General features: G+C 40.4%; 11 protein-coding genes across 17 annotated transcripts; 5 read left to right on the top strand and 6 right to left on the bottom strand.

Annotated features, from left to right (window-relative positions):
• The first annotated feature begins 11,576 nt into the window (after positions 1-11,576).
• Positions 11,577-15,955, top strand: LOC120311053 (olfactory receptor 11H6-like). 2 transcript variants are annotated; one of them, XM_039350182.1, is made up of 3 exons: positions 11,577-11,681; positions 13,214-14,134; positions 14,860-15,955. In XM_039350182.1, exons 1-3 carry the CDS (start codon positions 11,610-11,612, stop codon positions 14,980-14,982), a joined length of 1,116 nt encoding a protein of 371 aa, XP_039206116.1. In that variant the 5' UTR covers positions 11,577-11,609; the 3' UTR covers positions 14,983-15,955. The 2 variants fall into 2 exon arrangements, with proteins under 2 accessions (XP_039206116.1, XP_039206115.1); XM_039350181.1 differs by having other exon boundaries at positions 11,592-11,802.
• A 5,814-nt stretch (positions 15,956-21,769) lies between these two features.
• LOC120311054 (olfactory receptor 11G2-like) lies at positions 21,770-25,299 on the top strand. Its single transcript, XM_039350183.1, has 3 exons — positions 21,770-21,824; positions 22,104-22,256; positions 24,162-25,299. Exon 3 carries the CDS (start codon positions 24,162-24,164, stop codon positions 25,113-25,115), a length of 954 nt encoding a protein of 317 aa, XP_039206117.1. The 5' UTR covers positions 21,770-21,824; positions 22,104-22,256; the 3' UTR covers positions 25,116-25,299.
• Positions 25,300-32,504: 7,205 nt separating this feature from the next.
• Positions 32,505-33,455, top strand: LOC120311034 (olfactory receptor 11G2-like). The gene has a single exon (XM_039350151.1). The coding sequence runs from the start codon at positions 32,505-32,507 to the stop codon at positions 33,453-33,455; it is 951 nt and encodes a 316-aa protein (XP_039206085.1).
• An 11,910-nt stretch (positions 33,456-45,365) lies between these two features.
• LOC120311006 (olfactory receptor 11G2-like) lies at positions 45,366-67,719 on the bottom strand. Of its 3 annotated transcripts, none has more exons than XM_039350083.1 (3): positions 67,684-67,719; positions 49,208-49,818; positions 45,366-46,732 (listed from the first exon to the last, which is right to left on the bottom strand). In XM_039350083.1, exon 3 carries the CDS (start codon positions 46,730-46,732, stop codon positions 45,785-45,787), a length of 948 nt encoding a protein of 315 aa, XP_039206017.1. In that variant the 5' UTR covers positions 49,208-49,818; positions 67,684-67,719; the 3' UTR covers positions 45,366-45,784. The 3 variants fall into 3 exon arrangements, with proteins under 3 accessions (XP_039206017.1, XP_039206016.1, XP_039206018.1); XM_039350082.1 differs by lacking the exon at positions 67,684-67,719 and adding an exon at positions 50,474-50,540; XM_039350084.1 differs by lacking the exon at positions 67,684-67,719 and adding an exon at positions 50,474-50,521 and having other exon boundaries at positions 49,208-49,300.
• Positions 53,587-57,400, bottom strand: LOC120311005 (olfactory receptor 11G2-like). Its single transcript, XM_039350081.1, has 2 exons — positions 56,969-57,400; positions 53,587-54,937 (listed from the first exon to the last, which is right to left on the bottom strand). Exons 1-2 carry the CDS (start codon positions 56,969-56,971, stop codon positions 53,984-53,986), a joined length of 957 nt encoding a protein of 318 aa, XP_039206015.1. The 5' UTR covers positions 56,972-57,400; the 3' UTR covers positions 53,587-53,983.
• Positions 59,023-63,264, bottom strand: LOC120311004 (olfactory receptor 11G2-like). Its single transcript, XM_039350080.1, has 2 exons — positions 62,813-63,264; positions 59,023-60,498 (listed from the first exon to the last, which is right to left on the bottom strand). Exons 1-2 carry the CDS (start codon positions 62,813-62,815, stop codon positions 59,542-59,544), a joined length of 960 nt encoding a protein of 319 aa, XP_039206014.1. The 5' UTR covers positions 62,816-63,264; the 3' UTR covers positions 59,023-59,541.
• Positions 67,720-69,720: 2,001 nt separating the features above from the next.
• On the top strand, positions 69,721-75,863 carry LOC120311007 (olfactory receptor 11H6-like). 4 transcript variants are annotated; one of them, XM_039350086.1, is made up of 2 exons: positions 69,721-70,010; positions 73,056-75,863. In XM_039350086.1, exon 2 carries the CDS (start codon positions 73,056-73,058, stop codon positions 74,019-74,021), a length of 966 nt encoding a protein of 321 aa, XP_039206020.1. In that variant the 5' UTR covers positions 69,721-70,010; the 3' UTR covers positions 74,022-75,863. The 4 variants fall into 4 exon arrangements, with proteins under 4 accessions (XP_039206020.1, XP_039206023.1, XP_039206021.1 ...); XM_039350089.1 differs by having other exon boundaries at positions 73,201-75,863; XM_039350087.1 differs by having other exon boundaries at positions 69,721-69,962.
• A 1,691-nt stretch (positions 75,864-77,554) lies between these two features.
• Positions 77,555-78,762, bottom strand: LOC120311055 (olfactory receptor 11G2-like). Its single transcript, XM_039350184.1, is given in 2 exon segments — positions 77,555-77,950; positions 77,953-78,762. Coding segments are annotated over 2 exon segments (906 nt in total). The 5' UTR covers positions 78,740-78,762; the 3' UTR covers positions 77,555-77,831.
• An 8,093-nt stretch (positions 78,763-86,855) lies between these two features.
• Positions 86,856-89,266, bottom strand: LOC120311056 (olfactory receptor 11G2-like). Its single transcript, XM_039350185.1, has 2 exons — positions 89,238-89,266; positions 86,856-87,662 (listed from the first exon to the last, which is right to left on the bottom strand). Exon 2 carries the CDS (start codon positions 87,615-87,617, stop codon positions 86,856-86,858), a length of 762 nt encoding a protein of 253 aa, XP_039206119.1. The 5' UTR covers positions 87,618-87,662; positions 89,238-89,266.
• A 6,074-nt stretch (positions 89,267-95,340) lies between these two features.
• LOC120311035 (olfactory receptor 11H6-like) lies at positions 95,341-96,282 on the top strand. The gene has a single exon (XM_039350152.1). It carries the CDS (start codon positions 95,341-95,343, stop codon positions 96,280-96,282), a length of 942 nt encoding a protein of 313 aa, XP_039206086.1.
• A 7,427-nt stretch (positions 96,283-103,709) lies between these two features.
• TTC5 (tetratricopeptide repeat domain 5) lies at positions 103,710-120,879 on the bottom strand. Its single transcript, XM_039350090.1, has 10 exons — positions 120,711-120,879; positions 119,648-119,780; positions 116,789-117,000; positions 114,343-114,493; positions 114,153-114,244; positions 110,578-110,634; positions 107,663-107,809; positions 107,343-107,557; positions 105,914-106,061; positions 103,710-104,515 (listed from the first exon to the last, which is right to left on the bottom strand). Exons 1-10 carry the CDS (start codon positions 120,756-120,758, stop codon positions 104,396-104,398), a joined length of 1,323 nt encoding a protein of 440 aa, XP_039206024.1. The 5' UTR covers positions 120,759-120,879; the 3' UTR covers positions 103,710-104,395.
• Between the last annotated feature and the right edge of the window lie 2,174 nt (positions 120,880-123,053).

A 123,053-nucleotide genomic window follows, 5' to 3' on the forward strand; every position in this document is an offset into this window, starting at 1 on the left:
TGAACACCATTCGCCTCTTTTTAAGTTCATCTGCTAAAAAAGCAAACTCCTTTCTTCTTTTTAAAATTTTAGATGGGATCTCCTTTAAAATTATAACGTCTTGTGAAGCAATCTGAAACCTCTTATTGTAAAAAGCTTGTATAATTTCATTGCGCAGGGATCTTTTCCCAAAATAAATAACCACATCTCTTGGCAGGTTTCTTTGCTTTGCCACCACAGAATTAACTCTAAATGTTTTTTTCAATTTCACTAAATATTTCCTCTTTTTCTCTGTCCAGAATCACAGCAAAGTCATTTGCAACCATCTCTCTCAGATCTCCTTGCAGAGACTCTCTCAAGCCTCTAATTCTTAAAGCATATTCCATTTCTCTATATTGAAGCATAAGAATCTCATCTTGAGAATTTTCCATCTCTTTTTCCATACCTTCAAATTTTCCCTCCAAGAGCTCCACTTTGTCTTCAACCTCTTCTACACGAAAATTCAACTTTTCAAGAACAGAGGCAAATTCTTTTAAAGCCAACACTATATCTTGCCTCAGAATCCTATTATTTTCCAGTAAAATCTCTTTCACTTCACCCCTGATTTGAGATATAGCATTTCCTATTATGTCTTGCAAATCCTTTACCGTTAATAACTGTGCCAAAGAAGAGGGTGAAGCTATTGATTTAGGTTGTTGCACTGATGATATCACTGAAGAAGAAACCACCTTAGGAGCTGTAGAAATTACTGGACGCTTTGGAGCCATCTTAAAAAATCTTTACTCCTTCTTAAAAATTACCAAAAAAAGAGGGAAAGAACAGTTAAACAAAAAAAAGGAGATTGACTCCAAAAAATCAAAAACTCCTTCAAAAGGAGATCCTTATAATAAAAAAAGAAAAAAAAATAAAAAAGGAAAAGAAAAAATAATAATAATTTAATAATTTAATAACAATTAAATAAAAAAATCTGTTCCGTTGTTTTTTAAAAGTACAAAAAAATCCCTTAAAAGAAAAAAGATAGCAAAAGAGAGTTTAACAAAAAAGAATCTTCCCAAAACACAAATCCACCTTAAGAAAAATTTTTAAAAAAAGAACAATCTAGTCCATTACATTCCGTTTCACTCGCTTTTTTTTTAAAAAAAAACTTTCTGATCGCCATTTTACTTTCACTCTCACAAAAGAAAAAAAAAAGAGAAAAAAGAAGGGAAATAAAAATCAACCTTTCAAACTAAAGTCCAAATAAAATCCAATAAAAAAATCCTTTATCCAGCTCTGTCCGCTTTTAAAAATAACTCACCCAGTCTCTTTAAGCACGGAGGTGGGAGCGGCGTCTTGCTTTTTCCCCGAGAGACAAAGATAGCTGGGAGGTGGAGTCAGCCCGAACTCCAAGGGAGCACTCTTTTCACCCCCCAAAGAAAACTTCCTGGGGGTCTCAGAGGCTCTACCTCTATTCAGGTGATACTCCCCTCCCCCCTTTGCCCGGGAGGGAGGTTTTGAGCCGTGGAACAGCTGGTGCCTGCTGTTCTCTGCGGTTCTAATGCTTTCCCAGGAGGACGGCTACAAAGTAGCCGTCATCATCGACGCTAATCCACCGGAAGGCTTCCCCTATATTCTTGAGATAATTTATTCAACACATTATCTGAAACAAAACTTTCCCAATCATATCTTGTTTGACAGAGGCCCACAGTTCACAATGCTTTGTTGGGAAGGTGTGTTTTAATTACTGAACATAATCCCCAATCCTTTCTCTATCACCTGAAGTGAAATATTGAATATACAAATCAAACTGGCCATTAACCTTTCTACATTGGATTTACAAAAGATATTTTTTAATATTGTTTGAGTGGCATGATGATCTAATGGTGAAGTCTCTTTCCTCTCACTCGGAACATTGAGAATTCAATCCCAGGTAGCAGAAGATGTTTCTTTCCTAAGGTGCAAAGAAAAAAAAAATCTGCTGTAAACTCTCCCTAGGCATCGGGAAGAGCATCTGGCCAGTAAATGCTCAGCTCCATCCAGTTGACCTGACTCTACCCCAAGTTAAGGGATTACAGGGTCATAAAAAGAGAGTTTTTTATTTGTTAATATTATCAGTGATTTTGTGAGAAGAGGCAAAGAGAAAATGAAAATAAACCAAGTGTTTGGACAATATTTGAAAGGACTAACAATTGACATTGTTAAGAGCAAGGAGAGGGAATACAAAGTTAGTTTATTTAATCAAAATCAAAATAGATAATGTGATTTCTGAAAATTTTTAACGGATTAATTTCTGACCAGGACTAAATGATGATATTTTAAAATTTTGTTGAAAGGTAAGAATTATACAGGAAACCACTTATTTGCTGCATATTAAATTTGTTTAAGGTTAGAACAATTATGCTGTTATCTCTGGTAACTGTTATTGGATTTTATTTATTTATTTATTTTTTATTGATTTTTTTTTTTAAATTTAACAAAAACAAAGCAACCCTTCCCCAAACCTCCCCAACCCTCCCATTCCCTCCCCCGACCTTCCCAGAGCTGAATATAGGCTTAGTTGAAATTTCTTCAAAAAATCTTTAAAAAGATATAAACCATGAATAAATCTAAATACATTAATTGAACAAATTATAAATTATAAAATAATTAACAATAATAAAAAACATAAATACCAAAAGAAAAATGCTTAAAAGGAAAAAGAATAAAGAGAAAGAAAAAAGAAAAAGATAAAAGAAAATAAAATAAAAATAAAAAATAAAAATAAAAAAAGAATAAAGTCTATAAAATATTTTAAATTTTAAATATAAGTTATTAAAAAACTAAATAATATTTTTTATATCCAACTTATATTGTATAAAATCTATCCATTTTTTCCATACCGCAAAATACTTCTCTTGCGATTGATCCTTCAAAAAAGCCGAAATCTTTGCCATTTCCGCCAAATAAGAAACTTTAAAAAAACACTCTTGCAAAGTACGCAAAAATTCCTTCTTCCAACATTGCCCTACTAACAACCTTGCGGCTGTAATTAAATTTAACATCAATGTGGTCTCTTTAGTATCACAATCAGTAACAATACCTAACAAAAACAATTGTGGGGTAAATTTTACCCTCCTTCTAAAAATTCTTTGAATATTCCACCATATCTTAATCCAAAAAGCTTTTATATTTTTACATGACCACCAGATATGATAGTAAGTAGCATCCAAACATCCACATCTCCAACATTTAGGCTGTAAGTCAGGATACATGCGAGACATTTTTTGTGGATCAAGGTGCCATCTATAAAACATTTTGTAAAAATTCTCCCTTAAGTTTTGGGCTTGTGTAAATTTGACATTCCTCACCCAAATAATTTCCCAGGTATCTAGTAGAACTGGTTCACCAAAATTTTGTGCCCATTTAATCATACATTCTTTGACTAATTCTGCTTCTGAATCCAATTCTACTAACACCCCATAAATTCTCTTAATGTGAGTTTGTCTTTGAACTTTTATTTGTTTTAACAAGTTTTCATCTTCTCTAAGCAAACCCACATTACGATCTATCTTCCACCTATCCACTATTTGTCTATACTGGAACCATGAGTAAATAATATTTTCTTGTGTTAAATCTTCCAAGGATTTTAACTGCCAATTTTTACCATCCCATCTAAGTAATTGTGCATAAGAAACACTATCCATCTTAACTCCTCTCCTTATCCCTTCTATCGCATGCCACGGTATAGCCCATAATGGAATTTTAGAATCACTTCTATAATATTTCCTCCAAACCCGAAGTAAAGAAATCCTTATAATATGAGATTTAAAAACCCTATCGACCTTTTTATTAAAAATTAAATAGGCATGCCATCCAAAAAGTAAATCTCAACCCTCCAAGAGGAGTATTTCTATATTTGTTAAATTAACCCAATCACTTATTAATGTTAAAACCACAGCCTCATAATACAATTTCAAATTCGGTACCTTGAGTCCACCTCTCTCGCGAATATCTTGTATAATTTTAAGTTTTACTCTTGGTTTTTTCCCTGCCCAGATAAATTTATTAATACCTTTCTGCCATTCATCTAAATTAACCTCATTCTTTAAAATAGGTATCATTTGAAATAAAAAAAGAAACTTTGGCAAAACATTCATTTTAATCGCCGCAATTCTTCCCAAAAGAGATAATTGCAACTTCTCCCAATTTTTCAAATCTCTTTGTATATTGACCCACAGCCTTTCATAATTATTTTTATACAATTTTGCATTAGAAAGAGATAAAATAACCCCCAAGTATTTCACCTTATTAACAACCTCAAAATCTGTCAGGTTAACCAAAATCTGCTTGTCCAGATTAGTCATATTTTGGGGCAATATTTTAGTCTTGTTATTATTAATTTTAAAACCCGAAACCTGTCCATATTGATGTATCAATTGTAGTAGCTCTATTACAGAATAAGTAGGTTGGGATAAGGTAACCACCAAGTCATCTGCAAAGGCCCTTAATTTATATTCTTTTTTATTAACTTCTATTCCTTTTATTTGCTGTGATTCTCGAATTTTAATCAGCAATATTTCCAAAGTTAAAACAAACAGCAACGGTGACAGTGGACAACCCTGTCTAGTCCCCTTCTCTATTGTAAACACCTCTGACAAACCTCCATTAACTATAAGTTGTGCCGTTTGTTTTTGATAAATAACACCAAGAGCTTGTAAAAATTTTTCTCCAAAATTCATTTTCTCAATTAGTCTTAACATAAATTGCCAATTCAATTGGTCAAAAGCTTTTTCAGCATCTAAAAATATCAATCCTGCAGAAACTTGATTATTTTTATCTAAATATTCTAATAAATTAATAATTTGTCTAACATTATTCTTCATGTACCTTCCAGTTATAAAACCCGTTTGGTCTGTATGTATAACATGATGCAAAACCCTCATAAGCCTATTAGCTAAAATTTTTGCAAAAATCTTATAATCTACATTTAGGAGAGATATAGGTCTATAATTCTTTGGTAAAGTAAGGTCTTGATCTTCTTTTGGAATTAAAGATATAAAGGTTCTACCCCATGACAGAGGGATCTCTAAAGCCTGTAATATGTTATTAAAGAGCTCACTTAAAGGTTGAATCATCTCTTGTACCAAAGTTTTATAATAAATAGATGTCAAGCCATCCATACCCGGTGCTTTACCTAATTTTAATTCTTTGATCACCATCTCAATTTCCTCACTAGTAATCAAACCATTAATTTCTTGTTTCTGATCTTCTGTTAATTTAGGGAAGTTGGCTTCATTTAGATAATTATCTATATCTAAAACCTGTACTTTAGTACTCTTATATAATTTTTGGTAATAATCTAAAAAAGATTTCTTAATCAACTCCTTCTGGTATACCAGTTTACCATTATAATTTATTTTATCTATAATTCTCTGTCTCTGTTTCTTTCTCAGTTGGTAAGCCAACCATCTCCCTGGTTTATTAGCATTACAAAATGTATTTTGTTTCATATACAATAAATTAGTTGCAGATTGATCAGCCATCAACATATTAAATTGTGATTTAAGCAGTTTTATAGATTCTTTAACCTGCTCATCTGTAGGATTTAAAATCAAATTTTTTTCTTTTAATTTAATCTCATCTTCCAATTCCTTGCATTTCTGAATCTGCTTCTGTCTATGAACATTATTCATTTGTATCAAAATCCCTCGCATGAAGGCTTTGCCTGCATCCCAGACCATTGACATTGAAGTTCCCTTATGCATATTTAAAACAAAATAATCCTTTAAATGCTCCTTTAATTTTTGAACATTCTTTTCTTGTCTAAATAAATTTTCATTCATCCTCCACGATGTCCTCTCCTCTTTTTCATTGACCAATTCCATCCAAACTGGACTATGATCCGTCAATGTCCTAGGAAAAATTTTAACATTCTTTACCCTAAAATATAAGTCAGTTGTAATCAAGAAAAAGTCAATTCTTGAAAAAGATTGATGTCTATCTGAAAAGAAAGTGAAATCTCTCTCCTCCTGATTGTGTTCATGCCAATAATCTCGCAGCTCCCAGTCCTCTTTCAGATAAAAAAAAAGCTTTAGGTAATTTAGCCTGTTTAAAAGAAATAGAAGATCCTTTTTTGTCTCTTTGTGTATCTAAAACACCATTCCAGTCTCCCATTAGTATAACAGATCTGTAATCCAACAAGGTTAATTTTTGGTGTAACAATCTATAAAATTGTTCCTGTTGTTGATTTGGTGCATACAGTCCCACTATAAGTACTTTCTTACCATACAAACCAACTTCAATCATAACATAACTCCCTTGAAGATCAGATTCTACCAAACAGGCTGATAAGTTTTGCTTAACATAAATAACTACTCCCCCTTTTTTCCCAGGAGCAGAAGATACAAAATGAGATCCCAAACGAGCATTAACTAGATATTTTTGATCTTTAGATATAATATGTGTTTCCTGAAAGCAAATAATATCATTATTATGTTGCTTTAAATAATGAAAGATTTTCTTTCTCTTTTGGGGGGAATTAAGGCCATTAGCATTCCAAGTCAGGAGCTTTACCATCTCCCTTAACCAGAAGCCTGGAGAAGACTGCTTGAAGATCTGGCATTGAAGAATGTACTGCAGAACTCTTGGGTCTTGCTCCTCCCACTGGCAGCGAAACAATTTCTTGAAGAGATTCTTTAACTTCCTTCTTCTGTTGTTCCTTTTCCTTGTGTCTATGTGCTGCACGAGTCATTCTTTGCTCTTTGATCTCTGTTTGTTGTGACCACTCCGCCTGTAACTTTCCAGCAACCATCACTCCTACTCCTTCAGACTGCTGTTCCACCTCTTTACCATCCAAAACTTTCTGCATCATAGGTAGTGGTGAACCTGCTCCCAGGACCGAGTTGTAAAACTCCTTTGCTTTAGAAACTGTATTAAGTCTATAACGTGTCCCCGCATGGCTCACAACAATACCCATCGGAATCTCCCATCTGAATGGCATCAATCTTTTTTTAAGTTCATTAGCTAAGAAAGCAAACTCTTTTCTCTTTCTTAGAATTTTGGATGGGATCTCCTTTAAAATAATGACATCTTGAGCAGCAATCTGAAACCTCTTATTATAAAAAGCTTGTATGATTTCATTGCGCAGAGATCTCTTTGCAAAATAAATCACCACATCTCTTGGTAAATTTTTTTGCTTTGCAACCCAGGAGCTAACTCTATAATTTTTTTCAACTTCTCTGAATATTTCCTCTTTCTCTCTATTCAAAATAACAGCAAAGTCATTTACCACAATCTCTCTCAGGTCTTGCTGCATATCTTCTTTCAGGCCCCTGATTCTTAAAGCATGTTCCATCTCTCTGTACTGAGACATAACAATGTCATCTTGTGAAATTTCCATCTTTTTTTCCATACCTTCAAACTTGTTTTCCAAAATATCCACCTTGTCTGCCACCTCTTCCACTCTGGAATCTAACTTCTCAACCACATAAGCAAGTCCTGTTAAAGCCATAACTATATCTTGCCTCAGAATAGTGTTATTCTGCTCTAAAAGTTTCTTCATTTCCCCTCTAATTTGAATTTTATTCTGCTCTAAAAGCTCCTTCATTTCCCCTCTGATTTGAGATACAGCATTTCCCATTATGTCTTTCATATCTTGTACCATTATTGCTGGCAAAGGAGGAGAAGGTGGTGGTGTAGCTTTAGGTTGTTGTGCCAGTAGGATCGCAGGAGAAGAAGCCACCCTGGGTACTGTAGAAGCTACTTGCCTCTTTGAAGCCATTTTAAAAAAGAAAAAATCTTATTTCTTCTTTCTTCCTTCTTAAAAAAAAAACAATAAAAAAATCCTCAAAAAGAAAAACAAAAAAAACAAAGGAGAGTTTAAAAAATCTTTCCAAAACACAAATCCACCTTCAGAAAAAATTTAAAAGAAAACCATGTAGTCCATAACATTCCGTTTCACTCACTTTTTTCCGGAAAAAAAAAACTTTCAAATCGCCATTTTACTTTCACTCTCCACACAAAGAAAAACAAAGAAAAAAAAAGAGAAAAAAGAAAGGTCAGCCTTTCAGACTAAAGTCCAAATAATATCCAATAAATCAAATCCTTTATCCAGCTCTGTCCACTTTTAAAAATAACTCACCCAGTTCCTTTAAGCACGGAGGTGGAAGCAGCGTTTTGCTTTGTTCCCAAAGGAACAAAGACAGCTGGGAGGCGGAGACAACCCGAACTCCGAGGGAGCTCTCTTTTCACCCCCCAAGGAAAAAAATCCTGGGGGGTTTAAGAGGCTCTACCTCTATTCAGGTGATACTCCCCTCCCCCCCTTCGCCCGGGAGGGAGGTTTTGAGCTGCGGAACAGCTGGTGCCTGCTGTTCTCCGCGGTTCTCACGCTTTCCCAGGAGGACGGCTACAAAGTAGCCACCATCACCGACGCTTAAACCACCAGAAGCCATTGGATTTTTAAAGATTAGATTTGAATGGTGAGATTTGGGGGATTTGTCTAATGATGGAAAATGAGATATAAATGTTAAAATAATTAAACAATTAATAATTTAATAATAATAAATAATTAAATAATTAAAGTAGCTTTATTAGATTGAGTTTATAAAACATTATTATTTTTGATAACCCTTAATAGCACTTAGATTTATATATCGCTTCACAGTGCTTTACAGTCCTCTCTAAGCAGTTACAGAGTCAGCGTATTGCCCCCTTCATTTTACTGATCTTGGAAGGATGGAAGGATGAGTCAACTTGAGCGGTAGGGATTGAACCCCTGGCAGTCAGCAGAATTAGCCTGCAATACTGCATTCTAACCACTGCGCCACCACAGCTCCTCATGCTCACTCTTTTTCTGACTAAGATGGAGGATGAGATTTTAAAGATCTGTTTATTAAAAAATGAGGTGAGATATAAAATGAAGAGATTGTTTTATTTTAAGAGATGGTGATAAATTGTTTATGCTTGCTGGGATGAAGGTGGAGGTTACATCTTTCTCTTTCAAAAAAGTTCTCTTTTTTCTTTGCACTTATACTTTGTATTACTTGCATCTATATGACATATTCTTTAATAAAATTATTAATAAAAAGTCACAGTGATCAGAGGCAGCATTCTACAAAAGGAAAAGTCTGCTGTATCTTTCCTAGAACAGACCAAGCTTTGCCAAAATATCTCACGCACTATGGCACAAAGAAATGGCCACCAATTCTGACACCTATAGATCTTTTATTTGCCTTCCCACCTCATTTTACTTATTTGCAGGAATCCTAGAAAACTTACTATATTCTCATTTGAAAGAAAATTCACTTTCCCTCATTGAACAAAAAGAACTTAACACAAATCCATGCAGCACAAAAAACAACATTATCCTTAAAATCTCCAAGAAAAGAAAAGGCAACCTGTTATGGCTTAGATCAGACATGTCAAACACAAGGCCCGGGGGCCGGATGCGGCCCACACAGTGGTTTCATGTGCCTGTGAAGCCATTCTGGAAACAGTGAAGGAACAGCCCTCTCTGCCTTGGCCCTGGCCCAGGCCAGCTGGGAGCCAATGTACAATTTTGTGGTGGCCCTCTATGCTGAAACGCATTCAGTCTTAGCTTCATAAGCCCCCTCCCCATGGCTGAGAGGAATATTGAGGCTCCTCCAGTGGACCATGCCTTGGCACTTGCCCCGGCCCCATCCCTTTCTGCCAGAGACCCTCAGATCTGTCCCACTCCTGCCCAGGCCCCCACAGGCACCCTTGATGTGAACGATGTAGAGCTGGCCACACCCACCCAGTAGGCCACCCCCACTCCATCCACACTCAGTAGGCTGCACCCACCCTGGCCACACCCACCCGGCCCCCTGAGGGCAACCACAATGCAGAACTTAGATATATATTCAACACTGCTCTTGAGGAGAAAGGCATGTAATTCAATCTCAACAAATGTTCATCTTTGATAAAGGAGGCAAATGTGTTGATGAAGATGGATTGAAGACCAAGGGCAGAATATACTGTATGAGAAATACTTAGGAACAATGGAAGCTTGGGATTTATTGGATTGCAAACTATTTTGCCCAGGCAGGTCATGAGGGAGACCCTCCCAAGAGAAACCAACCTTACCACTTAGCTATGGCACTTTTTTGGAGCTCCAAAGCATCCAGTGACTAACATAAGATCAAGTCTCTGACCTGGGCAACAGCAATGTCTGTTCTTAATCCTCAATCCAGGATTAGAATAAATGAAGATTCTGATAACTGGTTTCCAGGCAATGAAGCAAGATCCTACATATCTTGAAAAGTATCCACGGATTACTTAGGCATTTATTATTATTTTATTCTAGCAGATGCACATTTTTCTTTAACATTTCAAATGTGACTGCCTCCTCTACAACATATTCTCTCCACTAGTTTGCTCAGAAAAGTCAACCATTAGACAAAATTTCTCAAAGGTGCTACTTCAAAAGGCAACTTTTTTTCTTAAGGAAGATGTTTCGCTTCTCATCCAAGAAGCTTTTTCAGATCACTGAAGAGACTTTTTGGATGAGAAGCAAAACTCTTCCTCAAGAAAAAAACAAAGTCCAGTTGCCTTTTGAAAAAGCACTTTTGAGACAACCATGACATAGATCAGGGCTTTTCAACCTTTTCACCCATTGTACCACTTTTAGGATATGGCAACATCCGAGTACCACCAGTCGTCAAAAACTTGATGACACCCCCAAAAGAAGAGAGAGGAAAAAAGTGTTAAAGTACAGATAGTCCTCGACTTACAACAGTTCACTTAGTGACTGTTCGAAGTTACAATGGCACTGAAAAAAGTGCCCCCCAAGCCACAGCTGAGCAAGACACCTGCCTGCCCGCCCGGCCGTGCTCTTCCTCCTATCTGAGGTTTTCATTGTTGTGAGCATTTCTGTTGAGGATTAGCAGCGAGGGCGGGTTGGGGGGTGTTTGGTTTTTATCCCCCCCCCGTCTGCTGGGTGGTTGCAGCAGGTTTTGGTCACTTCACATGACCCTGGGACACTGTGACCGTCATAAATATGAATCAGTTGCCAAGCATCTGAATGTAAATCACAAGACCCTGAAGATGTTGCAACATTCCAGCTGATCAGGGCTTCTGGACTCATCAGAAGCGCCAGAATCAGTGCTACTTTCCAGCTGATTGGAGCTTCTTCAGGGCTCAGCAGAAGTACCAGGATCAGCGCTGAGCCTGGCGCTGATGCTGGCGCTTCCGCTGAGCCCTGACAGCCCTGCAGCTCCAGCCATCTCTCGCTCAGGCTTGTGCGGTGCTGCCACCGGTTCAGCTCATTCCCCTCCCCCGCTACCACTTTTCTAGGATGGTCGCGTACCACCTGCCAGGTGCCAATGTACCACAGGTGGTACCTGTACCACTGGTTGAAAAGCCCTCACATAGATAACTGAAATCTCCATAGATATTTGACAAAAGGATTGATTATCTGAAAGAATTGACTTCATTCTACTATTAGAAAACATAGCATCTTTCCATTTAAACAACAATCCCAAAGAACCCCAAAGAAACACTCTTTGGGGTTTATGGATAATGATCTCTGTTCTTGAGAGACACAATCCCCAAGGCACCCAATGCTTAACACCAGCCTTCAAGGTTTGTAAATTACAGCACATCCTTCTCCCTGCTCAGTCCCTGACTATGAATTTTAAGCATCACTGTAAGAATGGATGACAGCTTTTTCTCATTCCTTAATCCTAACACATTTCAACATCCTTTCCATTGGAGGGAGTAACCCTGAGGTAAAGCATGAACTATTCTTATAAAATGAGGATTTACTTTGTGAGGAAGGACCATGGAGGAGTTAATTTGATCAGCTACCACCTTCTCAAGAAAGAAGAGATTTGGTTGGTCAGGAAGATGGTATGAGAACAATATATAAGTGATGACTAACAACGATAAGCCAAGGCTGTGGTTTTTAAACTTCATTTTAAATTGTAATACAGTCAGACAAATGTATGGGTTACCTGCTTTCACTGATAACAGTTAATAAATATCCATCTCTGTTTATTATCTCTTCTACTTTGCATATATATCTCAGCACAAAATAGTGTTTATTTTCTAGACTAATGAGTCCTTCTTGCAGTCAGATTTAAAATGAAGGATTCATCCAAACTATTTAGTAACAGAATATTTGATGCATCTTCTGCTTTCTCCTCCCTGAATATCCCCCTTAAGAAAAATTTGGGAAAAATATAATTGAATAACGAACACCTATTTCAATGCAATTAAGCATCCTTTCAAGGATAAAGGTGTGCCTAATGAGGAAGAGAGAGAGAGTTTGGTGTAGTGATTAAAGTATCAGACCAGAAACCAGGTGACTGTGAGTTCTAGTCCTGCCTTAAGTACAGAGCCAGCTTGGTGACCTTGTGCCAGTCACTCTCTCTCAGCCCTAGGAAGGAGGCAATAGCAAACCACTTCTGAAAAAATAAAACCTTGCCAAATTAATTGCAGGGATATATCCAGGCAGCCGACAAGATTCAGACATTCAAATGGAAGAGGGAAAAAATGAGGAAGCAGTTTTGCCTGAGTACCAGAGGAAACAATACTATATTTAATGGATTAAAGATTTGATTATGATACAAGGGAGGTTCCTACATTCCGGTGAAACACAGTGGAGAAGTTCAGAAATATTTCCAAAAATTGTCTTGTCTCATGAAATTCTATCATATTTGAGAATTTCATAGATGTTTTCTTGTACTATGTACAAGAGAGAGCTGTAATTGCAGTGCAGCTTTTGGAAAGAAGGAGTTAGAGGAAATTCCCATCAATGTGTTATCCTGCCTTCTACAGCTACAGAGAGTGCCACTGTATGGGAAGCAGTGAGCGATAAGTCCTTAATGCTAGCCAGATCTATGTCAAAAAGTAAATCAGGCCAATATCTCCTTTACTCCTTTCACCATTCCTCTAGAAGACAATGAGCCATTATGTTACAAACTTCATGGTCTCCAGACGTTGTGTTCATATACATCTGAAAGGAACACATTGAATGAGCGTGATATAAATAAAAATCCTTCCTTCCTTCCTTCCTCCCTTCCTTCCTTCCTTCCTTCCTTCCTTCCTTCCTTCCTTCCTTCCTTCCTTCCTTCCTTCCTTCCTTCCTTCCTCTTCCCCCCTCTCTGATTTTTAGTATGCAAAGATGTAACCCAGTGATGAACATGGGGAGTGTTGTTTAGCTTCTTGTTTTGTAAGGGAAGTCCAAAATAGTGCAAGAAGATATAAAATGAATTTAGAGAATATGGTTAAGGATGGAAATTATCTTAACTTATTCCAGATGGTATCGTCCAACTGGACTTCGGTTGAGGAATTCGTGTTGCTGGGATTTGGAATTGGACCACACAGCAGATTGCTGCTCCTCATCTTTTTCACTATTCTCTATGTGCTCACCTTGGTTGAGAATATCACCATTATTATCTTGGTGCTTCTGGACACCCACCTGGGCCAGCTACCTATGTACATCCTGCTGAGCAATTTCTCCTGGTTAGAAATGTGCTATGTCTCCACAACGGTGCCTCGCATGCTCTTTGATTTAGCAGTCCCTGGTGGCATCATCTCCTTCAATGAGTGTTTCATCCAGTTCTACATCTTCTTCTCCCTTGGCTGCACCGAATGTTTTTTCCTCTCAACAATGGCTTTGGATCGGTATGTGGCCATCTGCCGCCCTCTGCACTACCCACACATTATGTCTCACAGCTTCTGCTACCTTATGGTGGCTCTTTGTTGGATTGTTGGCTTTCTGTGGTACCTTGTTCCAGCAAAGTTGATCTCTAAGTTGTCCTTTTGTGCTGCCAACGTCATTGACCACTTCTTGTGTGATCCTGGTCCAATCCTATCCTTGGCTTGCCCTCCACTTGGAAAAGCTCCCATTTTCAGCCAGATTTGTCTCAATGGTCTCCTCATAGGCAATATCTCCTTTGTTGTGGCCTCCTACAGCACTGTGATTTTCACTCTAGCCAAGACCTCCGACAGTCTTAGGAAGGGCTTTTCTACCATCTCTTTCCATTTAATTGTGGTCTCACTTTTCTATGGCTCAGTGGCAGCGATGTATTTATTGCCAGGTGGGGAAAGTCAATTAGGGGTCACAAAGGCTGTGACCCTCTTCTATACCGCCATTACACCCTTTCTCAATCCTTTGATCTATTGTCTGAGGAACAATCAAGTGAAGGAAGCCCTTGGCAGATTGCTAACAAGAAAGGTGAGACTGATATGGAAGAAGTAATTGTTTGTTTACACAAAAAAGATACAGTACAAGGAAAATCAAAAGCTACAGAAAATGCAAACCAAAAAGCATGCTTCTTTAAATAATGTTCATGTCATCTTGAAATTTTCAATGTCCAACCTCCTCTTTATTTCCAAAAATGTCCCTGGGCCCCACCTCGTCCTCATCATAGCCGTATAAAATATGGCAATGCTTCATCCTAGATCCTGTGAAGCCGCACACACTTGGGCAAAATTAAGAGGGAAAAAAGAACATAGATTTTAGTAGAGTGGGGTAAATTCAGAGTGTTGATAACTGCAAGAGAAATTTCCCAGCCTCATTTACAGTGAGTTAATTAAGAGAGAGTCCCTTATAGTGATTTGAATTCTTCCCAATTTCTTTCCATTTTTATGTGATAAGATGCTGTCTCCTGATTTGTCAGCAATGAGTTGATTGTTTATGTTTACAATTCCTTCTCTAGCTTCCTCAAAATCTCTTATGGGTTGTCTATTCTTCAATATTTTTAATGACTTAAAGAGGTTGGGGAAGGCTGTTCAGATTTGTAAATGAGACAAATTGGAATGGAATAACTAACTTCCTAGAAGACAGAAATAAATTTCAGAAGAATCTTGACAAGGCTGCAGATTACTCTATGGGTAGATACCATATGAAATAGGTGGTCCATCAAATAACCTGGCTGTATGTCATGTGTGGCTTTACAGGTGATAACCTGCATCTTGAATTTCACCTGGAAGCATACCATTAACCGCTGCAGCTCACAAAGAAGGAAAGCACATGCTCACCATTTCCCATTGCATTCTGGGTCAACTGACGCTTCCAAGTAGTCTTCAAGGGCAGATCTATCTAGAGTGCATTGCAGTAATCAAACTACAAGGTGACTCAGACAAGAGTGACCATCTGAATGGCTTTCTAATACAGGACAGGGTACAAATGGTGCATAAGAAGCTGTGCAAATACCGAGAGAACCTCCAGATTGGGAACTACTTTTGAATGTGGATGTGCAATCTAAGATTAAAGGTGGAAAACCCATCATCAGGGGGGGGGCATAAAATCCACAGCTAGTCAGTAGGATTATCTCAAAATCTGCTTCTCCCCATCCAGATTGGCACAACTTTTAGACACTGAGATAAGACCTCAACCTGGCCAGCTTGGGGTCAGGAGTTTTAAATGGGTATCATCAGTATATCAATAATATTGTCCTCTAAGCTAGCAGATGATCTAATGCTATGGTTTCATGTAAATATTAAACTGGGGTGGAGAGAGGAATGAGCTTCTGACACCCCACAAAGGAAAGGCCAAGACCTCTTTCCTATCAACAAAACATGTTTTTAAATATCCTGAAACAAAGTTTAATGCTTGTCAGGTATCTGAATCTGGGAACTAAAGGCTTACAAAATCTCAAACATTTGAGATAAGGGGATATTGTATATTGTTAGTTGTTATACAAGAAGAAATATAGGTAACAAAAATAGTCTCCAGGGAGGTGGGTGCACTGTAATATTTGTATTTTTATATTGTTTTTTATTTAAACTTATATGTATTATGTTTGTATTATTTGAATGTGAATAAAATTATTTTAAAAATTTCAAACATTTGTCAGATGAACCTATAACTTTCTCATATGCTTCAAAAAATGACAACAATAAAATATTCTCCAATGAAATGTAGCAGATTTTATTTTGAAATAATTTTAATAGGATTGCATAGTAAGGTCTTTTAAGAACAAACACAACCCATAGTGTTAAAATATTCAAGGATTCTGTCTGAATGTAGTGGAATTGTGGACGAAACAAACTCTTTGGCAATCTCTTCTCTTTTTATCATGTATTTGATGAAAAAAAATTAATTTGAATTTGGGATTTATGAATTTTCAATTTAGGATCACACAGGGATTTTGAATAAAAAAATATAAAATACTTTCTTCTTGACTTTTCACATATGTGTGTGCGTGGTGTGTATAAAAGCATTTCTCAAATGAATTCATGGTGGTAGTCTAAGAATCTAATTACACAAAATATAATGGCCAATATATGCCCAAAATAGTGGGAGATGCTTAGAAAAATTTATTAACAGGAGTAAAGAACATCAATGCAAATCTTTAAAATGATTTTATGACATAACGCCAATATTCCTATCAAAAGTCATTTCTTACTCAGATAAGATAGGATGAGAACAGGAACCTTCCTGTGAATTGTACACCTGGGAAAGTATTTAAATGCTTTCACATCTTCAGATAGCATTTTCTAGAGGTCTTCACATGCTAAATTTCAATTAAAAGAGGATCATCATTCTTTCAGTTTGGCATCTGAAGAATATTGATTTACTTCTGATTTTGGACAGCTGGAAACAAAAAGAAATAAGGAGGTCGCCTGAAGGTAGGACTGTTATGACATCCTGACTTAATGGATCCGTTTAACATCAAATAATCACTCTGCCAGGTACGAGGAACAATGCTTTAATTCATCATACGAAGGCTGCAAAAAGTTAGCACTAGGGAACAGCTCTCCCAGGTACGCTTTTTATACAACTCCTTTTACCACACCCAATCCAAGCCCTTTACCACACCCAATCCATCACCCATACATCACCACCCATGTTCCTTACCCCACCCTGTTCCCTATTAAGCTACCATCCGGTCTTGAAGCTTCCAGGTGTTTCCTGCGATCAGCTGTTATCTTCGGTCTCGTTGATCGGCTTCAAATCTTTGTCCACGCATGCTCAGACAGTGAGTTGGGCTTTAAGATCCTTCTGCACATGTGTGGCTTTGCCCTACACCATCCCAGCCGCTTATGGGTAAGTCCGTGATATTGTTTCACTGCGCATGCGCGGTGATTGGACTGTGCATGCTCAAAGGTTCTCAACTGGATGTCGGGCCTCACAGAACACCGCCATCAACACAGGAAGCCTTCGGTACGGAGTAGTCAAGTTAGGCGAGGATCCCGACTCGTCTGGGAAACCACGCTCCGAAGCCGGTGGTAACGTACATGATCATACTCCTCTTAGGGCCCGACAAGGACAAGAAACAACGTATGGAAACTGATCAAGGAGAGAAACAACCTAGAACTAAGGAGAAACTTCCTGACAGTTAGAATAATTAACCAGTGGAACAACCTGCCTCCAGAAGCGGTGAATGCTCCAACACTGGAAGTTTTTAAGAAGAGACTGGACAGCCATTTGTCTGAAATGGTGTAGGGTTCCTGTGTAAGATGCTAAGAAAAAGATGCAGGCATGTCTTGAGCAGAGGTTTGAAGCTGCAGGACACAGCTTGATAAACTCTGAGTTTATTGCTTCTTATATACTTGTTACATACATAGGCTTTACCATTAAATGCTGACAAAGGTTTCTTCATTGGAAAATGTCTTCATGTAAGCAACTATTTTCTAGTAACACATTACATGGTCAAAGACCAGGTAAGAACAAATACAGGTAGATCAAAAGGAGAAAGAACTGACAAAGACAGGAAGAGATAGGAAGGAACTTAAGCATATTATCTGTTTAGGTAGGTGAGACATTAAGTCAAAGGGGTATGACCTTCTGGCTGCTTCACTGGGACAAAGGGTATCAAAAGGTTATGAGGTTTGTGGGGGGGGAAGCATGGCAGTTTGCTGCGCGTGCATTTTTCCCCACATTCCTGCCTGAGCAGGGGGTTGGACTCAATGACCTCCAAGGTCCTTCCAACTTTATTATTATTTGTTGGAATATTCATGAGCAGGAAGAGTCATGTGGTAACTCAGTCAGCCGATGTGAAGAAAGTGCTACTGAGTCTGTGCAAAAGGTATTGAGTTAGGAGCTGGATTTCCAGTCTCGGGTTTGTCTCTGTATCTCTCTGTAAGAAGTCTTCATTGAGCTATGTTGCTGTAAAGAAGAATGTATGGTATTTGTAAATATTTTGATATGAATATAAAGCAATTTATTTGAATCAGCTAAATGCAGTCAACTGTGAGAGCTTCTGATTTATTTTTTCACCAACAGAGAAATTAAAATTCTCAACAGGTTATGGGGCCAGAGCTTACTAAGGACTGCATTGTAATTTAAAGCTGGAAGAAATTGCCTGTGTTTAGAAAGTATAAGAACAAGGCAGAATTAGCAGAATGGCTGCAATGGAATTTAAGGAAAGCTCTGTGCCTCGTTTGGACCAGAAAAATTACATTGTGTGGGCTGCAAAAATGGAATGTTTGCTCAAAGCAAAAGAGCTGTGGTATATCATAGAAAATCCACCACAAGTGTTTGCAGCTGCTGATCAGAAAAGTCATGATCAAGCAATGGCTTATCTCATCTTGAATTTAGATGATGAACAATTTCTAAATGTTGCAAATTTAAAGACTGCAAAGGAGATTTGGTTGAAATTGAGAGCTGTGTATGTGAATGTTTCTGCATGCAATATAGTGCAATTGTCAAGAAAACTTTACAGGGCCTGTTTGCAACCAAGTGAATCTGTGAAACAGCATTTAAATAAAATGCAAAGTTTATTTTGGGACTTAGAACAATGTGGGATTAAATTCCCTGAGTCCCAGAAGGTTTTATTGGTGTTGAACAGTTTAGATAAAACCTAGGACACAGTTTCTGTGATATTTGAGTGTAAAGAAGAGCAAGACTTAAATTTTGAGGTTTTAAAGGCATGTTTGCTTAATGAAAAAGAAAAGCACCATTTTAGGAACAGCCATGAGGAGGTGAAATTCCTGAGGAGGGGGTCCAGACTGCAAGTCTCTGTAGAAGAAACAAGCAGATGGGACAAGTTGCATCAAAAGAGAGATTTTGCAAGCAGGGAGCTCAGCAAGAAAAGAATTGCTACATTTGCGATGCAAACACACATCTGAAAAGGAACTATTTGCAGAGGAACAATTTGCAGCGAAGGACATTTGTGCAAGCAAAAAGGACTGATTTGCAAAAGGAACATTTTGGTGTTGCAAAAGTCTGCTATAGCAACAACAGAGACAAGTGGCTAATAGATAGTGGGGCAAGTCAAACAATTGTTAATGACTCTGAATTATTTTGCAGGTTTGTTCCAGTAGCACAAGAAGCTGTGGCTTTGGCAAATGGCCAGAAAGCAAAAGTCATTGGAAAAGGCAATGTAAAAATTCCATATTTGGAATCAAAGTTTACCAATGTGCTTTGTGTACCTGAGATGGAACATAATTTGTTAAGTGTGTCTAATTTAGACAAACAAGGTTTTGAGACCATTTTTTATAAATGGGAAGTGTCTCATCAAAAGGAATGGGAATATTTGTGCAGAAGGCATAAAGGAAGATAATCTATATGTATTGCAGGGACAAAAGGTTCAATGTTCCCATATATTTAAGAATGTTGCAGAGCACAATTCATGTGTTCATCTTCTACATAGAAGACTTGGCCATGCAAGCTTTAAAGTTTTGCAGCAAATGCAAGAGTTTGCAGAAGGGCTAAATTTGAAGGGATGCAAAACATATTTGGACTGTGCAGTATGCAAAGCATCGAAGTCAAAGGCATTCCCAGTTAGTAAATATAGCACAAGACAAACAAAAAGAACTCTAGAGCTGGTCCATGCAGATCTGGTGGGACCTATGCAAGCCAGTTTGGGAGGAGCAAAATATGCACTGGTAATTGTTGATGATTATAGCAGGTATTGGTTTTTCTACTTGCTTAGAGGTAAGACAGAGGTGCTACAACATTTCAAACAGTGGGTAAGTTTTGTAGAGAGAAGGTACAGACAACAAGTGTGTCAGTTGAAACTGACAGAGGTACTGAATTTATGTCAACTAAATTCCAACAATGGTTGGGGCAGTTGGGGATAAGACACAGATGTACAAATCCTTACACAGCAGGAGAGAACAATGTAGCTGAAAGAAGGAATGGTGTTTTGCAAACAATGAAAGATTCATTATTAGAGGATTCTGGTATGAGAGGTCATATTGGGGAGAAGCCATATTGACTGCCAATTATATAGTTAACAGGCTGTGGAGTTCCTCCATTAATAATACTCCATATGCCATTCTATATGGGAGAAAGCCATCACTGGCACATTTGAAAATTTTTGGAAATACTGCATGGTTACATATTCCAAAAGCAATCAGAAGAAAGGGACAGCAAAAGGCAAGAAAGCTCAGGTTTGTGGGCTATGAGCCATGGTCAAAAGGATATTGCTTTAGCGATGGAAGTAAAAGAATTGTAATTTCAAGGTCTGCTAATTTTGCAGAACAAAATTGGGACAGAATTAATGCAAATTCTGGGTATGTCTCACTTAATGACGGTGATCTAGTTAATGACAATAACTCATCTGATGATGGAAAAATGATTATTGAAGATGTCAATGTTCAGGGAGGAGAGGCTGAACAAGACATGAAGCCAGATAGACTTGAGACACAGGAGCAGTTAATACCACGTAGTTCAGAGCGATGTAATAAAGGAATTCCGCCTGACAGGTATTCTGCCAGCAAGGTAAAGGTTTTCAATGTATGGTATGAGCCAAGAAGTTATAAAGAGGTGTTGGCATTACCAAAAGCTGAACAAGAAAGATGGAAGGAGGCCATGGATAAAGAGATGAAATCCATGGGAGAACATGAAGTATTTAAATCAGTGACTTAGCCACAGGGAACCAAAGCTGTGGGTTGTAAGTGGGTATATAAGAAAAAGGTATTGCCAAATAATGATGTACAGTATAAGGCCAGGTTAGTGGCACAAGGTTTTTCACAATTAAAGAATTTGGGAGAAATAAAAAATTATCTCGGTGTAGAGATATAGAAAAATGAAAAAGGTGATTATATTCTCAGTCAAAGGAGAAAAATTGAGCAGTTATTGGAAAAATATAATATGAAAGATTGCAATAATGCTCCCACACCCATGAGTATGGATTTTTATAATAGTTTAAGTGCGGACAAAGGTGAAACCTGTGATCAAGAGATATATCACTCAGCAATAGGGAGTTTGTTATATCTATCACAGTGGTCCAGACCAGACATAGCTTGCGCAGTAAGCATTTTGAGTTGTTTTACTGCTGCACCTACAAAGTTACATTGGATGGGTGTAAAAAGGGTTCTCAGATATTTAAAGGGAACTATAAATTTGAGTCTTCAAATACATATTACTGAGGAATTGAAATTAAAGTGTTATGTCGATAGTGACTATGCAAATGACATAAACACAAGGAAATCAAATTCTGGGATTGTAATATTGTTTGGAGGGACTCTGATTGGATGGAAGTCGAGAAAACAAACAACTGTTGCTATTTCAACAGCAGAAGCAGAGTTTATTGCTTTATCTGAATTGTGTTCTGAGGTAACATGATATGTACAGTTGTTGCAAGATTTAAATATTAACGTAAAAGGTATTTGAAGATAATGCTGCCTGTATAAAAATGGCAACTGGTGACAGGGTGAAGAACAAAAATAAACATGTAGACATTAAGTATTGTAATGTCAGGGAAGCTGTAAAAGGAAAATTGATTAGTTTACATCATTGTTCTTCTGAGGATAATTTGGCAGACATGATGATTAAACCATTGGGTAGTGTTTACTATGGAGAATGTATTAAATCAATAGGTCTGATGTCTCTTCCTGTCATGAAGGGAGGAGTGTTGGAATATTCATGAGCAGGAAGAGTCATATAGTAACTCAGTCAACCAATGTGAAGAAAGTGCTACTGAGTCTGTGCAAAAAGGGTATTGAGTTAGAAGCTGGATTTCCAGTCTCAGGTTTGTCTCTGTATCTCTCTGTAAGAAGTCTTCATTTGTGCTATGTTGCTGTAAAGAAGAATGTATGGTATTGTAAATATTTTGATATGAATATAAAGAAATTTATTTGAATCAGCTAAATGCAGTCAATTGTGAGAGCTTCTGGTTTATTTTTTCACCAACAGAGAAATTAAAATTCTCTAACATCATCATCATCATCATCATCATCATCATCATTATTATTATTAACTCAAGCCAGAATATTTTCAAATTTAACTGCTTTTTGATTTCACAACATAGCTTGTCTGTACGCTTGGGAAAGTCCTGTGGTTATATTCTCCTATCATGGCCCTGTGATTAGAATCCTTCCAAACCATTTCTCAGCATCAAGCACATAACCTATATCATCAGCAGATCCTTCTTGATAGCCGAGCAACACTTTTGAGGACCAAGGTAAGATACCATTGTGCCATTTGGAAGATAATTAATTCATGGGCAATTTATGATTGAAACGGGCTTAGACAGAGTAGCTTTGTTAAATAAAAACCTTTATGTAGGCACTGCGAGGGCTCAGTAAAAAGCAGAGTTGGAATTAAGGCAAATTATTTCTATATCTCTAGTGATTTGAAACGAACAAGCAGGTAGAGAACATGAATATCAAACTTTAGTCATTCCTGTGGAATATTATTCATAAACCCATCATTAAAGATCAGACAGCTCCCGAATCCACTGGAAGGATATTTTGACAGAGACTTCATAAGCTCCATAATATCATTTTGACTTGTAATAAACATTGATAGATTAATCCTGCATGAATGTATCTGACCCTGAAAATTCACAGATGCATTGTAGAAAGAGAGCAAGAACTTTTATGAGTTACAGTATAAGCTGTGCGGAATAGCATTTTTGATAGTCCCTTCTTCCTGAACCCAGAGTTGTTTTTAACAAACCTAAATCACCAAGTAACCATAGTTTCTTCAAGACTTGCTCTATAGTCCCAACTAAAAAAAAAATTCTATCTGCTGCAATGATTTGAGAGGAATAAGCAGGTAGACACTATATTGTATCAGTCCTATGGAATGCCTAATAAAAACAAGCTTATTTCATTGGAAAGATACTGCTAATGGAAGATAAAACATGCCTTCACATTATGGGTTAGCACAAATTAGTATGCTCCGCTTTCCTATTTCTTTTAGTCTCTCTCTCTATAGTTGGACTATGACAGAGACCATTATTTCAGCATTTCTCTCCACTGTGAACCAAATTCAGCCTCTGCTGCTGCAAGAAATGAATACTTGCATCTCCAACCAGTTGGGGTTCTATTTGGTATAAGATGTTTCTTTCAAGTTGTAGGTTAATGCTGATTAATAACCACTGTTGACAAGAGATGGTTTGCTTAGCAAAGAGAAGCAAGAAGATTGGCTATCATTCCACTAGGTCTGCTAGGCTCGGATAGTTTCAACAGTGTATTGTATAGAGACTGGGTTCTTACCAGATTGAACATAACAAAAATAATTATGTGTGTTGTGACCTAGGGCAGATAGGTCACAACACACCTTCATCAAATATCAGCATGAGCTGTATCCGGTGACAGCAAAATATGTGCATATTTTATGCAAAAGGTAATTGATGTATTGACTCCAGTTTTTCTTTCATACAGATTTCAAAACTACTAAATATCAAACATATATTTAGAAAAGGAGATGGGAAGAAGAGGGTGGGCTGTTAAAGGTTAGCGTTTTTCCTGAGCCTCAATGTCATTTTAGTTGTTTTTCATGTTTAATATAATTCTTTGCTATGTTTGTACGCTGAGTTTTTGGATAACTGTATCCTATACATTGGACGACATAAACAGACAAATACATAAAATGAGGGAGATGTAATAAACTTCCAATGTAGGCTTGTCCTACAAGAAACAGTAGAGTTATGCTGATGTCTCCTATGGTCCTTTCGACAGACCACTAAAATCACAAACCTCATCACCTCCAGAAAAATGATAGTCAAACTCATCTTGAAGAAACTATACTAGAGGCAGTTGATATAAAACAATTATCTGGTAATTCCAATGTCTTTTTCTTCCTTTTTTAAACAACATTATTTTATTATTGTAGGTGTATTATTCAAATTGATTAGTTAAAATTGTATGGTTGGTCAATATTCCTGTAATGGACTAAGTAATCCAGTCCATATTGTTTGCCCCAAGTGATGATTGCAATGTTAAAGCAGAATTTAAAACTTGAAACCTTGGTGCGCCACTTTACTTGCCTGATTTCACACATAAACTGGAATATTTACTTTTGGAAGTGACTGAGAAATGTGGAAAGAGAATGTGGGATGTAAATTCTTATCTCATTGCAGATGGATTCAACCAACAAGACGTCAGTTGAGGAATTTGTTTTATTAGGTTTTGGAATTGGACAGCACAAGCGTTTGCTGCTCCTTGTGTTTTTCACTTTTCTCTATGTGCTCACTTTGGTTGAGAACATCACCATTATTATCTTGGTGTTTTTGGACACCCACCTTGGGCGGCTTCCTATGTACATCCTGCTGAGCAACTTCTCCTGGTTGGAAATGTGCTATGTGTCCTCCACAGTTCCTCGCATGATCTTCGATTTAGCAGTTCCTGGCGGCATCATTTCTCTCAAAGAGTGTTTAGTCCAGTTCTACATCTTTTTCATCCTTGGGGGCACTGAGTGTTTTTTCCTCTCAATTATGGCCTTCGATCGGTACGTGGCCATCTGCCACCCATTGCACTACCCACAAATTATGTCTCAAAATGTCTGCTACATTCTGGTGGCTCTTTGTTGGATCCTTGGCTTCCTGTGGTATCTTGTTCCAGCAACGTTGATCGCTAAGTTGTCCTTTTGTGGCGCCAATGTCATTGACCATTTTTTGTGTGATGCTGGTCCAATCCTATCCTTGGCTTGCCCTCCGCTTGGAATGGTTCCCACTTGGAGTCAGATTTGTCTCAGTGGTCTGCTCCTAGGTAATATGACATTTGTTATTTTGTCCTACGGCACTGTGATTTTCACTCTAATGAAGATGTCCAACAAAGGTAGTCGTAGGAAAGGCTTTTCTACCATCTCTTTCCATCTAATTGTGGTCTCACTTTTCTATGGTTCAGTGACAGCAATGTATTTGTTACCAGGTGGAGAAAGCCAGTTAGGTATCACTAAGGCAGTGACTCTCTTGTATACCACTTTTACACCTTTTCTCAACCCCTTGATCTACTGTCTGAGGAACAATCAAGTTAAAGAAGCACTGAATACATTACTAAGGAGAAAGGTGAGACTCATATGGAGCAAGGAATAGTCTAAAATTGTAGATGAAAGATATAACCAAAATCAAACACAAGCATGTACCAACACTCTAAATCAATGGTGTGCTTCTAGAATGGAATGGAATGGAATAGAATAGAATAGAATAGAATAGAATAGAATAGAATAGAATAGAATAGAATAGAATAGAATAGAATAGAATAGAATAGAATAGAAGAGTTGGAAGGGACCTTGGAGGTCTAATAGTCCACCCCCTGCTCAGGCAGGAAACCTTATACCATTTCAGACAAATGGTTGTTTAATCTCTTCTTAAAAGCTTTCAGAGTTGGAGCATTCACAACTTCAGATTGTTCCACTGATTAATTGTTCTAACTGTCAGGAAATTTATCCTTAGTTCTAGCTTGTTTCTTTCCTTGATCAGTTTCCATCCATTGCTTCTTGTCCTGCCCTCAAGTGCTTTGGAGAATAGTAACAGTATTTATGTCACTTTGAAAAGAAAAATTCCAATGTCCAAGCAGGTCTACATGAGCTTCATAATGCCCACATGCAGTACCATTAAGGTAAATTCTGGGTCCCACATTTTTCAAAGGTTGTAAGAGACTTAAAGAAATGGAGAGAAAACCTATCACACTGTCAGATGTGCCCAAACTGGGTGAAATGGTTCATATCCTAGAAGACAGATATAAAATTCAAAATCTTGATAAGGCTAGAGAAGTAGGCTGAAAGTAACAGAATGAAATTTAACAGAGGAAAGCTCACTTAGGGAACATATAAATGAACAATTATAGAATAGGGAATATCTGGTTTAGTTGTGGCTAGCTGTTAGAAAATCTGTTTTTATTATCTCAGGGACCATCTCTTGTTGGTCACATCTACTGACCCACTAGAGTGGTTGGGGGCAAGGAATGTTGCAGGTCCTGCCCCCTAAGGAGATACCTCTGGTGGGACCCAGAAGAAGGGCCTTCTCCGTGGTGGCTCCCTCTCTCTGGACCATCATTCCTCCAGAGATTAGACTAGCCCCCACTCTAACACTCTTTCAGAACTAGAAGACCTGGTTCTGCCACTGGGCCTGGGGAACAAGAGGGGGATGGAGCCCATTTGAATGTGTGTTGTTGTTGGGGTGGGGGTTATTTTATTATTTTTCTTCTTGTTATTTTTTATTCTTTTTATATGGTGTTTTATATCCATGTAAGCTGCCTTGAGTCGCCATGTCCCAGTAGGTGGCAATATAAATTTTCTAAATAAATAAAATAAATTACATAGAAATTCTAGCAGAAGATAGTTATATAGCCATACAGATCAAATAAAATGTGCAATGTACAGTCACCATAAACTTTGCTGTTTAACGGTTTCAAAACTATCACAACTGTCACAGGAAACTCTCCTGAGAACATAAAGGAACCATGGATCTATAACCATACATTAGGTACTAACTAAACACTGCAATTTACTGGCTGATTAATTCTGTAGTTGTTGCAGTACAAAATACATTCTAACAATGAATTCAAACACTAGTGACCTTGGAATATTAAATGGAGACTGAATATGAGTGTGCATTTTGTGTGGGTTCAAAAAATGGGGCAAGTGAACTTTAGGCTGTGTCAAACACACACACACACAAACACACAGACAGACACAAACTCTATGTCCAAGCAGGTCTCTGGTTACTACATGAATTTCATAATGCCCACATGGATACCACAAAAGTCAATTCTGGGTTCTATATTCTTCAATTGTTGTAAGAGACTTAAACAAAGAAATGGAGAGAAAACTTATCAAATTGCCAGATGAGCCCAAATTGGGTGAAACAATTCATATCCTACAAGACAGATGTAAAATTCAAAATCTTGATAATGCTAGAGAAATAGGCTGAAAGTAACAAAATGAAATTTAATAGAAGAAAGCTCACTTAGGGAACATATGAAATGGACAAATATAGGATAGAAAATATCTGATTTAGCAATGGCTAGAGCAGTAGCTCCCAACCTTTTCTAGAACGCTTCTGATATATTCTCATACCCCTTACAAAAGTTTGAAATAATGGCAACAAATTATGCATATAATTTTGAAATCCCAAGTTTTCTCACCCCATGGAATATCCCAGGTGCGAGGAAGGAGAACGTAGTGTAAACATGAGGGAGGAAGAAACAAACCAAATCACTATACTACATAAGGCCTGGTTACATTTTTATTTCATTTGTCCCTTTAAACTGCTCGACAATAAATTGTAGTGGAAGGCATGAAAAAATAACAAGGGATTTATTCACATGCACAAACTTCTCTCCTTCATTGGTCCTTAGGCATTTCTCTCCTTGACCAGGTCAGCCATGACATAGTTTGGAAGCAAATGGCCACCATGCCAATATCAGAAAAAAAATGCAGGAGACACTCCTTGAATGGTAGAGCCATGTTCTATGAGCAGCACCCCACACTGTTGTCCACATTGCCTCCCATTTTAATACAGATGGCAAGTGTCCACATGGAAGGTCAAAGCAAAGTTGGCAAGATACAATAAATGGGAGCATGAAAAATGCCCAGTTAAACCCAGATGCTGCATTTGATCACACAAGATGGTGTTTGTGTTGATCCAAAAAGCAGACTCTGTACCTACAGGAAAAATGCTAAGATTCAGCCACATGGTTTTCCTTTCCACATTTGGAACACATCCACCCATATCCTGGATATTATCTATATATTTGCTGTCAAGAATGAAACTTTGGCAGCTATGTGCCTCTTCCTTTCAGCTTGCCATTAGAGTAAGGGGGGGGGAATGTTGTTTTAGATTTGGTTAAGATGGAGAAATGAAACCTCTATGATTCCGCTGAAGACTGTGAGAGCCTGAAACCTTTCCAAGGACACTGCAGCAGGTGTGGAGAAGAAGCAGTTTCCATAACAAAATTAAATTGTTTACATGGACAATATGAGAGAGTGGGGGTTGGGCCAGAGATATATTGTTTAATTCTATGAACTGGTGCCTGGGAACCTTAGAGTTAGTTTTGCTTCGACATTACCATGCCGTGTATTCAATAAACAGTAAGATTTTTGGAAATACAATGAACCTGGACTTTTATTTGGATCCTCGAACTGGATGTTGACATTTGCTTTATATTATTTGACAAAACTGTTGGCATATCTGCTGTCCTTTTTCAAATCTTTATTATTTGTTGATGTTTCCTTTGTCAGGGCCAAACTGATTGCTGTCCTTCTCTTAATATGTGAAGTGTGTCCTATAATTTTCAAATATAACTGGGTGATAGTAATGGCAATAACACTTAGACTTGTATACTGCTTCATAGTGCTTTACAGCCCTCTCTAAGCAGTTTACATTGCCCCCAACAATCTGGGTCAGCCTATTGCCCCCAACAATCTGGATCCTCATTTTACCGACCTCGGAAGGATAGAAGGCTGAGTCAACCTTGAGCTGGTGAGACTCAAACTGCCGAACTGCTGGCAGCCGGCAGTCAGCAGAATTAGCCTGCAGTACTGCATTCTAACCACTGCTTGTTTTCTGCTTGTCATAATATTCTGTATTAGAGCTTTCAAGTTACTTCTTTCTTCATCCATTGATGTAAATATATTGTATACCTTACAGCTTATATTTAATTGTAAGTGAAGAATGAAACCAGGGTTGGTTTCCCAACAGGCAAAATTATTTTCTATGAATTCACATGACACTAAAGTCAATTGGTGGCATTCCTAGGTTTGATTTGCCTATTTACTTTGTCTCCTTCTAAACCCAGGGGTGGTGGCTAATCACCTCACTCCACTCCAGGGAATTCTTGTTGCTATTTATTCAAGGTATTCACTCTTACCAATGCTGTTAACAGCCTCCAGGAACCTTCTTCTGCATTCTTTTTTTAAATGGTCAATAAGAATTTATAATGTTCTGATGGATAGAGTGTTTAGCCAGGATTGCCAGTAGATACTTTAAACATGTGATATTTTTTTTCCACACAAGAAATCCTGCCCACGCTACTGTTTTGCTCCGCGTCACATAAGGTGATTCTACCTGCTGCAAAAATTACTCATTATTTGCCAGTACAGCACAATCTCATAGCACCACAATATTTTTTCATTGGGTTGACTTGTAATGACATTGGACATTGCTTTAGCTGAGAGTGAGTTCGTTTGGGCTGATCATCATCTTATGCAAGGCAGCCTCAGCCTGATTCCTCATTTACAGTTGACAGTTGTCCTCTTGGTGAAAGAGTGGAGCTAATGGTAAGTGATCATTGCCTACCTGAAGAGAAAACAGCAGTAATGTTTACTAGAGGCTTTCAAAATCTTCAAGAGAGAGCTGCTGTAAATAGGGTCCTCAGTCTAGTGTCAGCCTCAAAGACCATTTTTCCAAGTCTCCTCCGTTTCCACAAACTCTTAATCTCTGATTAAGGGCCTGAAGACAAAAACATATGAACGGTTGCAGGAATTGGGTGTGGCTAGTCTAGAGAAAAGAAGGACTAGAGGTGACATGATGGCAGTATTCCAGTATTTGAGAGGCTGCCACAAAGAAAAGGGGGTGAACTTATTTTTCAAAACAGCAGAAGGCAAGACAAGAAACAATGGATGGAAACTACTCAAAGAGAGAAGCACCCTGGAATTAAGGAGAAAATTCCTAACAGTGAGGACAATTAATCAGTGGAACAGCTTTCCTCCAGAAGTTGTGGGTGCTCCATCACTGGAGTTTTAAGAAAAGATTGGAGAGATACCTACCTGAAATGGTCTAGGGTATAGGGTCTCTTGCCTGAGCAGGGGGTTGGACTAGAAATCTCTAAGGTCCCTTCCAGCTCTGTTCTGATTGAATTATTTTCATTTATAATGGAGACGTTTCCATAGCTGGTAAGTTATACCAGGAAAGGCTTTGTGATATTTCATTTCCCATCTTTGGATTAAAACAGATCCAAGAGAACTGTTTCATGGAAGAGGATGTGAAAATGATTCAAGGATCCAAATGCCACTGCTGTTCTTCATTGCATCACAACAATATTTCCTGGAGAATAGCTTTTCTAAATCCTGCAAAACTTCATGTTTCCCTCCCCCCACCCCATATGTATCTCCATATCTGAATTCAATCTCAGTTGTAATCAAAAGACATAGAAGCCCTGGTGGTTTAGTACTTAGAATGCAGTATTGCAGGCTAATCCTGCCCTCAGACAGGAGTTTGATCCTGACCGGCTTAAGGTTGACTCAGCCTTCCATCTTTCCAAGGTCAGTAAAATGAGAACCCAGATTGTTTGGCGGTAATATACTGACATTGTAAAGAGATTGTTTTCTGTAGTTAAAGTACTACTACTACTACTACTACTACTACTAATAATAATAATAATAATAATAATAATAATAATAATAATAATAATAAAGTTGGAAGGGACCTTGGAGGTCATCTAGTCCAACCCCTGCTCAGGCAGGAAACCTTATACCATTTTGACAAATGGCTGTCCAGTCTCTTCTTAAAAACTTCCAGTGTTGGAGCATTCACCGCTTCTGGAGGCAGGTTGTTCCACTGGTTAATTGTTCTAACTGTCAGGAAGTTTCTCCTTAGTTCTAGGTTGCTTCTCTCCTTGATTAGTTTCCATCCGTTGCTTCTTGTCCTGCCTTCAGGTGCTTTGGAAAATAGCTTGACTCCCTCTTCTTTGTGGCAGCCCCTGAGATATTGGAACACTGCTATCATGTCCCCCCCTCATCCTTCTCTTCATTAAACTAGACATACCCAATTCCAGCAACCGTTCCTTATATGTTTTAGCCTCCAGTCCCCTAATCATCTTTGTTGCTCTTCTCTGTACTCTTTCTAGAGTCTCAACATCTTTTTTACATCGTGGTGACCAAAACTGGATGCAGTATTCCAAATGTGGCCTTACTAAGACATTGTAAAGTGGTATTAATACTTCACGTGATCTTAATTCTATCCCTCTATTAATGCAGCCTAGCACTGTGTTGGCCTTTTTGGCAGCTGCAACACACTGCTGGCTCATATTTAAGTGATTGTCCACTAGGACTTCGAGGTCCCTCTCACAGTTACTACTATTGAGCAAGGTACCCCCTATACTATACCTGTACAATTGGTTTTTCTTGCCTAAATGTAGAACCTTACTTTTTTCACCATTGCAGTCTGGATTCAAGACCCAAGTGCCATGTGATGGGGTAATGTCAAAACTGGCCCCAACTTGTTCGCTAGGAAAGAATGATCTTTGACACCATAGGTATTAGAGAAAAGGTACTTTTACTAGAGACATTGAGTGCAGTATGAAGGAGGCAAGCTCTGAAGAAAAACCACATGAAAAACATATATTGAAAGCAATCCCTAATATCCAAAATCCTGCCCCCCCTCTGGGAGCAGTCCAATCAGGTCTTGTTCTGATGTTTTGGGAACATGGTGCTTCTGGTTCCATAGCAAATTCCTTTCCCAGGGCCAGTGTCCTTGAAGGCAGGAAGATGACTCAATTTAGTACCCCTGGTTCCTGTCAGTGTCCATACTCCCCAATTTCCCACAAGATTATTTCATACCTCCAGCACTCTTCCCATCCCAAGTGCCCCCTCCCCCTGATTATGGCAGTTGCTAGCAAGCTTCAAAGAAAACGAAGATAGGCAGCTGACAGATAAGCTCCTATCCCTTGCCTCAGCTCCTGCCAACCTAGCATTCAAAAGCATGCAAATGGAATAAATAAATAGGTACCACTTCATTGGAAAAGGTAACAGTGTTCCATGCATCTTGGCCTATAGTCATGCTGGCCATAGAAGTGTCTTCAGACAATGCTGGCTTCCTCAGCTAAGAACCCAAGACAAGCACTTGTCAGACCCCTCCATCCTATGTTGCTTTGCCTGTATACTCTTTTTCGGGGTCAGCCATTCTGGTGGGAGAGGGGCTGGTTGATGGGAGGGGGAATGTATTTGCTTTTCTTTGCTGTGTGCTCTTTTCATTGCCCTCCCTCGATGAGAAATGAATGTGGCTGGAAAATATCTGCCTTATCTTCAGATGCTGGAGCCTGGGACTGTTGGGAAACGAAACAGAGAGAGACCTAAATCACCAGGTTCTCAAAACAACCTGTTATCTATGGATTAGCTAGATTTCAACTGGACAGTTGGACCCGGGGGGAAGAGTTCTGAGTGGGTATTATGATGTAACCTTTCACGTGATTTTCTCAGACCTTGCTTTGCTCTCCTGCTGTCATTAACTCTCAATAAAAGTTCCTTTTGAAAGAATGCCTGTTTCAAGTTCGTGTTTTTTTCATGAGGCAACTGGACTTTCTTAGTTTTTTCTTTGAAGATGTTTTCCTTCTCACCCAAGAAGCTTCTTCAGCTCTGAAGATGAGAAATGGAACGTCTTCAAAGAAAAACAAGAAAGTCCAGTTGCCTCGTGAAAAAGCATCTTTGGGATAACTTTGAAAATATACAGTATAATTCTGATTCTTTTTTTTTCTGATTTCAGATGGAGCTATCTAATGGAACCACAGTCCAGGAATTCATTTTACTGGGTTTGGAGAGTGGGCAGCAATGGCGATTCTACCTACTTATCCTTTTTAGTTTTACTTACATAATAACTTTGATTGAAAACACCACTATTATCACTCTGGTATATGTAGATGACCACTTATCTCAGCTACCCATGTACATCCTCTTGGGAAATTTCTCCTGGTTGGAAATGTGCTACGTGACCACCACCATGCCCCGTATGATCTTTGATCTGGCTTCTCCTCAAGGCATCATCTCCTTCCAAGACTGTTTCCTTCAGTTCTACGTTTTCTTTTCATTTGGCAGCACTGAATCCTTGTTCCTCTCAGCCATGGCCTTGGATCGCTATTTAGCCATTTGCCACCCATTCCGCTACCCAACAATCATGTCTACAAGAAACTGTTCCAAACTTATAGCTGGTTGCTGGATTGCTGGGTTCTTGGGCTATGCTGTCCCAGTGACTTTGATTTCCAGACTGTCCTTCTGTGGTTCCAATATCATTGACAACTTTGTGTGTGATCAAGGCCTCCTATCCCTGGCTTGCCCACCTTTTAAAAATGTTTCTTTTATCAGCCAGATTTCCATGAATTTTTTTATTATATTAGGCAACTTTGTCTTTGTCACTATTTCCTATGGCATTATAATCGTCACACTGATCAAATCCTCTAACCAACACAGCAGGAAGAAAGCCTTCTCCACTATATCCTTCCATCTCGTGGTGGTGATCCTTTTCTATGGTTCTGTGACAGGAATGTATGTTGCTCCAGGTGGGAAAAATCAGTCACATGTCACTAAAATAGTCACTGTCTTCTACACTGCCGTTACACCCTTTCTCAACCCCATGATCTACTGTCTGAGGAATGATCAGGTGAAGGAGGCTTTGGGCAGGTTTCTGAGAAGGATGGAACAAAGGCTGAGAAAAAGATGACAATATGAAAAGGGGATAGGAACAAAACAAAACAAAACAAAACAAAAAGTTGCAAAATATTTATAGTGGATTTTTAGTTGGCTTTGAGAATAGCTCAAAAAGAAAAAAACTTTGATAGGATTGGATTTAATTGCATTAGATTGGACTGAATTGGATCAAATTGGATTGGACTGGACTATGTGAGAAATATCAAGGAATGCATTCACATAGCAAAATTTCCTCTTGCACTTGTTTTATATCGTTGGTCCAAAATTAAGGAAAAAAGGCACAAGGTTTTGGGAAATATTTAATGAAAGAAAAATAGCACCTCTGTTTCCTGAAATATTAAGTATGTTCCTTTCTTTTTAACTGTGCTTCCAATTTTAGCAATTGTTTTGTCTGGTCTATTCTTTGAAATAATGTAGTGAAATAAAAATACAATATATTTCACCATAATGAAAAATGAAGTAGATCTTCTGTTCTTTGGCATGAGGACATGTCATTTAAGGATTTTGGAAGGACTATGTGCTATTGAATAAAACCAAGATACCATTGCTAAAGTAAGATACCATCTTCACTGTCAGAACAGAGATGTATCACTATGCCTGCTCCTACTCAATGGAAGCATACGAATAAAAGATCCAGGCTACTGTAGAAAATGTGAGATCACAAACTCCTGTAATATCCAATTGATCAGAATCAAAACAGATTGTTTGGCATAATCAAAGACATAGAATAACCTAAACACTATCAATAGAAGATCAATAAAGTGTAGCTAATAAGTGATATCTGGATACTACTACATTACACTGCACTATATGTTATATTATAGTTATGTTATCATGTCATGTTTGTTACATTATGTGTTGTGTTGTATTATGTTATGTTGTTGTTATGTTATGTTATTGTCAATGCTGCTAATATTGAATATTCTTGCTTTGACAAAATATGCAGAACTGGCTGGTACTTTTAGAGTTAATTCAGAGAAGAATGAGGGAGGAGGGAAAAAGCCCATGAAAGAGAACGAAGAGATCCTTTGCCCTTCAAACTAATTGGAGAACATAAACCATGACAGCAAAATAAGGGAGGGGAAATGCTAGCAAAAATAACTGCTCGGTGGGTGGAAATTTCAGATCTTAGCATCCCTTTCATCGTGCCATGCCGACATTTTGTCACATGAATAAAAAGACTTTTTAGGATAACATGCCTGGAAGTTCTTTGAAGTGTTTCATTAGTCGGAACCATGACAGTTGTTATGTTATGTTATGTTATGTTATGTTATGTTATGTTATGTTATGTTATCCTATCCTATCCTATCCTATCCTATGCTATGCTATGTTATGTTATGTTATGTTATGTTCCACAATAGTGTACTGTATTATACTAACCTATATTACTGCCATATGAGTTATATTAACAAACATATAATCATGATGCTGAACCGAATAATTTAAGAGTACTGAATGTTATGTGGATATATTTTTCATTGAGAAAGACACAACGTCAGTTGGCACATTCCAAAGTTGAACCTCCTTATTTTAAGAATAATTGTATTTTTCTTGCAAGAATTATTTTTCTTGGTTTCCTTATGTTCTCTGCACAGATGATGTTACCTATCCTGGTAATGAAACAACTTCAGAAAAACAAGCACACTCAGAGAATCAATCAATCAATCAATCAATCAGAATAGAGCAGGAAGGGACTTTGGATGTCTTCTAGTCCAACCCCCTGCTCAAGCAGGAGATCCTATACCATTTCAGACAAGTGACTGTCCAGTCTCTTCTTAAAAACCTCCAGTGATGGAGCACCCACGATTTCTGAAGGCAAGCTGTTCCACTAGTTAATTGTTCTCACAGTTAGGAACTTTCTCCTTAGTTCCAGGTTGCTTCTCTCCTTGATTAGTTTCCATTCGTTGTTTTTTGTCCTGCCCTCTGGTGTTTTGGTAAATAAGCTGACCCCCCCCCCCTCATCTTTGTGACAACCTTTCAAATACTGAAATACTGCTATCATGTCCCCCCTAGTCCTTTTTTTCTCTAGACTAGCCAAACCCAAATCCTGCAACCGTTCTTCATATGTTTTAGTCTTCAGGCCTTTCATTACCTTAGTTGCTCTTTTTTGCACTTTTTCCAAAGTCTCAACATCTTTTTTATAATGTGGTAACCAAAACTGGATGCAGTATTCCAGGTGTGGTCTTACTAAGGATTTATAAAGTGGCACTAATACTTCCCGTGATTTTGATCCTATTCCTCTGTTTATACAACCAAGGATTGTGTTAGCTTTTTTTTTTTTTTTGGCTTATGCTGCACAGTGCACACTGCTGGTTCCTATTTAAGTGATCATCCATTAGGATTCCAAGATCCCTCTCACAGTTACTCTTTTTGAGCCAGATTTCATCTAATCTCTGCTTATACCTTTGATTTTCTCTGCCTAAATGTAAAACTTTGCTTTTCTCCACATTAAATTTCATTTTGTTGGATAGGGCCCATTGTTCAAGTCTGTCAAGATCTTTTTGGATCCTGAGCTTGTATTCTGGGGTATTGGCTATTCCTGCCAGCTAAGTGTCATCTACAAATTTGATGAGTTCCCCTTCTATTCCTTCATCTAAGTTATTTATGAAGATATTGAGGAATATGGGGCCTAAGGCAGAACCTTGCAGTACCCCACTGTTTACTTCCCTCCATGTAGATGTAGTACCAGTAAGGATGACTCATTGAGTATGGTTTGTCATCCAGTTACACATCCATCTGGTGATGATGCTGTCTATCACACACTTTTCTAGCTTATCAAGAAGTAGATTATAGTCTACCTTGTTGAATGCCTTGCTGAAGTCTAAGTCTACTATGTCCACAACATTTCGCTGGTCTACTAATTTAGTAACTTTGCCAAAGAATGAAATAAGATTGGTTTGGCATGATCTGTTTTTAACAAACCTATGCTGGTTTTTAGTTATAACTTTATTTGTTTCTAGATGTTCACAAATCTGTTTTTTATTATCTTTTCCAGTGTCTTCCCATGTATTGAAGTTAGGCTGATTGGTCTGTAGTTTCCTAGATCTGGTGTGTTTTTCTCTTTTTTTGAAGATGGGAACCACATGGCTCTTTTCCAATCCTCAGGTAATTACCCAGTGTTCCAGGATTTTTTAAAGATATGGTACAAAGGTTCTCAGATAACATCTACCAGCTCCTTCAGAATTCTGGAATGTAATCCATCAGGTCCTGGTGACTTATATTCATCAAGATCAGATAAGCATTCTCTAACCATTTTCTTGCTTATTTTAATTTTTATTTCTAGTCTGTCTTTTATAGTTAGGTTTTTAGTAGGCTGGGCTATTGTTTCTTTTTGCATGAAGACTAATACAAAAGCGTTAAGCAGTTCTGTTTCTCTCTGCTGCCATCTTCTCTTTTAAGTGAACCTGCTGTTTCCTTGACTTTTTTCTTGTTATTTCTATGTTGAAAGAAACTTTTTTGAACCTCAAGAAGTCAACAATACAATCCTGAGCTCCATATATTTTAAAATATTGACATTCTGTTTTGTTTCAGGTCATAGTGGATTCAGGAAACTAATTAACCTTTTGTGTCGTTGTCTCCTTACACCAAGAAAGTAACTGGCTGGTAACTTTCCTGACAATAGGCCATCATAGACAGATTGCATGGAGATTCTTGGGGGCTTAGAGCAACAGCAAATATAAACACTGCAGAAAGTATACTGTTATGTCCCGAGCCTTGCAAACGGGCTCGGGGCATTTGCAGGCAGTCCCGGGCAGGTGCAAGCTGTCCGGGACCAGACAGGCTGTCGCCAGCGCCTGTGCGCATGCGCGGGTGCTGGCGCGGGAAAAGTAACACATTGACCCGGGAACTGCCTATATAAGAGGCTGGGAGCTTTTGGGCATTGCTGAAGCCTTCACCTGTAAGCTGAACACAGAATAAAAGAAACTTGAGAACTACAACTGCTTCTCGCGTCTGCTTTTTGCCAAGGACTCAACACTGGCGATGAGGATGGGATGCCTTACATCGCCTGGAAAGGAAGAGGTGTAAGCTTACCCAAGTGAGTCCTGAGCGGCGGAACGGCGTTGACTCGGCAGCTACCCGCCAATCCAGTGCGCATTCGGGGGTAGGCTGGCTGATAGATCCGTCTCCTGAAAATGGCAAAAGTCAGAAGGCTTTCGGAATTCGACGTCTCACATCCAGAGCGGTGGGAGTCCTACGTAGCCAGGGTGGAAAATTACCTCAAGGTAAACCAAGTGAGGGAAGATAGCTTGAAGGCTGCCACCCTGCTTTGTGTCTGCGGTCAAGCCTTCGAAATCGCAGAGAACCTTGCAGCACCTGTCCAATTAGAGTCTGTCAGCTACGCAGATCTAAAGAAGCTATTGAAGGAGCACTTCCAGCCCAAGATGTCCGTCATCGCATGGCACCACACCTTCGAGCAGAGGGATCAACGATCCGGAGAGTCGGCCAAAGAATACATCGCTGCATTGAGGAAGGCCGCCAAGCACTGCGAGTTCAAGGACCTCGAAGAACGACTGAGGGACCGATTCGTGTGCGGCTTAAGGCATCGAGATCTCCAACAGAGGCTTTTCGCCAAAGAAGAATTGTCCTTCCAAGATGCCTTAAGAGAGGTCACCGCAGAAGAAGCAGCAGGCGGCGCCGTCAAAAACATGCGGCCGATCAGGAACAGTCCAGATGTTGCATCCGTGCACCCAGAGGACGTCCAAGGGAACTCCGAGGAGGATCCGGACGAGGAAGTCGACCGTCTCCACCCCACGAAGGAAGGGAATCAGAAAGGAAGCTCTGCAGTTCCCCTTAAGTGCATCGGCTGTGGAGGTCGCCACAGGAGAACCGACTGCAAGTTCCGCTCCGCTATCTGCCGGGTGTGCGGGAAAAAAGGACATATTGCAGCTGTTTGTCTGGGCCGACGAAAGATACAACCTCAGGAAGAACTGCGCCTGAAAGGTACCAGGGTCCCCAGCCAGAATAGGGTAGGTTTTTGCCCTTCGCGAAGAAGCATCTTCAGGACAGGCACACACAAGCCCATCAAGAAAAAGCTGTCACTCAAGGTGAAGCTACAAGGGGTTCCATTAACTATGGAACTAGACACGGGGTCTGCCCTTTCAATCATATCCTTACACACATTTAGGAAGATTTGTTCCGGCAGTGGAACTCAGGCTAAATTAAGGCCTTCTGACATTGTGTTAACAGACTTTCAAAATTCGAGAGTGTGTGTTAAGGGGGAGGCCACCCTTAACGTACAGTATAAGAATTTTGAAGGTCCACTAGACATATTAGTAGTAGGGGATGAACTAACGAGTCTCATAGGACTCGATTGGTTTGAAGCCTTGGGGATACACGTCACGGGGCTCAACAGCTTACAAACACTCGACCTACAGGAAGTCTGCAAAGAATTTGCAGATGTCTTCAGCCCCCAGCTGGGCACATTCAAGGGACCTCCTGTGTCCTTAAAACTAGATCCCGCTGTCACACCCATTAGAATTAAAGCAAGAAGGGTCCCTTTTGCTTTAAGGAGTAAAATTGACACTGAGTTAGACAAACTGATCCAACAGGGAATCCTAGAACCTGTTGATTCCAGCCCTTGGGAGACCCCCATTGTCACGCCTCTAAAGGCAAATGGGGACATTCGCATTTGTGCTGACTACAAATGCACACTTAATAAGGCATTGCAGCAACATGCCTATCCTGTTCCTGTGGTCAGTCATATTCTGGCCTCCCTCAAGGGGGGCGCGTTTTTGCAAAGCTTGACCTAGCTCAAGCGTATCAACAGCTGCCTGTTGATGATGATGCTGCTATAGCTCAGACTATTGTGACCCACAGGGGAGCCTTTAAGGTAAAAAGGCTACAGTTTGGAGTGAATGTCGCTCCTGGGATTTTTCAAAGCGTAATGGAAAACACACTACGGGGCATACCGGGGGTTTGCCCTACTTTGATGATGTCTTAATTGCAGGAGACTCCACACACATTCTAGCTGAAAGGCTAAGGGCTGTTCTGTTAAGGTTCAGGAAAACAGGCCTCAAGCTCAAAAAAGACAAATGCAAAATTGGGGTGCCTTCTACTGAATTTCTGGGGTTCAAAATTGATGCTGCTGGGATTCACCCTGCTGAATCCAAACTAAATGCCATTTTAGAAGCACCTAGGCCAAAGTCTAAGGCCGAACTTCAGGCCTTTCTGGGCCTCCTGAATTTCTACAATTCCTTTCTTCCACATAAAGCTAGTGTAGCTGAGCCTCTTCACAGGCTATTAGACAAACAAGCAGCGTGGCAATGGTCACAAACACATGAGGCTAGTTTCAATGAGGTCAAGGCCTTGCTCACTTCTAACAGTGTACTTGCTCACTTCAATGAGTCCCTTCCTGTGTGCATTGCTTGTGATGCTTCCCCTTACAGGGTAGGAGCCGTCCTGAGCCACCTCAGGTCTGATGGAACTCAGGTTCCTGTTGCATATTACTCCAGAACACTGTCTTCTGCTTAGCGCAACTACGCTCAGATAGACAGGGAGGCTCTGGCTGTTGTTGCTGGAATTAAAAAATTCCATGATTTTTTGTATGGCAGGCATTTCACGGTCTTCACTGACCATAAGCCTCTGCTGGGACTGTTTACCACACGTAAACAAACTCACCAAATCATTTCCCCTAGAATGCTTAGGTGGTCTATTTTTCTGTCTGCATATGATTTTTCCTTACTCCACAAGCCTGGGAAAGAAATGGGCCATGCTGATGGCTTCAGTAGATTGCCCCTGCCAGTAGTAGAAGCTGACCCTGCGCCAGCTGTCAACATTCTATCCCTCCAAGCCTTGCCCGAGTCCCCTCTGAATGCCAGGGATGTCGCCGCTGAAACAGGCACAGATCACACACTTTCACGTGTCCTTTCTTGGGTTTTGTCTGGATGGCCTGAGCACTGCCCTAGTCCTGAGTTTCAGAGTTTCTGGTCCAAAAGGAACGAGTTGTCCACTTCTTAGGGTTGTCTGCTTTGGGGAAACAGGGTTTATTTATTTATTTACAAATATTTATATGCCGCCCAATCCCAAAGGACTCAGGGCGGCGTACAAAATTAAAAACAGTCATAAAACAATAAAATAAAATAATCCAGTCATACCGCAAGTCCGATCATATCCCGGCCCGCCGAGGACATCAGCCCCAGGCCTGCCGGAACAGGAGAGTTTTAACGGCTTTCTTAAAGGCCGGCAGGGTGGGAGTAGTTCGAACCTCAGGGGGAAGTTGATTCCGCCAGGTCGGAGCCACCACAGAAAAGGCCCTTCCCCGAGGGCCCGCCAGCCGACATTGTCTGGCCGACGGGACCTGAAGGAGGCCCAATCTATGGGACCTCACCGGTCTCTGGGAGCTGTGCGGCAGAATGCGGTCCTGTAAGTAACCTGGCCCTATGCCATGAAGGGCTTTGAAGGTGATGACCAACACCTTGAATTGCGTCCGGAGACCCACAGGACGCCAGTGCAGCTCGCGGAGGATAGGTGACACGTGGGCGTACCTTGGCGCGCCCACAATCGCTCTCGCGGCTGCATTCTGAACCACCTGCAGCCTCCGAACGCCCTTCAAGGGTAGCCCCATGTAGAGCGCATTACAGTAATCCAGTCTTGAGGTGACAAGGGCATGAGTGACTGTGAGTAAAGCCTCCCGGTCCAAATAAAGCCGCAACTGGTGCACTAGGCGAACCTGTGCAAAGGTCCCCCTGGCCACAGCCAATAGATGTTGTTCCAAATTTAGCTGTGAGTCCAGGAGGACACCCAAGTTGCGTGCCTGCACTGAGGGAGGTAGATTTGCCCCCTCCCAGGACTAAAGATGGACCATCCAGTTGACCTTTGGGAGGCAAGACCCAGAGCCACTCGGTCTTGTCAGGGTTGAGTCTAAGCCTGTTCACCCCCATCCAGACCCTCACATCTTCCAGGCACTGGCACATCACGTCGACTGCTTCACTGAAAGGACACGGGGTGGAGATATACAATTGGGTATCATCATCGTACTGATGATACCTCACCCCGTGTCGCCGAATGATCTCACCCAGCGGTTTCATGTAGATGTTAAAAAGGAGGGGGGACAGGACCGAGCCCTGAGGCACCCCATAATCGAGGCGCCTAGGGATCGATCTCTGTCCACCCACCAACACCGACTGCGACCTGTCAGAGAGGTAGGAGGAGAACCACCGCAATACGGTGCCGCCCACCCCCACCTCTCCGAGACGACGCAGAAGGATACCATGGTCGATGGTATCGAAAGCCGCTGAGAGGTCAAGAAGCACCAGGATAGAGGAATAACCCCTATCCCGGGCTCGCCAGAGGTCATCGGTCAGTGCGACCAACGCAGTCTCAATGCTGTAGCCGGGCCTGAAACCAGATTGAAAAGGGTCCAGATAATTGGTTTCATCCAAGGATCGCAAGAGTTGAGACGCCACCACCTTCTCTACAACCTTCCCCACAAAGGGGAGGTTGGAGACGGGACGAAAGTTCTTCAAAACAGCTGGGTCCAGGGAAGGCTTCTTTAGGAGGGGCCTCACCACCGCTTCCTTTAAAGGTTGCGGGAAAGACCCCTCCATCAAGGAGGCGTTGATTATCGCCTGGAGCCAGCCTCGTGTCACCTCCCTACTGGCAGAAACCAGCCAGGAGGGGCACGGTCCAATAAACAGGTGGCGGCATTCATTGCCCTCACGGCCTTGTCCACTTCATCAGGGGTCACAGGCTCAAACTCGCTCCAGATAACATGACTAAGACCAGCCCCTGGCAACTCGACTGGTACTGTCCAGTCGGAGTCCAGGTCTCTCTGAATCTGAGCGATTTTGTCCGACAGAAACTGAACAAACTCCTCAGCTCTCCCCTGCAAGGGTTCCTCCGCCTCCTCCACTTTAAGAAGGGAGCGGGTCACCCTAAACAAGGCGGCCGTGCGAGATTCTGCGGACGCAATAAGTGCGGAAAAGTGAACACGCTTTGCCGCCCTTATCGCCACTAAATAAGTCCTAAGATAGGCTCTTAATAGTGATCGGTCAGATTCAGAGTTACTGGCCCTCCAACGTCACTCTAGATGTCTCTTGTGGTGCTTCATCTCCCGGAGCTCCTCAGTAAACCAAGGCGCCCTCCGGGGACCACCACCACAGAGAGGTTGCAAAGGTGCAATTCGATCCAGGGCCCCGGACGCCGCCTCATTCCAGGCCGCAACCAGGGACCCGGACGAGTTGTGGACAAGGGAGTCAGGTATTTCCCCAAGCTCCTCCTGAAACCGGTCTGGGTCCATTAGGCGCCTGGGGCGGAACCACCTAGTCGGCTCCCTCTCCCTGCGATGGGGGAGTGATGCTCTGAAGTCCAGCCTCAATAGGAAATGATCTGTCCATGACAAGGGCGAGATCTCTATTCCCCTTAATTCCAGATCATGTATCCATTGCCCCGAGAGAAACACAAGGTCGAGTGTGTGACCACCCCTATGAGTTGGATCCTGAATTACCTGGGTCAGGTCCATGGTTGCCATGGAAGCCATGAACTCCTGCGCCGCCTCTGAGCGATCACCGAGTGATGGCAGGTTAAAGTCCCCCAGTACTATAAGTCTGGGGAACTCCACCACCAACCCGGCTACTGACTCCAGCAACGCAGGCAGGGCTGTTGCAACGCCGCTGGGAGGTAGGTACGTCAGCAGCAAGCCCAACTGAACCCGAGAACCCAACTTCAATAGGAGGGACTCACACCCAACAACCTCCGGGGCAGGAATCCCACGAGGACTCAAGGACTTCCGAGCGATGACTGCCACTCCCCCACCCCTGCCCTGATGTCGAGGCTGATGAAGCACCATAAACCCATCCGGGCACATCTCCAAGAGGGTTGTCATTCCCACCTCAATGAGGACTAGGATCTTAGAGTCCCTCCACGAGGGTCATCCTGGCATTGTTCGCATGAAGGCCCTTGCGCGCAGCCACTTGTGGTGGCCTGGTTTAGATAAGGACATTGAGGCTAAGGTGCATGCATGCCACCTGTGCCAGCGCTCTCGCCCAGAGATGCCCCAAGCTCCTGTGCATAGATGGGAGGAAACACAGTCTCCATGGTCTAGGGTGCACATTGATTACGCTGGGCCCTTTCAGGGCCAGTTCTTCTTGGTCCTCATTGACAGTCATTCAAAATGGCTTGAGGTTGTACCTGTCTCATCCACCACCACTGCAAAGACTATTCAGGTACTGAGGGGGATTTTTGCTGCACACGGGCTCCCAGATGTCATCGTGTCTGACAACGGCCCTCAATTTACTTCCTCCGAATTCCAAGCTTTCTTACAGGCTAACATGATTTGTCATGCCACGTCTGCACCCTTCCACCCGTCCACCAACGGTATGGCTGAACGCATGGTCCGCATCACAAAGGACGCCTTGAAAAGACTCACCTATGGGGACTGGCATCACAGGTTGGCTGACTTTCTCCTTTCTTACCGCACCACACCGTCCACTTCTACAGGGAGAAGCCCAGCTGAACTTCGCTGGGGGCGCAAACTTACTACGAAGCTTGACCGGTTGCATCCGGACAGACTGCCTTCATCTACCTCACATCCTAGGGCACCTAGACAACTACTTGTGGGTGCCCCGGTTTGGACTCGCAATTACGGGCCTGGTCATACATGGGTCCCCGCTTCTATTTCCAGGGTCACAGGTCCTCTATCCTATGAGGTAGCCCTGGACAACGGTCGTGTCCTGCGTCGGCACATCGACCAACTCCGCCCTAGGCGGGATCTTTCAGATGAGACTCCTGGGTCTTTTCCAGGGGGGAGGAGGACCCTTTAGAGCAAAGGGAGGGGCACGAGCTGCTGCCCACCTCCAATGATGGAGCCACAAATGGCCCATTCCAGGATTCCGCGAGTGCCCCAAACAGGAATTCTAAGAGCCTATCCAACTACCAGGCATTCACGCCTACTCCAGCCAGGGAGTCACCCCGGGGTACAATCACTATTCACCTGCACAGCACAGTACTCCAGTCAGGGAGGATACCCGGGAGCATCCCAATAAATCATACCCCGCAAGAGAGCTGGCACATAATCTCCAGAGTTGGCCTGACCTTACCCCAAGTCCTACAGGGGGTCAAACATACAGGGAGGTGGTTGAGGAACCAAGTCCCGACCGCAACACCTCTAGCCCAAATCAGGGAGTAACTGAGTTTTGGGAAGGTACAGAAACCCACACGAGCCCAGACACAGAACGGGGTTTAGGGAATGGACAGCCTCCTGACAGGTCTTGGACGGACCTAGGAGGTTCTACAGAGACGCCCAGCAGTGGCTATCACTTCAAGGGGCCCGAGGGCCTACAGCTAGGCAGGTCAACCAGGTCACAAAGTGACAGAAGCCCTAGCCTGACGAGCCCGGTGGGCGAGCAAGCAGGCCGGGCATTGGGGCACAGTCCTTGGGAGGCACCAAGGCATGATAAGGAGAACAGGCTCACGTCTCCCCTCAGTCAGGGAACACCTGTCAGAAACCCAGAGCTGAGAAGGTCACAGAGAGCAAGGAAATCTCCTAAATACTTAGAGGATTACATAACATTGCTGGCCAAACAACAGCCAGTAAACAGTAGGAGCACTGGGGAGTAGAACACTGCATCAAGAAATAATTGTATGTTGGTAGTAGTCTTAGCCCGGGGGAAAGGGGTGTTATGTCCCGAGCCATGCAAACGGGCTCGGGGCGTTTACAGGCAGTCCTGGGCAGGTGCAAGCTGCCCGGGACCAGACAGGCTGTCGCCAGCGCCTGTGCGCATGCGCGGGTGCTGGCGCGGGAAAAGTAACACATTGACCCGGGAACTGCCTATATAAGAGGCTGGGAGCTTTTGGGCGTTGCTGAAGCCTTCACCTGTAAGCTGAACACAGAATAAAAGAAACTTGAGAACTACAACTGCTTCTCGCGTCTGCTTTTCGCCAAGGACTCAACATATACCATTCATTTTTATTTACGATGAAAGATATTGTATTTTTATTTCACTACATCATTTCAAAGAAGAGAACAGACCAAACAATTGCTGAAACTGGAAGCACATTTAAAAAGGAAGGTACATACTAAATATTTCGGAAAACAGAGGTGCTAATTTTTTCTTTCATTAAATATTTCCCAAAACCTTGTGTCTTTTTTGTTTAATTTTGGGCCATCAGATTAACTAATATAAAACAAGTGTGAGAGAAAATTTTCCAAGTGAATATATTCCTTGATAGTTTTCACATAGTTCAACCCAATCCAGTTTGATCCAGTTCCGTCCAATCTGTTGCAATTGAACCAAATCCAATCAAATTGTTTTGTTTTTGAGCTATTCAAAGAGCCAACTAAAAATCCACTATAAATATTTTACAACTTGTTGTTTTTCTTGTTCCCATCCCCTTTTCATATTGTCATCTTTTTCCCAGCCTTTGCTCTGTCCTTCTAAGAACCCTGCCTAGGGCCTCCTTCACCTGATGGTTCCTCAGAGAGTAGATCATGGGATTGAGAAAGGGCGTAACGGCAGTGTAGAAGACAGTGACTATTTTAGCGGCAAGTGACTGACTTTTCCCACCTGGAGTTACATACATTCCTGCCACCGAACCATAGAAAAGGGTCACCACTACAACATGGAAGGATATGGTGGAGAAGGCTTTCTTCCTGCTACTTTGATTAGAGGATTTGATCAGTGTGACAACTATAATGCCATAGGAAACAGCTACAAAGATTAAGTTGCCCAATATGATGAAAATATTCATGGAAAAAAGGATAAGTGGAACATTTCCAAGTGGAGGACAAGCTAAGGACAAGAGCCCTTGATCACACAAAAAGTGGTCGGAGACATTGGGGCCGCAGAAAGACAGCCTAGAGATCAAAGTTATTGGGACAGCATATACCAAAAAGCCAGCCATCCAACAACTAGCCACAAGCTTGGAGCAATTCTTTGGAGACATAATTGTTGGATAATAGAGTGGGTGGCAAATGGCCAGATAGCGATCCAAGGCCATGGTTGAGAGGAAGAAGGCTTCAGTGCTGCCGAGGGAGTAGAAAATGTAGAACTGTATGAAACAGGCTTGGAAGGAAATGATCCCTTGAGGGGAAGCCAGATCAAAGAGCATGCGGGGCATGGTGGTGGTCACATAGCAGATTTCCAGCAGGGAGAAGCTTCCCAAAAAGTTATACATGGGGAGCTGTGCTAATTGCACATCTACATGCACCAGCATGATAATAATGGCATTCTCAGCCAAAGTGCTGATGTAGACAATAGTAAAAAGAATAAGAAGAAAGAAACGTTTTTGTTGTCCGCTCTCCAAGCCTAGCAAAATGAATTCCTGGACTGTGGTCCTATTGGTCAGCTCCATCTGGAATCGAATAAGAATTATACATTGTTAAAGATTGTCAAATATATCAATATAATTCGGACAAATTTCTAAAATGTCTGATTGTGGGATTACCAAATTCAGAACAAATGGTTTGGCAATGTGGATCTCTTCTAACGGTGTCATTAAAAATGTTCAAGAACAGTCCCAATGCCTTCTATCGCTGGACCCTTTCCAATAATATTATGAAAGCATAAAGTGAATGGAATTGCACTTTATATTAGAAATAAATACATTGAATAGCATTCAGTAGAAACTGAATGCTATTATATCATTCACATAGCTGCCTTGAACAAAATGTTTAAACTGCACCAAACCTCAGATGGCTTCATCGCATCTACAGCCAAGTACTATAATCCATTTTTTATAATTTAAAACTGTGCTTTTCAACTTCGAGAACTTTAAGATGTGTGGATTCTAACTTCCTAAATTCTGCCTGGGGAATTCTAGACTTGAAGTCCACACATTTCAAAGTGTTGAGAAGCACTGTTCAGAATAAAAAACACATGGTAAGAAACATCTGTTGACATCTATTGATAGATGGATCCTCACTAATATGATAGCATGGAACAGAAGTAAACATAGACGACAACAGTGTATGGACTATAGATTTAGGGAAAGATAGTGCCTTTGATTACAACTGACGTTGAACACAAAGATGGGGAAGACACAAAGTTCTGCATGCTTATAGATGAGCTAATCCCCTGGAATGGCTACATTGATACACTGAATGACAGTGCCTAAATTTAAATCCAAGTGTGTCTATGATGTTGCCACCATTCTTGCTTCTCAGCATGTCAACGCACTAGGGGAAGGAGGGGGGGAAATGGAATGCAGGCTCCAGACAACAAGAAATCAGCCTGTGTGAACCAAGGACGTTTCAGCAGATTTCTGCTTACCCACCTAGACATTTTCTCATAACAATATTTTGACACTCGATTGGACAATGTGACCTGCACCAATAGGGGCAGGGAGAATTCTATATTTTAATTATAGTGGTTTGTGTGGGAAATAACCAGAGCTGGTTTTGCTGTAATCTGTGCCGAAATGATGTACTCAATAAAGTTTTGCATTAAGAGATTGGATTTCTAGATGGTGCTTGCTCGGTTGGGTTCATCAGTTGGAACCTTGACACCAAGATTTCCATTCCCATTCAATGCACTACCAACACCAACAGGAACAGAGCAGTTACATTTAAGGCATAACCAGACTTGTATCTTGTGCAGTGTAAGTTCAGACTTGACCTGACAGGCTGTCCAGGAAAGAGGAGTGAGGCAAGAACAAGAGAAGACCAATAAAAGGTTGACTGCCCAAAGTCAAATAATTTTCCATCTCCTTCCCTGGCTATCGTGGTGTTTTTCTAGTTATAAGGATATAGTCAGAAATATATTTCAACAGATTTAGGTCCAGATCTAATTTTACTTTCTTATAGGAGTACTGGAAGAAAATCCACTTAATGCAAGATGGCTACAACGCAATTTTGCTCAAGAAACCAGAACAACGGAGAGAATTAGATTAAGTGGGGAGCTCACAACATTCATTTCTCCCAAACTGCAGGCAGCAGGCACTAAACATGCCACATTAAAGAAAGGTGCAGTGACACTGCTGATCAAATTCAAGCTCTGCAGTACATTGCTAATAAACATATCGCTGTTTCCTAGTGTATTAAAAGTCCTTGTCCTGAATTGGGGAATTGCACAGTTAAATTAACAGTCATCCAACCTCTAGTTGAGCAGCTCTTAGGTGGACATTTTACTGACAGACAAGATAAATGACCTAGTCCCAGAATATAGGTGTACAATTTCAGTATCCTCCTCCATGCAACAATTTCCTTAGATGTATTTTAGTCTAAACATGGGAAATGAATTACCACATAGAATAGAATAGAATAGAATAGAATAGAATAGAATAGAATAGAATAGAATAGAATAGAATAGAATAGAATAGAATAGACAGAGTTGTAAGGGACATTGTAGGTCATCTAGTCCAACCCCCCCACCCAAGCAGGAGACTGTACACCATTTCTGATCGATGGCTGTCCAGTCTCTTCTTGAAAGCTCCCAGTGATGAAGCTCCCACAACTTCTGAAGGCAATCTGTTCCACTGATTGATTGTTCTCACTGTCAGTACATTTCTCCTTATTTCTAGGTTGAATCACTTCTTGATCAGTTTCCATCCATTATTCCTTGTCTGTTCTTCAGGTGCTTTGGAAAATAAGTTGACCCCCTCCATTCTGTGACAGCCCCTCAAATATTGGAACACTGTTATCAGGTCTCTGCTGGTCCTTCTCTTCACTAGACTAGCCATGCCCAGTTCCTATAACCATTCTTCATATGCTTTAGCCTCCAAGGGAAGATGACTTTAATTGTTTCTAAACTGAGCTATCTCTCAAAGACTTTGAAAACCTATAGTAAATATTAAAGCTGCTTTCTCTCCAGGAGGATTATGGCCACGTACCTTAGCTCTGCTCCTTCATCCATAGGACAGGGATGTGTGGTAGAATCCTTGTTGTTCCTCTCAGCTCCAAATGAGGGATCAGACTGAGGCTGCCTTCCATAAAATTATCAATATGTGTCAGATCAGTATGAGCTAAGATTTTGAATTTGTACAAGCAAAATAGTTACAAGCCATCCAAATGAACAAATGCTATGGTGCCATCCAATCCCAATTCGGCTGTACTGGCAGATAAGAAGTCCTTTTTGTATTAAGCAAGAGCACGTTATCAAGCATGAATTTAAATATTGGTGTGAACAGGTTTGATGGTATGCCATCAAAAAGCCCCTGCCTCTCATTTATAACATCTTCTGGCAACACCAACACCTTATCTAGTAGGGTATTACAAATAGCTGCAAGCAATTAAAAACAAAAGAATACAAAAAAATGTTGCCTGGGAGCAATCAAGAGCAGCTGTCAGACTGAATGCCCAGGATAAATTTTGGAGACTTGTGGCAACAGGAATTTCTTGAGTGAAATGATTGGCAACCACTGGAAATTTCTTGAGCTTGAGTGAAATGATTGGCAACCACTGGTGGTTTCAGAAGGAGGCAATCTAATTAGGCAAATCAAACCTAGAAAGGTGCAAGAAGAGGATTAATGCAATTTGAATTCATAGAGGATCATTTTCCTAATGGCATCCTAGTTTCACTCTCCATTTACAGTGTAAAATCAGGTTTAAACAGTGTGTGTGTGTTTGCCTATGATTGTCAGCATTTTCACAAAGGAAAAAAAAAACTAAGTCTTATCAGCAAGCTAAATAACAACAACAACAACAACAACAACAACAACAACATCTGGCTGACTGTGCGATGATCCATAATAAAATTGGAAGGGACCTTGGAGGTTATCGAGTCCAACCGCCTGCTCAGGCAGGAAACCCTACACCATTTCAGACAGATGGCTGTCCAGGCTATTCTTAGAAACTTCCAGTGTTGGAGCATTCACCGCTTCTGGAGGCAGGTTGTTCCACTGGTTAATTGTTCTAACTGTCAGGAAGTTTCTCCTTAGTTCTAGGTTGCTTTTCTCCTTGATCAGTTTCCACCCATTGCTTCTTGTCCTGCTTTCAGGCGCTTTGGAGAATAGCTTGACTCCCTTTTCTTTGTGGCAGCCCCTGAGATATTGGAACACTGCTATCATGTCCCCCCTCGTCCTTCTCTTATTAGCTTATTTTACTGGTTTTAATGCTTATGCTAGAAGTTCCTAGAAATGGCAGGAGGGGGAAAATACCTTGACAGATGACCAGAATGGCCTTAGATCAAACCAGTCCTTGTGTGATCTGAACTCCATCTTTTACAATTTGATCCTAAAGTAACTTTGTCAATTGCTTCCACAGGATTTCATAGAAGGCTTTTGACTCTAGGGAAATCCTTTGGCAGAAACTCAAAATTGAGTTGAGCAAAAGCTAGCACTTGTGACGGTACCTAATTTGGGTAATGAAATGTCTACAAGAAAACAACCAAGCTCAGACAGCACCAAGGACACTTCAGTGAATAGTTATCTCCTCACTGCAAAGGTGGGATACTGTGAAGGGTCCTTGGTGCTCTCTGAGTTTGATTGTTTTCTTGCAGACGTTTCATTACCCAAACTAAGTAGGCACATTAGTGCTATTTTAGTTACCTAGTTTGGGTAATGAAACGTCTGCAAGAAAACAATCAAACTCAGAGAGCACCATGGATTCTTCCTTTCAACCCTGAGCTACAAATATTCTTTGGTGGGTAACTATGGCAACATTATGATTGTGGACTTCAATTTCCAGAATTCCTGAGCTACAGCCCACTCTTGCCTTATCCTCATGTTTTCATTACAGTATAACTATCAGGTCCCCAAATCCTTATTGTTTTCCCTGCATATGTGCTCTTGTTTTGGGGCCTGCTCTTCTGCTGGGGGGAGGGGGGAATTTGCTTTCGCTTGGGACAGTGTTTCACAACCTTGACAATTTTAAGGCATGTGGACTTCAACTCCCAGAATTCCACAGCCAGCATTGCTGGCTGTGGAATTCTGGGAGTTGAAGTCCACATGCCTTAAAATTGTCAAGGTTGAGAAACACTGGCTTGGGATAACTTTCGCTTTCTACTTTTCCTCTCCCGCCTCTATACACTCAGAAAGGAATGTATCTCCCTTATCAGGGAGACGGTTACAGAGAAACGAACTGGAGAAGACCTTGAGATGTGTGCCAACTATGCCAGTTACTCCCACATCGTGCCACCTGTGGATTGGCTGAATTTCAAATGGACATTATGACTTTGGTGGGAGGAGGAACATTGCTAGCTTAACTATACCGTTTAAGCAGGATTTTCCCCAGATCTTGCCTTGACTTCCCTACTGTCACTAACCCTTAATAAAAGTTTCCTTTTGAGACCATGCCTGTTTCAAGAGTTCTGCTTTCTTGGGTGGTTAGCTGAGGTGAGTCCTTACAATAACACCTATTGCAAGATAAAGTGCAACTGTGTAGAATCAACATCTTTCACGGTCAGTTCAAATAAGTAGACATGTAAATGTGGGTGTTTCTTTACTTCAATGGTGAAAAAAGTAAGGTTCTACATTTAGGCAAGAAAAACCAAATGTACAGGTATAGTATAGGGGGTACCTTGCTCAATAGTAGTAACTATGAGAGGGACCTCGGAGGCCTAGTGGACAATCACTTAAATATGAGCCAGCAGTGTGCTGCAGCTGCCAAAAAGGCCAACACAGTGCTAGGCTGCATTAACAGAGGGATAGAATCAAGATCACGTGAAGTATTAATACCACTTTACAATGCCTTGGTAAGGCCACACTTGGAATACTGCATCCAGTTTTGGTCACATGATGTAAAAAAGATGTTGAGACTCTAGAAAAAGTACAGAGAAGAGCAACAAAGATGATTAAGGGACTGGAGGATAAAGCATATGAGGAACGGCTGCTGGAATTGGGTATGTTTAGTTTAATGAAGAGAAGGACGAGGGGGGACATGATAGCAGTGTTCCAATACCTCAGGAGTTGCCACAAAGAAGAGGGAGTCAAGCTATTCTCCAAAGTGCCTGAAGGCAGGACAAGAAGCAATGGATGGAAACTAACTAAAGAGAGAAGCAACCTAGAACTAAGGAGAAACTTTCTGACAGTTAGAACAATTAACCAGTGGAACAACCTGCCTCCAGAAGTGGTGAATGCTCCAACACTGGAAGTTTCTAAGAAGAGACTGGACAGCCATTTGTCTGAAATGGTATAGGGTTTCCTGCCTGAGCAGGGCGTTGGACCAGATGACCTCCAAGATCCCTTCCAACTTTATTGTTATTATATTATAATTGTACCTCAAAACTAAAGAGGGTATTTAACTAGGGAAGAACATTTTCTCCTGATGTTCCTCCAGAAACCTTTCCCAGCAGTGGTCCTGGAGAAAGAAAAAGGAGGTCCAAGAAGTCCAGAGGTTCTAAGGAGGACAATTAAAGCTTTGACATTTTCTAGTAGGGAGCCTTCACTCCAAGTCAACTTTGGAATGATCCTCCCAGTGTTCTTCACTCATAGCTCCCAGGAATGTCCTCCCAATAAGAGAGCACAGCAGCAACTTAACAAGAACAGTTCATTTCTTGTGCCATTGTCTCCTTACAAAAACAAATTGGTCAGTAGCTATAGATCTTCCTGGCAATAGGCCATCATAGACAAATTGCATGGAGACTGTTGGTATTTTGGGAGGCAACAGCAAATTTAAGCATAGGACAACACCACTTTTATACATTGGGAAGGTTAAATCTCAGTATTGGATCATTCCAATCATCTCTTTTAATAATAGCAATGTTCTTTAATCTCTAGATCTCTTTTGTGAATAACAGAATAATGGAGTTGGAAGGGATCTTGGAGGTCTTCTAGTCCAACCTCCAGCTTAAGCAGGAAGCCCTATGATACCCTTTCAGACAAATGATTCACATGATTGAAATCCATCTTTAGGATTTTCGAGTATTTGTTCTACCTCTGCTTTTTCATTATCACAGTGGAGCATCTATTCCCCTTTCAACTTTGGCCTCCTACTTATTTAGATATTACTAAGAGGTCTCCTTTCTCCTCTTCATAAATTCAACCAAATATAATGAAATTAGGGAGGCCTGTTCAAAGTCTCATTCATCTAGTTCCACAGCACTCAGAAGATCACTTATGTTAAAAGGTTAATTTCATGGGCTTTTAAAAAGTCAGTGGCAAACAGATGAGGACACGTGTCAGAGATGATGATGTGAAACTGTCATGATTTAGAGACAAATATCCATATATGCACACATGCACAATTGTTGCCTACCGGGACAGCCATACAGTATGATTCATCCTGCCATGAAGAGTAGACAATCTCTTTCATTTATAATGTTAGATATTGCGTTTTTATTTCACTAGGTGGTTTCAATGATCAGACCAGCCGGAACAGTGCTGAAATGGGAGGAACAGTTAAAAATGAAATTATATACTTAATATTTCAAGAAGCAAAAGTGGTCTTCTTTATTCTGTTATGTATTTGCCAAAAGCATTCGTGATTTATTTTGACCATGAGGTTAACAGGTGTAAAACAAGTGAGAGAATTTTTTTTCTTTATATTTTTTCATCCACTCCAATCCAATCCAGTTCATTCCATTCTAATCTAACGGAATTGAATCCAATCTATTTAATTATTCAGCTTTTAAGCTATTTAAAAACACAAATAAGGGCGGGGGGGAAGTCCACCATAAATATTATACAATTTGCTGATTCGTTTTCTCATTCTCAACCATTTTATATACATCATTTTTTCTCTCTCAGCCTTTGCTGCATCCTTCTCAGAAACCTGCCCAAAGCCTCCTTCACCTGATCGTTCCTCAGGCAGTAGATCATGGGGTTGAGAAAGGGTGTAACAGCAGTGTAGAAGACAGTGACTATTTTAGTGAGATGTGACTGACCATCCCCACCTGGAGCGACATACATTCCTGCCACAGAACAGTAGAAAAGGATCACCACCACCAGATGGAAGGATATAGTGGAGAAGGCTTTCTTCCTGCTGTGTTGGTTAGAGGATTTAATCACTGTGACAATTATAATGCCATAGGAAATAGTGACAAAGACAAAGTTGCCCAATATAATAAAAAAATTCATGGAAATCTGGCTGATAAAAGAAACATTTTTAAAAGGCGGGCAAGCCAGGGATAGGAGGCCTTGATCACACACAAAGTTGTCAATGAGATTGGAGCCACAGAAGGAGAGTCTGGAAATCAAAGTCACTGGGACAGCATAGCTCAAGAACCCAGCAATCCAGCAACCAGCTATAAGTTTGGAACAGTTTCTTGTAGACATAATTGTTGGGTAGCGGAATGGGTGGCAAATGGCTAAATAGCGATCCAAGGCCATGGCTGAAAGGAAGAAGCATTCAGTGCTGCCAAATGAGAAGAAAACGTAGAACTGAAGGAAACAGTCTTGGAAGGAGATGATCCCTTGAGGAGAAGCCAGATCAAAGATCATACGGGGCATGGTGGTGGTCACGTAGCACATTTCCAACCAGGAGAAATTTCCCAAGAGGATGTACATGGGCAGCTGAGATAAGTGGTCATCTACATGTACCAGAGTGATAATAGTGGTGTTTTCAATCAAAGTTATTATGTAAGTAAAACTAAAAAGGATAAGTAGGTAGAATCGCCATTGCTGCCCACTCTCCAAACCCAGTAAAACGAATTCATGGACTGTGGTCTCATTGGCCAGATCCATCTGGAATCAAATAGAAAGAAAACAAAGTTCTACACTGTTAAAGAAGTACTATTCACAAATGTTTCTATCCATGATCTAAACATTCTTAAATGTGGAACGACCGGAATTGATGGTTTAATTTATTTAATCTAAGTGCCAGCTGATTATGAATCACTTTGGTAGCAAGAAGGAATTGTTCTGACCCTGCTCATCTACTCTCTGAAGTTACTCTTGAATAAGAATCTTTCAAGAATGATGGAGTATAGTCAACAGATTAGAGAGGGAACCTTTCACAGGATATCCTGTATCAATGTGAAAAATAAAAAAGAAACTCATTGTTGGCAGTCTCTTCTTCAACTGAATTCCTTTTAAGATTATTACTAGAGTATCATAGAAACACGACAATAACTGCTATAGGTACATCATTCTCACAACTTTCTTGACCTAAATATTTGAACTCAGAGTTATGCAATACTGTATAATTCTGAGCACTGAAACACATCCCATCAATAGCCAAAGTAAAATATTTCACATAGCATAAAATATAGATGAAACAAGAGATGATAAATACTCTTACCTCTTCAAAGTGGGTTATACAGACAAACCAAAACTATGAATATTAATACTAATTTTATTCTAAGGTTATAGTAATATAAACTTGCAATCCTGAATATCCTCCTTCTCCTTATCTTCATCAGGTCCTGTCTGGGTCGCTTTCTCAAATTGCATTTCTACTTTCCCCCTCAAACTTCTTCTATCTCACCATTGTCTTGGTGGTGGGTCTTCCTTTGGTTATTGCGGGTTGTATCTTCTTCGCATATAGATACAGACCTAGAGTTGCCTTGTAACAAGCAACAGCGCCAAACATGGATGATAACAGGGCATGAATTCAAATTGATGCTAGGGATGCGCCTTTCATTTCAACTGAAGCTGAACTCAAAGATAATGAGGGGGAAGACAAAAGAACTAAATCTTGGGAAGGAGCTGCCACAGTGTAAGAAGGAAGAGCACCTGCATTTAGACTCCATAGAAAACTCCAGAGGTGCTGAGACAGAGAAAAGCAGGTTCAAAGCACTATGAACATCAACAGGAACACAGAAATTAAAATGGGGCATCTCACAGCTTGTGCTTTATGGGCTGTAAGCTCAGGCTTGATCTGAGAAGCTGTGTTGGAAAGAGGAATGAGGCAAAAACAAGAGAGGGTCAAGAAAAGATAAGCAATTGCCCCAGGTCAAAATCTTTCCCCTTACTACCCTGAGTCATTTAGTAAATCTGCCAGTACAGTAGTCAAATTTAAAGTGAGTCTCTTCAGCCACACTAGTGCCCCAGGGCAGAATTCTACATTATCTATTAAACAATAAAAGTTTGTGAGACTGTGGGGGTAGCACTTTACTGATGGACAGATCAAATGACCCAGCTCAGAAATTTAGATGTAGAATTTCAGCATCAGCACCATCCCCACTCTATCTCCTTATCTGGCTGTCATGGAGTTTCTCTGGTTATAAGGATATGTCCCCAGATATATTTGATCAGATCTACAGTAGCTTCCAATCTAATTGAATTTTCTTATAGGAGATCTGGAGGAATGGGCAACTAATAGGACAGTAGATGGCTATAATTCAATTTTGCTCAATGAAACCAGAAACAGGGAAAGTGTTAGATTAAATAGGAAGCTCCCAACATTCATTTTTTCCCCCAAATTGCAAGCATCATTCAATAAACCTGACACTTTTAAGAGAGGTGGTCAAGTTCTGCAATACATTGCTGATAAACACCTCCCTCTCGCCTAGTGGATTAAAAATCTATGTTCTGGAAGTAACACAGGTAAACTAAAAACCATGTAGCTAGGGGCTTAGCACCTCTTAGGTAGAGATTTTACTGATAGGAAAGACCAAATGACCCAGACCAAGAATTTACATGTAGAATTTCAGCACCATCCTCTTATTCAACAGCTCCTTTTGATCAACTTTTGTTGCTGGATCCATACATAGCTATTTCTCAAAGACTTTGAATGCCTCTAGTAAATATTAATGCTGCTTTCTCTCCACTTACCATTAGCCCCACTCTTTGACTCAGAGGACAGCGATCAGGCTGAGACTGGCTTGGATTGGTCAAAAATCATTAGAAGCCACCCCAATTTTTATTTTAAAGTGCTATGCTGCCAGAAGATCCTGATTGGGCTCTACTGACAAAGAACAAGTCCTTTTTGCATTAAGCACAAGCATGTTCTCCAACATGGACCAAAACATCGATGTGAACAGGCCTATTTGTGTTCAAGAATAAAGCGACTATCTTCATTTATACCATCTACTAGCAACATCAATTGAACACTCCTTATCCAGTAAAGCATTATAAAGAATACAGAAGGTGCTGGATGAAGTCCAGAGCAGTTGTCAAGGTGATGTCCTGGATAAATTTTGGAGATTTTCAGGAACAGGAATTCCCTAGGCTCATGTTAAATGATGTCAATGGAATTAAACCTATGGGTTTATGAGATAAACTAATTAGACCATTCAAATCCAGAAAAAGAGATTCTGTGACATTTGAATTGGCAGGGGATTATTTTGCCTGGTGAGGAAACTGACCCTGGATTCACTCTTCACTATGAAAGATCAGCTGATATACTCCAAGTGCAGAAGGGGGTTACCAAAATTGTCAGCATTTCCATGAACAGAAAGAAAGATAGTTCCCTTAACCAGCTCTTGACCATCAAACTAAGTGCTTCTTGCAAGTTTTATTCAAATACTTTTATCTTATTTTACTGATTTGTATATTCATTTTTGACTGGCTGAACTGTCATCTTCTTGCCCTCGTATTACAGCATAGCACCTAGTGGAAGATAAACTGCAAATAGAATGGCACAATTGAACCCTAAATTTTACGACCTTTCTTGCCACAGTTGTTAAGTGAATCCCTATAATGGTTAAGTCAGTAACATGGTAGTTAAATGAATCTGGCTTCCTCTTTAAGTTTGCTTGTCAGAAGGTACTTCATAGTAGTTGGAGGTTTTGAAGGGGGAAGAATTACCATGTTTCCCCAAAATTAAGCTGGTCTTATATTATTTTTTTTGCCTCCAGAAGAGGCACTAGGTCTTAATTTCAGAGAATGTCTTACCTTAGGATCACCACAGCCAGGCCTCCCACACCCTGACACCTGTCATGTTGCTGCTTGACTTCTGCAGCCACTTGCTGCCACTTGTGGCCGGACACCATGTGGCACATTGCACCATTGCCACTCCTCCCAGCAGGATGCTGCATGGTGCTTTGCCCCCTTTCTGCTCCTCCCGGCAGGCCGCTGCATGGTGCTTTTCCCCCTTTCTGCTCCTCCCAGCAGGATGCCGCATGGTGCTTTACGCCATTTCTGCTCCTCCCAGAAGGATGCTGCATGACTCTTTGGGCCATTTCCACAGCAGAAATGGCCTGAAGTGTCACGTGGCCTCCTGACACAAGCAATAAAAGTGACCTGAAGCATGCAAGCAGCAGAAGCGGCCTAAAGCACACAAGCAGCGGAAATGGCCCAAAGTGCCATGTGGCATCCTTCTGGGAGGAGCTGCAATGGTGCAATGTGCCACATGGCATCTGGCCACAAATAGCAGCAAGCGGCCATAAAGAAGTCAAGTAGCGGCGCAACAGGTGTTAGAGTGAGGGAGGCCTGGTTATGGTGGTCCTACCAGTAAGGTAAGTGGGTGCGGGGCGTGTGGGGCACCTTCACCTCCCTTACCCCCACCCTAGCTTGATTTTTAGGGGTGCGCCTCACCCCAAAACTAGGGCTTACTTTTGGAGTAGGGCTTATATTAGGCCCAAGCCCAAAAATCAAGCTAGGGCTTACTATTGGGCTGAGTCTAACTTTCAGGGAAACATGTGTGGAAAGTCTATATAGAAAGATGAAGGAAGCTAATTATACCAATATTAGTTATTTGAAAGATCTATGAAGCTTGAATGTCTTGTTTTGGGAGATCAAGGAAGGATCGACTTAAACAATGTAAAATATTTTTCTGTGATCGTAAAATAAGATTAGTGAAAATTTTGTCTTTGTGTGGATATGTATTGGACATCTCAGAGTATGACAATGGAGAAGTTAGAATTTAACCCATAAATATTGCACTATTTAAAGACGTAAATTTATTTGAAGGTTTAAAGGCAGCCTGGGTTCAAGACCCAAGCGTCGCATGACAGGGTGAGCTCCCATCCCTGCCTCAGCTCCTGCCAACCTAGCAGTTCAAAAGAATGTAAATGCAAGTAGATAAATAGGTACCACTTTGAGGGGAAGGTAGCAACATTCCATATGCAGCAGCGTATAGTGATGTGGGCCACATTATCGGAGAAGTGTTTTCAGACAACACTGGCTCCCTCAGCTAAGAAACAGAGATGAGCACCATTCCCTAGAGTCAGACAGGGGAAACCCTTACCTTTGCCTTTATTGCCCTATTAATGTTGCATTTTGAATTGAGAATAATAGGATTGTAAATAAGAATTTGGATCAATCATCTGAAAATTAGAACACCTATGTTCCTCTTGGTTAAGTTCCTTGTACTTGAAATCTACTTTAAAAAATGAGAATTTTCTAAAAGGATTTACAACACTGGTATTGAAGGTTGATTAGATTTCTCCTTTCCATTCCTTTTATCACGATGTGATGTTTTTTCTCAGCCATCCCTCCATTCTTCTCAGCAACCTGTCTATGGCCTCCTTCATCTGATTGTTCCTCAGACAGTAGATCATGGGATTGAGAAAGGGCGTAACGGCAGTGAAGAAGACAGTGACGATTTTAGTGACCTGTGACTGACCACCCCCACTTGGAGTTCCATACATTCCTGCCACAGAACCATAGAAAAGGGTCACCACCATGAGGTGAAAGGATATGGTGGAGAAAGCTTTCTTCCTGCTACTTTGGTTAGAGGATTTGATCAGTGTGACAATTATAATGCCATAGGAAATAGTTACAAAGATTAGGTTGCCTGATATGATGAAAATATTCATGAAAAAAAGGATATGCAGAATATTTCCAAATGGAGGGCAAGCTAAGGACAGAATGGCTTGATCACACAGAAAGTGGTCAGAGACATTGGGGCCACAGAAAGACAGCCTAGAGATCAAAATTATTGGCACAATGTATACCAAAAAGCCAACTATCCAGCAACTAGCCACAAGCTTGGAACAGTTCTTTGGAGACATAATTAATGGATAATAGAGTGGGTGACAGATGGCCAGATAGCGATCTAAGGCCATGGCTGAGAGAAAGAAGTCTTCAGTGGTACCAAGTGAGTAGAACAGATAAAACTGTATGAAACAGGCTTGGACGGTGATGATCCCTTGAGGAGAAGCTAGATCGAAGAGCATACGGGGCATGGTAGTGGTCACATAGCAGATCTCCAGCAGGGAGAAGTTTCCCAAAAAGTTATACATGGGGAGCTGTGCTAATTGTGCATCTACATGCACCAGCATGATAATAATGGCATTCTCAGCCAAAGTGCTGATGTAGATAATAGTAAAAAGAATAAGAAGGAAGAAACGTTTGTGTTGTCCACTCTCCAAGCCTAGCAAAATGAATTCCTGGACGGTAGTTCCATTGGTCAGCTCCATCTGGAATCAGGAAAAAGAATCAGGATAAAATATTCTTACAATTCACAAATATATCTATTTCCACAACGGATTTAAAAATGGCAGAATACAGAACTATCAAATCAACAAAAAGGAAATGTTCTGGGTTTGCTTATCTCGTCTAAGGGGGTCCTTAAGCAAATGCTCTTCAAGAATGTTGAAGAATGAAGAGCAGATTAGAGAACCTTATAGATAATTCTATCACTGAAAAATCAAAAGGATTATTCATCAACTTGAATAATAAAATACAAGCTCCTTTTAGTTTCTTATGTCACTGAAACCTTTTCACTGTTATTATTTAGTATCATACAAATTAAAAAATAATTGCTATGAGTATATCATCCACACAGTTATATAGACCTAAATATTTGACTTCTGTACCAACTTCTGTTTCATCATATCAATAGCCAAAGTAGAGTGTTCCCTATGCCTAGTAGATGAAACACATAGGAGAAGATATATTTCAGTAGATGCAGGTTTAGAACTGTCTCTCTTAATATCACAGCAGGTGACCGAAGAAAACTTGGAGGACAACATGGTGTGGCTGGAGATGTTTCCAAAGGAAGCTCCTTTGCTTACAACTTAGGCTGGACTCAGAGATGTAGATGTAGAGGGGAAGAAACAAAGCTTTGTGGGCTGATAGAAGAGCTAAACTCCAGAAAGGAGCTGTCATCACACAATGGATGACAGCATCAGTAATTAAACCTAGGAGAGAAGTTCAGTCTTCCAGGATAATGAGTCAGAATCTTTCCACTCAATGCACTATGAACATCAAGTTCTCACAGGTCAGATTGGCAGAGAATCTAATTTCAGTGCAACCCAGATGTCTGGTATTTATCTCCTGTGAGATGTAATCTCAGGCTTCACATGAGAAACTGTTCTGGAAAGAGGAATGAGACAAGACAAAGAGTGGGTCAAGGAAAGATTAGCAGCTGCCTGGAATAAAGCATCTCTCCAGATATGTCCTCAAACAGCTTTGGTGAACGAGTGCATTTCTTTAGTCACACTAATGCACCACAGCAAAATCCTACTATTAACCATGAGAGTTTGTGAGACAGTGGGAGCAACACCTTTGACCCCATTTCATCTCCTTGCCTTGCTACTCTGGAATTTCTCCAGAGATATCCCAAAAGTGCTTTTCCAAAAGGCAACTGGACTTTTTTTTTTCTTTGAAGAAGCTTTTGGGATGAGAAGCAAAACATTTAAAAAAAAACCCCACACAAGAAAGTCCAGTTGCCTTTTGCAAAAGCACCTTTGAAGACAACCACGACCTGGATGATTGAAAATGTCCATAGACATTTCTTCAGAGATATATTTGATAAGCTTTAGTTCCAAATTTGATTTTAGTTTCTTATAGGAGATCTGGAAGAAAGAGAACACCATGCTAGATGGATATTACTATATTTTGCTCAAGGAAGCAGGGAACAGGGAAAGAGCTAGATTAAGTGAGGAATTCACAATATTTATTTCTCCCAAATTTCCCATTTATGAAACTTGCCATATTTAAGAGGGGTGGCAATGATATTGCTGATCAAATTCTGCAGTATATTGATGGTAAAGGACTCTCTCCTTCCCAGGCGAGTAAAGATCTATAGCCTGGATTAAGATGTAACAAGGTTAAACTAATAAACATCCAGCCTGTAGCTCCAATAGAGACTAACAGGAAAGGAGAAATGAACCAGCCCTAGAATTTAGATGTAGAATTTCAGCATCTTCCTCCATGCAACAGTCTAGTTTAATGAAAATAAGGACTAGGGGTGACTTGATAGCAGTGTTCCAATATCTAAGGGGTTCCACAAAGAAGGGAGGGTCAACCTATTCTGAAGGAAGGACAAGAAGCAATGGATGGAAACTCATCAAGGAGAGCACCTAAAACTAAGGAGAAATTTCCTGACAGTTAGAACAATTAATCAATGGAATGACTCACTTCCAGAAGTTGTGGGTCAAACACTAGAGGTTTCTAAGAAGAGACCGGACAACCTTTTGTCTGAAATGGTATAGAGTTTCCTGCTTGAGCAGGGAGTTGGACTAGAAGACCTCCAAGGTCCCTTCCAATTCTGTTATTCTGTTACTCTAATCCAAAAATGGGAAATGAAACATCACAACACAATTCATGGTGCAATTTACCAGCCAAAGGGATGTCTTCATTTTAATTGAAAGAGGCTGTAGGAATGGAATAGATCAAGGGGAGTAACATTGGGGACTGGATCTAAACTGAACACCATATAGAGGCATCCCTCAGAAACATTTAAAGTCTCTGGTAAATGTTATTGTTAGGCAGCTAATGATCACTTACCATTAGCTCTGTTTCTTCTCCAGAGGACAGGGATGTGTGGTGGAGTCCTTAATGTTCCTCTCAACTGAGGAATCGAGCCGAGGCTGCCTTGCATAAGACAGTCAACCAAACTGAGATCAAACTCAGCATTACAAACCGACCCAATGAAGAAATATCTTGGTTCTATGCGATCCTACCATACTGGGTCATACTGGAGAATAACAAGTCATTTTTTGCAATAAGCAAGACCATGTTACGCCACACGGATCAAAATATTGGTGCAAACGGGGTTATTTGGTTGGAAGATAATGATCATTGTGTATCATTATAGCATCATTATGTATCATTACAGCATCCACTGGCAATCCCAGATGAACAGTTCTTATCAAGTAGAGGAGTAGACGTTGTTAGTAATTTTTTAAAAAAATTAGAATACAAAGGAGGATTCCTGGAGGCAATCAAGAGCAGTTGTAAGAATTGGATAAATGAACCTTGGATAAATAGTAAGAGGAAGTCCCTGGCCACCAGTCCTTCCTTCTCTCCTAATCAAGGAGAGAAGCAACCCACAACTAAGGAGAAACTTCCTGACAGTTAAAACAATTAACCAGTGGAACAACCTGCCTCCAGAAGCAGTGAGTGCTCCAACCCTGGAAGTTTTTAAGAAGAGACTGGACAGCCATTTGTCTGAAATGGTATAGGGCTTCATGCCTGAGCAGGGGATTGGACTAGATGACCTCCAAGGTCCCTTCCAACTTTACTACTATTACTATTACTATTACTAATTAGGAAAATCGAACTTACAATCAAAAGGTTCCCAAAGGAGATTTAGTGCCTTCTGCATTTACAGAAAAATGTTATGCCCAGGGTGGGGGGTGCCCAATCATGATTTTATTCTTCACTTACAGTAAAAAAAATCAGCCTCTGTGCTCTAAGAATGGGATTTGAAATAATAATAATAATAATAATAATAATAATAATAATAATAAGAAAGAAGAAGAAGAAGAAGAAGAAGAAGAAGAAGAAGAAGAAGAAGAAGAAGAAGAAGAAGAAGAAGAAGAAGAAGAAGAAGAAGAAGAAGAAGAAGAAGAAGAAGAATAAGAAGAAGAAGAAGAAGAAGAAGAAGAAGAAGAAGAAGAAGAAGAAGAAGAAGAAGTATAATTATATCAGGAAGGCTTACTAACTACTGGAGAGACCAAACTGGCCTACAAGAAAGACCAAATGAAGAACAGAATAGAGGCATGGGAAGACAAAGCACTACATGGCCAATACATGAAAAAAATAGCTGGGAAAGCAGATAATAATAAGACCTGGCAATGGCTAAGAGCAGGAAAATTGAAGAAAGAGACCGAGGGACTAATTCTGGCTGCACAAGACCAAGCCTTAAGGACAAATGCATACAAAGTCAAAATTGAGAAGACAGCAACAGACAGTAAGTGCCGCCTATGCAAAGAAGCTGAAGAAACAGTGGACCACTTGGTAAGCTGTTGCAAGAAGATTGCACAAACTGATTACAAGCAGCGGCATGACAAAGTAGCAACAATGGTGCATTGGAAGATCTGCAAAAAATATCATTTGCCTGTAAGCAAAAACTGGTGGGATCATAAAATAGAGAAAGTCATAGAAAATGATAAAATTAAACTGCTCTGGGACTTCAGAATTCAAACAGACAAGCACCTGCAACATAACACCCCAGACTTAACAATTGTCGATAAGAAAGACAAAAAAGTCTGGATAGTGGACGTGGCAGTGCCTGGAGATAGCAGAATAGAAGAGAAAGAACTGGAGAAGATAACAAAATACAAAGACCTACAAATAGAAATAGAAAGACTGTGGCAAAAGCAAGCAAGGGTAGTACCAATAGTCATAGGCTCCTTGGGTGCAATCCCAAAACAACTGGAGCACCACTTGAACACCATTGGCATTGACAAATTCGCTATTAGTCAATTGCAAAAGGCGGCCTTATTAGGAACTGCTTCCATCCTGCGACGATATCTGTAATACCATCAAACATCCACATCTGCCTATCCCAGGTCCTGGGTAAGGACTCGATAGGTAGACAAAATGCCAAATCCAGTCTGAACATCTGGCTGACTGTGTGATGATCAATAATAATAATAATATAAGTGGACGTGGCAGTGCCTGGAGATAGCAGAATAGAAGAGAAAGAACTGGAGAAGATAACAAAATACAAAGACCTACAAATAGAAATAGAAAGACTGTGGCAAAAGCAAGCAAGGGTAGTACCAATAGTATAGGCTCCTTGGGTGCAATCCCAAAACAACTGGAGCACCACTTGAACACCATTGGCATTGACAAATTCGCTATTAGTCAATTGCAAAAGGCAGCCTTACTAGGAACTGCTTCCATCCTGCGACGATATCTGTAATACCATCAAACATCCACATCTGCCTATCCCAGGTCCTGGGTAAGGACTCGATAGGTAGACAAAATGCCAAATCCAGTCTGAACATCTGGCTGACTGTGCGATGATCCATAATAATAATAATAATAATAATAATAATAATAATAATAAAAAGGAAAAATGTGAAAACTGAAGGAATCAAGATGCCCCACGAAAATAACATTAAGAGTCTGGATGAGGAAGAGTACTACAAATACTTGGGTATCCTTCAAGCTGACAACATCAAGCACACTGAAGTCAAGAAAAAGATTAGAGGTGAATACATCAAGAGAGTGACGAAGATCTTAAAATCCAAACTCAATGGAGGAAATACCATAAAGGCAATCAACACCTGGGCAATCCCAGTCATTAGGTACACAGCTGGAATAGTGGACTGGACTCAAGCAGAACTAAAAGCAATGGATAGGCAGACCAGAAAAATAATGACAATGAATCATGCCCTTCATCCACGCAGTGACATTGATAGACTTTATCTACCAAGGCAAATAGGTGGGCGTGGAATGCTACAAGTACATCAGATGGTTGAAGAAGAAAAAATGGCTTTGGAAGAATATCTGAAGAACAATGATGAAGATGCACTGAAATTAGTATATCAGGAAGGCTTACTAACTACTGGAGAGACCAAACTGGCCTACAAGAAAGACCAAATGAAGAACAGAATAGAGGCATGGGAAGACAAAGCACTACATGGCCAATACATTAAAAAAATAGCTGGGAAAGCAGATAATAACAAGACCTGGCAATGGCTAAGAGCAGGAAAATTGAAGAAAGAGACCGAGGGACTAATTCTGGCTGCACAAGACCAAGCCTTAAGGACAAATGCATACAAAGTCAAAATTGAGAAGACAGCAACAGACAGTAAGTGCCGCCTATGCAAAGAAGCTGAAGAAACAGTGGACCACTTGGTAAGCTGTTGCAAGAAGATTGCACAGACTGATTACAAGCAGCGACATGACAAAGTAGCAACAATGGTGCATTGGAAGATCTGCAAAAAATATCATTTGCCTGTAAGCAAAAACTGGTGGGATCATAAAATAGAGAAAGTCATAGAAAATGATAAAATTAAACTGCTCTGGGACTTCAGAATTCAAACAGACAAGCACCTGCAACATAACACCCCAGACTTAACAATTGTCGATAAGAAAGACAAAAAAAGTCTGGATAGTGGACGTGGCAGTGCCTGGAGACAGCAGAATAGAAGAGAAAGAACTGGAGAAGATAACAAAATACAAAGACCTACAAATAGAAATAGAAAGACTGTGGCAAAAGCAAGCAAGGGTAGTACCAATAGTCATAGGCTCCTTGGGTGCAATCCCAAAACAACTGGAGCACCACTTGAACACCATTGGCATTGACAAATTTGCTATTAGTCAATTGCAAAAGGCGGCCTTACTAGGAACTGCTTCCATCCTGCGACGATATCTGTAATACCATCAAACATCCACATCTGCCTATCCCAGGTCCTGGGTAAGGACTCGATAGGTAGACAAAATGCCAAATCCAGTCTGAACATCTGGCTGACTGTGCGATGATTGATAATAATAATAATAATGTTGAAAGTGATCATAGAGGTCATCTAGTCCAATCCCCTGCTCAGGCATGAAGCCCTATACCATTTCAGACAAATGGCTGTCCAGTCTCTTCTTAAAAACTTCCAGGGTTGGAGCACTCACCGCTTCTGGAGGCAGGTTGTTCCACTGGTTAATTGTTTTAACTGTCAGGAAGTTTCTCCTTAGTTGTGGGTTGCTTCTCTCCTTGATTAGTTTCCATCCATTGCTTCTTGTCCTGCCTTCAGGCACTTTGGAAAATAGCTTGACTCCCTCTTCTTTGTGGCAGCTCCTGAGATATTGAAATACTGCTATCATGTCCCCCCTCGTCCTTCTCTTTATTAAACTAGACATACCCAATTCCAGCAGCCGTTCCTTATATGTTTTTGCCTCCAGTCCCCTAATCATCTTTGTTGCTCTTCTCTGTACTCTTTCTAGAGTCTCAACATCTTTTTTACATCATGTGACCAAAACTGGATGCAGTATTCCAAGTGTGGCCTTACCAAGGCATTGTAAAGTGGTATTAATACTTCACGTGATCTTGATTCTATCCCTCTGTTAATGCAGCCTAGCACTGTGTTGGCCTTTTTGGCAGCTGCAGCACACTGCTGGCTCATATTTAAGTGATTGTCCACTAGGACTCCGAGGTCCCTCTCACAGTTACTACTACTGAGCAAGGTATCCCCTATACCACAGGTCGGCAACCTGCGGCTCCGGAGCCGCATGCAGCTCTTTGAGCCTTCCCCTGTGGCTCCCAGCCTCCTCTGCCTTTGCAGAGAGAGACAAAGACAGAGAGAGGCAATTGCGTTTCCCTGCTTCTCTCTTTCTCTCTCTCTCTCTCTCTCTCTCTCTCTCTCTCTCTCTCTCTGTGTGTGTATGTTCATGTTTTGTGTGTGTGTATGTGTAAAAGAGAGTGCACTCACAGTGTTCTCGAGGAGCTGAAAAGCTTTCTGGGCGGAGCTCCTCCCTTTGCTAGTCTCTGCAGGAAGGAGGAAGCAGGAAGGGCAGGAGAGAGCTAGCTAGCCCAGCTAGGCTGACTCAGGAATTCTGGGAGTTGAAGTCCATGAGTCATAAAAGAGACGAGGTTGCTTACCCCTGAGTTTGTTGGACAACAGCTTGAAGCTTGCCAGGTGAGCAGCAGATAGAAGGGGGGGGAGAAAGAGAGAGAGGAAAAGAGGGAGGGGAGAGAGAGAGGAAAGAGAGAGAGAAAGAAAAAGAGTGGGGGAAGAGGAGTGGCAGACCAAGGGCAGATAGAGAGGGAGGGAGAGAGAGAGACACACACAGAGAGAGACCCTTTTGACATCTAAAATGAAGATAACACTGCATATATCCTTTTTTTACCTGTGCATGTAAGTAATTTTATTCTCTTAAAGCATTCTCTTGGTGATTATTGTTTTAATAGTATGGATATTCCCAAGAGTCATATTTTTACTTTTATTTTTCATGTGTGTGTGTGTATATATATATACATGTGTATACATATACATACATACATACATACACATACACACACACACACAGACACACCTATAATAAAGGTAAAAAAGGATATATGCAGTGTTATCTTCATTTTAGATATCAAAAGGGTTTTGCGGCTCCCCATGTTTTGTTTTTGGTGGAAAACGGGTCCAAGTGGCTCTTTGAGTGTTTTGGGTTGCCTATCCCTGCCCTATACTATACCTGTACATTTGGTTTTTCTTGCCTAAATGTAGAACCTTACTTTTTTCACCACTGAATTTCATTTTGTTAGATGGCGCCCAGTTTATCAGTATCTCTATGTGGCACAAGGAAGATAATTCCCATAAACTAGCAGTGGGCCATCAATCTATCTGCTTCTAGCAAGCTCTATTCAAACATTTGCTAGCCATAAACAAAAGCAAAGTTCTTAGCCCAGTGTGCCTTTGGCCAAAATAGGATCTGTGCCAGAAAGATAGATTAATACCTTTTTAATAATGTAATGGTAGTCCTTGATTTATGACCACAACTGAGCTCAAAATTTCTGTTGCTTAGTGAGACATTTGTTACGTGAGTGCTGCCCCATGTTATGACCTTTCTTGTTGTTAAGTGAATCACTGCAGCATCCCCACGGTCACATGAACAAAATTTTAGATGCTTGGTTACTGACTCATATTTGTGACGGTTGCAGTGTCCTGGGTTCATGTAATCACTTTGGGCGACCTGGCAAAGTTAAAAATGGGAAGCCAGATTCATTTCACAGCTGCATAAATAACTTAACAACTGCAGTGATTCACTTAGCAACTGTGACAAGAAAGGTCGTAAAATGGGGCAAAACTCAGTTAACAATTGCCTCGCTTAGCAACAGAACTTTTGGACTCAATTGTGATTGTAAGTTGAGGATTACCTGAACTAAAGTTCAAATTTCTGGGCATTCTGGGCATTACTGATTTTTATGCTTCTCCTGGAAATTCAGCCTGGAAATTGGCTGAAGACCTGTTCACAAGAAGGAGGCAACTGAAGGCTGCAGTGTGCAAATGCCTTTAGACAAGGGCATCTGGATTGATGGTTAAGGTGCTGGCCTAGAATCAGGAAACCATGGCTGGGTGACTTTGGATCAATCACTCTCTCTTAGTCCAAGCCATATGGACTAAGAGTTGACGTTGTGGAAAAAATACAGGTAGTCCTCAACTGAGTCCAAAATTTATGTTGCTAAGTGAAACATTTGTTAAGTGAGTTTTGTCCCATTTTACAATTTTTCTTGCTAGAGTTGTTAAGTGAATCATTGCCATTATTAAGTTAGTTGTTAAGTGAATCTTGCTTGCCCATTGAATTTGCGTGTCAGACTGTTGCAAAAGTTGGCCACATGACCCCCGGGCTGAATATGAAAAGAATATATTGCTTTTTTTAAATGAAGTGCTTTCAAGACTGGGGGGTCTCAGAACCTCATAACTTCAAAAAAAAAAACCACATCCATTTCTAGAAACTGGTCTATGTTTCATCCTTGAAGGCTGAGGAACCAATCTCTAAAGAAAAGATCTTTTGGAGACTAAGGAGGCAGATCCTTTGGGTCACCTTCCCATGAGAAACCGGATGTATATAAGAGAGATCCTCATGCTATGATCTAGACTCTTCATCTTTCGTCTTCCCATGAATACTCCCTGCACTATCTGTCTTCATGTGCACTGCAGCATGAAATGGTGTACTGCAGCCAGTGAGATACAGGAAGACTCAACAGAAGAAGGGGGTGAGAATTAACAAGAAATTAGCTAAAGGGAAGAAATTGACCAAATAGGTATTATTTAAATTCTTCCTTAGCTTAAAATTAAAAGGTGAACAATTGTGTAGCTTTCTGCTTGCCTAAAAAAAAGGTCAAGTCTAATGTCTATTCTCTTTTCTTTTCTTTTTTTTTCCTAATAAGGAGGATCAGGAAACTAAATGACACTAATAAATATTTGTTTATTTTAGCGTACTTACACAGCCGTCCATATCACAAACATGTAGCTCTAGGAAGCGTACAACACAGCAATAAAAGTAGCTCCATAAAAATCCAGTTCTAAGCAATCTTCAAATGTTTCACACACACAAACACTCTTACTCTTGAAACAGATTAAGCACTTTAGGAAATAGTTGTGGTGGAATTTATAGAAGGCTGGAACATATAGTAAGGGACATAAACCACAAGTATAACTAGATATGGGATTCTTTAGTTATTCACCAGTTTATAACTGCTGTGAGTACTCTTTGACTTTTTCCATACTGTCAACTTTCTGGAAATAAAGTTGGTTAAGAAATTCTTTTCCAAATCTCAACACTTTTGTTGAATTTGGCCAGAGAATTGGCTTGATGTTTTATCCAGTCCACATTTATCAGAGACCTTGAGTGACAGATTCCCAGCTTTTCTATCCCTCCTGAATCAGGTTTTTTTTTAAAAAAAGGGAAAAAGAAATAAAAAGATTACTATTTTGGAAGAGCTGTGGTGGTACATTGATTAGAATGCAGTATTGCAGGCTTAATTCTGCTGACTGCCAGCAGTTTGATCCTGACTCAAGGTTGACTCAGCCTTCCATCCTTCCAGGGTCGGTAAAATGAGGACCCAGATTGTTGGGGACAATATACTGATTCTGTAAACCTTTTAGAGAGGGCTGTAAAGCACTGTGAAATGGTATATAGGTCTAGTGCTATTGTTATTTTACTATTTTTTCCATATCTTGGGCTAGAAAAGAGGGAGAATTCTTGACAACTTCACAAGGGATTTTTTTTTAAAGGCTGTTCATTTACTGTTACAATGACCAGTGTAAAAACAAATTTGTTAAAAATAATGGCAGTGGGGGACAGGAACCAGGGATCAGAGGGGCTAGGACATTCCCACTAACATACAGTAACTATTTGTCATCTGCTGACAAGGAACTGAAGCACAGTATGCAAGCCAGATAGCATCAGTTGGGTGGGTGCAAGACAGAAAACCATTTTTGAAACAGAGTTAGAAAACGCAAGTGGTGCTGGCGTTAGATGCTTGTTTGGTGTATATTGAGTATGATAGATGTATTCTCATGCTCCAGAAATGGTGGGCATTTATGTTTGAATCAGGTGTGACTGGAGAAAGGGAAGTCAATGCTTCCAGGAGCTGAGTCATGGCTGCTGACCAAGTTACTTCTACCCTAGAAGAATTTGTAGTCTCTTTCTAAAGGTTTCATAAGACTGCTTTGTAAGCATCCGGGGGGGGGGATGGATTATTGAGAGTTACAGATTCAGTAGCATCCATACAAACGTCAAAACAAGGACAAGCATTGCAGTGCAGTCTAAGCCCCATCCTTTTCTATGTACCTGCAATGCCAACCTATGACACAAGGAAAGGAACTAGGGTGGAGACATTCATGTGAGATCTACACACATATACTTGTCTTGAAATTGCAGTTTTAGTATTGCATGCAACACTTGCTGAAATCCTGAGCAAATAAGTTGATGTCTAGATAGAGATATAGATGATAGAGAGATGAGAGAGAGAGAGAGAGAGAGAAAGATGTAGTCAACCACAGAGACAGACAGACAGACAGACAGACAAACAGACAGACAGACAGACAGACAGATACACACACACACAGAAAAACAGATTTCTTCCCACACAAAAACACAATTAGAAAAGGGGAACACTTTATTTATTTATAGAAAATTACCATCCCAACCTAAATAGTTCTCAAGATTGTTTTTTTCCTTTGTTGTAATATCATAAATCACAATATATTGTATTATTTCAATACAGATCTGAATGCAGCAATCTTTATATAATATGACTCAAAGTTTTTAATCTTTGATTATTTAAAAATTTAAAGTATTGAAAATAAAAAGAGGAAAATAAAAACTCTTATCAGTATCAATTGCCATTTGAAATGTCACAGTTACACATATAACATTATTTAACTTTTCATCCAGAAATGATATTAGTTAAAAAAAGAAAGAACCACTGCAATTCAATCTCAAACTCTTTATTAATTTATTTAATTTTTTAAATCCATTGTATTATTACTTTGTTTTGTGTGTTTGTGTCTGTGATCTTATATTGGTAACAGGAAATAAAATATAGATGAAGCAAATTTAACAGAAGTTAAAATACTCAAAATATCTAAAAATAGAAAAAAGCAGGTAATGAAGATAATTAAACAGTTCATTAAATTAAGATTTGCTGTACTTCCTTTTTCTTTCCTTTTTCATGATTAATTTCTTTGAAATAGTATTTCTTATAACCTCTGCACTTATAACCCCTACAGAGTAGGCTGTCTACTCTGATAAAAGAATTGTGTGGTTTAATTGTGTGATTTAATTGAGATACCTAGTTAGATGATAGATATCTATCTATAAATATATGGGGTGGGAGGGGAGAACATTGATGAGTTCTTAAAGATCTTCCATTTTTCATCTTAAAACTCTGCTAAATCTTTAAAGCTAAAATGAGTACTTTGTGATATAACTACAACTTCAATCCTAACTCAGCTATGAACTAGTAGATCAGCAAACTTTAATACTGATAAGAAGGAATATTTGTAGATCAGAGTAGAACTGTGGGGTCCTTGGTACTCTCTTTTGTTTGGTTATTTTCCTGCAAATGTTTCATTACCAAACTAGGTAACATCATCAGTGCTCCTTGCAGATGTTACCTACTTTGATAATGAAATGTCTACCAGAAAAACCACCAAGCTCGGAGAGCACCAAGGATCCCACAAACTTTAGTCCATGTGACATTTCTCAGCAAAAAAATCTTATCTAGAATACAGATATTCCAAAGGTTATGGGCCTTGATTACTCAGGTGTATATTCTGTAACCTGTGTTATATGTTAAAAGATGGCGACAGCAAATAGCACCAAAGTCCAGGAATTCATTTTGGTGGGCTTTGGAGATGGGGAGAAGAAACGCTTACTGCTCCTCATTTTTTTCACTACTCTCTACATCCTTACTTTGGCTGAGAACATCATCGTTATCACCATAGTGGTCCTGGACACCATCTTGGCCCATCTTCCCATGTACATCTTGCTGAGCAACTTCTCCTGGTTAGAGATGTGTTATGTGAGCACAACTGTGCCTCGTATGATCTTGGACCTGATCTCACCAAATGGGACCATCTCCTTCCATGCCTGCTTCCTTCAGTACTACAGCTTTGTTAGTCTTGGTTCCACAGAGTGCTTTTTCCTTTCAACCATGGCCTTGGATCGCTATTTGGCTATCTGCCACCCACTACGCTACCCCTATATCATGTCTCCTCATTCCTGCTATGCCCTTGTGGCTATCTGTTGGATTCTTGGCTTTTTGTGGAATCTAATCCCAGTTGTTATGATCTCCAAGTTGGATTTCTGTGGCCCTAACATCATTGATAATTTGATATGCGATCCTGGACCCATCCTTTCCTTGGCTTGCTCTCCACTTGGAAATATGCTCCTTCATTATCAATTTGCAATGAGCTCTCTAGTCATCATACTCAACCTGTTCTTTGCTGTGTTATCCTACAGTGCTGTGGTTCTCACCTTGGTGAAAGCCACTCACCAAAGCGGCAGTAAGAAGGCCTTCTCCACCATCTCCTTCCATCTCATGGTGGTCACCCTTTTCTATGGTTCCGTAGCAGGGATGTACATATACCCAAGTGCGGAAAACGAGTCGGGTATCAAAAATTTAGTTACTGTCTTCTACACTGCCATTATACCCTTTCTCAATCCCATGATCTACTGTTGGAGAAATGATCAGATGAAGGAGGCCCTGGACAGGGTACATAGAAGTAAGGTAGCTTTACTGAGATTTAACCCAAATAAATGTTAGGAAACTAGAAGAAAATAGCACAAATATAACTAATCATCCAATCAGTGAGATAAACAAGTGTTGTCGCAGTTTGGAAAACAGCAATATTGTTTTCTCATGAATACCTTATCCCCGTTTCATCCATCTCTTTGCTTTCTTAGTTTCAGTTTTAGTATAGATTTTAATAATATTTTGAGGGGCATCATGGCTCAGCAGTTAAAGATGCTGAACTTGACAGTTGGAAAGCTGACAGCCCAGGTTTGAGACTCGAGCACTATACCACAGAGTGAGCCCCCCGTTTTTGCCCCAGCTCTTGCCCACTTAGCAGTGAAGCATACAAATGCAAGTAGATAAATAGGTACCAATTGCAACCAATACATGAGACAAATGTCACGTTAATTAAAAAACAAGATCCGCGAACACTGGCTGGCAGTCAAACACCACGATCCTAAACCCTCAATGTCTACTCACACCAACACCAAACAGCACCAGTTCAATCTGAGTAACACAAAAATCATTGGCCATGCTACCACCCGTCACACTCATGAATTCATCGAAGCCTGGCACTCCACAAGCAATTTCATCCACAGACACATTGACTTACAACCAGCCTAAGAACCCATCAGGATCCAAATCAACTACATAGCCAACCAGAGACAGCAGCAACCCTCAACCAACCCAGGCAAGCCCCCTCTTACCTGCCACCAGTAGTTCACCTCCCAATGATCCTGACCTGAGGTAACCTCCCCATCACAAGACCCATCACAAGCCCTTCACTGATGACTCACACCTGGCCCATCACAAAACTCATCACAAGACGCTCACATGACACACCCACACCTGAAGCCCTTATAAACATAAGAACACTGATATCCCCTAAACTCTACTGAAGGTGTTAGCTAGCCTGGTAACAAAACGTTCAGAAATCAACCCATACACTCAGCGAATGAACCTTCACCCTCATTCTACACCCAAACTACAGATATTTGCCACTATTGCAAATAGGTACCACTTTGGCGGGAAGTTAACCGTGTTCTTTGCACCTTAGTGTGTAGTCATGCTGACCACATGACCACAGGAATGTCTTCAGACAACGCAGGCTCCCTCGACTAAGAAACAGAGATGAGCACTCTCCCACTAGAGTCCAATGCAAATGGGGAAACTTTCATCTTTACCTTTATAATATTTTAATCTGTGTAGCTTTAATGTTTTAACGTTCTAATTATGTTTTACTTGTTTTATAACTTGTAAGCCACCCAGAATCACCTTGTAGGTGAGATGTGCGACATAAAAATGTAATAAATAAATATTCTTGTGAAATATTTTGCATGGTATAATCATGCAATGCAAAATCTTACTGGGAGATTAAAAACAGGTGTATTTATTTAGCTTTTTAGCCAACCTCCCTTTTTTTCAGAACTATTTCTATTTCATGTCGGTCTCTTTTCATGCAACATAGTTGCAGCTAAGCTATAAAAAGTCTGACAGCCAAGTTTCATTAATGCTTTTTACAACCCCCCCCCTTTTTTTGCTTTATCTTGTTGTGTTATCTCTGAAAGAGGGAAAACTGCTGATAAATAATCTATGATACTTGCCTCTTCTCTCATTCAACTGTCATTTTCTCTTCCTACAAGAAATGGAAAAACCTGAGGATTGTATATGTGTGTTTTAATTAAATTGTTGTGTAGCTATGAAAATGACAGTGTATTTGAGGTCAAAAGCAAAATGTACTTAATGCAAGATATAAAAATACTTTTAATTAAATGTGCAATATTCAGCCATGGATTTCTACATTTGGTGTTGATATTTCAAAATGCTTGCCTTATTTTTTTTTAATGAATATATGATATATAGCCGGATTATCTTGCTGTGGAATAAATAAACTATTGTTATTGATGGTGACAATGATATAGATATATCTATTCCTTTTCCTTTTGTGCCATTTTTTTTTGAGTTTGGAATTTTCTGTCTGCTGTTTTTAATGTTTTCAGTGATGGTTCTTCAGGTAACCTGGGCCCATGCAACGAAAGGCATTAAAGATTAGGTCACTTTATCATCAATGCATTGATGATGTTACTTAGTTGGGTAATGAAATGTCTGCAAGAAAATAACCAAGCTCAGAGAGTACCAGAGACTCCATAGTTCAACCCTGAATTACAAATATTCTCTTTTATTCTTATCCCTATCTTCCATGACCAACCATATACTTTGATTTCAGGTTTGTCTATACTCCACCATCTTACATCCCATAATATCCTTACTTCTGAATATTAGGTATTGAGGATTGTTTCCTGGAGTCAAAAAAACTGTTTCTGGAGTGGAAAGAGATAAGGCTGATGTCTTGGGTTTCTCAACTGAACTTGTGTTGCTATTAATATTGTGGAACTATTGTATCTTCGTCAAAAGAGAAACTGAGAAATTGGGAAGATTGCAAACAGAAGATGATACTAAGACCTCTCCTTATAATTTTTTTTTTGTAGGAGGGGAAGAGGTTATTGTAATGATAAAAAATATTCTAAAACATCTCAAGCATGAGGCCAGTAAACAGATTGTCCAGAGCTATAGAAAATTAGTTTGGCCTACTGGTTAAGGCCCTGGGCTAGAGACCACGAGTTCTAATCCCATCTTAGCTATGAAAACCATCTGCGTGACTTTCCCTCTCTCTCAGCCCAACTTACTTCACAGGGTTGTTGTTGTGGGGAAAATAGGGGAAAGATGTGCTAGATATGTTCACCCCCTTGAGTTATTTGAAAAAAATAATAAAGCTTGGATATAAATAAATAAACGTGCAGCAAATGTTCAGACATTTTAATTACACCTAATGAAAAAAGGTTCACATATATATGGATATACATGAGGCGAAACATAAATTTAACTCGACAATTTTTATTTTTTCATTTGATTATCTGTATATTTTATAATTTCCCCATTAGCTATTATTAGAGTTCATACACTTTAACACTGAGCATCTCGATTGGGAGCCATTGTTTATAACCATGGTTTATTGTAAAATGGTTTCTTTTTACACAGCATGTTAACCCATAATCTATGGTCCATAAATCACAGGGGTAACCTACACACAATACCAACCCAGAGAAAAACACATGATAGTTTAGTGCTAAGTAGGAATTTGGTCACAGCATGACCCCAAAAAATGATTGCTGATCACATCCGAGTCATTCCAACTTCTAGAATCCCTCAGTCTGTAACAGAATAACCCTCCAATGGTTGTCTGGCTTCAATCTAATTGATTAATAGCAATATTATTGGCAAACATTGTAAAATCTTCTTTCGACCTGATAACAAACAGATTGAGATGGAGAATCTGAAAATTATGAGTAAAAGAAACCAGGGATAAGATACAGTACTGTACCAAAAAATATCTCAAATATAATTGACATTTCTGTTCTTTAACCATCATGTCCATGTATCTCCCGTTATACTGAAAATAAGACTGGTCTCATACTAATTTTTGCTCCAAAAGACGCATTAGGGCTTATTTTCAAATTAGGTCTTATTTCCAGGGAAATACAGTACTAAATGCATCCATCTGGCTGACAACCTTATTTTTGGGGTGGGGCTTATATTACAAGCATCCTGAAAAATCACACTAGGGCTTATTTTCCGGTTGGATCTTATTTTCTGGGAAACACAGTAGTAATTAAACTAAAAGCACACTTTCATTGTAATCCAGTCCCTCATTGTTTTGCTTATTTTTACACATGAAAATCAATAACAATGATGTCATTATAAACTCAAAAAGGTCCTAGAAGGGAAAAGGCCCTGATCTCTTGACCAAGGTCCAGACCAACCATCCATGAATCACACTCCCTAATTTTCCCAGAATACTGTCCTTTTCAGAGCATCTTTCATCTCCTTGTTCCTCAAGCTGTAGATGAGTGGATTGAGCAAGGGGGTCAGCACCGAATAGAAAAGCGTCACCACTTTGTTGCTTCCTCCTGATGCTCTGGGGCTACATAAGTGACCATGATGGAGCCATAGAAGAGGCTTACCACCAGCATATGTGAGGTACATGTGGAAAATGCCTTCCGTTTCCCAGTGCTTGAAGGGAGCCTCATTACCGTCCAGAGGAGAGTAGCATAGGAGCAAACAATGAAGAGGAAGGGGCCAAAAATAGCGATGGAGCTGAGGCTGTAGAAGGCCAGTTCTGTGTCCGGGGCTGGAGTGCATGAAGAGGCCAACAGTGGCCCTGGGTCGCAGATAAAGTGATTGAGGATTCTGGAGCCACAGAAATGGAGCTGGGAAATCAAAATGATGGGTGCCAGAAATCAGAGAAAGCCAGAGGCCCAACAGGAAGCAGCCAGGATGCAGCAGAACTTTTGAGACATCAGCAGTGGGTATCTCAGTGGGTGACAGATGGCTAAGTATCGGTCTAAGGCCATTGCAGCAAGAAGGAAGCTTTCGGTGGTCCCCATAGAAAAGAAAAAATAGAACTGGAGAAAACAGCCATGGAAAGAGATGACACCCGGCAGTGGAGAGGCCAAATCGAAGAGCATCCTGGGTACCGTGGTGGTTACGTAGCACATCTCTAGACCCGAAAAGTTTCCCAGGAGGATATACATGGGCAGGCGGCTGAGTCGAGAGTCCAAGAGAACAGCCCATATGATGCAGAGGTTCCCCACCAAAGTGAAGGTGTAGCAGATGGAAAGTAGGGAGCATAGGAGCAGCTGGAAGGAGGGCAAAAGGGATGGGAAACCCAGAAGAACAAAGCCCTTCATCACCCTGGTATGGTTGACTTGATCCAAAGGGTTGTACTTCTGTTGCTAGGAGAATCACACATTGGGAAAACAATCAATGTCTGAAAAAAAACCATACTATGACATCTTTACCCAACTTGGATAGCTTTCAGATATGTGAACTTCAACTACCAGGATTCTCAGTAATTGCCATAATAACTGCTCAATTCTGGGCGCTGAAGTCCACATCTAGAGGTGGATCCAAGACTATTATGGATTAAGCATGCCTAGAGGATCACTGGTCTGAAAGTTCTCTGTTGTTCTTCACTTCTAAATTCAGATAAGCAATAATTTTTAGCTTGTCTACCATGTTATTCACTAACCATCACCCAATAGATTTATTTTTACTATGAACATTAATGTCTCTGTCCCAGTCAGGTACTCACAAGGGCAGGAATACATGAAAAATGAAAGAAAGAAAAGTTGGAGAATTTATAGAAGAAAACAGCAAAGACTGAAGAACATATCTTAGAAAGCAGAAAGATAGAACTGAGTTTCGGAGTGCTAAGAAATTTAAAGATCAAGAGAAAATAAACAGAAAGAACTTAAAATTGGAAGGAAAAATATTTTATAATAATGCTTTCGGTAATTAATCAATGCACAAACCATTTTTAGCTGTCAAAAGGACCCTAAGTGTAACATTTCTGAAAGAGAAAAATAAACATTGTAATTGTCAAATATGGTGGCACATTATGAGATATTTTGATTTTAAATGATTGTAGAGTTACCAACATAGGTCTGTTTTATTCCCTGAAATCTGAGGTAAAGTGATAGATAGCTAGATTTGGGACTGGAATTCCAATAAATAGCATCCTTTTAGAATGCAGATAAATATTACTAAGAATGAAGGATTTCTCCCGTTGCTGCATCTCTCAGTTTTTCTAGAAAGGGAAAAAAATCACTTTTGTGATTTTTACTTTTTTTTTAACTTACTTTTCACTTGCCCAACCTTCTTTTCTTCTTATCAAGAAAGCCAGTGGGGACATAAAATATGGTCCCATTTCCTTTTATTTTCATAATTTCCCTACAAAGCAGGCTTATGATGTGCAAAACTGAGTAGCCTTTCCAAAAATAAAAAAAAATAGAACTTTGATTTACTCAGTCTATTCTAGACTCATATTCTAAATACTTTATAAAAAGAAAACTTTGGGGACCATTTCATCAAAACTAAACCTATTTAACCTCAAATAACTTAGTTTACAGGATCATAACTTCACATAGACCACTGAGTTCAACATCTGTTCAATCCAGGAATCCAAATTATGCATCCCAGCAGATGGATGTTGAGAATTCTTTGAGCACCTCCAATGAAGGAGACCCCATCTTCTTTCAAGATGATGGATATCACCACTGAATTGCTCTTACCATTACTAATTTTGTCTAACATTTAATCCAAACTGCATCTCTGAGGCTTAAATCTGTCATTCTGAATCCTGTGCTGTGAAACAAGAGGGAACAAATATGGATCTTTTGGATGCTTGAAGAGCATTATCACATTGTCCTTCAGACATCATTTATCCAGGCTAAACATGGCCAGGTCCTTCTGATTCATAGAAATTGGCTCCTGAATCATCCTTATCGACCTTCTTTGGGCATTATCCTGTTATAGTTGTCCCATCACCCATATTTTCTAGGGAGTTCCCAAACTCATTTCCTTAACTATCATGCAATGTTATCAGACAACATTCTACCAACATTCCCCTGATCCATTACTGTCCATCCGATTACAGATTGAAATGTGTCCCACCAGTTTCACACCATTTATAGTTCAATATCACTGTTTGAAGAATCAGGATTGATTGTTTCTGAAAGAGTCCTTACTTGAGAATGTATCTCTAGAAAGCAAAAAGAGGGATCTGGATTTTGGAGTGATAATTTAAAAGTGGAGTTTATCCTATATAGTTGTTATGGACTTCAAGTTTCAGAATTCTCAGCAAATTCCAAAAACAAAAACAAGTTTCATGGTTTTTTCCCCCTCTCCTTATCCATCAGTCCCAAAAGAAAAGTCTCTGCTTTTAATTATATATTCATCCTTAAAATGTTCTGTATTATTAAAAGCAATGCATTTTTTCTAGCTTTCTTCCATGTCCACCAAACATGAATAAATGTCCCTTGATGGTAAAATGATCTCAGAGAAGCCATGCTAAGATTCCCTTCCACAAACTGGGTGACCTCCAGATATATGGACTTCAAGTTTCAGATTCTCAGTAATTGAAATGATAGCTGCACAATTCTGGAAGCTGAAGTCCATGTCTACAGGAAGTCCAAGACCGTTATGGACCAAACCTGACTGGAAGCTGTGCTCACTGGCCTGAAAACTCTCTGTTGATGTTCTCCAGTTCTAAATTCAGACAGACAATTTCTCTTGGCATGCCTACTAGGCTGTTCATCTAACCACCACTCAGTAGACTATTATTGGATGAATATTAATGTCTCTGTGACAGTTAGCTACTCACAGGGCAGGACCCCTTGTAAAAAAGAAAAGTTGGAGAATTCATCAAAGTCTTGAGAATATATCTCTAGAAAACAAAAAGAGGGAAGTGGGTTTTGGAGTGATAAAGAATTTAAAGGTGGAGTTTATCCTAAACAGTTGTCCCATCATCTATGTTTTCTAGACAACTCCTAAATTCATTTCCTAACTGTCACTGCAATATTGTACATTCTACCCAAGCTAACTTCCACCAACCCATCATGTCCATCAAACCACATCTTCTAACCAGTTTTTGTCCATCTGACACACATCTCACCAGTTTCACTAGCAGGACCTACCATCATTCTTTCAAAAAACTGGATTGATTGTTCCTGAAATAGTACTTAACTTTTATAAATCAGAATTCCTTACCACAGGTTCGGAGACATGCCAGGATGACATCTGTCATGCTAATTGCATATGTTCAGATCTGGGACACAAGGAAATTAGAGAAGAAGAGAAAAGAAGAGGTAGTAATCTTTATTTTATATGCAGAAACACTTGCGTAACATCATACATGTATTTGTTCCTAAGATCAAATGTCTTTGATTTAAGCATAATGATTGGGTGCCATCCGTATAACTAGATCTTCTCCAGATGAATCAAACTTATTGTTTCACTGTATGTAGCTTTAAATCTATATGAGTTTTTCAGCTCAAAAAGTGCAATGTTTGATATACTAATATTTACTTTTCCTCTCTATTCCTTCTCCTAAACTTAAGGAAAGGTTAAAACTTCCTTTAGATTAAGGGTGAAGAAGATTCCTTCTTCAGCTCTAAAAGAAGAATTAGTAGGTTACAGAGTTGTGTTAATTTGGAAGTCCATCTACAGTTACATTTTTTCAATGATTCCAGGATGGTAGAACAATTGGATTTATTGATTAGAACATAAGAAGGTTAGTTAGTAGAAAAAACAGTAATGCAAACCCATAAATCTTACCTGATTTGGAAGATTTCTCTGCAAATCCACCCCACATCTCCATTATGAAGAGTTCACCAATAAAAGAAATCTGACATTGTATTTCCATTATTTAAGGTCTCAAGAGGGTTTTCTCTCTCTTGAGAAGAGAAAGTGAACTTGGGATGTTTTCATTTGTTTAGTAGCAACTCTGGTCAGATGCATGAGTCCTTCTGGCTGAGAACCCTGTTCATTGTAGCCCAAGAGGACAACAGAATGGCAGGAAGACTTAGAGTAGCTCACACCTTCATTACTATAAGGTTGGATTTCTGCAATATATTTTATGTGGAGCTGCTCTTTAGCATTATTCAGAAACTATAAGAGGTTCAAAATGTGATGGTCATGTCCTTAACTGCCTCTTGGTATTGGGAGTACAGAACACTGAGGTTGTGGCCTGTGTACTAGTTAAGAAGGGGTACGATGGCTCACTGGTTAAAGATGCTGAGCTTGTCGGCTGGAAAGCTGACAGCTCAGGTTTGAGACCCAAGCACCTCACAATGGGGTGAGCTCCCATTGCTTACTCCAGCTCCTGCCATCCAGCAGTTCGAAAGCATGCAAATGCGAGCAGATGAATAAGTACCACTTTGGTGGGAAAGTAACAGTGTTCCATGCACTTTTGCTGTATTGCCATGCTGGCCACATGACCACAGAAATGTTTTCAGGCCAAGAAATGTATTCTTGGCCAAGAAACAGAGAGTCAGACATGACTAGACAGAAACTTTACCTTTATTCCTAGTCAAGAACATGAGCAGAGCCCTTTGTGGCCTATCCTGGTCCATCTAGTTCTGGAGTCTGTTCTCACAGTGGCCAACCAATTGCAAAAAATCCACAAGTCTTCCAGCAGATGCCCTTCAGAGACAGTCCTACTTCCATCCAGGCTAATAACCAATGTTTCCCATGACTTCCATGAATTGGTCCACCCTTTTCTGAAGCCAGCGTAGGTAGTACCAGCACCACATTTTGTAGTAGCAAATTCCCAATTTGAATTAATCGCCAATTGGTTTGGAGGTACAACTTGAGGCATTTGTGTTGACTGCAGACTGACCTGCTCTAAAATATTTGGTCCTAATCTTGTAGAAGCAGCTGCTTGCAAGTCCATCTTTGTATAGGAATGTAGAATGAGAAATTCTGGCATGCTCTCATGTTCAGTTATAAGATCTTACAAAAATAAAATAACATTCCTATAAGTCTTGCAATGCATGTTTCATGACCTGTCCTACCTCAAAGGGCTACACACACTTCCAGGATGAAAAAGGGGATGAAGATGTTGTGGTGTGTGTTTTTTTTTCTTTTGTTTGGTTTTGTGTTGTTTGTCTGTTTTCACTGAGGTTTTTATTTGCCATTATTTGTTTCAGTTGTCCTGTTGTTGTACCTTCTATTCAATAAGCCCACAGAAAGTTAAATTGACTTCACAAGCAAATACTATATAATTCTGATTTACCCTATTAAATAGAGTTCTCTGGGCAGGGGACAATTACAATTATTATTTTGGGGATGGCAAAACTTCTGCAATTGTTTTAAAAGTACAAACAATGTGGTAATTGGAATTTACTTAATTGATTGTTTTTTATCAGCAATTTCCACAGATAAATCAGTTGCTTCAAAGTTCTTCCTGTAATGAAAATCACCTACCAAAACAGAACTGTCTCTATATGAAATTCTAACAAAAGGTTTTTGTTTTTTTTCCCTCTATGTGAATGTGCTCACTCACTCAATCAAAATAGAGTTGAAACAGATCTTGGAGGTCTTCTAATCCAACCTCCTGTTCAAGCAGGAGACCCTATACCATTTCAGACAAATGGCTAGCTAGTCTCTTCTTTAAAACCTCCAGTGATGAAGAACCCACAACTTCTGATGGCAAGCTAATTGTCTTCACTGTTCAGAAGTTTCTCCTTAATTCCAATATGCTCCTTTCCTTGATTAGTTTCCATCCATTGTTTCTTGTCCGGTTGTCTGGTACTTTGGAAACTAAATTGATCCCTTTCTGTTTGTGACAACCTCTCAAATACTGGAGTACTGCTATCATGTCCTCCCTAGTCCTTCTTTTCTCTAGACTAGCCAAACTGAAATCTTGCAACTGTTCTTCATGTGTTTTAGTCTCCAAACCTTTGATCATCTTAGTAAATCAGTGTTTCTCAACCTTGACAATTTTAAGGCATGTGGACTTCAACTCCCAGAATTCCACAGCCAGCATTGCTGGCTGTGGAATTCTGGGAGTTGAAGTCCACATGCCTTAAAATTATCAAGGTTGAGAAACACTTGTCTTAGTTGCTCTTCTTTGCACTTTTTCCAAAGTCTCAATATTTTTTTTTTTTTTGCAACGTGATCACCAAAACTGGATACAGTATTCCAGAACTTCAAACTATTGGAACTCAATAGTTTGAAGCCACTCTTCACTTAGGAACAATGAAGTTGACATGTTTGTATTTTGATCCTGCATTACAATGTCAGCATAGTAGTCGCATAATCCAATTAATTTTCACTTACTACTGTATATAGTCCCCAAATAACCTTTTGGCTCATCCTTACATCATGTTGATACTTTATGGTAGTAACAACCATGCTTGTTTGCTAAACAGTGTAGTTGCTTTTGTAGAAAAGACCAAACTAGAAACCATATTTTATGAACAACAGTTCTTGGACCTCAGAAAACTAAAGCCAACAGTTCATGAATGAGCTGGTCCATTTGACAAATTAAACCAAAAGGAACATTCAAGAGCACTTTTCACAGACAGCATTCTCAGATATCTTTTCCAAGGTTGATTGCCTGCATTCCAACATTTAAAGCTAAATGTTTTCCATATTTTAAACCCTTCCTTTAAATGAAATTTTATTTTCTCTATCTCTTGTGAATTTGGTTTATATCTAATGGGAGTGGAAATAGTCAGATCTAAGCACAGGAACAACACAGTGAGAGTCAATCAACTCCAGTTCTTTATTTCTGTACAACAAATAGACAAAATCTTGCCACACTAAAGTTATAACTTTCTAATCTTATAGATATGCCCTGGGAGATAGTATGGTGTGGCTACTCTGAATCTTTTCCTCCCCACCCCATCCAGCTCTGGTTTATGCATCCCAAAGGTCCTTTTTCACAAGGCAACTGGACTTTCTCTTTTCTCTTTGAAGACGTTTCGCTTCTCATGCAAGAAGCTTCTTCAGCTCTGACTAGACAGTGGGGAATGGAAGGATCATCATCATCCAGTCAGAGCTGAAAAAGCTTCTTGGATGAGAAGAGAATCATTTTCAAAGAAAAACAAGAAAATACAGATACCTTGTGAAAAAACACCTTTGGGACAACCATGACCTGGATGACTGAGAATCTCCACAGACATCTTGTCTTGGGCCCCTTTCTGAAACATGCTGCCTCTTCCTTGGGAAGCCATGGTGCTACTGCTGACATTTTCCCTCAGTCCTTCTTCAGAAAACCTGAAGATGCCATATAGCTTGAACTTGATGTTACAGTATTTAATTTATTTATGTACTTATTTAGCAATTACTATGTCAGAAAGTTACACAGGAGCTCTCTCGTATACACATATGTTGGGATTAGTGAGGGGGATGTCAGGTAACAAATCATAAGACACTATGGTAGAAGTGATGGTGTTACCTAATTGTGTAATGAAATATCTGTAAGAAAGTCACCAAGCTCAGAGAGTACCAAAGACCCAACAGTTAAAGCCTGAGCTATAAATATTCTCTCCAATTGGTATTTGAAAAATATATATGCTCCTCTCTGATTTTACTTATATAAACCTGGATGGCTAATAACAATTCACAACACACCCCAAAACAGATAGAAACCTTTCATTATTTAATTTATCTGCTTTTCAACAGTTTTTAAAACCAGTTTCATAGCCTAGATCAGGGGTAGGCAACCTTGGCTCTTTTATGAGTCGTGGACTTCAACTCCCAGAATTCCTGAGCCAGCATGGCTCCGCTTGGAAACCTCTCCATTTCTCCTCAGCATGGCTGGCTCAGGAATTCTGGAAGTTGAAGTCCACGAGTCATAAAAGAGCCAAGGTTGCCTACCCCTGGCCTAGATTATTACATTTCATAAAGTAGATATACTGCTTTTTCTGGTCAAAGACCAACCCCCCCCCCACACACGATTCAAAAGAAAAATTAAGTTAGATTTAATTAACATTTAATTTCATCATCCCCTGAATATGTTCCTTCATCAAGCTAGAATAGCCATCCAATATTTGCTTGGCTTCAAGGCAATATAAATTACGAACACCATAATTACAAATTACAATTACAAGTTCCACAGTTATTATGAAATATACAGAAGTATTATTTTAAAGAACAGTAATGTCTTTTCTTTAAGGATCATACTTTTGTATGTCCCTTAATAGTATTTAAACTAAGAGCATACTTTCATTGTACTCTAGTCCTTCATTGTTTGGCATATTTTTGTACTTCAAAACTCATAAGAATGATTTACTTTCAACTATAAAAGATCCTAGAAGGGAAAAGGCTCTGATCTCTTGACCAAGATCTAGACCAATGAATCCACGAATCCCAATTTTCCGGGAACAGTGTCCTTTTTATAGCATCTTTCATCTTCTTGTTCCTCAAGCTATAGATGAGTGGATTGAGCAAGGGGGTCAGCACCGAATAGAAAAGCGTCACCACTTTGTTGCTTCCTCCTGAAGCTTCGGGGACTACCTAAGTGACCATTACTGAGCCATAGAAAAGGCTTACCACTATTGCATGTGAGGTACATGTGGAAAATGCCTTCTGTCTCCCAGTGCTTGAAGGGAGCCTCATTACTGTCCAGAGGAGAGTAGCATAGGAGCAAACAATGAAGAGGAACACACCAAAAATAGTGATGGAGCTGAGGCTGTAGAAGCCCAGTTCTATGCCTAGGGCTGGAGTGCATGAAGAGGCCAACAGCGGCCCTGGGTCACAGATAAAGTGATCGAGGACATTGGAGCCACAGAAATGGAGCTGGGAAATCAAAACGATGGGTGCCAGAAACCAGAGAAAGCCAGAAGCCCAACAGGAAGCAGCCAGGATGCAGCAGAACTTTTGAGACATCAGCAGTGGGTATCTCAATGGGTGGCAGATGGCCAAGTATCGGTCTAAGGCCATTGCAGCAAGAAGGAAACTTTCGGTGGTCCCCATAGAAAAGAAAAAATAGAACTGGAGAAAACAGCCATGGAAAGAGATGACACCCGGCAGTGGAGAGGCCAAATCGAAGAGCATCCTGGGTACCGTGGTGGTTACGTAACACATCTCTAGACCCGAAAAGTTTCCCAGGAGGATATACATGGGCAGGCGGCTGAGTCGAGAGTCCAAGAGAACAGCCCATACGATGCAGAGGTTCCCCACCAAGGTGAAGGCGTAGCAGATGGAAAGTAGGGAGCATAGGAGCAGCTGGAAGGAGGGCGAAAGGGATGGGAAGCCCAGAAGAACAAAGCCCTTCATCACCCTGGTATGGTTGACTTGATCCAAAGGGTTGTACCTCTGTTGCTAGAAGAATCAAATTGGGGAAATGATCAACTTGATTTTTTAAAAATAGAATTTGATTAAAGTGTTAAGATGAAAGTTAGAACTAACAACTAATATTTAGAAGAAAAGGAAGGAAGGAAAGAAGGAAGGAAGGAAGGAAAGAAGGAAGGAAGGAAGGAAGGAAGGAAGGAAGGAAGGAAGGAATGAAGGAGAGAGAAAGAGAAAGAGAAAGAAAGAAAGAAAGAAAGAAAGAAAGAAAGAAAGAAAGAAAGAAAGAAAGAAAGAAAGAGGGAGGGAGGGAAGGAGGGAGGAAGGAAGGAAGGAAGGAAGGAAGGAAGGAAGGAAGGAAGGAAGGAAGGAAGGAAGGAAGGAAGGAAGGAAGGAAGGAAGGAAGGAAGGAGAAATCAATAGGGAGAAAAGAGAGAAAAAATACAAAGAAATGACTCCTGATTTTCTTTTACAGCAGTTATAACTTACTATATAGTTACAACTTTACTTATATTTTATCTCTGATCTATTTTTTGTTCTAAACATCATAATCATCATTTCATATTTCCAATCTTCATTGAACTTAGATGCCTTTACTGTCTCTCAGTAAAACAGAGAGATAGCGAAGACATAAGTCCTCTCAGCAACTGCATCATCTTCATCCCTCAGACCACCATTGTGGCTAAAACTGAATCTTTCCACATTTGTTAATATAACAATCGCATTATAAATTTCATGTACAAAAACAAAGTTTCATGGGTTTTTTTCCCTCTCCTTATCCTTCAGTCCCAAAAGAAAAGTCTCTACTTTTAATTATATATTCATCCTTAAAATATTCTGTATTATTAAATGCAATGCATTTTTCTAGCTTTCTTCCATGTCCACCAAACATGAATAAATGTTCCTTCATGGTAAAATGATCTCAGAGAAGCCATGCTACGATCTCCTTCCACATACTGGGTGGTCTCCAGATATATGGACTTCAAGTTTCAGAATTCTCAATAATTGCAATAATAGCTGCACAATTCTGGAGCTGAAGTCCATGTCTACCGGAAGTCTAAGATCACTATGACTAACCCTGACTGGAAGCTATGCTCACTGGCCTGATAACTCTCTGTTGAAGTTCTCCACTTCTAAATTCAGACAGGCAATTTCTTTTGGCGTGCCTGTTAGGCTGCTCATCTAGCCATCACCCAATAGACCTATTGTTGGATGAACATTAATGTCTCTATGACAGTCAACTATTCACAGGGCAGGAACCCTTGTAAAAAAAGAAATGTTGGAGAGTTCATCAAAGACTTGAGAACATATCTCTAGAAAACAAAAAGGGGGAAGTGGGCTTTGGAGTGATAAAAAATTTAAAGGTGGAGTTTATCCTATACAGTTGTCCCATCACCTCCTAAACTCATTTCCTGTCACTGCAATGTTATACAATCTACCCAAGCTAACTTCCCCCATCAGACCACAGCTTCTCACTAGTTTTTGTCCATCAGACACACATCTCACCAGTTTCGCTGTCAGGGACCACAGTCCAACATTATTCTTTCAAAACTCTGGATTGATTGTTCCTGAAATAGTCCTTAAAATGTATAAATCAGAATTCCTTACCACAGGTTCGGAGGCATCTAAGATGACATTCTCTCATGGTAATTTCATATGTCCAGATCTGGGGCACAAGTAAATTACATATGAGGAGAAAAGAAATAGTAGTATTAATCTTTATTTTATACAGAGAAACACGTGTGTAACAGGATATATGTTTTGATTCCTATGATCTTTGATTCAAACTTATTTATTATCTGCTATCAGCTCAGAGCTGACTTCTAGTGACTAGGTAACTAGACCTTCCCCAGAAGGATCAAACCTATTGCCTCAATGTATGCAGTTTTTCAAGTTTGCCAGATCTACAGGATCAATATTTTAAATACTGATGTTTACCTTTCCTCACTTTTCCTTCTCCTAAACTTAAGGAAAGGTTGCAACTTCCTTAAGGAACCAACTGAGGGCTCTTTCTTCAGCTCTAGAAGAAGAATTGATAGGTTAGAGAGAACTGAGTTTATTTGCACGTCCATCCACAGTTCATTTTTTTTTCATGATTCAAGGATAGAAGGGCAATTGGATTTAGAGATTAAAAGAAAAAGAAGGTCACATCGTGGAAAAAAGCACTAATGCAAACCTACAAACACTACCAGATTTGGAAGAATGCTCTGCAAATCCAGCCAGCTTCCCCTTTATGAAGAGCTCACCAATAAAAGCAACCTGGCACCGCATTTTCATTATTTAAGGTCTCAGGAGGGTCCTGTCCACAGAGAGTGATAAAGTGAAATTAGGATGTCTCCTTTTCTCTCCTGTTTATTTGGCAGTTTTGGAGTGGAAAAAGGAAGGATTAAAATTAAGGAGTGAGAGAAAGTCTTTTCCTCCATATTCTAACTCCATATTCCCCATCCCAATTTGTTTTTCTTTAAGTGAGAAGATTTGTCAATTTATCCCATAGGAAAAGACTAATTCTCCCTAGGCCAGTGGTGGCGAACCTATGGCACGTGTGTCAGAGGCGGCACTCAGAGTCCTGTCTGTGGGAACTTGTGCCGTCATCCCAGCCCCGCCTCCCTCCACCATCCCCTCCTCCCCAACAGCCTCCCCGGAGGAGAGTCGTGCCCAGGCACGGCCCGTACAGAGCAGCGCAACCAAGGACATGGCAACCGTGCAGCTGGGACAAGACTCCGCCCTCATGCCTCATCGCATGCAGTTGATGCTGCAAGGTGCAGGCAGAGGGCGTGGCCGCCATGGTGCTGCTGGGTCACCTGGGCGATCTGCGGCTGGCGATCTGCGGCTGGCAGTGAGTGGCCCTGTGGGTGGGCGGGGGTGGAGTGGGGGCAGGGCAGGTGGAGGCAGAGTGGGTGGGGCTAGGGGCAGAACTGGGGGCAGGCAGGGGCAGTGTGGGTGGGACTGGGGTGGAGCAGGGGCTGGGGGGGGCATTTTTGGGGCACTCAGTCTCTAAAAGGTTCACCATCACTGCCCTAGGCCATCCATCTTTGCCTATTTACTTTCACTGCATAATTTTAAAATATTTTCAATCAGTTTAACGCAAACTTTCAAGAAATTAATGCTCCTGTTTTTTTTCAAAAACGGTTTTCTTTCATTGGTCTCAGATTAGCATCATCTTACAATGGATCAGAATTTTGTAAAGCTTTTTTTTACTCCTAATAAAAATAAAACTTTTTTAAATAAAAGAACCTCTATGTATTCTGTTGAATTCTTGCTCTTGTCCCATTCATTTGCATGTGCTGGATGTCTTAATCAGAATAGTATATTTTCCAAGGTTGATTGCCTACCTATCAACATTGAAATGTTTTTCCACATTGTAAATCCTTTTTAATAACATTTTATTTTCTCTATCTCTTATGAGATTGGTTTGCATTCAATGCATGTGGGAAGAGTCATGCCTAAGTGCAAAAATGGCACAGTGAGATCCAGTTGAGTTCAGCTTTTAATTTGCTTCTACCTAATAGACAGAATCTTGCCAGACTAAAGTTATAGTCTTCTAACAGAATAGATATAACCTGGGAGATTCTACAGTGTGGCTACCCTGATCCTTTCCCTCCCTCCCTCATCCAGTTCAGGACTGTGCAGTCTGATGTCTTAGGCCCCTATCTGGAATATGCTATCTCCTCCCTGGAAAGTCATAGTACTATTGCCAATCCCCCTCCCCTCCTACTCCTTCTTCAGCTGCACATTCCATCAAAGAAAAGCTGCTACTTTCTGATGCTGTGTAGTATGGGGAGAGATTTGTTTATTTATTTACTAAGTAAGAAAGTAACACCAGAAGTGGGAGCCTTCTCTCAGACACATATCCTGGGGTCAGTGGGGAGGATGCCAAATAAGAAATGACGAGGTGGCAGCTAGTCCAAGAAGCAGAAGGTATGGGCCACTTGGCAGAGGGCTAAAGAGAAATGAGGTCTGGTTAAGAGTGCATTTGAGGGCATCTTTACCTTTGCTAACAGATGCTTGCAAAACATGGCTGTCTCTTTTTAAGAGCTTGATATTGTGACATTTTGACTAAGAATACGCTATATTCTGAGGTTACATTTTATGGAGAGATATGATAGTGTTTATGAATGGATCCAAGTAGTGATGTTATATGCTTGCCTCGTGTGTTTAATCATCTACAGATGTTTCAGCTCAATTTAATATTGCTGTCAGGCACATGTAATCTGGAACAGGAGTTCAGTTAAAGCACTTCAGGTTTATTACACATTATCTATACACAAGAATCTTTCTCTGCTAATGGTGCTAGATAAGAGTCAATGGAATTCAAGAAAGGGGATGGATTTAGGTCCCTTGCAGGAGCGGAACAACTCTAAACTGATGACATGTTTGATCCTGCCCTCCAGCTCTTCCTGGTCATCTCCTATAATTGTTTGTGTTGGCAAACCATCTGCTCTCATCTCTTTACAAAACAAATGAAACATAAAACAAGGTGGCAAGTTGATACTATTGTATTAAAAATATGATAGGAGATGCATTCAAGGATCTTGCAATACCGAACAGAAGTTCAATGTAAAATACAGCTGAGCCTTGACTACAAAGATAATATGGCTTTGAAAAAACAAACAGGCAGGTAGCCCTCAGTTAACAAGAGTAATTGGGACTGGAATTTCTCTCACTAAGCGGTAAAGCACAATGTCATGTGACCATGTCACTTAGTGATGGCAATCCCAGTACTCCCCACAGCCATCATTAAGTGTGGATCATCAGTTGTTAAGTCCCAGGTTGGCAAGCAGGTACAGTAAGGCATAGAGTGCAGGAGGGCCAGGTTTAGGTACCGCTGAGCAGAGGATGCTATATGAGTGGCCCATGAGGCATGGCATAAGCATGTTAGAGCTGCAGGTGATTGCTGGTGAACAGGGAAGGTTGCAAGCAACTTACCCAAGTAACTTGCAAGTAACTTCCTGCTGGCTTTCCCATTGACTTTTGGTAGCCAGCAAGGAAGGTCATAAATTATGATCACATAGGGCTGTGGATACTGCACCCATCATAAGTATGAGCTAGTTGTCAAGCACCCAGATCATGAACACATGATCGTGGGAGTGCTGGCAAAGCCGGAACTTTATGCCACGAAGGAAGGCAAATGTCCCAGGATAATGCTGCAGGATCCAATAAGGGTTGGTCACCAGGACCAAAGATTTAGTCTTCCGAGCTTTCAGACTCATGCTGGTGCCCTTCCTCAGGGAACTTCTCTCTCACCAAAATATGTGCCTTGGGCTATGTGATGACTGGCGAGGGATCCATTTCCCAGGCTTCAGTCAACAGGAGTGCTGATTTACCACCAGCTTATCTGGCACTTAGGAGCTGAGGATTTGGCAGCACAAGGAAACCACAGTCAATGACTTAGCAACTGGCCATCAACACCCCCAATCAACAACTAAAAAGCCACACACAACTTGGCACCACATAAATACTGCCCAGAGAATAGCTCAAAGCATGCACTCTGCTAGAGAGAAGTTTCCTGAGGGCTCCAGCATGAGTCCAAAAGCTTGGAAGACCAAACCTCTGGTGGCCGACTCAGATTGGATCCTGCAACTTTATGCCACTTTTAAGTTCTGCTTTTCAAGTGCTGTTGTAATTTTGAATGGTCCCCAAAGAAGAGATAGTTAAACCAGGACCACCTGTACTTTCTTTCTAGGGAATTACTTTCTTCTTTTATTTCCTCAGAGTTCTGCTCATCTTCCAGTATCTTTTCCCAGTTTATCAGCATTCTTTGGCCTTCTGAATGTTCTATGGCTAAGGTGACAATATAACTTTCCTGGGCAAGTGTTCTTGTAATAGGATATTTGCTCAATTTGATTCTATATAGCCAAGCCTAAACTCTTTCTCTAGGACAGGGGTGTCAAACTCAATTTCATTGAGGGCCGCATCAGCATTGCGGTTGCCCTTGGTGGGGTAGGGGGGCAGGGTGGGTGCGGCCTACTGGGTGGGTGTGGGTGGAGTGGGTGTGGCCTACTGGGTGGGCGTGGTCAGCTCTACATCGTTCATGTCAAGGGTGCCTGTGGGGGCCTGGGCAGGAGTGGGACAGATCTGAGGGTCTCTGGCAGAAGGGGGTGGGACCGGGGCAAGTGCCGAGGCATGGTCCACTGGAGGAGGGGGGGACTGGATGGTGGTGCAGGCTGCCGGGAGCCCTGGACAGCAGAGGTCAAATGCCCAGCCTGGCCCTCGAGCACCCGCGGCACCAACCCCAGCCCCACTTCCTCAAGGGGGCATCCAGCTGCACTTACCTGCTGAAACCCCTCCCCCAGAGCCCATCAAGCCGGATATGTGAAGTAGGCAAGGGCCATTTGCTGGCCACTTCCATGCATTTCTTCATTGCTCACAAAGGATGACACCTCCCCAGCATGCACCCAGGGGGTGGGGCTGACGCGGCAGGGGCTGGTTCCTCGCTGTTTCCAGATGGCCTTGTGGAACTAACACTGAATGCGTTTCAGCATAGATGGCCACCACAAAATTGTACATTGGCTCCCTCCTGGGTCAGGGCCAAGGCAACGGGGGCTGTTCCCTCACTGTTTCCAGGATGGCTTCACAGGCCACATGAAACCACTTTGCGGGCCGCATCTGCCCCGGGCCTTCTGTTTGACATGTCTGCTCTAGGAAGATGTATCTGGATTAGGGATTTTAACCTGACTCCACAAAATCTCTTATATTTGTGATAAGAAAGAAATGAAACAAAAATCCTTTGCATGATTCTTAGGAAAAAACAAAAATGGCAAGGAAATGGATCTAGCTATGCTTTCTCTCTCAAACTCTAACTTTCCATAGGCAGAAAGTATTTTCATATGATGGAAGGTGACCAAAATATTTGGAGGAAGGTGGAGGTTTTTAAAAGACTTTTAGGTCTTCACAAATAACTCCTGCATAATACACTATACTGGTTTGTTTACTCTACATTAAGCAAAAGCAAAACCCATTAGAAAAAATCACCTTTGGGAATAGTTCCCTAAATAGGAAGGAATTAATGATCTCCAAAGGGATGTTGCTTTGAGTTTCATTTGATGGACCCAGTCCAAATATTTAAAGTCAGCCTTCAAGCATAATTTTTGACTCTGGATCATTTTGCCTTTGGCTAATACCTTACATTCCTGCTTGCTACCATAACCAAACATCTAAGGCATTATCATCTGTTCCTTCAAATATTGATGCTATATTTTGGATGATTCTTCATCTAGATGTTATCAACATTTTGCATAGGCATAAGATACTGGCAAGTGTTATCAGTGTAAAGTCAACCGGGGGTCAAACTGGATGAGGTACCTTTGAATGAAAATCAGTAGAACCAAATGATCTTGGCTTATTCAAGAAAATGTGGACCTCACTATATGGGAAACAAGGGAAGAAGATACAATTGTGAAAAGGAACCACTATTTTATAAACACAGTTAGGAAAATCTCTAGGGGACAGAATAATTTGTCCCCTAGACATTCACGCATAGAGTACCAGGGACACAACCCCTGATGCCATTACCAGCTTTGCTGATTCCCACAAAGGCTGAGGAGGGAAGACTAGCTACATTGACTTAGAATTCTTTAAGACAGTTCAGGTGGCTCCCCTTTCAGATGTCACATGGCGTGGTTGCTCAGCTTCTCCTTTTGATGGAAACAGAAAGATGGGAAGATGAAACTTGTTTCTGGTATGTAATGAGAATCCTTTTGTTGCCTTCCAGATGGAGTTGGTCAATAAAAGCAAAGTTCAAGAGTTTGTTCTGGTGGGCTTTGGAGGTCAGAAACAGATACATCACCTGCTCATCATTATTTTTGTTGTTCTCTACATCCTGACTTTGACAGAGAATGTTGTCATTATCATGCTGGTGTTCCTAGATTCCCACTTGGCTCGGCTTCCCATGTACATCTTCCTGAGTAACTTTTCCTGGTTGGAGATGGCTTATGTGAGCACAACCATGCCTCGTATGCTTTATGACCTGGTCACTTCAAAGGGGAACATCTCTTTCCAGGCTTGCTTCCTTCAATTCTACATCTTCTTCTCCCTGGGCAGCACAGAATGCTTCTTCCTATCAGCTATGGCTTTGGATCGCTACCTAGCTATCTGCTGTCCATTGCGTTACCTCCAAGTAATGTCCCAAACTATCTGCTCAGCTCTGGTGGCTACTTGTTGGATCCTTGGCTTTCTGTGGTACATTGTCCCTGTGATATTAATGTCCAGGTTATCCTATTGTGGCTCAAACATCATCGATCACTTATTATGTGACCCTGGACCAATTCTATCCTTGGCATGTCCACCATTAGGGAAAGTTCCTTTTATTTGCCAAGTGTTTATGAATACTGTATTTGCAGTCAACCTCATCTTTGTTGTGCTTTCTTACAGCATGGTGATTCTCACACTGATGCAAAAATCTAGAAAAGGGAGCCGAAGGAAGAGTTTCTCCACTATCGTGTTCCACCTAGTACTGGTCACACTTTTCTATGGGTCAGTGGCAGGGGTTTACTTAACTCCTGGGGGAGAAAGTCAATCAGATGTCACCAAATTAGCAACCATCTTCTACACCACCATTACCCCATTTCTAAATCCCTTTATTTACTGCCTGAGGAATGACCAGGTGAAAGAGGCTTTGGGCAGGTTGCTGAAAAGAAAAGGGAGATTTATGTAAAATGAGAAAATAGTTTAAACTGCTGAAAAAGGAATTAAGGACGAGCACATCCTCAATTAAGGAGAGAGAGAGAGAGAGAGAGAGAGAGAGAGAGAGAGAGAGAGAGAGAGAGAGAGAGAGAGAGAGAGAGAGAGAGACTCAAATGTTTAGAACAGACGCCACCAATCATCCCAGTTTAGGTGGACACATTTGGAATTTTGTGGCAGATCCAGTGTCACAGAATAGTTGCCCTGATGGTCTTGGATAATCCCCAAAACTATTCAACACAGGGCAAGCTTGTTTCCAAATCCAACACTTCAGAATATGCTATTACTTCAATTTATTCTTGTATTTTTCTCTCTGGATAAATGGGACATTTCTTTTTTTTAAAAGCACTTGGTTGCAACCCCAGGGCTCTGGGGGCCTAGAGACATGTATTATGCTTAAGGCCAGTGCTTAACTTTGCCACACACAATATTACTATTAGTCTCTCTCTCACTCACACACACATACACACACACCTATCTATATCTATCATATACTTCCATCATCTACCCCTACTGTCTGTCTGTTTTTCTGCCTATCTCTGTATCTATTTATCTCTCCATCTATCATTTATATCTACCACATATCTCTATCTCTATCTATCTATCTATCTATCTATCTATCTATCTATCTATCTATCTATCTATCTATCTATCTAATAGAATAGTATAGAGCTGGAAGGGACGTTGGAGGTCTTCTAGTCCAGCCCTTTGCTCAAACAGGAGAACCTATACTATTTCAGACAAGTGAATGTCTAGTTTCTTCTTTAAAATCTCCAGTAATGGAGCGCCCATTGATTTCTGAAGGCAAGCTGTTCCACTGACTAATTGTCGTCACTGATAATTCCAGGTTGCTTCTCTCTTTGGTCAGTTTCCAACCGTTGTTTCTTGTCCTGCCCTCTGATGCTTTGGAGAATAGTTTGATGCCCTCTTCTTTGTGGCAATCCCTCAAATACTGGAAAACTACTATCATGTTGCCCCCTTTTCTTCTTTTCTTTAGACTAGCTAAACCCAAGTCCTGCAACTGTTCTTCATATGTTTTAGTCTCCAGACCTTTGATCATTTCAGTTGCTCTTCTCTGAACTTTCTCCAAGGTCTCAACATCTTTTTTGAATTGTAGTATGGTGACCAAAATTGGTTGCAGTATTCCAGATGTGGTCTTACTATCTCTATCCATCTGTCTGTCTGTCTGTCTGTCTATCATCTATGGCTATAATTCATGGATGACTGGTCAAGATCTTGGTCAAGAGAACAGAGCCTTTGTAGGGACTATTAAACTTGAAAGTCAATCACTGGTTTTCAAATACAAAAATAAGCCAAGCCTTTTACAAGGACTAGAGTACAGTGAAAGTTAAAATACTACTATGGGATATACAAAGGTATGATGCTTAAAGAACAGAAATATCAATTATGTTTGAGCTATTGTTTAGCACACTACTACTACATATCTTTGTCCATGGTTTCTTTTACTGTCGTTCATAACTGTTCTTAATTTTCAGATTCTCTAGCTGAGTCTGTTTGTTAAAGAGGGTTTTACAATTTCTGCAAATCGTATTATTAATAAATTGCCTTGAAGCCAAATAGACATTGTATGATTATTCTATTTCAGATTTAGAAATTCTGGTAGACCGAATGACAAGGTTATGATCAGCAGTCATCCCTTGGTATCACGCTATGAACAAAGTCATATTTGGTGCTAAACTATAACATGCTTTTCTTTGCTTTGGTATATTGTGTTGGGTGTACTTAAACTCGATGATTTGTAGGATCATGGTTTTTGGTTTCACGTGTAAACAGAACTAAATGTGTTTTTCAGTGAACATAGTTATAAACAATCTCAATGGAGATGTTCAACCTTATGTAAAATTCCAAAAACATCTTGAAGAATTGCCTCTGAACTGTAATTTTTAAGTGGCTAAAGGAGAAAATTATCAAAAAAAAATATACAGGAATGATCAAATGTAAATTGTATTTTAACAGAATAACAAGAGTTGTAAAGGACCCTGGAGGTTATCTAGTCCAACCCCCTGGTTAGGCAGGAAACCCTATACCATTTCAGACAAATGGCTGTTCAATCTCTTTTTAAAAACTTCCAGCATTGGAGCATTTACAACTTCTGGAGACAGGTTGTTCCACTGGTTAATTGTTCTGACTGTCAGGAAATTTCTCCTTAGTTTTAGGTTGCTTCTCTCCTTGATTAGTTTCCATTCATTGCTTCTTGTCCTGCCTTCAGGCGCTTTGGAGAATAGCTTGACTCCCTTTTCTTTTATTTTCTTTTTTTAATGTTTTATTGATTTTCTAATTTTACATTTAAGTATTTAAAAAGCAACGTGGCGGCTGAGTTAATTGAAAATTCAATGACACACAAACATCTTTAGTGCAAGTCTCAAACTACCACATTAAATATTTCCTCTCTTTTCCCCTTAGTGTTTACTTTCTCATGTTTAAAGTCATACAATTCTTATTATATCAATTAAATAAAAATAACATTCTAACATTTATCAATAATTTTAGCTTATACGTATCCTGGTTATTTTAACATTCAGTCTTTATAGACAATCAATGTCCTAATTAGTTTTTCCCAATGTTTAGTTTTCCATTAATATTGAAATTTAACATTTAATATTTATAATTTTAAATTTTAAGTGACCAAAATTCCCTTTATCACAATTCATCACAAAGTCTAATATTCAAGATACACATCTTATCTATTTGAATATACTCTATTTCTCACCATCTTACATCATCTAATTAATAATACAGTGTAACATTCTTATTTTCTATTAATTTCCAAATGTCTTAAATTTAGTAACCAAAATTTCCCTTGTTTTAACCTCAAATACTTCCTCTCTTTTTCTCTTAGAGTCTATTATCTCATATTTAAGCTAGTACAGTTCTTATTATATCAGCTAAGTAAAAACATGTTTATTACATTTGTCAGATTTTTAGTTTATATATCTTAATTACTTTTACATTCAACCTTTATAAACCAATCAATATTCAGATTTAACTTTTGATATTTGTACTTCCAAGTTTTAAATGACCAAAGTTTTCTTTATATTAGTTCATAACAAAATCTAATATTCAAAGTACACATCTTGTCTATTTGAGTATATTCTATTTTAATCCTCACTAATGAGTCAAAACCCCAATTTCTTCAGCCTTATTCTAGCTTTCTTTCTTTGCCAACTTGCCTTCCATATCATCAAATAGTTTCCCTCTGATATTATATATGTTGTTTGAGATAAAAGACGCCATCCAGTCTCCATTTTTTGGGAAGGGCTAACAAATCGTCTATTTTTTCCATCTCGATGTAGTTGTCCTGAAATGTTTATCTTCCCTTCGGTCTGTTCTTCTTGATCCTCAGGTTTCTTTTGGTTTATATAGAAAGTCTTTTCCATTTTCAGTGTTGTCAGTCCCTTTTCTGGGTTTTCCGTTAACTGTGTTTGTTGATCAGTTGAATCTTCTATCATAGTATTTAATTGTTCTTCTATTATATTCTGTGTAGTTGGTTCTTTACTTGTAATCAAAGTTTGGGTTCGTATATCTAGGTTGACATCTTGTTCTTTTCTGCAGCTTATTTCATCAATAGCTGTAAGAATAGTTTCATAAATTGCTTTCAACATAAAAAGAATCTGTTCCTGATCTTCTTCCATATTCTCTTAGTAGTGTGTTAAATTAAAAGCTTTACAATCAGAGAATGAAAATAATTTTGTCACTGAGTATAAAACACAGCTGGGCTTCTCACAGCTGATATCTGCCAAGGTTGTAAAAGTCTTATCTATAGTCTGGGCTTCAAGCCAAGTCTTTTTTAGGCAATAACAAGTTGTAATATCAGGTTTAGCCACAAGATGTTGCCCACACCATTTAAGATTTTTGTTTTTTTTAAGTCCAAAATTTTTATAATCCTTTCTCAATTTTACTTCTTTTTTATAAGTAAGAACCCAAATCTTCAATAAGAATAAGAAATCTTTTAGTCCTCAAATTTTAGAAAGATAAAAATCCAGTTAGAATTAAGTTGTTTTTTTTAGCATTTTAAACTCCCCTGGATTGTCAGTCACCGCTGATTTTAGAGGGTGGGATAGAATTTCCCTTCCCTCTCTCCACAGGGGGGAAAATACTTTGGGCAGCTTATACAGGTAGAAAAAATAATTAGGATTGAAGAGAGGTTCAGATCTCACCCAGTCTCATCTGCACTGCTTTGTACGTGTCTGCTGGTAAATTTGACTTCGGCTGTCTGCAGCCTAGTGACAAGCCATATTTCTATGGCCGGTCTTTCGTCTGCCTGTTTGGAGGGTTGCCCCGGACCGAGCAGAAGGGCTACCACCCTCCTGCGATCAAGCAGGGATCCCCTCCTTGCTTGTCGCCCCTACAGGGTGACTTTCGACCCTTTCCAGGGTCCCCCAGCAATGCAAAATCAAACGTGGAAGACGGAGCTCACTTTCCAAACGTCCACGGCAGCTGCGTCGGCAAACCGGAAGTCGCTTGACTCCCTTTTCTTTGGTTCATATATGTTTTAGTCTCTGGCCAGAAAAAGTAGCAATCTCGCTTTAGCAGATGTCACCATCCTGTCTGATCGCGTAAAGTCACCAAGGCTTTGCCTCCCCCACCCATGTATAAAAACTGAGGTTGTCCTTGGCAAACCACCACAAATTGTTTTCATAAACAATTTGTTAGTCATCTTTAATGGCAGGAAACAGCAAGTCATCCTGTCTTCTTCTTTCTAACATAAAAAAGTAGATAAGAGCTTCAAAAGTCTCCACTACTTTCCCCTGGCATTTGCATCAAGCATCTACTTGATACATTAGTCCAAAAGCTGCCACTTTCTCAAGGGAGAGAAAGGGAAACAAGAGTTAAACTAATTAAAAACATTTTGACATCATTAGGCAGACATAGATTTGAACTTATGCCTTTGGGATCTCCTTCAGGAGCCAATTAAAACTGTCAGCTTTGTACAGCAATGTATCTTTTTTCTACAGTACCAAGCCAAGCAATTAAACAACATACACGTCTCGCAATTAAGAGTTGAAGAAAGGTTATAGAAATGTTATTCTACTCTTCTGTTGAACACAGTTGAGGAATCTATTCACATACATGCTAATTAAGGAACTGGTATTAGGCTGGATTTTACCTCAAATTAAGCAGCAGAAACTCTGAATTAACACGTTATGTTAAACCATGATTTGGTTAACCATGATTTAGTTATTAAATGGATATGCCACCCATCTCATGATTTATTAAATAAGCAGTTACTGAATTCACACAGTAAATCATATGTATGCATATATATGTATATCAGTTAGTATGGTATTTTAACTCATTTTTTATATTAAAATAGACTTGATCTATTTTACACCACAGGTAAAATACACTACAGGTAGTTGTCAACGTATAACCACAATGGAGCCCCAAATTTCCATTGCTAAGCAAGATAGTTGTTAAGTGAGTTTTGTCCATTTTTACAATGTTTCTTGCCACAGTTGTTAAGTGAATCACTGAAGCTGTTAATTGAATTGTTCAGTTGTTAAGCAAATCTGGCTTCCCCCATTGACTTTGCTTGTTGGAAGCTGGCTGGGCAGCTTACAAAGGGAGATCATGACTCCACGACACTGCAACAGACATAAGTACATGCCAGTTGCCAAGCATCTGAATTTTGATCATGTGACCATGGAGATGCTGCAACAGTTGTGTTAAAAATGTCCGTAAGTCACTTTTCAGTGCCGTTGTAACTTTGAAGAGTCACTAAATGAATGGTTGTTAAGTCGAGGACTACCTGTATGTGAAATTTTCCTGTGCGTATAAGCTATTACAATTCCCTTCTAGAAAGGATAGATGAAGTTGCTGGAATTTTATTATAGAATCTAATGAACCTAATCTTTCATCAGTTCCTGGGGCAGTTAAAATTACACACATCTGTAAATTGCCAAGGTTAAGAAACACTGTTTTAGACTGAAAAAAAATAAAGAATAAAAACCCAGGTAATTATTTGCCAAGGAAAGTGCATCCATTTACATCAGCATGAGTTAAAGTTCCATTTTGAGGATGTCACCACCATTATTATTCTTTTCATATGCATATTATACATGTAAAACTGCTGGATTCTTGTTACAGACCGTTAAAGAAATCAATTTTAAATTTCACAGTGTACGAGCTGCCTATGCTTTACAATTTGATTAGGGTTTTTTTTATTTATAAGGGTAACCATGGGCCTTTCTTGATCCCAGCTTGATAGGGCCAGCAGGTGCTGAATAAAATTACTTGCCATAAAGAAAAGGCAGATTCACTCCATATTTCTTGCCCGTTCTTTGGAAACTAATTGGTCATGCTACCAAAATGAACACTTTGTCAACTATAATAATCCCTGCATGGCCTTACACAAGCAGCTTTCTTTAACTGCAACCATTATGCCGCTAGAGGGCATTGCATGCCAAAACTACTAGATACAAAGATAGTTCCACCGCCCCCACCATCACTCCGCTGAACACTTAATTCTCACAGCACCATCTCATTTCCCATCCTTTCATCTTTCCTACTATCTGCTCCTATTGGTTTCTTATGATTTATCTGTTGTTATTATGATCTATGACATATTACATGCTGTTTATATGTACTCTGTCAGCTTATGCACCGGAGACAAATTCCTTGTGTGTTCAATCACATTTGGCTAATAAAAAATTCTATTCTCTTTTGTTCTGTTCTATTCTTATTCTAATTCTATTCTATTCTATCATTCCATTCCATTCCATTCCTATTCCCATTCCATTCTATTTTATTCTGTTCTATTCTATACTATTCCATTCCATTCCTATTCTTTCTATTCTATTGTTTTGTTCTGTTCTGTTCCATTCTATTCTACATTCCATTCTATTCTATTCTGTTCCGTTCCCATTCCATTCTATTCTTCCATTCCATTCCTTTCCTATTCCGTTCCATTCTATTTTATTCTATTCTGTTCCATTGCGTTCCAATCCTATCCCTACTCTGATTCCTATCCCTATCCCTATCCCTAATCCTATTCCTAGTCCATTCCCATTCGTATTCAGTTCTGTTCTGTTCTATTCTTATTTCTGTTCTTATTGCTAGTTCTATTTCTATTTCTATTCCATTCCTTTCCTATTCCGTTCCATTCTATTTTATTCTATTCTGTTCCATTCCGGTTTATTCCTATCCCTACTCTGATTCCTATCCCTATTCCTATCCCTATCCTAATCCTATTCCTAGTCCATTCCCATTCGTATTCCTGTTCTGTTCTATTCTTATTTCTGTTCTTATTGCTAGTTCTATTTCTATTTCTATTCCATTCCATTCCATTCTAAACAATATGAGATCAACACAGAAGATTTGCTTAATTCTAATTAAAACAGTTGTTTTACCATTCTCCATAAACAGAAATTTTACACGATATTATGGCAAAGGACTCATTTTATTGGTTGGAAGGGAAAAGATCAGGAGTCCAGAGGAAAAATTATACAAAAATTACAAAAAAAACATCTCAAAATAATATCAAATAAATACAGAAAGCATCTCTTCCATTTACAAAGAAATAACGAGTTGGGTGTAGCGTTGATCATACTGACCCACAAGACAGTGGGATTTAGGATAGCCAGGCTAGCCTAAGTCCCACTGACTTCATTAATAAACTGTAAGAAAAACAGAGTTTGATTCAGATGAACGGGATCTAAAAAAAAATCTACACTGACCGACTGCCCAAACTTAAATGCGATGGAGGCAAAGCAAGAGCAAAGATGAAAGAAGGGATCAGAAAAGGAGGAGAAAACTAAAGAGAAGGGGAACAAAACGAGCAGCCCTCTGATTTTCTGTAGACACTCATTTCAGTACAAATGAAAGCAAAACAGCTGTCTGTGGAAAAGAAACTTGGGGGGAAAAAAACCCAAAAGAGATGAGAATTAAGCACCAGGTTGAACAAATGTTCTGCAATTCCCTTTTTCTCTCACTCCTTCACTTAACGGCTGGATGGTATTTTACGAATCCGTCCCATCTCTCTAAACTACTAAAAAAGTAGGCAGAGAGAGAACTGATGTAGCATAAAACTCTTGAGCATCCCTGGAAATTTTGTCCTTCATCTCTCCTCATTCACTTTGTGCCTGATAGGCAATGGTTGCGGCGGCCTGGTTTTGCGATCCTTGCACTTTGCCGTTCACCACCAGAACCAGAGGAGTCTCTACGCGGATGCCAGAAAAAGTAAAACTCTGAAAAGCAGGAAAAAGAAGAAGAAGAAAAAGGTTATGTGAGATGCTTTAAAAAAAAAACATCAGTGTAAGTGGCATTATTTATTTGTTGCATGCATTCGCTGCCTATCTCTCTGTGGAGAGAGGGAGCTGAAACATTGAAAGGAAAGGAAGAAAAATGAGAAGGCTTGAAAACAGGAGTATAGGTAGTCCTTGACTTACGACCACAACTGAGCCCAAAGTTTCCACTGCTAAGCGAGACAGCGGTTAAGTGAGTTTGGCCGCATTTTACTGCTTTTCTTGCCACAGTTGTTAAGTGAATCACTGAAATTGTTAAAATGACAATAATGGTTATCTAATCTAATTTAATCTAATCTAATCTTAATAACATGGTTGTTAAGTGAATCTGGATTTCCCATTGATGTTGCTTGTCGGAAGATTGCAGAAGGAGATCACGTGACCCCAGGACATTGCAGCCGCCCTAAGTATGAGTCAGTTGCCAAAGCATCTGAATTTTGGTCATGTGAACCTGGGGAAGCTGCCACAGTGTGAAAAACGGTTATAAGTCACTTTTTTCAGTGCCATTGTAACTTTGAACAGTCACTAAATGAACTGTTGTTAAGTCAAGGACTCCTTGTAAAATAATAGAACAATAATGTAAACAATGACAAAAGAACAATCATAGCTGGCTTACACAGATACTTTAGAATAGATTAGACTAGAATAAAAACTTTAAATGTACCCTAATCACCATACATTAAAATGAAATTTTGTTGCATTCAGCTCTCAAAAAAAACCCCAAAACCATTATACAAATATCGCCATACACACACACATATGACACAGAGAAACATCACAGTCTAGTTTGAATTTATACATATACATGGCAAAAAAACCCCACATGAAACACTTTTCTCACCTTACAACCCTTTGTGTATTCAAAGTTACAATAGCACAGAACAAAAGCGACTAGAGATCGGTCCTTGCTTTCACAAACCTTACAGCAATCCCCATGGTAACGTGATCAAAATTCAAGTGCTTGACAACCCAACGTGTATTTAGGACAGTTGAAGCATCCTGGGGTCACATGATTGCCATGTGTAATCTCCCCAGCTTCCAACAAGCAAAGTTGATGGAGGAAGCTGGATTCACTTAACAACTGCCTGAAGTCATTAATTGCAGTGATTTGTTTCACAACCATGGTTAAAAACGTCATAAAAATCAGGCATGACTCAACAATGATCTTGTTCAGCATCAGAAATTCTGGCCCTAAATATGGACATAAATTGAGGGCAGTCTGTAATTCCAGGCTGCCCTTTATAAGCTTTAAATTATTTGTGGAAGGCTCTGATTAAGGTTGAACTTGATTCATGGCATGACAGAGGAGAGACAAAGGGGGAATAAGGAGAGTAGACTCACTTTGTTCTGGTGCTGAATGTGATGGTGCCGAAGATATGGTTCAGGGATGGCCACCGAGTCCCCAATTAGGACCCCCCAGCTTTGTACCATGTTGTAAACAGTGACAGCAAAACAAGGGCCTTCGAGCGAGTCTACCAATCCGAAGGTGCTATTGGAGAACAGAAAGTGGAAAAATTGAAATAAGTAAATTATTGCCCCTGTTGTGCAATTTAAGCCAAACATACTCAATAAAGATCCAGCATGGACTACATGTTGTGAATTCAAGAGGCAGTTTCTAAATCATAAATCAGGGGTAGACAGCTATGGTCCCTTTACAACCTGTGGACTTCAACTCCTAGAATTCCTGAGCCAGCCTGGCTGGCTCAGGAATTCTGGGAGTTGAAGTCCATAGTGTCAAGCTGTGAAGATTGCTTATGCTGCTTCATTCATTATTGCTTCTTAGCTGGCCTACAGACTCAGGGGGGAGGAGGGAGGAATGGAATATGGACTGCAGGTGCAAGCTGCCAGGTTGTGAGAATCAAGGTCTCTCAAAAACTGTTTAGGAAGAACTGAAGACTTTTTCTCACAACAACTGTCTGACCCATTACTGGACAATGTGACCTGCACTATTAGGAGGGAGGGGAGTTTCTATACTTTAATATACTGATTTTTGGCGCCAATTATTCAGAACCGGTTTTCTATTCATCTGTGCCGAAATGGTGTGCTCAATAAAGTTTTCATTAGATATCCGAAAGTCTTAGCTGTGCTTACTTCGTTGGGATCATCAGTTGGAACCTTGACACATAGGTCATAAAAGGGCCATAGTTGCCCACCTCTACCATAAATCATAAGTTTATATCAATAAACATATATATTGTCTTTTCTCTGATCAAAGAAGTCAATTCAGCATCTCAGCAAATTCTGTCATCTTTACCAACCGTTCTTCCATCACCAGTGATTCAAATCTTTCCATCTTTGCGCTATAGTTGTCGTATAAACAAAATTCCACAACTTTTTTGCAACTCTTTGTCCATCAATTCCACCACCCACCCACCCACCCAAAAAATCATCTCTGGTCTCAACTTCTATATCAATCTTTAAAACCCTCCAAATCGCTAGAAGCTGTGGCTGCCATCTTCAGAAGGAAAATTATGTTGCCTCTGGTCTGTGTTAACTTTGCCTCCTTAGATGCCAGTCACAGTTCTCCAGCTCAGGGGTTGGGTACCTATGGCAATTTCGCAACCAGTGGACTTCAACTCCCAGAATTCCTGAGCCAGGATCTCTGGGAGTTGAAGTCTACAGGTCGTAATATTGCCATAGTTACTCATCCCTGCTCTACACCAAGGTCACTAAACCCTGAAGTCCAACACTGCCTAACAGACACAGGCTGTGAAAGCCAACACCAGAAATCAGTGATAGCAGGGCAGGAAAGATTCAAAATTCTACTCACAAAGGCACTTTTTCCTCAGTAGTCAGGCTGAATAGCACCTTCCCCAAGATCACAGTACCAGTGTTAACACCAGGCTGCAAGGCACTAAGGGATTGTCTCCGTAGTTCTACCTTCTGACCCAAAGGCCCTTGATAATGTCCATCACCACAAGGGCCCAGATGGGAGGTCCGTAGGCTTCCCAACATGCTTTGCAGCTTTTTGCCTTTCACCTTGCCCTATGAGAGGAATACAGCAGAAACAAGACTTGTTTGCAAACATGAACTTACCTAACATGGGCAGTACGGGGGTGGGACAAAAAAAGACAAATCCCACCACAATACCTTGTTTTCAAGGAGTCCACTTAGTCTCTCAAGGAAGTCCATGAGTTGCTGCTTCCGTTGTTGAGGTTCTGGCCAAGCCGGGTCAAGGGCTGCGGCGTGTGCAAAACCCTCTAGGGCTTCCATGTAGTTTTCTTCATACTTAGAAAGCTGGGCAAAAAGTATATAAAAACAACACTGCAAGACAATTTGGGGTCAAATGGATGCCTGTCTCTAGGATCCAAAAAAAAGCTCAGCATCCAAATACATGAATGAAAAACATATACAGGTAGTCCTCCACTTACAACTATTCGTTTAGTGGCAGTTTTGTCACTGAAAAAAGTGCTTTGTGATAGCTTTTCACTCTTACGTCTGTTGCAGCATCCCCACAGACGTGTGATCAAAATTTGAAAGCTTGGCAACTGGCATGTTGCAGTGTCTCAGGGTCATGTGATCCCCTTTTGCAACCTTCTGACTAGCATAGGCAATGGGGGAGACCAGATTCACTTAACAACCACATTACTAACTTAACAGTTGCAATGATTGACTTAACAACTGTGGCAAGAAAGGTCGTAAAATGGGGAAAAACTCACTTAATGACTGTCATGCTTAGCAACAGAAAATCTGGGCTCAATTATGGTTGTAAGTCAAGGATCACCTGTACTTGTGAAATCTTAGTTTCGACTTCTGTGACTCCCACAATCTTTGTTTTCAGCCCCTGTCCCTAAATGCTCAAGGAAAACACTTGGCTCAAGGGCCACAGGCAGCCCATCAAACAGCCTTTGTGACCCACTGTTGTTATTTTTTCAAAACTAAACAAATGTGCTGCTTTCCCAAAAGACACAATTCCAAGTGTCTCCAAGCCTCACTGCTGCCACCAGCTCTGGGACCACTAACCACTGTCAACTAACCATTCAACAGTTGATTGACACACCAGGTATTCCCTAGTGGCCCAGTGATCTTTCATTTAGTAGTGTAGCCTTTTTTCCCACTAGAAGGTATACAGATCTGTTTGAAGAATTGGGGAGAATAAATTTAAGCAAGTTCTCTATGTCTTTGAAGAACTGAGTGCGTGTTTTCTGCTACTCAATAGTCAGCTCCCCATCTCTCTGTCAACAAGAGTCTCTGCCCCAGGGTGTTTCCTAGACACATTCATGGAGATCTTTGGTGACACTCATAATAATAATAATAATAATAATAATAATAATAATAATAATAATAACAACAACAACAACAACAACAACAACAACAACTTTATTGTCACTTTGAATGTACACCAATCGGCATACATCAAAATGAAATTTCGTTGCATACAGCTCTCAAAGGGTCACCACCTCTAAAGTGGGAAAGAAATAGAATAACATAGAATAAAGAAGAATAAAGTAAAATAATAATAATAATAATGAAAAATCACTAAAAGCAAAAATCATGTGTCTGCATAATCTCTGAAAGAAAGCTGTGTTAGCCAAAAACTGTATTAACAGTATGTGAATGACCTAATGCATATTTAGAAACATTGTATAAAAGTAAAAACTGCCTTCATTGTATTCCCATGAGAAATGGACCTAACCTGTGAGAAACTATCTGAATGTTACACAAAGTAGATTCCATATACAATGTAAGATTCCATCTATGCCTCCTTTGTTCCTGAGAAAAAGAAACCTATAAAGCTTTAGTTTAGACCCTCCCCCTTGTTCAGAAATTTGTTGATTGTTAAATCACTTCTGAACCTTTTTGCGCAAAAATAAAGATCTCTCTTTCACCCATGGAATTTCGTAAAAGCCCTTTATTTTTTAAGGCTTTATTTTTCCACAAGACCTCCGATACACACTCCTTGTTTGTGGCCAGCTCAAGTTACAGATCTTCCATTTTAGTCTCTGGGGAGCAAACGATGGCAAACAGGACAGATGGAAATGGAGCTTCATGTCGATTATCCCTCAAATTAGCTTGTATTCCTGCCCGACAACCTCGCCTCCTTTTCTTTTTCTGATCTTGTCTCTTCCATCTTTTCCTTAAAGAGACCTCACTCCTTTTCACCCCTGGAGAACGCTGCCGCCGCCACCAACTCCTCCAAAAACCTCTCTGCCATTCTGTGGGCCTGCTGATAGCCTCATCCAGTTCCTTCGCTCCTTAAGCCCCGGGACCTCTCTGCCTCCTTTGGAAACAGCCCTTATTTGCAATAGAGTCCGTCGCTGGGCCAGCAGTCAGATCTTGCTGCCAGCAGAACAATTTCAAACAGCACCAACGACTTTTAACGGTCTCACCGACAGTTCCGAAACAGCTAGAAACTCGCCATGCCAGCAAAGATTGTCAGTCGTATGTTGTATGTTACCTTAGTTCCACCCCATTGCTCAAACACGTCAAAACCTTCCCGATCATGTGGTCTATATCCCTTAATATCCCTCCCATAACTCTTCACCTTCGAGAGCCAATGCAGCCGCAGCCGATCCAGGCGCTGCCATCTTAGAACTCTCATGGAGCATATTGAGTTTGATGCTGCCTTTTCTAAAATGTTTTTTTCATCTGCCTCCAACCCTGGGATGCTTCATCTGAATTCCAAGTTTTTAAGAAGACATTGGATAACTATTTCTCTGAAATGGTATAGAGTTTCCTGCCTGAGCAGGGAGTTGGACTAGATGACCTTCAAGGTCCCTTCTAGCTCTGTGACTCCGTTAAATACTAACTACCCCTAATGCTGTTTAAGCTCCCAAGTCCAAACCAGATCAACAAATGCTGCTAAGTCCTGATACTGAGCAATTAAAACATCGCCCCAACTCTCCAAAGTTTAAAAAAAAGTGATTTTTCCAATTAACAACTTAGCCCACAGCCTTGGATCACATTACACTTAGGAATCACCAGCTGTGATTCTAAAGCTTTTCTTGATGGATCATTCCTACATTAGCCAACTTTATGTTGCCTTCGTTATTCCATTTCCTTACCGTGGCTCGATTGAGATGCAAATCTGGGTTACAAGTAGCAGTGGGGTCCACCTTTTCCTATTGCAAAAAAGAAAAAAGAAAGAAAAATCAGAAGAAAAGCATGCACAATCAACACTGATAAAGAACAAATTCATTCACATGGAATATTCTTCCTCCCTCACTCCCTCAAAAGAAGAGGGGTTCAACCTATTCTCCAAAGCACCTGAAGGTGGAACGAGAAGCAATGAATGGAAACTAATCAAGGAAAGAAATAACCTAGAACTAAGGAGAAATTCCCTGACAGTTGGAACAATTAATCAGTGGAATGACTTGCTTCCAGAAGTTGTGAATGCTCCAACATTGGAGGTTTTTAAGAAGAGACTGGACAACCATTTGACTGAAATGGTATATGATCTCCTGCTTGAGCAGGGGGTTGCATTAGAAGACCTTCAAGGTTCCTTCCAAATCTATTATTGTTATTGCAAAACAAACATTCATTCTTATTTACACCTATCTCAACCAAGGACTACTGTATGCGTAGGTATCAATAGACATTTTATTTATAGCAAAAAGGAACCCACAGAATTCTCAGTTTAAGGCACAGCTAAGGAACTGATCTGACCAATAGGATTCATCTTTGCCACAGTTAAATTTGAAGCTTTCCAGTGAAGTCAAGAGAATGCCTTTTTTCCCCCCAAACCAAGTTACAAGTAGTCCTTGACTTATAACCGGTTGCTTAGTGACCATTCAAAGGTATGACAGACACCCTTTCCCATGCACTATTAATCCTGCTGTTCCCTCCTCTAGCCAGCAAATGGACCTTTTATAAAATCTCTCGGGGTGCATGGATTCATAAGGAGAATGTCATTATCAAGCGAGAATCACATTAGAAATACATTGTTAAGGCAACTGTGGTCTATACTCCAGAAGCTAATCAAAGAGAGAAGCAACCTAGAACTAAGGAGAAATTTCCTGACAGTTAGAACAATTAATCAGTGGAACAACCTGCCTCCAGAAGTTGTGGATGCTCCAACATTGGAGGTTTTTAAGAAGAGACTGGACAGCCATTTCTCTGAAATGGTGTAGGGTTTCCTGCCTGAGCAGAAGATTGGACTAGAACAGGCATGTCAAACTCGCAACGTCACGTGACATCGCACAGCGTATCGGGACTTTCCCCCCATTGCCAGCAATGAGGTGGGCGCGGTTTCGGCATGACGCATCCGGCCTGCAGGCCAGCAATTTAACATGCCTGGACTAGAAGACCTCAAAGGTCCCTTCTAACTATTATTGTTATTGTTATTGAATATAATCAATTCTACACCTTTTTCTTAAGTTATACACTATCTCAAAATAAACTCTTTTGTCAGGGTTTATTGAGGATCATGGATGTTTCTACAATACTTGTGAACTTTTTCTGAAAAATTTATTTTACTGCCACTGAATTAATGGAATATCAATCTAGCACAGTACTGTAAATCTTATGTTAAGGAAGGCAGCAACGCTTTAGGTCTCTCACAGCAAAAAAAGGAAGTCTGGACAACTAGAAGACAATTATTCAGCCATTTGTCTGAAATGGTATAGGGTTTCCTGCCTGAGTAGGGGGTTGGACTAGATGACTTCCAAGGTCCCTTTCAACTTTATTGTTATTATTATTATATTATACTGTACAACAGCACCTTTTTGACTTTGTGGACTGGTGGTGGCAGAGAGGGGATGGTTCCATGCAAACAGCAGGTGAGCACACTCGTGCAGGCAACTCCATTTGCACAACCAGCGGGTGCGTGCACTCACTGCTTGCAAAATGGAACTTCGCACGCTCATGCATGTGTATACCACTTGCGCACGCACATGCCACTCATGCAAGTGGAGCTGTCCATGCAAACATTGTCGCCCGCTGCTTGCGCGGCCTGGTTCCAAATGTGCCCCAACCTGGTACCGGGCTGTGGCATGGGGATTGTGGACCCCTGTTGCACAATACAATGAGTTAGCAGAATCTTATGCATCTTACAATCCTGTTCCAGCTCCATCTTCCCCAAAGATGACTTAGGTGCAAAACTTGTGCCACCAAAACAAAAGCTCTAGTCAGATAACTCCAGGAATGTAAGTTTTCTGCTTGCAGGGAAAGCTATGGTCATATATAATTTTCTCCCTATCCACAACCTTCAGTTCCATGGCACTTTTTATGTTTTCAGACATTGCCATTCACCTGTATTGGTAGACAAGATGTAAGAATATACAATTGGGAGAACATATAGGTGATCCTCAACTTATAACCAGCCACTTAGCAACCGTTCAAAATTATGGCAGACCTCTCCAGGCCTCTCTACAATCCGGATTTGAAGTTTCAACAGCACCCTCCCCCCTGTGGTCACATGATTGTATTTTGGGCGCTCGGCAACAAGCAGGTATTTATAGCTGTTTGCAGCATTCTGTAGTCATGTGACCATGATTTATAACATTTCCAGTTTCCAGCAAAAACACCCATTGCAGACAATAGACCCATTCAACAGCAATAGCACTTAGACGTATATACTGCTTCATAGTGCTTTACAGCCCTCTCTAAGCAGTTAACAGAGACAATACATGGCCCCCAACAATCTGGGATCCTCATTTTACCGACTTCGGAAGGATGGAAGGATGGGTCAACCTTGAGCCGGTCAGGATCGAACTCCTGGCAGTGGGTAGAGTTAGCCTGAAATACTGCATTCTAACCAATGTGCCATCATGGCTCTCATTTAAAGATCACGGCATTCAGTTAACTACCACCACAAAAAAGTTGCGACATCCGGTGTGGTCACGTGGTGACCCGCTTAACAACCAATATGATTTCCAACTGTAACTTCAGGCTGAATTATGGTCGTAAGTCACGGTCTACCTGTAGCGTATTCTGGATCTAAATCAAAATAGGAGCTCAAGTCTTCCAATAACCACACTGTTGTTGTTGTTGTTAATTGCGAAGTCGTGTCTGACCCATCGCGACCCCATGGACAACGTTCCTCCAGGTCTTCCTGTCCTCTACCATCTTCTGGAGTCCATTTAAGTTCACACCTACTGCTTCAATGACTCCATCCAGCCATCTCATTCTTTGTCGTCCCCTTCTTCTATTGCCCTCAATCTTTCCCAGCATTAGGCCCTTCTCCAGTGAGTCCTTCCTTCTCATTAGGTGTCCAAAGTATTTGAGTTTCAACTTCAGGATCTGGCCTTCTAAAGAGCAGTCGGGGTTGATCTCTTCTAGGACTGACCGGTTTGAACGCCTTGCAGTCCAAGGGACTCACAGGAGTCTTCTCCAGCACCATAGACTACTACACAAAACGTACTTTTCTCACCTAGCCCTCTAGAACGGGGGTCCCCAATCACCGGGCAGTGGCCCACTTCTGGACCAAAGCCTATTCAGAACCAGAAGGCAAAAGCTGCGGGCGAGCTGTGCACATTAAGATAAGATAACCTTTATTGTCATGACCAGTCTCTCTCCCCGCCGGTCCACAAAACCGGAATTGGGGATCGCTACTCTAGAATTTACTCCAGAGGTTTAACTTGAACAACCATCCCTTCCTCCCCATACCACAGCTTTGTCTTGGGTCCCCTCCAGTACCTACTGCTTGAGCATAGGCACTTAGGGCTTGCTGGGAGATCTTGGGGTTCTGCCCCGTATTGAAGAACAAGGAGAGGTAGGCATTGCCCAGCACATCTGTGGAATGCAGAAAACATAAATTAGCCAATGGCATATCCCGTTCTCTTTTCTGCCCTTTCCCTGCCTAGGCTAAAAGACCATGTTGTAAAACTCACACCAAGAGCGTCCATCGCGCACATCCATCTGTACCGCCAGTTTGGCTTGCCGCACGCTGTCCATCACGTTTTGTGCATGTTCATCAGGAGAACTGGTGCGCAGCTGCCGTAACACCATGGAGAGGTTCTGCAAGGAGACTTTGTTCTTACGCTGAGAGGGTGGAAAAAGAAAGGCGTGTTTGGCTGAAACAGCAACACTGCAGGACAGGATTTCTGTATAAAACTAGAAGTTTTAATAAGCTCCAAATACAGGCAGTTCTCCATTTTCCACTCATTAAGCAATTGTTTGAAATTGTATGAAAATGCATACACACAGGTAATATTTTTCCCTCCATATATTTTTAGTTACAAGTAGCAATGAACCAAAGGAACATATCCTTGCAAATATATTTACATACCCATCAAAAAAACAAGCTATCTTAAGATGGGAGAGTCTATGGAGATTCTCCGTCATCCAGGTCATAGTTATCCCAAAGGTGCTTTTTCACGAGGCAACTTGTTTTTCTCTTCTCATCCAAGAAGCTTCTTCAGCTCTGACCGGATGGTGGGGAATGGAAAGATTTATATTCCTCACAGACAGCTGGTCATTTACATTCTTTTAGAGCAGTGGTTCTCAACCTTTTTAATGCCGCGACCCCCCAACCGGTCGTAAGTCGAGGATTACTCAACCGGTCGTAAGTCGAGGACTAGTCAACTGGTGCAGCACCGTTTGCAGAATGGGACTTTTGGCGGGCTCAGCAGGGCAGAGACAGCCTGGACAATTCCTATTGGCTTTTGAAAGCCAATAGAATTAGACTGTATTCAAGAGAGTCTATTCTAGTGGCTTTCAAAAGCCAATAGAATAAAAGGGAGTAGCACAGCTAAGGAAAAGGGGGGGAAAATGGCGGACTGCGTTGTTTGGTGACCCCCGTGAAATGGTCGTTCAACCCCAAATAGGGTCCCGACTCACAGGTTGAGAACCACTGTTTTAGAGAGTCAATGAGGCCACTTGGAGGTTTATCTGTGTCATCAGGGTCCCCTGTGTAGTGCAAATGGGTGTGGAGCCTTCTTGGAACTGCTGACAGGACTGTGTTGTAGACTGGAGATAGATGATGTTGTATCGCTCTCCCTCTGTTGAGAAAAGGCTGTTCAGTGTTGACAAAGATGGTCTCTTTGACCTCTCTTTCAAACCAGCAGTCCCCTCTGTCCAAAATGTGGACTTTGCTATTTTCAAAAAAGTAGCCTTTCTTGTATGAGAAGCAAAATTTCTTCAAAGAAAAACAAGAAAGTCCAGTTGCCTTGTGAAAGAGCACCATTGGGTTAAGATGTGTGAATTGAAAATAGTCATCAATGGATTAAAAAATTGCAACACATTCATTACAATAAGCATTTATTAAGGATTTGAGCGCTAATTAAACTGAGTCAAAAGGTCAAATCTTTATACAACATTTCTGTATAAAATGAGAACTTTTAATAAGCTCCAAACACAGGCAGTCCTTGGAATACTGCATCCAGTTTTGGTCACCACAATGTAAAAAAGATGTTGAGACTCTAGAAAGAGTGCAGAGAAGAGCAACAAAGATGATCAGGGGACTGGAGGCTAAAACATATAAGGGACGTTTGCTGGAATTGGGTATGTCTAGTTTAATGAAGAGAAGGACGAGGGGGGACATGATAGCAGTGTTCCAATATTTCGGGGGTTGCCACAAAGAAAAGGGAGTCAAGCTATTCTCCAAAGCACCTGAAGGCAGGACAAGAAGCAACGGGTGGAAACTAATCAAGGAGAGAAACAACCTAGAACTAAGGAGAAATTTCCTGACAGTTAGAACAATTAATCAGTGGAACAACCTGCCTCCAGAAGTTGTGAATGCTCCAACACTGGAAATTTTTAAGAAGAGACTGGACAGCAATTTGTATGAAATGGTATAGGGCAGGGGTAGGCAACTGTGGCTCTTTTATGACTCATGGACTTCAACTCCCAGAATTCCTGAGCCCACAAGTCATAAAAGAGCCAAGGTTGCCTACCCCTGGTATAGGGTTTCCTGCCTGAGCAGGGGGTTGGACTAGATGACCTCCAAGGTCCCTTCCAACTTTTTTTATTATTATTATTACTATTATTATCTTTTCTCTGAAAGGGATTTACTTGATCTACAGAATACCATCAGAAATAGCAATAGCACTTAGGACTTATATACCACTTTATATTGTTTTACAGCCCTCTCTAAGCAGTTAAAAGAGTCAGCATATGCCCCCCCCCCCCAATAATCTGGATCCTCATTTTACTGACCTCGGAAGGATGGAAGGCTGAGTCAACCTTGAGCCGCTTGGGATCGAACTCCTGGCTGTAGGCAGAGTCAGCCTGCAGTACTGCATTCTAACACTGTGCCACCATTTTGGAATCCAGGTTTCCAAACAATCCTTCAAACAAAAGAACTATTTGATAGCAGAGAACTTAGGGGAAGCTTACATGGCTGAGCGCTCCAGAGAAGCAGGTGTGGGCAGCAGAGACATCTCCCTTTTTCCAATAAACCTCGCCTAATTGATTCCACGCCTCCACCAATTCTGGGTCCAGCTTGACTGCTTTGGAGAGCAATTCTTCAGACTGGGCATTATAGTCTGTTGATACATTCAAAGCTTTCCCTTTAAGCATCAGTGTGTACGCTCGCCCTTCTGATAAGCCTAATAAAAGTGGAGGGGGGAAAAAAGAGAGATTCCATTCATATGTTATTGTCCCCCAAAAATAAAAAAAAGTCCACCTAATATTGAGCTGTAAGTAATTATATATTTCTTTTTGCCAGTTCATTTTTTTCTCTTCCATTTGCTGTTCAATGTACAGATGTCTGTTCAATGTACAAATGTCACCGATATAATTCGATACAAAAACCATACAAATGGCAATTGAAATACGCTATCTTAGTAAGTAATGGTAAATCTGAATTCCAGATATAAACTTTCATGGGTTTTGCTATATCAACTAATGCAGGTAGTCCTCACTTAACAAGCACAATTGGGACCAGCAGCTATGTCTTTAAGTGATGCATCTGTTAAGAAAAATGATGTTCAACTGCACCAGAGTTACATCAGTTCCACTATGTTCATTACATCATATGAATCACATGACATCACGTCATCACAAATTGCAACTTCCTGATGGCTTCTCCATTGACTTTGCTTGTTAGAAGCTGGTTCTGAAGGTTGCAAATGGCGATCCTATGACTACAGGATGCTGCAACCATCATAAATGAACACCGGTCGCAAAGTGCCCGAATTGCAGTCACATGATCATGTGGCCACTGCGAGAACTGCATGGATCAGTTGTAAATCTATTTTTTTCCTAGCACTGTCATAGTTCAAGCAGTCACTGAACAAAGCAGTGGGTAAATGAGGATTAGCTGTAAAATTTCCATTTTTTCTTCTGATTTCTGGTATTTTTAATTATTACATTTAGGGAATATTCAAATTGTTTTGATTGTAGAAGTCCTAACAGATCTTTGGCTGCTACAAATGCTTGAGATGATTTGTCTGTAAAGTTGTTGATAATTCACAAAAGTGAATTTTCAACTGTCTTTTACAAGATTAGAACGCATAATAGCAATCGCACTAAGACAGATTTAAGTTTTAAATTTCTTTGCTTAAATGACCCTCAGATTTTCTTCCAATTAAAATCAAAGTTAATTATCAACAGAAAACTAAGCATGTCCTCACATTGACTAATGAATTGTGAGCTGCCCAAAGTCATTTGCTGAGCAACTCATAATTCATTAGTATACAAATGAAATAAGCAAGTAAGAAAATTAGTTAGTTAAAGGATTTCCCAGAACCATCTGTTGCTCATTATGGGAAATAGGATCTAGACCAGTGATGGCGAACCTTTTAGAGACTGAGTGCCCAAACTGCAACCCAAAACCCAAATGCATCGTCGAGTGCCAGGTGGGTGTGGCCCATTGGCTGGGTGTGGCCAATTGGGTAGGCCTGGCCCATTGGGTGGGTATGGCTGTGGTGGTAACGGCAGACTAGGTGGGACTAAAAAGTTCAATCAATCAATTCCAACTTTGCAAGATCTTTTTTTTTCCCCACAAGAAGTTGAAATTGACTGATTGAACTTTTTTTTTTTTTTTTTGCACACGGCGGCGGAGGCCTAAAGCGAAAAAGTTTTATAAAATCCAGTTGAAGGCCTAGGACTGGGGTGATGGCATGCATGCCTACAGAGAGGGCTGAGTGCTGCCTCTGGCACCCATGCCATAGGTTTGCCACCACTGATCTAGACTACTTAAATACAATCTACATGGGGCTGCCCTTGAAGGCCACTCAGAAGTTACAACTGGTCCAGAACACAGCAGCACAGTGTTGGGTACATCTAGAAGTGCCTTCCTGATGTAATTCAAGATGCTGGCCATTGCTTTTAAAGCTCTACATCACAGGGGACCAAAGTATTTGTGAGACCACCTTTCCCTCAGGGTATTTGCCTCTCCCCCTTGATTGGATAGGGTAAGCAAGTTCCAGGCCTCATTTTGCCCTCAAGGGAACTTGGGAAGCATGCCATTTTTGTGGCTGTCTCTATGGAATATCCTCCATCCCACAGTCCAACAGGCCCCCATCTTCTTAACCTTCCAGAAGGCAATTAGAATTTTTTTTCCAAGGGACTGGGTCAAAGGGTGGAGTCCATGGCTGCTTGTTAGGGAACCTTGGAAGATTGTTTACAGCACCAGGTTTTTAATTTTTGTGCCATGGCTTTTATGCTTTTTGCCGTTTTACGGTCCTTGTGAGCCACCCAAAGTTCTTTCAAAATGGGTGACTGTCCAAATCTTTTAAATAATTAATTAAAACAAACAAACAATAAAGACTTCTGGTAGGCAAGTCATAATCACAATATCAAAATGCTGAAATGAAGAAAATTTGGGTATATGGGACTGGATGTTTTTGAGGGAAGGATTATACTTAATCATTTGTCAGATCTACTTCTGTCAGATGTAAAGAATCTGGACCATTTGTGCAGATTGCAGCATAAAAAAAATTATTGAGGCCTAGACACTAGAATCTGGTCAACTAACGGTCAGTGCAAAATTGGCATTAGATAAGGATCAACAGAATTCAAGAAGAGCTGGACTCTTGTGGCAATACAAGGACTCTAAATTGCTGGTATGTTTAATTGTGTCTGCCCCAGTTGTGCCTTTTCTGTTCCTACAACTTCCCCTTCTCTCAAGGTACTAGACTCTTCAATTCTATGGCTGCATTATATGTACTGGTATATTTGAAGGACCTGGTAATGAAACAAAACAGATGCCTTAAGATGGTGATACAGAACTGCAAGTTATGTGTGAATTACCACTTATGGCTTCCATTTTTTGAAGAGTCTTCTCCATCTCTTCCTGAACATCCTGTCGTTTTTTTCCAGCATCTTCCACACTGTGGTTCTCAAAATAATGATCTCGGAAATGATACAGGTGGTCAACCAATTCCTATTCATAAATGGATAAATACTGTCAGATCTCCCAATAGCGATGTCTTGCCAATACAAAATACACCGACATTTGCGAAGGGATGGCCAAACTGACAAACCCAGGTTGCGTACCATAAACTAAGCATTTGTCAGTATCGAAGCTAAAATGTAATTGCCCAATTTGAAATTTATCGTGTCCATTCCATGCAAACCTGGCAGCTCAACTGATATCATGTCTTGCATGCAAACCTGGCAGCTCAACTGATATCATGTCTTGACTTAGCAAAAGATCATTCATATATATATATATATATATATACTATATTCCACAGCACAGAACCACTATTTTTACATAACAAAACCAACCAGCATATTTAACCTCCTCGTGGAATAGCCACAGATTAATACAGAAATCTTTGATCCTAAAGATCACGGAGTGAAACGATGGCTCACTCCGGACGCAGCAATTAAGACTGGATTTCTCTGATCATTCTGAGATTTTAGGAATCCAAGAAAACCTGGGGAGATCTACAAAGGGACACCCTTCTCGGCACCCAAAGCAGGAGGGCATATACAAATCCCTTTCTACTTCTCAATCGTTGTCCCCTGCTCTGTCTACTTCGTCCCTTCCAGCGTTGCCTAAATTACTGAGCTGTGAAAATTGCTAGAGGAGCATATCGGCTAGCGAAAACCAAATATAAAGCAGAAGCTTTGCCAGCTGCTTTTGCTCGTCCACGGCTTCTTAAAACGCTGCTAGCTTTGGACAGCGCGTCCTGCACAACAGCTCAGTTAGTTATCTGCCTGCGTAAATCCGAGAAAAGCTCTGGGACTTTGCTCTATCCCTTTCCCCAGAAGAGGACGCGCGGGCATTTCTAAAATTATTTATTATTATTTAAATCGTGGCTTTAAAATGCAGAGGGGAGAAAAACTCTCTGTTGCTGGCCGTTACCTGCAGACGTTGCCGACCTTGCGAGTTTTCTTCTTCGTCCTCGGCCATGATAGCTGCAGCCTCCCCTCCCTTTCCTGCTCTCTCTCTCGCTCTCTCATTCTTGCAAGCACGGAGGGAGGTAGAGGCCTCTAAAGGCTGGGAGGACTCGGAGCAGTTCAGACGTAGCGGGAGGAAGAATTCAGAATCAGGATCAGAATAGAGTTGGAAGGGACCTTGGAGGTTTTCTAGTCCAGCCCCCTGCTCAAGCAGGAGACCTATATCATTTCAGACAAGTGGCTGTCTAGTCTCTTCTTAAAACAACGTCTGAAGGGAACCGGTTCCACTGGTTTATTGTCCTCGCTGTTCGGAAGTTTCTTCTTAATTTCGGGTTGCTCCTCTCCTGGATTAGTTGCTTCTTGTCTTGTCTTCTGGTGCTTTGGAAAATAAGGTGACCCCCTCAAATACCAGAATACTGCTATCATGTCTCTCCCCCCCCCCCAGTCCTTCTTTTCTCTAGACTAGCCAAACCCAAATCTTGCAACTGTTCTTCATACGTTTTAGCCTCCAGGCCTTTATAATCATTTTATTGCTCTTCTCTGTACTTTTTCCAAAGTCTCAACATCTTTTTTGTAATGTGGTGACCAAAACTGGATGCAGTATTCCAGGTGTGGCCTTACTAAGGCTTTTTAAGGCGGTACTAATACTTTATGTGATTTTGATTCTGTGTCTTTGTTTATACAGCCAAGGATTGTTGTATTATTAACTTGCAGGGCAACAGTAACTTTGGTTTTTTTCTATTTTCATAAGAAGAATAACAGAATAGCAGAGTTGGAAGGGACCTTGGAGGTCTTCTAGTCCAACCCCCTGCTCAGGCATGAAACCCTATACAATGTCAGACAAATGGTTGTTCAATCTCTTCTTAAAAACCTCTGGCACCCACAATTTCTGGAGAGTATTTCTAACCAAGGATCCTGCTTTAGACCAGTGTTTCTCAACCTTGGCAGATTGAGTGGACTTCAGCTCCAAGAATTCTTTGAAAAAAAAATCTCCCAGGAGATTTTTATGAAGAGATTGGACAACCATTTGTCTGAAATGGTATAGGCCAGGGACTCCTGCCTGAGCAGGGGATTGGACTAGAAGACCTCCAAGGTCCCTTCCAGCTCTGTTATCATGCTTTCCATGATGTATGTCCATTTTGTGGGGGGGAAATCAACAACCACCAATTCTCCCCTGGTATCCATTTATCCATAATTTCCTCTCAAAATTGTAGATGTGCCCCGAGCCCAAAAAAGTTATATATTGCTTTTCTATATTTTATGGAAGCATCAAAAACAGTAATTCAGGAAACAAAGAAAGCAAAAAATCCATAACAATTCAGAAAATGGGCCTTTTTTTCTCCAAACTTAGAAATAAAAATTGGGGTTTGATTATGATTGGTACCCTCAGAATAACTGATTTCAGAAATCAGAACTAAATAGGTCAAGGAATGGAGTGGCATGCTGCAATAGGGTGTTGTAAGTTTGAATCATGAAGAATAAACTCCTATTAGAGGATTTGAAAATGTTTTCAAATGTTTTAATTCAGCTCCTAAGAAACCAGGTTAGAAAGCTGGAGACCATGAGTTCTAATCCTGCCTGATTAGAAGTGAGCTGGGTGACTTTGGGTGACTCACCAGGAAACAGTGATTTCTAGTCCTGTCTTAGTCATGAAAGATGACTGGGTGACTTTGGGCCACTCAATCTCTCTCAGCGCAACACACAACACGCAGCTGTTGTGGGAAAAATAGGAAGAGGAAGGTGTGTTGGATATGTTTGCTACCTTGAATTATTTGTAAAATTAACAAAGGTAGAATACAAATAAATACATATGTTCACCACTTTGAGTTGTTTGTAAAATAATAAAACCAGGATACAAATATATAAATAAATTCCCTCACTCTCTATGTCACCATGTCCATATGTAGTACATCCCATGCTTGTGAGATTTCATTTTAAACAGTAAATGCTTTTCATGCTCATTTTGCCCATCTTAACCTTCCTTTGATCAGAGTGATTTTAGAAGTATTACAAAGTGATATAGTGAAATACCGTGAGATCAAGGCTTGCATTTACCATAAATCTATTAAATAAATGGAATTAATAATCATTACTAATTTAAGGCCCATTTGGTATATTTTACCTGTTACAATTCAACATAGAGAAAATCATATGGATGATTGTGATCCAGTGATTTGATTTATCAAATAGATGAAGTGCTTGAAGCAACACAGCCCTCATAATTTAGGTTCATTTAAAGAAATTAATAAAATGATTCTCCTTCAACATCCAAGTGGTAAAAAAGGAGGAGGAGGAGGAGGAGGAGGAG

Source organism: Crotalus tigris, unplaced genomic scaffold (genome assembly GCF_016545835.1).
Source record: "Crotalus tigris isolate CLP2741 ecotype Arizona unplaced genomic scaffold, ASM1654583v1 scf7180000018306.2785112, whole genome shotgun sequence".
NCBI lineage: Eukaryota > Metazoa > Chordata > Lepidosauria > Squamata > Viperidae > Crotalus > Crotalus tigris.

Coding starts and splice junctions, on each gene's coding strand:
- LOC120311053 (XM_039350181.1), top strand. CDS start 11,689: ATGAACTATTCTTATAAAATGAGGATTTACTTTGTGAGGAAGGACCAT. Junction 11,803..13,213: donor TTTGGTTGGTCAGGAAGATG/GTATGAGAACAA, acceptor AACTTATTCCAG/ATGGTATCGTCCAACTGGAC. Junction 14,135..14,859: donor GCAGATTGCTAACAAGAAAG/GTGAGACTGATA, acceptor GTGGCTTTACAG/GTGATAACCTGCATCTTGAA.
- LOC120311054 (XM_039350183.1), top strand. CDS start 24,162: ATGGATTCAACCAACAAGACGTCAGTTGAGGAATTTGTTTTATTAGGT.
- LOC120311034 (XM_039350151.1), top strand. CDS start 32,505: ATGGAGCTATCTAATGGAACCACAGTCCAGGAATTCATTTTACTGGGT.
- LOC120311006 (XM_039350083.1), bottom strand. CDS start 46,732: ATGGAGCTGACCAATAGGACCACAGTCCAGGAATTCATTTTGCTAGGC.
- LOC120311007 (XM_039350086.1), top strand. CDS start 73,056: ATGGCGACAGCAAATAGCACCAAAGTCCAGGAATTCATTTTGGTGGGC.
- LOC120311056 (XM_039350185.1), bottom strand. CDS start 87,617: ATGAAGGGCTTTGTTCTTCTGGGCTTCCCATCCCTTTCGCCCTCCTTC.
- LOC120311035 (XM_039350152.1), top strand. CDS start 95,341: ATGGAGTTGGTCAATAAAAGCAAAGTTCAAGAGTTTGTTCTGGTGGGC.
- TTC5 (XM_039350090.1), bottom strand. CDS start 120,758: ATGGCCGAGGACGAAGAAGAAAACTCGCAAGGTCGGCAACGTCTGCAG. Junction 107,558..107,662: donor GTGGACTCCTTGAAAACAAG/GTATTGTGGTGG, acceptor TTCCTCTCATAG/GGCAAGGTGAAAGGCAAAAA. Junction 106,062..107,342: donor ACTGAGGAAAAAGTGCCTTT/GTGAGTAGAATT, acceptor GTTCTCCAATAG/CACCTTCGGATTGGTAGACT.